This window comes from Aegilops tauschii, chromosome 7, assembly GCF_002575655.3.
Source record: "Aegilops tauschii subsp. strangulata cultivar AL8/78 chromosome 7, Aet v6.0, whole genome shotgun sequence".
Classification (NCBI taxonomy): domain Eukaryota; kingdom Viridiplantae; phylum Streptophyta; class Magnoliopsida; order Poales; family Poaceae; genus Aegilops; species Aegilops tauschii.
The window spans coordinates 469032700-469176878 of NC_053041.3; the positions used below are offsets into that span (position 1 = coordinate 469032700).

At 46.1% G+C, this 144179-nt stretch overlaps 1 protein-coding gene across 1 annotated transcript; it reads left to right on the forward strand.

Moving 5' to 3' along the window:
- Positions 1-6671: 6671 nt before the first annotated feature.
- Positions 6672-9912, forward strand: LOC109784599 (cytokinin dehydrogenase 10-like). The gene is made up of 2 exons (XM_020343198.4): positions 6672-8507; positions 8649-9912. The coding sequence occupies exons 1-2, from the start codon at positions 7850-7852 to the stop codon at positions 9644-9646; spliced, it is 1656 nt and encodes a 551-aa protein (XP_020198787.2). The 5' UTR covers positions 6672-7849; the 3' UTR covers positions 9647-9912.
- The last annotated feature ends 134267 nt before the right edge of the window (positions 9913-144179 follow it).

Genomic DNA, 144179 nt, shown 5'->3' on the forward strand with positions numbered 1-144179 from the left:
AAAAGAAAATTATGGTCACCAACATGGCCTATTTTCTCACATGTGAAGTTTCACGAAGAAATGACAACCTTGATATTTCTGACCAAAAAAGCAAAATAAAACCTCCAAATTGCTTCAAACATGTTTTTTCATATCATCAATTTCTTTTTTTGCCAAAATACCAAAGATGCAATTTTCCCACCAACTTTACACGTGAATAGAACACTCGACCATGTTTGGTATTTTTTTACTGACAATAGTTTGATGTTTTTTTTCACTATTTCCTTATTTAAGAATTTATCTGGAGCATATACGTGTCCCACTGTCTAGAGCATATACAACGCAAATGCCAAATAAAGCAAACATAGTCAATGAAGAGAGAATATTCAATGCCAATAAAAGTAAGAGAGAGAATGCAGTAACATTATTGAGCACCCGAGAACAAAACCTAAATCTACTAGGGACGCCCCATATGTTTTATTTAAGTGGAATATTCTTCTAGTGGTGAGACATATGTGAATATGTGATGACTTCATCAATCCATGTGTGCATATGTGGTCTCTGTGTGGTGATAGTTTCTCATTGATTCGCCCTCTTCCCTTTGCTGACAAGTGGAGACTTGTCACAAAAGATGCACGACTACTGATTTGATCCAATCGACCATGATCTTGGCTGAGTTGATGCACGGCCAAGAGGAGCTCCGATGGTGGTCATCGTGGATAAAGCAGGGGTGGGCGAGCTAGTGCCAGGGTTCCTTTCATGCAGATTTTTTTTCTTAAAGCACTCCAACATTGTTAGCTTAAATGCCCTAAATTTAAATGTTTGCCCCTCTTCAATGTTTTATTTCTTCCATTGCCCCCTTATATAAGTTTGTTAACTCCGTCCTGGTAGTTTGAGCAGCTAACTCCGGAGAACAACATCATGGACTCGCTTAGAGTAATGGGTGTAGCAATTGTTGCGACATCTACCATTAAGAAGGTGACTGAAACACCACAACATATGCAAGGAGAAAACTTGGGATATGTCCTTCGATTGTGGGACCTAGAAATGGCAAACTTGTGTCATTTCTTTGTTGAAGGCGTTGCCTTCATGCTAATGCTCTAGCATTGATTAGTTGGAGCTGACACCCAGGATGAAAATTCTTGTCCAGGACTATTAAGTTGGAATCGACAATATATAGGTGCAAGTGTGTATTCTCTTTTTGAAGGCATTTGCTGAAAAACATGGCCACTTAGTTGTAGGCGTCTTTCTTATCACATCTTGTAATAACATGTCGATATGTACTATAGCCATTTCAACTTTTCAAGTACTCTATTTATAAGTTGTTTCAGACACATTGTGTTTCCCTTATTTAAGAATATAGTAGTTGTGTACACCCTACGATGCACACGCCGAGGGCTCCTTTGATATAAAGGAATTTCATAGGTTGATCCTTAGGAATTTTTCCTATGATGGCCATTTGATTCGTAGGATTGGAATCCTCAGAATTTTTTCCGCAGGATTCATTTGTACTACATTTTGAAGGAAATTTCCATCCACTTAAAAATCTTTGTAGGATTCCTTTGTTTTTCTTGTGCTATAAACTCTTCCAAGCCCATAGGATACAAGAGGACATAGCACTCTATTCCTATGTTTTTCTATTCCTATGTTTTGAGAATTGTACGAATTAAAGAGGCCCCAAGAGTTATGACATCCCTTAAAAAATACATTTGTCAACACAGTTAATTAACATACACCAGTTGTAAAGTATCACCATTATAATTTGACATGCTACACCAATTGTGTCACGACAACATGCCACTAGAAAGAGACCTAGAAACTAAAAAAATAATCAAATTTGCTATTCCTCATTATTTTTTTCTCGTGTATGTCCATGTCACGGGGAGGAGATCAACGCAAACCCGACCCCGAGACAGAGAGGCCACGTCCTCCCCGGCGAGCCAGGATTTAGCTAGCCAATGGTGGGGACTACATGGCCCGCCGCATTGTCCCCAGTGAAGGAGAAACAAAAGTTGACGGGTCTGAGTGCACGATGCGGGGGCCACCAGCGTAGGAAATGGTGGTGGTTTTAGAGGGATAGTCAAGGATGGTGGCGGTACGGCGGAGGTAGCGACTTGAGTAGGGCGGGACGGTGAGATGCTGACCTAGGTGACGACAAATGGTGGTTTTGAAGGAAATATGCCCTAGAGGCAATAATAAAGTTATTATTTATATTTCCTTATATCATGATAAATGTTTATTATTCATGCTAGAATTGTATTAACCGGAAACTTGATAGATGTGTGAATACATAGACAAAACAGAGTGTCCCTAGTATGCCTCTACTTGACTAGCTCGTTAATCAAAGATGGTTAAGTTCCTAGCCATAGACATGTGTTGTCATTTGATGAACGGGATCACATCATTAGAGAATGATGTGATGGACAAGACCCATCCGTTAGCTTAGCATAATGATTGTTTAGTTTATTGCTATTGCTTTCTTCAGGACTTATACATGTTCATCTGACTATGAGATTATGCAACTCCCAAATACCGGAGGAACACCTTGTGTGCTATCAAACATCACAACGTAACTGGGTGATTATAAAGATGCTCTACAGGTGTCTTCGAAGGTGTTTGTTGAGTTGGCATAGATCGAGATTAGGATTTGTCACTCCGTGTATCGGAGAGGTATCTCTGGGCCCTCTCGGTAATGCACATCACTATAAGCCTTGCAAGCAATGTGACTAATGAGTTAGTTGCGGGATGATGCATTACGGAACGAGTAAAGAGACTTGCCGGTAACGAGATTGAACTAGGTATGGTGATACCGACGATCGAATTTTGGGCAAGTAACATACCAATGACAAAGGGAACAACATATGTTGTTATGCGGTTTGACCGATACAGATCTTCGTAGAATATGTAGGAGCCAATATGAGCGTCCAGGTTCCGCTATTGGTTATTGACCGGAGATGTGTCTCGGTCATGTCTACATAGTTCTCGAACCAGTAGGGTCCGCACGTTTAACGTTCGATGACGATTTGTATTATGAGTTATGTGATTTGATGTACCGAAGTTTGTTCAGAGTCCCGGATGAGATCACAGACATGACGAGGAGTCTCGAAATGGTCGAGAGGTAAAAATCGATATATTAGAAGGCTATATTCGGACATCAGAAAGGTTCCGAGTGATTCGGGTATTTTTTGGAGTACCGGAGAGTTACGGGAATTCGCCAGGGGAAGTAGTGGGCCTTAATGGGCCATACGGGAAAGAAGAGAAGGGCCTCAACGGGTGGCTGCGCGCCCCCCATGGGCTGGTCCGAATTGGACTAGGAGGGGGCGGCGCCCCCCTCCTTCCTTCTCCCCTCTTCCTCCATCCCTTCCTTCTCCTAGTTGGAATAGGAGGGGGGGGGGGGGGCGAATCCTACTTGGACCGGGAGTCCAAGTAGGACTCCCCCCTTGGCGCGCCCCCTCAAGGGCCGGCCTCCTCTTCCTCCCTCCTTTATATACGTGGGCAGGGGGCACCCCAAAGGCACTCCAAAATTTGTCTTAGCCGTGTGCGGTGCCCCCTCCACAGTTACACACCTCGGTCATATCATCGTAGTGCTTAGGCGAAGCCCTGCGCCGGTAATTTCGTCATCACCGTCGCCATGTCGTCGTGCTGACGAAACTCTCCCTCGGCCTCAACTGGATTAAGAGTACGAGGGACGTCATCGAGGTGAACGTGTGCTGAACACGGAGGTGCCGTACGTTCGGTGCTAGGATCGGTCGGATCGTGAAGACGTACGACTACATCAACCGCGTTGATAAAACGCTTCCGCTTTCGGTATACGAGGGTACGTGGACACACTCTCCCCGCTCGTTGCTATGCATCACCTAGATAGATCTTGCGTGATTGTAGGCAATTTTTTTGAAATTACTGCGTTCCCCAACAGGTTTGGCCGGTGGGAGCAGTAGTTGTACGTCACAAGGAGGTGGACAAGGAAGAACACGTGGTGAATTGACTAGTGTGAGATTTATTTTCAGGCTACTGACCTTTAGCCGGTCCAAAAATAATCTACTTTGACGGGTTGTACATTGAGAGTTCTTAGGGTTAGTTAAACTTTTTTTGGCAATAAACAACTAAAAGACAAATGTACACATTGACATGATTGCATGGCACAATTTGATTTAAGTTAATTTAACAACTACCTATTCACAAGCGCGAGTCATCTCGTCCGGATTCAGGGCAGCCTTTTAACCAGTGCGACATCAGTGCGTTTACCATGTACTACGTCCGTCCCAAAATAGGAAATGTTTTGATAGGCCGTTTTAGCCTGCCAAAACGTCTTATATTTTAGAACAGAGGTAATACTCCCTCCGTCCGAAAATACTTGTCGGAGAAATGCATAAAAATGGATGTATCTAGAACTAAAATACGTCTAGATACATCCATTCCTCCGATAAGTATTTCCGGACGGAGGGAATAGTTCTTTGAAATCGTCATTTCTCATGCCTTTCGATAATAATAATGCCATACTATGCACTTGACTTGGACAAATTTCGATAGATTAATTTTCGTTTGTGCATGAATGGGAAGCATTTACGTGTTGAATTTGGTATTTTACGGTTGCAGAAACTGTTGAATTGCCCCCCTTTGCAAAAATAAAATGTTGAATTGTTTTATATGACCACCACTAATCCGTGGAGGTTATTCAAGCGGTTGACATATCTCTAGCCCTGATTTTCTCAAGTACAGGTACGCCTTAACATCTATGCTCAAAGCCTCATAATCTGAAAGTCGCCCCCTTACTTTTTTTTCTAAGTTGTGCTCCCTCACTGTAGGAAAGAAAATGAATCCACTCTCAAACATCGAACAAACAGAAAAATATAATAAGGTCAACTTTGTTGGGTACTAGCAGGCTGCTAGGGGCCAAATACTTGCGAGCTACACTCTGTTCTTTTTTCAATCAGATCCATATTACTATTTGCGGATCTAATTATCGGGATTTTATCGAGTTAACAATTGTAACATGAAGTTAGCACTACTTTCTAGATCATATACAACACAGGATGCAAAAGAAAGAGAACATAGGAGAGAGAGAGAGAGAGAGAGAGAGAGAGAGAGAGAGAGAGAGAGTATTCATTGCCAAAAAATTAAGAAAATGTAGTCAAATTAGTAAAACACTCGAGAACCAAACCCTTAGTTGGGTGACTAGTATGGTGGTTACCTCCAGTCTACCAGGCTACCAGGAGTATTAAAGAGGGACCTTCTTCTAAGGCTAGTTATAGTGGGGAGTAACTTAGACTAGTGTCATGCATATGACACTAGTAAGTTATTATCTTCATAATGCAAAGTAACGTAATAGTAGTATCATAGATAGCTTCATTTATTAGCTCGTAGACTCATCTTGTCTTGGAAAGCGTTATGTTATAGTAACATATTATGTTGCCGCATCTCATTAATTACTTGTCACATAAGCAGAATTTTCTTGAAATGCACTATATTACTAGCTAAGTTACTCCCACTATGACTAGCCTAAAGGGGCAAGAAGTTTACGCCAATAGCGTGACATTTGTGATGACTGCGTCGATGAACGTGTGTGTCTATGGTGCACGCGTGTGTCTACGTTCTCAAAAGAAATTGACTGTTGGATTAGAGATAATTATATGTATTGAAAAAACCTGCTGGTCACTATTACACTTATTCAATCATAAGAGCGACTCCAACGCGGCGACCTAAACGGATGCATGCTTTATCCGTTTTCGTTCTTTTTTTTCGTTTGGTTCACACGTTCGCTTTTTTATTTGGGTCGGCTGATGCGCCAAAGGAGGCATACCTTTTTTGCCGACGCGACCGAAGCTGACTTAATTAAGCATAATTATACATAAATGGCCGGTCAAACGCCGACCAAAGTCCACTTAAACATAACCAAACATTAAAAAAACTCTAATAAACGCCCGCACGTTGCCCTAGTAGATCGCCTTGCCCTTGCCCTTGTCGTCGTCACCACCGGTGAGATCGATGAAGACGGGAGGCGGCCCAGCCCAACCGAACACAGCTAGATAGGCTACCAAGACAGCCTCCTCCGACGTTTACTGCGGAGGCGGCATTGCGGCGAGGCGGGCGCGCTCCTCCTCCTCCTCGCGGCGTAGCTGCTGCTCCCGTCGCATCTGGTGCTCAGCGTCGACGCCCTCCTCCACGATCCAATGCGCCTTCCAACGCTCAAGGTGGACCGTCTCCTCTTCCAGTGTGAAGGTAAAGTAGCAGGGAGGCGCACTCACCCATTCGCCGAGCTGGTCGGTCCACGAATAGAACTCCTCGGGCCAAGTGGGGGCGGTGGTGACCGCTTCCGCATGGGCGTTGGCTCGCACTCCTTCTCCAGCTCCGGCTCCGGCTAGGCCTTGCGCTCGACGAGGGGCGGCGCCGACGGCGGTGGTGGCCCTTCCACACACTGCCGGGCAGGCCCTCGGTAGGTGGCCGCATTAATTATGGCCGCTCAAGGTTGTTGGCCGGTTGACATGTGGGGCCGCGACGGACACCGAGGGGACGCGCGGCGCGTCTGCTTAGCATCCGCGCCGACGCATTTCAGGCTCAAATTTGGAGTGGAAATGGGTCCGCGCGAACGCGTAGCGGACAGGTTTTATGAATGGGTCGACGCGTTGGGCCATCGTTTTTGTCCGCGGCGACCCAAACGGACGTGGGCGGATGAAATGGGTCGCCCGGTTAGATTTGCTCTAAATGCAACAATATATTACCTTACCGATGTGTGGTGTACATAGCACAGAGGACAGATCTTTCGCTAACCAAACCCGTTATATACATGCTCTTCACTAATGGACACGAGAAAGGACAAATAATATATTTTTATCATGTGAAAAACAATTTGTGCATGCTAAAAAAAGATATAACTATGTTATGTGTAGTAACAAGAATTTGGTATCGCCAATGTCATCTGCACCCAGCAGCTAGCCTGCATTAATTAGGAGTGGACATGAAAAGCGTGAAGTAAAATTTGAATTACTGATAGTTCCCTAATTACCTAACAAATCTGTTGTACTCACTGACGCAGCTTTAGTTGCATCAATTAATTCGAATAGGAGTGAGTATAGCATTTCTCATTAAGATATTTAATGCTTAATTACTGGCAGTTCTCTAATTACCTAAAAATTATGTAGTAACATGCATGTTTGATACTAATTATGTAGTACTTTTCCTATCAATTAAAACCATGACAATAATTATGGAACGGAGGTTTTTTTTTATTTTCAATATACACAAATAAATAAAATTATATGATCAGAATCCATCAAATGGTGTCTCGGACAAAGTAAAAAAAACACATCAAATGATAGACTAATTGGATCTCGTGAACCTTATACTTCATACCCGTCAAAGTTAATCTGCTTAGTTTTGTGCATCATTTTGATGTGTATCGAGTGTTTTGGGGAATGTTGAACAATTTTCATCCTTTCCCCTCAAAAAGAAAAAAAAACAATTTTCATCCTATTTTCTACTAATTAATCTAATTACGTAGTAAAAGAAAATGGACCTGTTTTCCACTATGATCTATTTGTGCCTCATCATATACAAATTTACCAACCACTTCTATTTAAATCTCGTCGGTTGGGCTTTGCCAAATCTGAATTATCATGATTCTATGATTCTGTATAGACCAATAACCATTGAGGTCTTCTGTAGAGTCAAACTAGGGGCCTATGACCATGCTTTATTTTTAGGACCATATGTTTGTCTTTGGCAGAAGTCAATTAGGAATATTCAAAACCTAAACAATTAGCAACACCCGGCTCCTGCCGGCATTTGTCAGCTCTTGGTGCATCGCCGGGTGCAACTATAAATATGTAGGAGTTCTTGACATGAGAGCACACACCAACATCTCCTTCAGCTCATGCAAGTAGCAAACTCAAGCTACACGACTCACATCCCGAACATCTATTGCAGCAACATGCCGATAGCTCGTTTTGCTACATTGCTCGTAGTCACCGGCTTCCTCTCCACAGTCGGACATCTCGGAGCGTCGGCATTTGGCGCTCTCGATGATGATCTCGTAGCTCTTGACATTGTGTCGAAAATCCATACCGACAGGAGTTTGACGGCCAGAGCCTCCTCGGACTTTGGCCACATTGTGGAGGCCGCCCCAAATGGTGTTTTTCACCCGGTCTCCCCCGCCGACATAGCTGCTCTAATCCGCTTTTCACTCTACCAGCAGACACCGTTCACGGTGGCGCCGCGTGGAAAAGGGCACTCCTCTAGGGGACAAGCCCTCGCCCCGGGCGGCATTGTCGTCGACATGCCCTCGCTGGGGCGTGGTGACCATGGTCACCGTGTAAATGTGTCCATCGATGGGATGTACGTGGACGTCGGCGGCGAGCAGCTGTGGTTCGACGTCCTCCATGCCACGCTCAAGCACGGGCTCACGCCACGGGTGTGGACCGACTACCTCCGCATCACCGTCGGCGGCACGCTCTCCAACGCCGGCATAGGCGGGCAGGTGTTCCGGCACGGCCCCCAGATCTCCAACGTGCGCGAGCTTGACGTCGTCACAGGTACCGGTTTTTTGCCTGGTGGCACGCATTCTGTGTACCGGTCGATGCGACTAGTGTCCACGTCGTTTGTCCTTCATTAACTAGTGCACGCGAGTGCAGCGACATTTTGTTTTTAAATAACTAAATCTGTGTTCGCTGCAGGCACGGGAGACATGATCACCTGCTCCCCGGGCAACAACTCGGACCTGTTCTACGGGGCGTTGGGCGGGCTGGGCCAGTTCGGGGTGATAACCCGGGCCCGGGTCGGGCTCGAGCGGGCCCCGAAACGGGTCAAGTGGGTCCGGCTCGCCTACACGGACGTGCACCAGTTTACCGCTGACCAGGAGCTGCTCATATCAAACGGAGCCGGGTTCGACTACGTCGAGGGGCAGGTCCAGCTGAACCGGACGCTGACGGAGGGCCGGAGGTCGTCGTCCTTCTTCTCGGCGGCAGAGCTCGCTCGTCTGACGGAGCTCGCACTGGGCACCGGATCATCCGCGGTGTACTACATCGAGGGCGCGATGTACTACGACGACGGCTCTGCTTCCACGGTGGATCGGAAGCTCGAGGCGCTGCTGGAGGAGCTGAGCTTCGTCCCGGGGTTCGCGTTCGTCAGGGACGCGTCGTACGTGCAGTTCCTGGACCGCGTCGGGCAGGAGGAGCAGAAGCTCCGGTCGGCCGGCGCGTGGGACGTGCCGCACCCGTGGCTCAACCTCTTCGTCCCGAGGTCGCGCATCCACGACTTCGCCGCCGGCGTGTTCGACGGCGTCCTCAGGGGCACCAGGCCCGTGGGGCTCATCCTCATGTACCCCATGAACAGGGACAGGTGGGACGACCGGATGACGACGGTGACGCCCGATGAGGACGTGTTCTACGCCGTCGGGCTGCTCCGGTCGGCGGTGGCCGCCGGCGACCTGGAACGGCTGGAGAGGGAGAACGAGGCGGTGCTGGGGCTCTGCGACCGGGCGGGCATCGGGTGCAAGCAGTACCTGCCGCACCACGCGTCGCAGGACGGCTGGAGGCGGCACTTCGGGGCGAAATGGGACAGGGTCGCCGCGCTCAAGGCCACGTACGACCCGCGAGCGATTCTGTCGCCGGGGCAGGGCATCTTCCCGGCCGCGGTGGCCAGCACGACGCCCGCTACAATCACGGCGTCCTGAGATTTATTTAATCTGTTCAAGTTGAAGGTTCGTCTGTTGGAATCTGTACCCGTACCTCGTGCACGTAGAACCAGCGACCACTGGGTGGTCAGTATTCAGTAGGTGTTCAGACTTCAGAGCAGAGCGTAGGATTGCCACGAGGGGGTCCAAATGGACCTGCTTTTAGTACCTCGAGTATACGAAGTCGGTTTGCGGGCAAGGAAGCGGGCACTGGGGATACAGTAGTTTGATGTGTCCATTCTTTTTCAGTGTACTTTGATGTGTACTCTCCCTGTCTCTAAATATCAGTGTTTTTAGACATTTCAATATGAACTATATACGAAGCAAAATGAATGAATCTACACTGTTGAGGATATAACCATTAGAGTCACCCGCCCAGGAGGGGCCGGGTTACGTCGTAATGGTCATCACGCGAAGCCCAGTACCAAGCTTGAAGACGGCGGGTTAGATAATGGGCTTAAGACCCGGAGGAGGCTTAAGGCCCGTAGTGATAAACCGCCATATGGCAAGACTTGTAGTATAAGACAAGAATAGTTGAGAGTCCGAGCCGGACACTCTTATGAGCCGGCCGGGACTCTGAGAGCCGCTGGGCGTCAACCTCTCTATATAAAGGGACGACCCGGCGGCGGTTTAGGGACGGTAAGATCTCGTCGAGAGCCAGGCATAGCAATTAAGCTCCCTGGCCATCGAAACCATAAGCAATATCACCTTAACTGGACGTAGGCTTTTACCTTCACCGTAAGGGGCCGAACCAGTATAACCCCCGTGTTCCTTGTCCCGTTTAACCCCTTTAAGCTTCCTAGCTGCGATGGCTCCACGACTAAGTCCTAGCTCGAGGACATCTGCCGTGTCAATTCCACGACATACACTCTAAAATACGTCTATATACATCCGCATGTAGCCTATATTGAAATCTCTGAAAAGACTTGTATTTAAGAACAAAGGAAGTAATAGTTTATAAAGAGGAGTCAATTATGCTGGGAGTACATGAACTTACGCTCCATGATGTTTAGAAATTTTGGAAAGAAAGGACCATCAAGGGATTCAGAGAAGCTTTTACATCGAAAAATTGAAAAAAAGAATATCAATGTCAGCAATTGTGGAATTTAACTCGGCTACATATGGTTTAGCATCAAGAGGAAAGTTTGTAGAGGCAATATGTATAGAAACACTCCTTATCATACGTCTGATAGGAAACAATCGTCAGACGGCTTATGCACTGTTGATACATGTTCCTCGTCCTCCTCCACGGCCCGAGGCGCTGGTGGTGGTGGTGCCTCCTGGTCTACCTACCTTGCTGCCAATGCCTAGTCTGCGGCGGCTGTGGCGAGATCCTTCTTCAAGACGAAGGTCATGGTGGAGGACTGTCGGAGTAAACGACCACGGGTAGCCTCATCTGCTCCCCATGGCGATTCAAGTCATCGGGGCCAGCTGCGCCCCTCAAGCTTCAAGGATGAAGAGCCGCCTTCTCGGGGCCGGCTGCCAGAAGGCGGCGGTCCTCAGAAGGAAGCCATGAGATGGGCTGACTCCTAGCAGGCGGCCCCTCACGCTCGCAAAGTTAGCACCCACATAATTACGACGAGACGGGGCGTGGCTAGAGTTGTCGAAAGCTTGATCCTCGTAAGCGTACTCAACAGGTTCCTCGTTCACGAACTCGTCTCCCGGATCTACCCACAGCAAGAACACAAGCAATGGAACCACAATCAATCACGGGAAATGCACAAGCAACATGATGCGATACATGCATGATATGCGATGCGTATGCGTGCTCCGGAAGAAAAAGGATGAACAAGGCAGTAACTTGGCAAACCAAGTATGCCACTGGAAAGATGAGATGATTTCGGACGAAATCGATATAAAGATCATCGAAAACGGATGCACGGTTTGCAAATGGCAAGCAAAACAAGAATGACACGATTCTGCGATTAACAGCATGATAGCACTTAGAATGCATCAAGAAACTATGTTACAGCACTCCAACATAGCAACAAAGCATATGTCAGTAATCTACAGGAGATGCTTGACAAAAAATGAACAATGAGCTGCGGCTAGATCACACCATAACAGGTTCAAACAAGCATGGCAAAAGTGCAAAAGATATCAGGTTCACAGACTTGGTGAAATTACTGGACATGGCATAAACAGCATCAGATAGCAATGTTCAGAGCAAGCAATCAACATGCTACAGGAACTTAACATAGAAAAACAAGGCATGGAATGAATCTACTAAATGCATAGAACAAAAGTCCCTTACTGACCATGAGCCAAAAAGGATCAGAAGATATGATGGCACCCATGTAAACATAGCAAGTTTCGTTAACAGGTTTCAGACTTAGCAGAAAACAGAGCATGGCATTAACAGAAATTATGAGGGCATCTTGGTGAGCTTGATTCACTCAACACAAGGCAATGCATGACAAAAAAAGCATACCTACAGCAAGATGGCATGTTTATGAAGCTATCCATGGCAAGAGCAAATACATAGCATGAATGGATCAACTACAACAACCTTGGAAAAATTGAATATCATGTTAACAATCTTCCAGGAACATTTTATAGCAAAAGTAGAGCAAGATTAAGACATGCTATGGCACTCCATAATTGCACACAGGGGCATGAATGGATAGAACACAACTATATCTACAAAAAATCCTTACTGAACATGCCCAAAAGAAGCATGAATCTCTCTGTAGCCACATGGATACATGGCAACAAAATAACAGCAGTCACAGACTTGGCAAAATTCCAAGTCCCTGAAAACAGAAACATCACGAAGCCTAGTTTGCATGCTTGTGCTAGTCACCACATAGATAAAAAAAATACATGTCATACACCTCTGTAAAGATGGCATGGCATAGATCAAAACCCATGTAGAGCTCATGCCCATAAGATGCACACATCAATTGCAACAAAAATAACAAATCACCAAGTTCTGATAAGTAACAGCAGTAAACAACATATAGCACTCTTGCACCAGAGATTTGGGCATCAAGATGGACTCAAATGAACATGGCACAATGCAACAAAATGAAGAGCATCTCGAGACGAACATTTGGATAAATTACACGCATGAAACGGAGCAGTATGCACGGAGTTATGATGCGATGAATTGAGCAACATATTGCAATTATCTCGGGACTTGGAGAAAAACGAGGGGGGAGAAGAAATCAACCGCGTTTCAGATCTGGATCGGGCGCGACTCGGTCGAGCTGGCCGGAGCTCGTTCGCCGGAGACGAAGACGGTGGTGGCCGGAGGGAGCTCGGGGAAGGGAGGTCGGGGCCGGACCGACCGGATCCGGCGCGGGGGAGCACGGGCGCGGGCACGGGCGCCCGCGGCGACGGGCGGCGGCGAGGCGAGCGGGCGAGGCGGCGGCGTCCGGCGACGAGGCGCGCGGCGGCGGCTCGCCGGCTCACGCGGGAGGGCGGCAGAGTCGGGCGGCGGCGCGATGGGTCGGCGGGCCCGACGCGGGCTCGCGGGCCGGTGGCGGAGGGAGGCGGCGGCGCGCCACCTGGCGGCCTCCGGTTGGATGGGCGCGGCAGCAGGTTTCGTCCGGCGCGCGGAGGGAGCGGGGCTAGGGTTTTTACCCCGATTTTGGACGGGGAGGACATATTTATAGGTAGAGGGAGCTAGGAGACTCCAAATGGAGTGCGGTTTTCGGTCACACGATCGTGATCGAACGACCGAGAGCATGGAGGGGACTTAGATGGGTTATTGGGCTGTTTTGGAGGGGTGTTGGGCTGCAACACACCAGAGGCCTTTGTGGTTACTCGGTTAACCGTTGGAGCATCAAACGACCTCCAAATGGAACGAAACTTGACAGGTGGTCTACCGGTGGTATACCAAGGCCACTTGGCAAGAGTCGGTCCATTCCGAGAACGTTTAACGCCCGCTCACGAAAAGAGACAAGAGGGGAGTGCCGGTGCACGTAGGAGTGTCGGATTGCAAAACGGACAACGGGGAAAATGCTCGGATGCATGAGACGAACACGTATGCAAATGAGATGCGCATGATGACATGATATGAGATGCATGACATGAACAAAATGCAAAACGAAAGACAAAACTCGACCACGAAGGGAATATCATAACACATAGCCGAAAATGGCAAGAGTTGGAGTTACAAATATGGAAAGTTACATCCAGGGTGTTACAGTATGTATTTTCCAAATTTCTATGTCAACAATGCTCTGCACAGAGCTACTCTAGCTAATCGCTCCCACTTTCAATATGTATCCAGATTGAGACTTAGAGTCATCTAGATCAGTGTCAAAACTTGCATCGACATAACCCTTTACGACGAACCTTTTGTCACCTCCATAATCGAGAAACATATCCTTATTCCACTAAGGATAATTTTGACCGCTGTCCAGTGATCTACTCTTAGATCAGTATTGTACTCCCTTGCCAAATTCAGTGTAGGGTATACAATAGATCTGGTACACAGTATGGCATACTTTATAGAACCTATGGCTGAGGCATAGGGAATGACTTTCATTCTCTTTCTATCTTCTGCCATGGTCGGGTTTTGTGTCTTACTCAATTTCACACCTTGTAACACAGGCAACAACTCTTTCTTTGACTGTTCCATTTTGAACTACTTCAAAATCTTGTCAAGGTATGTACTCATTGAAAAAACTTATCAAGCGTCTTGATCTATCTCTATACATCTTGATGCTCAATATGTAAGCAGCTTCACCGAGGTCTTTCTTTGAAAAACTCCTTTCAAATACTCCTTTATGCTTTCCAGAAAATTCTACATTATTTCTGATCAACAATATGTCATTCACATATACTTATCAAAAATGTTGTAGTGCTCCCACTCACTTTCTTCTAAATACAGGCTTCACCGCAAGTCTGTATAAAACTATATACTTTGATCAACTCATCAAAGCGTATATTCCAACTTCGAGATGCTTGCACCAGTCCATAGATGGATCGCTGGAGCTTGCACATTTTGTTAGCACCTTTTGGATCGACAAAAACCTTCTGGTTGCATCATATACAACTCTTCTTTAAGAACTCCATTAAGGAATGTAGTTTTGACATCCATTTGCCAGATTTCATAAAATGTGGCAATTTGCTAACATGATTCGGACAAACTTAAGCATCGCTACGAGTGAGAAAATCTCATCGTAGTCAACACCTTGAACTTTGTCAAAAAAAACCTTTTTCGACAAGTCTAGCTTTTTAGATAGTAACACTACTATCAGCGTCTGTCTTCCTCTTGAAGATCCATTTATTTTCTATGGCTTGCCGATCATCGGGCAAGTCAACCAAAGTCCACACTTTGTTCTCATACATGGATCCCATCTCAGATTTCATGGCCTCAAGCCATTTTGCAGAATCTGGGCTCATCATCGCTTCCTCATAGTTTGTAGGTTCGTCATGGTCAAGTAACATGACCTCCAGAACAAGATTACCGTACCACTCTGGTGCGGATCTTACTCTGGTTCACCTACGAGGTTCGGTAGTAACTTGATCTGAAGTTACATGATCATCATCATTAGCTTCCTCACTAATTAGTGTAGGAGTCACAAGAACAGATTTCTGTGATGAACTACTTTTCAATAAGGGAGCAGGTACAGTTACCTCATCAAGTTATACTTTCCTCCCACTCACTTCTTTCGAGAGAAACTCCTTCTCTAGAAAGGACCCATTCTTAGCAACGAATGTCTTGCCTTCGGATCTGTGATAGAAGGTGTAACCAACTGTCTCCTTTGGGTATCCTATGAAGACACATTTCTCCGATTTGGGTTTGAGCTTATCAGGATGAAACCTTTTCTCATACGCATCGCAACCCCAAACTTTAAGAAACGATAACTTTGGTTTCTTGCCAAACCATAGTTCATATGGTGTCGTCTCAATGGATTTAGATGGTGCCCTATTTAACGTGAATGCAGCTGTCTCTAATGCATAACCCCAAAACGATAGTGGTAAATCGGTAAGTGACCTCATAGATTGCACCATATCTAATAAAGTATGGTTACGATGTTCGAACACACCATTACGCTGTGGTGTTCCAGGTGGCGTGAGTTGCGAAACTATTCCGCATTGTTTCAAATGAAGACCAAACTCGTAACTCAAATATTTTCCTCCACGATCAGATCATAGAAATTTTATTTTCTTGTTACGATGATTTTCCACTTCACTCTGAAATTATTTAAACTTTTCAAATGTTTCAGATTTATGTTTCATCAAGTAGATATACCCGTATCTGCTCAAATCATTTGTGAAGGTCAGAAAATAACGATACCTGCCGCGAGCCTCAACACTCATCGGACTGCATACATCAGTATGTATTATTTACAACAAGTCTGTTGCTCACTCCATTGTTCCGGAGAACGAAGTCTTAGTCATCTTGCCCATGAGGCATGGTTCGCAAGCATCAACTGATTCATAATCAAGTGATTCCAAAAGTCCATCAGAATGGAGTTTCTTCATGCGCTTTACACCAATATGACCCATACGGCACTGCCATAAATAAGTTGCACTATCATTATTAACTTTGCATCTTTTGGCTTCAATATTATGAATATGTGTATCACTACGATCGAGATTCAATAAACCATTCACCTTGGGTGTATGACCATTGAAGGTTTTATTCATGTAAACAGAACAACAATTATTCACTGACTTTAAATGAATAACCATATTGCAATAAACATGATCAAATCATATTCATGCTTAACGCAAACACCGAATAACATTTATTTAGGTTCAATACTAATCTCGAAAGTATAGGGAGTGTGTGATGATGATCATATCAATCTTGGAACCACTTCCAACACACATCGTCACTTCACCCTTAACTAGTCTCTATTCGTTCTGCAACTCCCGTTTCGAGTTACTAATCTTAGCAACTGAACTAGTATCAAATACTGAGGGGTTGCTATAAACACTAGTAAAGTACACATCAATAAGAAGTATATAAAATATACCTTTGTTCACTTTGCCATCCTTCTTATCCGCCAAATACTTGGGGCAGTTCCGCTTCCAATGACCAGTCCCTGTGCAGTAGAAGCACTTAGTCTCAGGCTTAGGTCCAAACTTGGGCTTCTTCACTTGAGCAGCAATTTGCTTGCCGTTGTTTTTGAAGTTCCCCTTCTTCCCTTTGCCCTTTTCTTGAAACTAGTGGTCTTGTCAACCATCAACACTTGATGCTTTTCTTGATTTCTACCTTCGTCGATTTCATCATCACGAAGAGCTTGGGAATCGTTTCCGTTATGCCTTGCATATTATAGTTCATCACGAAGTTCTAGTAACTTGGTGATAGTGACTAGAGAACTCTGTCAATCACTATCTTATCTGGAAGATTAACTCCCACTTGATTCAAGTGATTGTAGTACTCAGACATTCTGAGCACATGCTCACTAGCTGAGAAATTCTCCTCCATCTTGTAGGCAAAGTACTTGCCAAAGGTCTCATACCTTTCGACATGGGCATGAGTCTGAAATACTAATTTCAACTCTTGGAACATCTCATATGCTCTGTGGCGTTCAAAACGTCTTTGAAGCCCCGATTCTAAGCCGTAAAGCATGGTGCACTAAACTATCAAGTAGTCATCATATCGAGCTTGCCATACGTTCATAACGTCTGCATTTGCTCCTGCAATCGGTCTGTCACCTAGTGGTGCATCAAGGACATAATTCTTCTGTGCAGCAATGAGGATAATCCTCAGATCACGGATCCAATCCGCATCATTGCTACTAACATCTTTCAACTTAGTTTTCTCTAGGAACATATCAAAAAATAAAAGAGGGGAGCTAAACGTGAGCTATTGATCTACAACATAGATATGCTAATACTACCAGGACTAAGTTCATGATAAATTAAAGTTCAATTAATCATATTACTTAGAACTCCCACTTAGATAGACATCCCTCTAATCATCTAAGTGATCACGTGATCCATATCAACTAAACCATGTCCGATCATCACGTGAGATGGAGTAGTTTTCAATGGTGAACATCACTATGTTGATCATATCTACTATATGATTCACGCTCGACCTTACGGTCTCAGTGTTCCGAGGCCATATCTGCATATGCTAGGCTCGTCAAGTTTAACCCGACTGGCTTGCACCCGTTGTATGTGAACGTAGAGCTTATCACACCCGATCATCACGTGGTGTCTCGGCACGACGAACTTTCGCAATGGTGCATACTCAGGGAGAACACTTATACCTTGAAATTTATGAGAGATCATCTTATAATGCTACCGCCGTACTAAGCAAAATAAGATGCATAAAAGATAAACATCACATGTAATCAATATAAGTGATATGATATGGCCATCATCATCTTGTGCCTTTGATCTCCATATCCAAAGCACCGTCATGATCACCATCGTCACCGGCGCGACACCTTGATCTCCATCGTAGCATCGTTGTCGTCTCGCCAACTATTGCTTCTACGACTATCGCTACCGCTTAGTGATAAAGTAAAGCAATTACATGGCAATTGCATTTCATACAATAAAGCGACAACCATATGGCTCCTGCCAGTTGCCGATAACTTCGTTACAAAACATGATCATCTCATACAATAAAATTTAGCATCATGTCTTGACCATATCACATCACAGCCCTGCAAAACCAAGTTAGACGTCCTCTACTTTGTTGTTGCAAGTTTTACGTGGCTGCTACGGGCTGAGCAAGAACCGTTCTTACCTACGCATCAAAACCACAATGATATTTCGTCAAGTATGTGCTGTTTTAACCTTCACAAGGACCGGGCGTAGCCACACTCGATTCAACTAAAGTTGGAGAAACTGACACCCGCCAGCCAACTGTGTGCGAAGCACGTCGGTAGAACCAGTCTCGCGTAATGTCGGTCTGGGCCGCTTCATCCAACAATACCGCCGAATCAAAGTATGACATGCTGGTAAGCAGTATGACTAGTATCGCCCACAACTCACTTGTGTTCTACTCGTGCATATAACTGATACGTCTCCAACGTATCTATAATTTATGAAGTATTCATGCTATTATATTATCTATTTTGGATGTTTATGGGCTTTACTAAACACTTTTATATTATTTTTGGGACTAACCTATTAATAGGAGGCCCAACCCAAATTGTTGTTTTCTTGCCTATTTCAGTGTTTCGAAGAAAAGGAATATCAAACGGAGTCCAAACGGAATGAAACCTTTGGGAGAGTTATTTTTGGGACGGAAGCAATCCAGGAGACTTGGAGTAGACGTCAGGGAAGCTTCGAGGAAGCCACAAGGCAGGGAGGCGCGCCCTACCCCCTGGGCGCGCCCCCACCCTCGTGGGCCCCTCGTTGCTCCCCTGACCGACTTCTTTCGCCTATATATGTCCATATACCCTAAAACATCGGGGAACAAAATAGATCGGGAGTTTCGTCGCTGCAAGCCTCTGTAGCCACCAAAAACCAATCGGGACCCTGTTCTGTCACCCTGCCGAAGGGGGGGAACCCTCACCGGTGGCCATCTTCATGATCCTGGTGCTCTCCATGACGAGGAGGGAGTAGTTCACCCTCGGGGCTGAGGGTATGTACCAGTAGCTATGTGTTTGATCTCTCTCTCTCTCTCTCTCGTGTTCTTGAGATGGTACGATCTTGTTGTACCGTGAGCTTTGCTATTATAGTTGGATCTTATGATGTTTCTCCCCCTCTACTCTCTTGTAATGGATTGAGTTATCCCTTTGAAGTTGTCTTATCGGATCGAGTCTTTAAAGATTTGAGAACACTTGATGTATGTCTTGCATGTGCTTATCTATGGTGACAACGGGATATCACGTGATCTACTTGATGTATGTTTTGGTGATCAACTTGCGGGTTCCGTATCTCGTGAACTTATGCATAGGGGTTGGCACACGTTTTCGTCTTGACTCTCTGGTAGAAACTTTGGGGCACTCTTTGAGGTTCTTTGTGTTGGTTTGAATAGATGAATCTGAGATTGTGTGATGCATATCGTATAATCATACCCACAGATACTTGAGGTGACATTAGGGTTTTGGTTGATTTGTGTCTTAAGGTGTTATTCTAGTACGAACTCTATGATTGATTGAACGGAAAGAATAACTTCGTGTTATTTTACTACGAACTCTTGAATAGATCTATCAAAAAGGATAACTTTGAGGTGGTTTCGTACCCTACCATAATCTCTTCGTTTGTTCTCCGCTATTAGTGACTTTGGAGTGACTCTTTGTTGCATGTTGAGGGATAGTTATATGATCCAATTATGTTATTATTGTTGAGAGAACTTGCACCAGTGAAAGTATGAACCCTAGGCCTTGTTTCCTAGCATTGCAATACCGTTTACGCTCACTTTTATCATTAGTTACCTTGCTGTTTTTATAATTTCAGATCACAAAAACCTATATCTACCATCCATATTGCACTTGTATCATGGTACGTCTCCAACGTATCTATAATTTTTGATTGTTCCATGCTATATTATATTCTGTTTTGGACATTAATGGGCTTTATTATACACTTTTATATTATTTTTGGGACTAACCTATTAACCGGAGGCCCAGCCCAGAATTGCTGTTTTTGCCTATTTCAGAGTTTCGCAGAAAAAGAATATCAAACGGAATGAAACCTTTGGGAACGTGATTTTCGGAACGAACGTGATCCAGAGGACTTGGACCCTATGTCAAGACATCAACCAGGAGGGCACGAGGTAGGGGGGCGCGCCTACCCCCTGGGCGCGCCCTCCACCCTCGTGGGCCCCACGTTGCTCCACCGACGTACTTCTTCCTCCTATATATACCTACGTACCCCCAAACTACCAGATACGGAGCCAAAAACCTAATTCCACCGCCGCAACCTTCTGTACCCATGAGATCCCATCTTGGGGCCTTTTCCGGAGCTCCGCCGGAGGGGGCATCGATCACGGAGGGCTTCTACATCAACACCATAGCCTCTCCGATGATGTGTGAGTAGTTTACCTCAGACCTTCGGGTCCATAGTTATTAGCTAGATGGCTTCTTCTCTCTTTTTGGATCTCAATACAATGTTCTCCCCCTCTCTTGTGGAGATCTATTCGATGTAATCTTCTTTTGCGGTGTGTTTGTTGAGACCGATGAATTGTGGGTTTATGATCAAGTTTATCTATGAACAATATTTGAATCTTTTCTGAATTCTTTTATGTATGATTGGTTATCTTTGCAAGTCTCTTCGAATTATCAGTTTGGTTTGGCCTACTAGATTGATCTTTCTTGCAATGGGAGAAGTGCTTAGCTTTGGGTTCAATCTTGTGGTGTCCTTTCCCAGTGACAGTAGGGCAGCAAGGCACGTATTGTATTGTTGCCATCGAGGATAACAAGATGGGGTTTATATCATATTGCATGAGTTTACCCCTCTACATCATGTCATCTTACTTAAAGCGTTACTCTGTTCTTATGAACTTAATACTCTAGATGCATGCTGGATAGCGGTCGATGTGTGGAGTAATAGTAGTAGATGCAGGCAGGAGTCGGTCTACTTGACTCGGATGTGATGCCTATATACATGATCATACCTAGATATTCTCATAACTATGCTCAATTCTGTCAATTGCTCAACAGTAATTTGTTCACCCACCGTAATACTTATGCTCTTGAGAGAAGCCACTAGTGAAACCTATGGCCCCCGAGTCTATCTTCCATCATATTAATCTTGCAACACTTAGCTATTTTTATTGCCTTTTATTTTACTTTGCATCTTTATCATAAAAATACCAAAAATATTATCTTATCGTATCTATCAGATCTCACTCTCGTAAGTGACCGTGAAGGGATTGACAACCCCTTTATTGCGTTGGTTGCGAGGATTAATTTGTTTGTGTAGGTGCGAGGGACTTGTGCGTGGCCTCCTACTGGATTGATACCTTGGTTCTAAAAAACAGAGGGAAATACTTACGCTACTTTGTTGCATCCCCTTTCCTCTTCCAGGGAAAACCAACGCAGTGCTCAAGAGGTAGCAAGAAGAATTTCTGGCGCCGTTGCCGGGGAGTCTACGCAAAAGTCAACATACCAAGTACCCATCACAAACCCTTATCTCCCGCATTACATTATTTGCCATTTGTCTCTCGTTTTCCTCTCCCCCACTTCACCCTTGCCGTTTTATTCGCCCTATCTTTTCTGTCCACCTTCCTCCCTCTTTTTGCCCCTTGCACTTTCTGCCATTATGTCTGAAATTGGGGAAATTGTTGTCGATATGGACAATAATAATATCATGGAAAATTCTGATGCTCCTGCTAAGGAACCCCCTATCTTACATACAAAAAAAATTCCGAATTGGTAGTTGTAATATTATTGGAAAAGGAGTTATCCAAGATTTCTTTACTTGTGCAGGTGCTTTGCCTTCTATGGGTAGTTCTATTCTTCATAGAACTAGTAGTCTTGCGGACGCTATCGCCATGCTTGTAGTTGAACTTGAAAGACAATTTATGCACATGCATCCTTGCATACAAAGGATTTTCCTAGAATTTTCTAATATTGAGCATTCTTCTGTTAAGCGTCCACTACTATCTTTTTGGCTCATGAGTTCAGATTTATAATAAAAGAGGCCAAAGAAATCTTTGCGCATTATAGGGTGGATGCAGGCCGCCCTCCCATAGAAACTATTTTATTTGATCAAGAGGAAATAATGCGTTTCCAATCTCTAGACTATGTTGCTTTTAATGAAAACCTTAGAAAAAAGGTTCCTACCAATATTCTAGTTGATAGAATTTCTGAACTTAATAATGATTTTGCTATTCGAAATAATGAGCTAGGATATTCTCTCGAATATAGGCTCACAAAGTTCTGTCAAAAGAATGCTTATAATGATGAATTGGTTGTGCAATACGAAGGGCCAAAGGAGGAACCTATACCTCCTAAAGTTGATCTTGGAGATTTTTGTCCCATTAAATTTAGCCCTTTTGATTACTTTTGCTTGCCTAAAAAAAAACTTGCTGCTGAACGTAGAGAATATGAAATGAGTTTTAATGATCTATCTTATTATTATGGCAATACCTAGATCTATCCTTGCTATTATGCCTAGCTAGGGGCGTTAAACGATATCGCTTGTTGGGAGGCAACCCAATTTTATTTTTAGTTTTTTGCTTTTTGCTTCTGTTTAGGAATAAATATTTGATCTAGCCTCTGGTTAGATTTGTTTTTATGTTTTAATTAGTGTTTGTGCCAAGTTTAACCTATAGGATCTTCTTGGATGATAGTTATTTGATCTTGCTGAAAATTCCAGAAACTTTCTGTTCACGAAAATAATTGTTAAAAATCACCAGAACGTGATAAAATATTGATTCCAATTGCTGCTGATCAATAAACCAATTTTCTAGGCCGTCCTATCTTGGCTGGATTTTTGGAGTTTCAGAAGTTTGCGTTAGTTACAGATTACTACAGACTGTTCTGTTTTTGACAGATTCTGTTTTTCGTGTGTTGTTTGCTTATTTTGATGAATCTATGGATATTAAAATAGTTTATAAACCATAGAGAAGTTGGAATACAGTAGGTTTAACACCAATATAAATAAATAATGAGTTCATTACAGTACCTTGAAGTGGTGTTTTGTTTTCTTTCGCTAACGGAGCTCACGAGATTTTCTGTTAAGTTTTGTGTTGTGAAGTTTTCAAGTTTTGGGTAAAAGATTTGATGGATTATGGAACAAGGAGGGGCAAGAGCCTAAGCTTGGGGATGCCCATGGAACCCCAAGATAATCTAAGGACACCAAAAAGCCAAAGCTTGGGGATGCCCCGGAAGGCATCCCCTCTTTCGTCTACTTCCATCGGTAACTTTACTTGGAGCTATATTTTTATTCACCACATGATAAGTGTTTTGCTTGGAGCGTCTTGTATAATTTGATTCTTTGCTTTTTAGTTTACCACAATCATCTTTGCTGTACACACCTTTTGAGAGAGACACACATGACTTGGAATTTATTAGAATACTCTATGTGCTTCACTTATATCTTAGCTATATAGTTTTTGCTCTAGTGCTTCACTTATATCTTTTAGAGCACGGCGGTGGTTTTGTTTTATCGAAACTGTTATTCTCTCATGCTTCACTTATATTATTTTGAGAGTCTTAAACACCATGGTAATTTGCTTAAATTGGGAAATTAATCCTAATATGTTAGGTATTCAAGACTAGTAAAAAACTTTCTTATGAGTGTGCTGAATGCTAAGAGAAGTTTGATGCTTGATGATTGTTTTGAGATATGGAGGTAGTGATATTAAAGTTGTGCTAGTTGAGTAGCTGTGAATTTGAGAAATACTTGTGTTGAAGTTTGCAAGTCCCGTAGCATGCACGTATGGTAAACGCTATGTAACAAATTTGAAACATGAGGTGTTCTTTGATTGTCCTCCTTATGAGTGGCGGTCGGGGACGAGCGATGGTCTTTTCCTACCAATCTATCCCCCTAGGAGCATGCACGTAGTGCTTGATTTTTGATGACTTGTAGATTTTTGCAATAAGTATGTGAGTTCTTTATGACTAATGTTGAGTCCATGGATTATACGCACTCTTACCCTTCCATCATTTCTAGCCTCTTCGGTACCGTGCATTGCCCTTTCTCACATTGAGAGTTGGTGCAAACTTCGCCGGTGCATCCAAACCCCGTGATATGATACGCTCTTTCACACATAAACCTCCTTATATCTTCCTAAAAACAGCCACCATACCTACCTATTATGGCATTTCCATAGCCATTCCGAGATATATTGCCATGCAACTTTCCACCGTTCCGTTTATTCTGACACGCTCATCATTGTCATATTGCTTTGCATGATCATGTAGTTGACATCGTATTTGTGGCAAAGCCACCATTCATAATTTTTCATACATGTCATTCTTGATTCATTGCTATCCCGGTATACCGCCGGAGGCATTCATATAGAGTCATACTTTGTTCTAGTATCGAGTTGTAATCATTGAGTTGTAAATAAATAGAAGTGTGACGATCATCATTCATAGAGCATTGTCCCCCCCCCCCCCCCCCCCAAAAAAAAGAGAAAGGCCAAAAAAAGAAGGCCCAAAAAAAGAGAATAAAAAGGGACAATGCTACTATCCTTTTTTCCACACTTGTGCTTCAAAGTAGCACCATGATCTTCATGATAGAGAGTCTCTTGTTTTGTCACTTTCATATACTAGTGGGAATTTTTCATTATAGAACTTGGCTGGTATATTCCAACAATGGGCTTCCTCAAATGCCCTAGGTCTTCGTGAGCAAGCAAGTTGGATGCACACCCACTTAGTTTCTTTTGTTGAGCTTTCATGCATTTATAGCTCTAGTGCATCCGTTGCATGGCAATCCCTACTCCTTGCATTAACATCAATCGATGGGCATCTCCATAGCTCATTGATTAGCCGCGTTGATGTGAGACTTTCTCTTTTTTTGTCTTCTCCACATAACCCCCATCATTATATTCTATTCCACCCATAGTGCTATATCCATGGCTCACACTCATGTATTGCGTGAAGGTTGAAAAAGTTTGAGATTACTAAAGTATGAAACAATTGCTTGGCTTGTCATCGGGGTTGTGCATGATGAGAGCATTCTTGTGTGACGAAAATGGAGCATGACTAAACTATATGATTTTGTAGGGATGAACTTTCTTTGGCCATGTTATTTTGAGAGGACATAATTGCTTAGTTAGTATGCTTGAAGTAATATTACTTTTATGTCAATATTAAACCTTTATCTTGAATCTTTCGGATCTGAATATTCATACCACAATTAGGAGAATTACATTGAAATTATGCCAAGTAGCATTCCACATCAAAAATTCTGTTTTTATCATTTACCTACTCGAGGACGAGCAGGAATTAAGCTTGGGGATGCTTGATACGTCTCCAACGTATCTATAATTTTTTATTGTTCCATGCTATATTATATTCTGTTTTGGACATTAATGGGCTTTATTATACACTTTTATATTATTTTTGGGACTAACCTATTAACCGAAGGCCCAGCCCAGAATTGCTGTTTTTTTTGCCTATTTCAGAGTTTCGCAGAAAAAGAATATCAAACGGAGTCCAAACGGAATGAAACCTTCGGGAACGTGATTTTTGGAACGAACGTGATCCAGAGGACTTGGACCCTACGTCAAGACATCAACCAGGAGGGCACGAGGTAGGGGGCGCGCCCAGCTCCACCCTCGTGGGCCCCACGTTGCTCCACCGATGTACTTCTTCCTCCTATATATACCTACGTACCCCCAAACTACCAGATACAGAGCCAAAAACCTAATTCCACCGCCGCAACCTTCTGTACCCATGAGATCCCATCTTGGGGCCTTTTCCGGAGCTCCGCCCGAGGGGGCATCGATCACGGAGGGCTTCTACATCAACACCATAGCCTCTCCGATGATGTGTGAGTAGTTTACCTCAGACCTTCGGGTCCATAGTTATTAGCTAGATGGCTTCCACTCTCTTTTTGGATCTCAATACAATGTTCTCCCCCTCTCTTGTGGAGATCTATTAGATGTAATCTTCTTTTTGTTGGGGATCGTAGCAGAAATTAAAATTTTTCTACGCATCACCAAGATCAATCTATGGAGTCATCTAGCAACGAGAGAGAGGAGTGCATCTACATACCCTTGTAGATCGCGAGCGGAAGCGTTCAAGTGAACAAGGTTGATGGAGTCGTACTCGTCGTGATCCAAATCACCGATGACCGAGCGCCGAACGGACGACACCTCCGCGTTCAACACACGTACGGTTGGGGAAGACGTCTCCTCCTTCTTGATCCAGCAAGGGGGAAGGAGAGGTTGATGGAGATCCAGCAGCACGACGGCGTGGTGGTGGAAGTAGCGGGGATCTCGGCAGGGCTTCGCCAAGCTCAGCGAGAGGGAGAGGGAGGCGCCAGGGGCTTGGGTGCGGCTGCCCTCCCTCCCCCCTCTTTATATAGGGGTCCAGGGGGCGCCGGCCCCCAGAGATCCCATGTCAAGGGGGGGGGGGGCGGCCAAGGGGGGGACTTGCCCCCCAAGTCAAGTGGGGCGCCCCCCCATCCCTAGGGTTTCCAACCCTAGGCGCAGGGGAGGCCCAAGGGGGGCGCACCAGCCCACCAGGGGCTGGTTCCCTTCCCCACTTCAGCCCATGGGGCCCTCCGGGATAATTGGCCCCACCCGGTGGACCCCCGGGACCCTTCCGGTGGTCCCGGTACAATACCGGTGACCCCCGAAACTTTCCCGGTGGCCGAAACTAGAGTTCCTATATATAATTCTTCACCTTCGGACCATTCCGGAACTCCTCGTGACGTCCGGGATCTCATCCAGGACTCCGAACAACTTTCGGATTTCCGCATACTAATATCTCTACAACCCTAGCGTCACCGAACCTTAAGTGTGTAGACCCTACGGGTTCGGGAGACATGCAGACATGACCGAGACGACTCTCCGGTCAATAACCAACAGCAGGATCTGGATACCCATGTTGGCTCCCACATGTTCCACGATGATCTCATCGGATGAACCACGATGTCGAGGATTCAATCAATCCCATATACAATTCCCTTTCTCAATCGGTACGTTACTTGCCCGAGATTCGATCGTCGGTATCCCAATACCTCGTTCAATCTCGTTACCGGCAAGTCACTTTACTCGTACCGTAATGCATGATCCCGTGACCAAACACTTGGTCACATTGAGCTCATTATGATGATGCATTACCGAGTGGGCCCAGAGATACCTCTCCGTCATACGGAGTGACAAATCCCAGTCTCGATTCGTGCCAACCCAACAGACACTTTCGGAGATACCCGTAGTGCACCTTTATAGCCACCCAGTTACGTTGTGAAGTTTGGCACACCCAAAGCACTCCTATGGTATCCGGGAGTTGCACAATCTCATGGTCCAAGGAAATGATACTTGACATTTGGTAAAGCTCTAGCAAACGAACTACACGATCTTGTGCTATGCTTAGGATTGGGTCTTGTCCATCACATCATTCTCCTAATGATGTGATCCCGTTATCAATGACATCCAATGTCCATAGTCAGGAAACCATGACTATTTGTTGATCAACGAGCTAGTCAACTAGAGGCTCACTAGGGACATGTTGTGGTCTATGTATTCACACATGTATTATGACTTCCGGATAACACAATTATAGCATGAACAATAGACAATTATCATGAACAAGGAAATATAATAATAACCATTTTATTATTGCCTCTAGGGCATATTTCCAACAGTCTCCCACTTGCACTAGAGTCAATAATCTAGTTACATTGTGATGAATCGAACACCCATAGAGTTCTGGTGTTGATCATGTTTTGCTCTAGGGAGAGGTTTAGTCAACGGATGTGCTACATTCAGGTCCGTATGTACTTTACAAATATCTATGTCTCCATTTTGAACACTTTCACGAATGGAGTTGAAGCGACGCTTGATATGCCTGGTCTTCCTGTGAAACCTGGGCTCCTTGGCAAGGGCAATAGCTCCAGTGTTGTCACAGAAGAGAGTCATCGGGCCCGATGCATTGGGAATAACTCCTAGGTCGGTAATGAACTCCTTCACCCAGATTACTTCTTGTGCTGCCTCTGAGGCCGCCATGTATTCCACTTCACATGTAGATCCCGCCACAACTCTTTGCCTGCAACTGCACCAGCTTACTGCCCCACCATTCAAAATATACACGTATCCGGTTTGTGACTTAGAGTCATCCAGATCTGTGTCGAAGCTAGCATCGACGTAACCCTTTACGACGAGCTCTTCGTCACCTCCATAAACGAGAAACATATCCTTAGTCCTCTTCAGGTACTTCAGGATATTCTTGACCGTTGTCCAATGTTCCATGCCGGGATTACTTTGGTACCTTCCTACCAAACTTACGGCAATGTTTACATCAGGTCGGGTACACAACATGGCATACATAATGACCCAATGGCCGAGGCATAGGGGACGACACTCATCTTTTCTCTATCTTCTGCCGTGGTCGGGCATTGAGCCGTGCTAAATTGCACACCTTGCAATACAGGGAAGAACCCCTTCTTGGACTGATCCATATTGAACTTCTTCAATATCTTGTCAAGGTACGTACTTTGTGAAAGACCAATGAGGCGTCTTGATCTATCTCTATAGATCTTGATGCCTAATATATAAGCAGCTTCTCCAAGGTCCTTCATTGAAAAACACTTGTTCAAGTAGGCCTTTATGCTTCCCAAGAATTCTATATCATTTCCCATCAACAGTATGTCATCCACATATAATATGAGAAATGCTACAGAGCTCCCACTCACTTTCTTGTAAACACAGGCTTCTCCATAAGTCTGTGTAAACCCAAATGCTTTGATCATCTCATCAAATCGAATGTTCCAACTCCGAGATGCTTGCACCAGCCCATAGATGGAGCGCTGGAGCTTGCATACCTTGTTAGCATTCTTAGGATCGACAAAACCTTCCGGCTGCATCATAGACAATTCTTCCTTAAGAAAGCCGTTAAGAATGCCGTTTTGACGTCCATTTGCCATATCTCATAATCATAGAATGCGGCAATTGCTAACATGATTCGGACGGACTTCAGCTTCGCTACGGGTGAGAAAGTCTCATCGTAGTCAACCCCTTGAACTTGTCGATAACCCTTAGCGAGAAGTCGAGCCTTATAGATGGTCACATTACCATCCGCGTCTGTCTTCTTCTTAAAGATCCATTTATTTTCTATGGCTCGCCGATCATCGGGCAAGTCAGTCAAAGTCCATACTTCGTTTTCATACATGGATCCTATCTCGGATTTCATGGCTTCTAGCCATTTGTCGGAATCTGGGCCCGCCATTGCTTCTTCATAGTTCGAAGGTTCACCGTTGTCCAACAACATGATTTCCAGGACAGGGTTGCCATACCACTCTGGTGTGGAACGTGTCCTCGTGGACCTACGAAGTTCAGTAGTAACTTGATCCGAAGTACCTTGATCATCATCATTAGCTTCCTCTCTAGTCAGTGCAGGCACCACAGGAACATCTTCCTGAGCTGCGCTACTTTCCGGTTCAAGAGGTAGTACTTCATCAAGTTCCACTTTCCTCCCACTTACTTCTTTCGAGAGAAACTCTTTCTCCGGAAAGGACCCGTTCTTGGCAACAAAGATCTTGCCTTCGGATCTGAGGTAGAAGGTATACCCAATGGTTTCCTTAAGGTATCCTATGAAGACGCATTTTTCCGAATTGGGTTTGAGCTTTTCAGGTTGAAGTTTCTTGACATAAGCATCGCATCCCCAAACTTTTAGAAACGACATCTTAGGTTTCTTCCCAAACCATAATTCATACGGTGTCGTCTCAACGGATTTCGACGAAGCCCTATTTAAAGTGAATGCGGCAGTCTCTAAAGCATAGCCCCAAAATGAGAGCGGTAGATCGGTAAGAGACATCATAGATCGCACCATATCCAATAGAGTGCGATTACGATGTTCGGACACACCATTTCGCTGAGGTGTTCCAGGCGGCATGAGTTGTGAAACTATTCCACATTTCCTTAAGTGTGTGCCAAATTCGTGACTCAAATATTCCCCTCCACGATCTGATCGTAAGAACTTTATTTTCCTGTCACGTTGATTCTCAACCTCACTCTGAAATTCCTTGAACTTTTCAAAGGTCTCAGACTTGTGTTTCATTAGGTAGACATACCCATATCTACTCAAGTCATCAGTGAGAGTGAGAACATAACGATAGCCACCGCGAGCCTCAACACTCATTGGACCGCACACATCAGTATGTATGATTTCCAATAAGTTGGTTGCTCGCTCCATTGTTCCGGAGAACGGAGTCTTGGTCATCTTACCCATGAGGCATGGTTCGCACGTGTCAAATGATTCGTAATCAAGAGACTCCAAAAGTCCATCTGCATGGAGCTTCTTCATGCGTTTGACACCAATGTGACCAAGGCGGCAGTGCCACAGGTATGTGGGACTATCGTTAGCAACTTTACATCTTTTGGTATTCACACTATGAATATGTGTAACATCACGTTCGAGATTCATTAAGAATAAACCATTAACCAGCGGAGCATGACCATAAAACATATCTCTCATATAAATAGAACAACCATTATTCTCGGATTTAAATGAGTAGCCATCTCGCATTAAACGAGATCCAGATACAATGTTCATGCTCAAAGCTGGCACTAAATAACAATTATTGAGGTTTAAAACTAATCCCGTAGGTAAATGTAGAGGTAGCGTGCCGACGGCGATCACATCGACCTTGGAACCATTCCTGACGCGCATCGTCACCTCGTCCTTTGCCAGTCTCCGTTTATTCCGCAGCTCCTGCTTTGAGTTACAAATATGAGCAACCGCACCGGTATCAAATACCCAGGAGCTACTACGAGTGCTGGTAAGGTACACATCAATAACATGTATATCACATATACCTTTGGTGTTGCCGGCCTTCTTGTCCGCTAAGTACTTGGGGCAGTTCCGCTTCCAGTGACCACTTCCCTTGCAATAAAAGCACTCTGTCTCAGGCTTGGGTCCATTCTTTGGCTTCTTCCCGACAACTGGCTTACCAGGCGCGGCAACTCCCTTGCCGTCCTTCTTGAAGTTTTTCTTACCCTTGCCTTTCTTGAACTTAGTGGTTTTATTCACCATCAACACTTGATGTTCCTTTTTGATCTCCACCTCCGCTGATTTCAGCATTGAATATACCTCAGGAATGGTCTTTTCCATCCCCTGCATATTGAAGTTCATCACAAAGCTCTTGTAGCTCGGTGGAAGCGACTGAAGGATTCTGTCAAAGACCGCGTCATCCGGGAGATTAACTCCCAGTTGAGTCAAGCGGTTGTGTAACCCAGACATTTTGAGTATGTGCTCACTGACAGAACTATTTTCCTCCATCTTACAACTGAAGAACTTGTCGGAGACTTCATATCTCTTGACCCGGGCATGAGCTTGGAAAACCATTTTCAGCTCTTCAAACATCTCATATGCTCCGTGTTGCTCAAAACGCTTTTGGAGCCCCGGTTCTAAGTTGTAAAGCATGCCGCACTGAACGAGGGAGTAATCATCAGCACGCTGCTGCCAAGCGTTCATAACGTCTTGGTTCTCTGGGATGGATGCGTCACCTAGCGGTGCTTCTAGGACATAATCTTTCTTGGCAGCCATGAGGATGATCCTCAGGTTCCGGACCCAGTCCGTATAGTTGCTGCCATCATCTTTCAGCTTGGTTTTCTCTAGGAATGCGTTGAAGTTGAGGGCAACATTAGCGTGGGCCATTTGATCTACAAGACATATTGTAAAGATTTTAGACTAAGTTCATGATAATTAAGTTCATCTAATCAAATTATTCAATGAAGTCCCACTCAGATAGACATCCCTCTAGTCATCTAAGTGAAACATGATCCGAGTCAACTAGGCCGTGTCCGATCATCACGTGAGACGGACTAGTCAACATCGGTGAACATCTTCATGTTGATCGTATCTTCTATACGACTCATGCTTGACCATTTGGTCTTCCGTGTTCCGAGGCCATGTCTGTACATGCTAGGCTCGTCAAGTCAACCTAAGTGTATTGCGTGTGTAAATCTGGCTTACACCCGTTGTATTCGAATGTTAGAATCTATCACACCCGATCATCACGTGGTGCTTCGAAACAACGAACCTTCGCAACGGTGCACAGTTAGGGGGAACACTTTCTTGAAATTATTGCGAGGGATCATCTTATTTAAGCTACCGTCGTTCTAAGCAAATAAGATGTAAAACATGATAAACATCACATGCAATCAAATAGTGACATGATATGGCCAGTATCATATTGCTCCTTTGATCTCCATCTTCGGGGCGCCATGATCATCTTCGTCACCGGCATGACACCATGATCTCCATCATCATGATCTCCATCATCGTGTCTTCATGAAGTTGTCACGCCAACGATTACATCTACTTCTATGGCTAACGTGTTTAGCAATAAAGTAAAGTAATTTACATGGCGTTATTCAATGACACGCAGGTCATACAAAAAATAAAGACAACTCCTATGGCTCCTGCCGGTTGTCATACTCATCGACACGCAAGTCGTGATTCCTATTACAAGAACATGATCAATCTCATACATCACATATATTTCATTCATCACATCCTTTTGGCCATATCACATCACAAGGCATATGCTGCAAAAACAAGTTAGACGTCATCTAATTGTTGTTGCATGTTTTTACGTGGCTTCTATAGGTTTCTAGCAAGAACGTTTCTTACCTACGTAAAACCACAATGTGATATGCCAACTTATATTTACCCTTCATAAGGACCCTTTTCATCGAATCCGATTCGACTAAAGTGGGAGAGACAGACACCCGCTAGCCACCTTATGCAACTAGTGCATGTCAGTCGGTGGAACCTGTCTCACGTAAGCGTACGTGTAAGGTCGGTCCGGGCCGCTTCATCCCACGATGCCGCCGAAACAAGATAAGACTAGTAGTGGCAAGAAAGTTGACAACATCTACGCCCACAACAAGTTTGTGTTCTACTCGTGCATAGAAACTACGCATAGACCTAGCTCATGATGCCACTGTTGGGGATCGTAGCAGAAATTAAAAAATTTCTACGCATCACCAAGATCAATCTATGGAGTCATCTAGCAACGAGAGAGAGGAGTGCATCTACATACCTTGTAGATCGCGAGCGGAAGCGTTCAAGTGAACGGGGTTGATGGAGTCGTACTCATCGTGATCCAAATCACCGATGACCTAGCGCCGAACGGTCGGCACCTCCGCGTTCAACACACGTACGGTTGGGGAAGACGTCTCCTCCTTCTTGATCCAGCAAGGGGGAAGGAGAGGTTGATGGAGATGCAGCAGCACGACGGCGTGGTGGTGGAAGTAGCAGGGATCTCGGCAGGGCTTCGCCAAGCTCAGCGAGAGGGAGAGGTGTCACGGGAGGGAGAGGGAGGCGCCAGGGGCTTGGGTGCTGCTGCCCTCCCTCCCCCATCTTTATATAGGGGTCCAGGGGGGCGCCGGCCCCCAGAGATCCCATCTCAAGGGGGGCGGCGGCCAAGGGGGGGACTTGCCCCCCAAGTCAAGTGGGGCGCCCCCCACCCCTAGGGTTTCCAACCCTAGGCGCAGGGGAGGCCCAAGGGGGGCGCACCAGCCCACCAGGGGCTGGTTCCCTTCCCCACTTCAGCCCATGGGGCCCTCCGGGATAGGTGGCCCCACCCGGTGGACCCCCGGGACCCTTCCGGTGGTCCCGGTATAATACCGGTGACCCCCGAAACTTTCCCGATGGCCGAAACTGGACTTCCTATATATAATTCTTCACCTCCGGACCATTCTGGAACTCCTCGTGACGTCCGGGATCTCATCCGGGACTCCGAACAACTTTTGGATTTCCGCATACTAATATCTCTACAACCCTAGCGTCACCGAACCTTAAGTGTGTAGACCCTACGGGTTCGGGAGACATGCAGACATGACCGAGACGACTCTCCGGTCAATAACCAACAACGGGATCTGGATACCCATGTTGGCTCCCACATGTTCCACGACGATCTCATCGGATGAACCACGATGTCGAGGATTCAATCAATCCCGTATACAATTCCCTTTGTCAATCGGTACGTTACTTGCCCGAGATTCGATCGTCGGTATCCCAATACCTTGTTCAATCTCGTTACCGGCAAGTCACTTTACTCGTACCGTAATGGATGATCCCGTGACCAAACACTTGGTCACATTGAGCTCATTATGATGATGCATTACCGAGTGGGCCCAGAGATACCTCTCCGTCATACGGAGTGACAAATCCCAGTCTCGATTCGTGCCAACCCAACAGACACTTTCGGAGATACCCGTAGTGCACCTTTATAGCCACCCAGTTACGTTGTGACGTTTGGCACACCCAAAGCACTCCTATGATATCCGGGAGTTGCACAATCTCATGGTCCAAGGAAATGATACTTGACATTTGGAAAAGCTCTAGCAAACGAACTACACGATCTTGTGCTATGCTTAGGATTGGGTCTTGTCCATCACATCATTCTCCTAATGATGTGATCCCATTATCAATGACATCCAATGTCCATAGTCAGGAAACCATGACTATCTGTTGATCAACGAGCTAGTCAACTAGAGGCTCACTAAGGACATGTTGTGGTCTATGTATTCACACATGTATTACGATTTCCGGATAACACAATTATAGCATGAACAATAGACAATTATCATGAACAAGGAAATATAATAATAACCATTTAATTATTGCCTCTAGGGCATATTTCCAACACTTTTGCGGTGTGTTTGTTGAGACCGATGAATCGTGGGTTTATGATCAAGTTTATCTATGAACAATATTTGAATCTTTTCTGAATTCTTTTATGTATGATTGGTTATCTTTGCAAGTCTCTTCGAATTATCAGTTTGGTTTGGCCTACTAGATTGATCTTTCTTGCAATGGGAGAAGTGCTTAGCTTTGGGTTCAATCTTGCGGTGTCCTTTCCCAGTGACAGTAGGGGCAGCAAGGCACGTATTGTATTGTTGCCATCGAGGATAACAAGATGGGGTTTATATCATATTGCATGAGTTTATCCATGTACATCATGTCATCTTACTTAAAGCGTTACTCTGTTCTTATGAACTTAATAATCTAGATGCATGCTGGATAGCGGTCGATGTGTGGAGTAATAGTAGTAGATGCAGGCAGGAGTCGGTCAACTTGTCTCGGACGTGATGCCTATATACATGATCATACCTAGATATTCTCATAACTATGCTCAATTCTGTCAATTGCTCAACAGTAATTTGTTCACCCACCGTAATACTTATGCTCTTGAGAGAAGCCACTAGTGAAACCTGTGGCCCCCGGGTCTATCTTCCATCATATTAATCTTCCAACACTTAGCTATTTTTATTGCCTTTTATTTTACTTTGCATCTTTATCATAAAAATACCAAAAATATTATCTTATCATATCTATCAGATCTCACTCTCGTAAGTGACCGTGAAGGGATTGACAACCCCTTTATTGCGTTGGTTGCGAGGATTTATTTGTTTGTGTAGGTGCGAGGGACTCGTGCGTGGCCTCCTACTGGATTGATACCTTGGTTCTAAAAAACCGAGGGAAATACTTACGCTACTTTGCTGCATCACCCTGTCCTCTTCAAGGGAAAACCAACGCAGTGCTCAAGAGGTAGCATATCACCATCTCTTCGCCGAACTAGTGCACCTATACAATTTACCATTGTATTGGGTGTGTTGGGGACACAAGAGACTCTTTGCTATTTGGTTGCAGGGTTGCTTGAGAGATACCATCTTCATCCTACGCCTCCCACGGATTGATAAACCTTAGGTCATCCACTTGAGGGAAATTTGCTACTGTCCTACAAACCTCTGCACTTGGAGGCCCAACAACATCTACAAGAAGAAGGTTGCGTAGTAGACATCAAGCAGTTTCTAGCGCCGTTGCTGGGGAGGTGAGTGCTTGAAGGTATACCTTTAGATCTTGCAATCGAATCTTTTAGTTTCTTGTTTTATCACTAGTTCAGTTTATAAAAGAAAAACTACAAAAAAATGGAATTGAGGGTACCTCATATGCTTCATCTTTTTAATATCTTTCATGAAAATAAGGATTCTGATAATTGTGCTCAGTTGCTAGAAGAAGAATGCATTAGAATGTTTGGCACTAAATCTCTGAATGATGAGCATGATTGCAATGCTGTTAGTATGAACTCTTTGAATATACATAGTACTAATGATGATTGCACTAGTCATGATGAAAATATCTCTTATAAGCATGTCAATTTTTGTGGAGTGCATAGAGTTTGCAAGTACACACCAAATAGGGAAGATAGATTTTGCAAGAGGCATAAGTATTTGGAAACTAAATGGTTGCAAGAAAGGCTAGATGTTTGTGCTGAAAATTTAAAATTTCTTCACCATACTTGTGAACTTTGCGATGAACGTGGTCATTTAAATCTCCAATGCAAATTGTTTCATGATCGAATCGTGTCCAAAAATTGTGATGACTTGATTTCCCTTGCACATCATAATGAACTTAGTTTGCTTTTGGACACGATTTTCCAACACTTTGCTTCCATCATATTAATCCTCCAACACTTAGCTATTTTTATTGCCTTTAATTTTACTTTGCATCTTTATCATAAAAATACCAAACATATTATCTTATCATATCTATCAGATCTCACTCTCGTAAGTGACCGTGAAGGGATTGACAACCCCTTTATTGCGTTGGTTGCGAGGATTTATTTGTTTGTGTAGGTGCGAGGGACTCGTGCGTGGCCTCCTACTGGATTGCTACCTTGGTTCTCAAAAACTGAGGGAAATACTTACGCTACTTTGCTGCATCACCCTTTCCTCTTCAAGGGAAAACCAACGCAGTGCTCAAGAGGTAGCATATCACCATCTCTTCGCCGAACTAGTGCACCTATACAATTTACCATTGTATTGGGTGTGTTGGGGACACAAGAGACTCTTTGCTATTTGGTTGCAGGGTTGCTTGAGAGAGACCATCTTCATCATACGCCTCCCACGGATTGATAAACCTTAGGTCATCCACTTGAGGGAAATTTGCTACTGTCCTACAAACCTCTGCACTTGGAGGCCCAACAACGTCTACAAGAAGAAGGTTGCGTAGTAGACATCAAGCAGTTTCTGGCGCCGTTGCTGGGGAGGTGAGTGCTTGAAGGTATATCTTTAGATCTTGCAATCGAATATTTTAGTTTCCTGTTTTATCACCAGTTTAGTTTATAAAAGAAAACTACAAAAAAATGGAATTGAGGGACCTCATATGCTTCATCTTTTTAATATCTTTCATGAAAATAAGGATTCCGATAATTGTGCTCAATTGCTAGAAGAAGAATGCATTAAAATGTTTGGCACTAAATCTCTGAATGATGAGCATGATTGCAATGTTGTTAGTATGAACTCTTTGAATATCCATAGTACTAATGACGATTGCACTAGTCATGATGAAAATATCTCTTATAAGCATGTCAATTTCTGTGGAGTGCATAGAGTTTGCAAGTACACACCAAATAGGGAAGATAGATTTTGCAAGAGGCATAAGTATTTGGAAACTAAATGGTTGCAAGAAAGGCTAGATGTTTGTGCTGAAAATTTAAAATTTCTTTGCCATACTTGTGAACTTTGCGATGAACGTGGGCATTTAAATCTCCAATGCAAATTGTTTCATGATCGAATCGTGTCCAAAAATTGTGATGACTTGATTTCCCTTGCACATCATAATGAACTTAGTTTGCTTTTGGGTTATGAAGAAATGAAACGTATAACTAAGCATATTCCAGAATATAACCTTGAGAAATTCCTCGATATTGATCTAGAAGAAATTTTTATGTATTGTGCGGTGAATTGCATTGAAAATCCTTATATTGCCAATTACATAAAGACAAGAAAACAAATAGAAGAGGAAGAGAATACTAACGAAAGGGAAGAGGCTTCCCAATATCCTCCTATTATTTCTTATGATGAATCAGGTAACGAGGAGGAGCCTTCTATTCAACCAATCTCATTGATAAGGAGCTCAAAAAAGAGGGTTAAACCCACACATGATGTGAAGAAGAAAAAGAAAAGATGGAGAAGCAAAGGTAGAAAGGTATCCCTCCCAAATGATGTTGCTCCTATTACTCATTGTGATGATGATAATTGCTATACTATTGGTGCTATCCATACTATTAATGATGAGAGTGATTATGCTTATGATATGAAAAGGCCCAAGCTTGGGGATGTTATGTTTAATGAGAATGACAAGTTTGAGAATATATTTGCTGAAATTAATGTCTGTCCCAAGCTTGGGGATGCTATGTTTTATGAAGATGATATGTTTAGCCTCCCAAGTTTTGATGAGCAAATTTATTATGATGATAGCATGCCTCCTACTTATGATGATTATATTGATGAAAGTGGGTTTGGAAGAGTGTCAACTTTAGGAAGTAATGATCCCACTATTTTGGAGGATGTTGAATCTTATTGTGATAAATATGAAAGTGGATTTGGAGAGGTCATGACTTTATTTAGTGATAATTCCACTATCTTGGAAGAGGTTTCAATCGATTATGATGAGAACAAAGTTGCTACCTATGATGATTATTGTGATGACACTTATGCTATAAAAAGTAGTGATGATTATATTTATAAAACTTGTCATGATTATGATTACCCTTTTTCTGAACATTATTCTTTCAATGTGGAAACAATTTATAGTATTCGAGTTTCTTATGATACTCCCACTATTCTGAATGAGAAGAATTTTGCTTATGTGAAGAGTAATAAAATTTCTATGCTTGTAGATCATGAAAAGAATGCTTTATGTCATGTTTATATTGTTGAATTCATTCATGATGCTACTGAAAATTATTATGAGGGAGGAATATATGCTTGTAGGAATTGCAATAATATCAAGTTTCCTCTCTATGTGCTTAAAGTTTTGAAGTTATGCTTGTTTTGCCTTCCTATGCTAGTTGATTATTGTTCCCATAAGTTATTTGCTCACAAAATCCCTATGCATAGGAAGTGGGTTAGACTTAAATGTGCTAGTCATATCCTTCATGATGCTCTCTTTATGTTTCAATTCTTATCTTTTATGTGAGCATCATTGAAATCATCATGCCTAGCTAGGGGCGTTAAACGTTAGCGCTTGTTGGGAGGCAACCCAATTTTATTTTTGTTCCTTACTTTTTGCTCCTGTTTAGTAATAAATAATCCATACAGAATCTGGTTAGATGTGGTTTTATGTTTTAATTAGTGTTTGTGCCAAGTAGAACCTTTGAGAAGACTTGGGTGAAGTCTTTATGATCATGCTGTAAAAAACAGAAACTTTAGCGCTCACGAGATTAGCTGCCATTTTTTACTGGAGAGCGCTTTTAGGTTGATTATTTTTTTCAAATGATTAATAGACAAATTCCTCAGGTCCACCAATTTATTTCAGAATTTTTGGAGTTCCATAAGTATGCGTTTGATACAGATTACTACAGACTGTTCTGTTTTTGACAGATTCTGTTTTCTATGTGTTGTTTGCTTATTTTGATGAATCTATGAGTAGTACCGGAGGGTATGAACCATAGAGAAGTTGGAATACAGTAGATATTACACCAATATGAATTCATAATGAGTTCACAACAGTACCTAAGTGGTGGTTTTATTTTCTTATACTAACGGAGCTTACGAGTTTTCTGTTGAGTTTTGTGTTGTGAAGTTTTCAAGTTTTGGGTAAAGATTCGATGGAATATGGAATAAGAAGTGGCAAGAGCCTAAGCTTGGGGATGATCAAGGCACCCTAAGTTAATATTCAAGGATAACCAAGAACCTAAGCTTGGGTATGCCCCGGAAGGCATCCCCTCTTTCGTCTTCGTTCATCGGTAACTTTACTTGGAGCTATATTTTTATTCACCACATGATATGTGTTTTGCTTGGAGCGTCAATTTATTTTGTTAGGATTTGCTTGATGTTATTTAGAACAATGTTTTGCATCTTTTATTTCAATAAAAGTGGCATTGATAGCCTTTACTATGCCTATTTTACAAATCTTCATGTTGCTGTTTGAAAACAGAAAGTTTACCGCTGTTGCAAAAATTCCCTAGAAAAGTCAGAATGTGATAAAATGTTGAAACCTTTTGCATAATAAGATATGATAAATTTACTACAGTGGTAATTTTCTTTCATAATTTTTGGAGCTAGGGAAGTATGGATCTTGCTGTCCTGTTTAGGTAGATTGCTGTTATGTTTGCATTGTTTGCATATGTTTGCTTCTTTAATGTTTCTATTTGAGGATAGGACTATTAAATATGCAGAGGCATTTAGTATGCAATGTTGAATAATAATTTTAGTGATTTTCTACAGTAGAGTATGATAAGGTTTTTTTTGCATTGGTTTACCTTGGTTCTCAAAAACTGAGGGAAATACTTACGCTACTTTGCTGCATCACCCTTTCCTCTTCAAGGGAAAACCAACGCAGTGCTCAAGAGGTAGCATATCACCATCTCTTCACCGAACTAGTGCACCTATATAATTTACCATTGTATTGGGTGTGTTGGGGACACAAGAGACTCTTTGCTATTTGGTTGCAGGGTTGTTTGAGAGAGACCATCTTCATCCTACGCCTCCCACGGATTGATAAACCTTAGGTCATCCACTTGAGGGAAATTTGCTACTGTCCTACAAACCTCTGCACTTGGAGGCCCAACAACGTCTACAAGAAGAAGGTTGTGTAGTAGACATCAGAGGCTGGAGGAGGTCAACGGTGGATGAACAGTAGCCCGTGGAGGCAGTCGACGGTGCATGAACAATAGCCTGTGGAGGCAGTCGACGGTGGAGATGAACAGTATCCCGTGGAGTCCCGTTTTGCGGTACGCCACACCCCTCCCGATGAACAGGACCCCTGTTTCGACCGTAGCACTCCAACACAAGTCCGTTTCCTCCGTTTTGCGGTACGCCACACCCCTCCCGATCAATAGGACCCCGTTTCGACGGTAGGAGGTCCGTTTCCTCCGTTTTGCAGTACGCCAGACCCCTCCCGATGAACAGGATCCCGTTTCGACCGTGGCCGGTCGAACACAAGGCCGTTTCCTCCGTTCTATGTTACGCCAGGCCTCGTTTCCATCGGCTGTTCCGTCCAAGCGGGTTGGCTCCCGATGAACAGCACGCGTTCCGTTGCCTCGCGATGAACACGACGCATTCCGTTGCCTCCCAATGAACACGACGCCGACGCTATTTCTCCGTTCCGACCCAGCCATGTACACGAGCCCTGGCCGTACGTATGCGCTAGTAGGCTTCGAGACCCCGCCCGTATGTACGTACGTGGCCGTATTTTCTTTCTTGCACCCTGGCCGCTGTACGTACGTGTACATGCTACGTGCGCGCATCTACTATGAAACGTGCGCGCCTCTACATCGACCAGTATTTACGTACACGTTCGCGACCAGAATGACAACGCTACGTATGCTTTGACCAGGTGGGTCCCGACTGTCAGGCACTTCCTTGCGTGTGAAGATGTAGCTGGTGGGTCCCAGCAGTCAGGAGGCGAATCATTTTTTTTGCCCGTAATATGGACGCATTTCCTTGTGTGCGAAGATGTAGCTGGTGGGTCCCATCAGTCAGGGGAGGAAAGTTTTTTTTCATGAAATACGGTGGCCCGTCCAGTGGGTCCCTGCTGTCAGGTGGAGGAATAATTATTTTCCGCGTAATAAGGAGGCACTTCCTTGCTGCGGCCGTGGACCCAGCCGTCAGCCTCTCCACGTACAGTACTCTTTCGATGGAAGTCGGTCATTGACCACATTGACCACGCCGCGCCGAGAGCACTAAGGCGGTGGACGACGGCGAGGCCTAGGAAGGGGACGACCCGGAGCCGGGGAAGACGCGGCAGTTGTTTCCCACGCGGAGAGGAGTATGAGGGTTCACTGGTTCGGCTTTGGTGTGAGGCTGCCGTCGCCGCAGGGCCTGGCCAGCGGTGGGAGTAGTAGGGGGCGGTGAGGCCTCCGCGGCAGCACAACCGGCCACGGGAGGCAGGAGCAGGCGGCATGACCGGCGCTGCTTTGGGCGGCCGGAGCAAGAAGACCAGAGGTTGAAGAAGCACTACAGCCGTTGGATGGACATCGTATGGTCACTGGAGCTAGAATCATTCATATTGACTAAGTTAACAAAGCCCTCCATGCCCGTCAACTTAGTAGGCCCACAAGTCAGCCTCCCATTATACTGGGTCGCAGCTAGCAGGGGGAGTATTCATTTTTTTGTGTAATAAGGAGGCACTTCCTTGCGTGCGAAGATATAGCTGGTGGGTCCGAACTGTCAGCGGCGGGAACATTTTTTTTGCGAAACACAGAGGTCCTTTCGGTGGATCCCAGATGTCAGGTGGAGGAATCATTATTTTGCGCGTAATAAGCAGACATTTCCTTGCGTGCGGCCGTGGACCCAGTTGTCAACCTCTCCACGTACAGTCCACTTCAGATGCATGTCGGTCATTGACCACGCTGCGCCAAGAGCACCAGGGCGGTGGACGACGACGAGGCGAAGGGAACGACACGGAGCCAGGGAAGACTCGGCAGTTGTTTCCCACATGGAGGGGAGTACGAGGGTTTACTGGTTCGTCTGCCGTCGCCGGAGAATAACAACAGGTGTGGGTGAGTAGAGGGATGGCTAGGCCAGCGATGGGAGTACGGTGGGGTGGTGAGGCCTACGCGGCAACACAGCCGGCCGCGGGAGGAGGGAGCAGGCAGTCCCGCCGGCGCTTGTTTGAGCGGTTGGAGCAGGAAGAGCAGAGATTGAAGAAGCACGACGGCCGTTGGATGAACATCCAACAGTCACTGCTTGTGCGTCAACCTTTTTTTTAGGAAAGCCTCAAATCTGTGGAAAATAGCATACAACCCATCTGCCATTATTTCTAATAATTTACAGCCTATTTGCTAATTTTTAAGGTTTTTTGGAGCCCATATTCTTTTTGTTAGCATTACAACCCATATTGTCGCCACGGTTAAAAAATTATACGAAATTTTGCATATTTCGGTGCGGTCCGAACTGTTTTTAATCCCGAAATTTCGAGTCACATTCAAACTGATTTTAAAAATAAATGTATATCAATGTAAAATCCAACAAATTGTCCACGCATAAAAATCAATGCAATTTAAAATCTCAAAATGAAAAAAATTGAAACTAATTGCTGGTTTGATGTGTTTTAAAAATGTGCAACCCATTTCTCATTGCTGATAGCCATTTTCTCGGCCAGCCAAATGAAGCTTTCCTCGTCTTGAAAGATTTGCAGCCCAACAGGCCTGACAAAGCGACTTACTTGACAAATCACAAAAAAACTGGGCTAGCCATTTTCAGTAAGAAAGAAAAAAACAGCTGGGCTGGTCTGTGGTAAACATAAAAGAAAAGGCTGTCTAGACAGGCCAGAGTGCCCCGCACAGCCCAGTTGACACCCTGCTTCCGTCTCAAAAACAAATTAGATAAATGCCACTCCAATTATGGCGATTCATAAAAATGCCACTGCAATTTCCAAACTTTGAAAAATGCCACTGCAATTTTTGCAAACTTTGAAAAACACCACTGCAATTTTTGCAAACTTTGAAAAACGCCACTCCAGACTTCGAAAAATGCCACTGGAAATGGCATTTTTGAAAGTTTGGAAATTGCAGTGGCATTTCTCGGAATCACCAGATTTGGAGTGGCATTTATCAAATTGACCCAAAACAAAAATAACTGCGCGAGCTGCTGGGTCCCTGGTGTCAGCTGCTCGTTGTGCAATTCTCTCGTTTATTGACTACGTTGACAATGGCATGGGACCCAGATGTCAGAAATCCATTAGGAGGAGCCATTTTTTATTGGCTTGAAATAAGGAAGCACTTACTTGCATACTGCCATGACCTTGGTGGGTCCCTCTGAGGGAGTCCTAGACTAAGGGGTCCTGGGGCGTCCGGCCTGTCATCTACTGGGCCGGACTGATGGGCTATGAAGACATGAAGACCGAAGGCTGCACCCGTGTCCGGATTGGACTCTACTTGGCGTGGAAGGCAAGCTAGGTGACCTATTATGAAGATTTCCTCCTATGTAACCGACCTCATGTAACCCTAGATCTCTCCGGTGTCTATATAAACCGGAGAACATAGTCCGGATAGGACAGATTCATGACCATATACTCATAGGCTAGACTTCTAGGGTTTAGCCATTACGATCTCGTGGTAGATCAACTCTTGTAACACTCTATTCATCAAGATCAATCAAGCAGGAGTAGTAGGGTATTACCTCCATAGAGAGGACCCAAACCTGGGTAAACATTGTGTCCCCCGTCTCCTGTTACCATCGACCCTAGACGCACAGTTCGGGACCCCCTACCCGAGATCCGCCGGTTTTGACACCGGCATTTGTGCTTTCATTGAGAGTTCCACTGTGCCGTCGCCAAGAGGGTTGATGGCTCGCCTTGTTGTCAAGGATAATATCATCTCCGGAGGAGCCCTGGCCCCAGGCCAGACCCTCCGACTCGGTGGCTTCATCATGACCGCCGGCTCGGCCCTTAAGCCGACGATGACCTCTCAAGTCATCGAAAATCGCCTCCGCGTTGATCCCGAATACTCCGCCCGCATGGATCCAGTGGAGTTATCGTCGTTGAACGAACTCCTGGATCGCATGGCCGCCTTGGGGGTCGCTACAGACTATGATCGGGTAGGGCTTAAACCCGACCAGAGAGAAATTAAAACTCCACCGATCACCCATCAGATAGCGGTAGTCGAGGAGCGGAGCAACTCTTCCACTATATTGAAGACGAACTATGTTCGGATCGCCAATCTTGAAGAGCCGAATATTTTCCGGCAGAAAAGCATGTCTCTTCCTCCAAACATAGAGTCGCATGACGAGCCTAAAAAATCAGTCGATATCCCGGAGCCCGAACTGTCCGGCCCAGTATACCTCCAAACTCCGGATCCAAAATTGGGTCAGGGTTCGGATTCAATTCCACCCACCCACCCGGACATAGATGCTCTCAGGAGCATCGAACAATAGTCTCAGGAAACGGTCCACCACTTCTGGGCCAGATTCCTCCTTGTTAAAAACAAGGTAAAAGACTGCCGCGACAAAGACGCGATAGCAGCGTTCTGCAACAACTGCGCGGACGAAGATATCCTTAATACCATCAATCGCCGCCGCATACCAAAGTTCGCTGACCTAGCAACCATCGTACAAAAGTACATCGCGATGGAAAGCGCCTGGAAAACTCAGGCAGCTTGCTGGGAACCATCCCGGCTCCCCTTACAGGCGAAAAGTACGCGCCCCCGTGGCACGCCCAGCCGAACAGTCAAAAAACATAAACCCATTACATTGCACGGCACCGTTCTGGAGGGATGGCTCAATGGCCCATGCAAAATACACACGACGTCAGATACCGTGGCAACCCACAGCCTTAGAGCATGTTGGATATTTCGGCAGGTAGCCAAGAGCGGCGCGGACACCCTTATCAAGGACACCCCAGAACAACACCCTCCAGCAAACGACGACAATAGAGTATTGGCAGTCTTCAAGACATTCGCTTCAAACAACAAGCGTAAAAGGGCCCTGCGCGATCTCGCCGAAGTTTGCCAGGTCGCTGCAATTGACCCCTGGAGCGACACGACTATAACCTTCAACGCCAGTGACGAACCTAAATACAGAACAGTCCGAGCGCCAGCTGCCCTAGTCCTCAGTCCCATCGTGGATGGCTTTCGACTCACAAAAGTCCTCACGGACGGCGGCAGCAGACTAAACCTCATTTCTGAGGACACGCTCCACAAGATGGAAATAGACAGGAGCCGCATCGAGAAAAGCAGCACAACCTTTCGAGGTATCATTCCCAGCCGGGAAGCTCGCTGTGCAGGAAAAATTACACTTGATGTGGTGTTCGGCACGCCGGAGAATTATCGGTCCGAAGAAATAACTTTCCTGGTGGCCCCTTTCAACAGTGGGTACCACGCCCTGTTAGGGCGAGAGGCCTTCATGCGCTTTCAAGCCATACCTCATTATGGGTATATGAAGCTAAAAATGCCCGGGCCTAATGGAATAATCACCCTCGTCAGCGATCCGGACATAGCACTCCGCGCCGAGAATAAAACCGCATCCTTGGCCCTCGAGGCATTGTCCGAGGACCTTGCGGCCGAAGAACTAACCGCACTACGCTCCACCGTGGATAAGGACGATGTGATCCTGAACAAACGATCCAAATCCACTTCCTTCAAGCCAGCAGAATAAATAGTCAAATTTCAGGTCCATCCAATAGACCCGAAGAAGACAACGTCTATCGGAGCGCAACTCAGCCCTGCAGTCGACGCCGCACTACGAGACTTCCTGCGCGAAAACTGGGATATATTCGCCTGGCATCCTTCTGATATTCCAAGAATCCCGCGCGAGTTGGCCGAACATAGCCTCAACATACTAAAGGGATATAAGCCGGTCAAGCAAATCTGCGGCGCTTTTCCGAACCCAAACGACAAGCTATGGGGGAGGAGCTAGCCAAACTCATCGAGGCCGGATTCATCAAAGACATTAAACATCCGGACTAGCTGGAAAACTTGGTAATGGTACCAAAGAAGGATAAATCCTGGCGCCTATGCGTCGATTTCAAAGACCTTAACAAGGCTTGCCCTAAGGTTTCCCTTCCCTCTTCCCCGCATTGATCAAATCATTGACGCTACCGCAGGTCACAACTCGCTGTGCTTCCTTGATGCATATTCCGGATACCGTCAAATCAAAATGAAGGAGTCCGATCAAGCCGCAACAACATTCATTACACCATACGGGCCGTTTTGCTTTAACACCATGCCTTCCGGGCTCAAGAACGTCGGCGCCACCTAGCAGCGCATGATCCAAACATGCCTCGAGAAACAGATCGGCAAAACAGTGGAGGCCTACGTGGACGACGTCGTCATCAAAACTAGACATGTCGAAACACTAATAGACGACTTGCGTCTCACATTCGACAACCTCCGCACATACGACATCAAGCTTAACCCGAAAAAGTGCGTCTTCGGCGTCCCCGCCGGTAAACTATTGGGCTTCATCGTTTCCAATAGAGGAATTGAAGCAAATCCAGCCAAAATCCGATCTTTGTCACAACTAGCTACGCCAATCGAACTCAAGCAGGTCCAAAAACTTGCTGGGTGCGTGGCAGCTTTAAGCCGCATTATCTCCAGGTTGGGAGAAAAGGCGCTGCCGCTCTATCGCCTTCTACGGCGCACCGATAACTTCGAGTGGACAGATGCGGCGACGGCCGGACTAGAGGAAATAAAAGCCCTTTTGGCAAGCAACCCAATCCTGGCCGCGCCAAACGCCGGCGAACCAATGCTCTTATACATATCGGCAACACACCAGGTGGTGAGCGCCGTACTCGTCATCGAACGAGAATAGGACGGACACAAATTTCCGCTCCAGAAGCCGGTATACTACGTATCCACCGTCCTCACACCATGCAAATCCCGGTACCCCCATTATCAAAAAATAGCATATGCAGTCTTCATGGCATCTCGAAAATTGCGACACTACTTTCTGGAGTGCTCTATCACGGTGGCCTCCGAAGTGCCCCTCAATGATATAATTAACAACTGGGATGCAACGGGCCGGATTGCCAAATGGGCAATTGAGCTCCTGCCATTCGACATCATGTACAAACCACGTCGAGCCATCAAATCCCAGGTACTGGCTGACTTCGTCGCCGAATGGACAGAAGCCGAACTCCCTAAAGAGTACGACGCGTATTCCAACTGGGTGATGCATTTTGACGAATCCAAGATGTTGGCAGGGCTAGGGGTGGGCGTCGTATTAACGTCCCCCACAGGAGATATCGTCTAGTACGTACTCCAAATATTATACTCAGACTCCAACAATGCAGCCGAATACGAGGCCTTGCTACATGGCCTCCGGATGGCCGTATCAATGGGCATACAACGCTTGGAGGTGCGCGGGGACTCAAACCTCGCAATATCCCAAATTAATGGAGACTTTGATGCCAAAGATCCAAAGATGGTAGCTTATCGCAATGCCGTGTTGAAGATGTCGGCTCGGTTCGAGGGACTCGAATTTCATCACATCGCCCGCGAAAGTAACCAGGCGGCAGACGTCCTTGCTTGCATCGGCGCTAAGCGCGACCCCGTCCACCTAACATCTTCCTCGAAAGGCTATTTAAGCCATCCGTGGTATGGCAAGGGGGAGATAGCAACGACAGTCCCGTTCCGAACACAAACACATATAACGAACACGCCGATATCATCAGAGGTTCAACCACCGAAGTAACACCATCGGCCCACCTCATCATGGCAGTAATTTCCCCGTGGACCGAACCATTCTTGGCCTACTTTAATGGGAAGGAGCTCCTAGAAGATCAGAACGAGGCTCGCCGCATAGTCCGGCGTTCGAAGGCCTATAAAGTTCACGAAGGAGAGCTCTACAAGAAAAGCACTACCGGAGTCCTTCAAAGGTGTATCTCCGAGGAGGAGGGGCGACAACTCTTGGCAGAAATTCACGCCGGTCTCGGTGGGCACCATGCCGCAGCCCGGGCACTTGTCAGCAAGGCCTTCCGTACAGGATTTTACTGGCCTACGGCCCGGGCAGACGCACAGGACCTCGTCCAGCATTGTGTCGGATGCCAACTCTTCACCAACCAAAGCCATATGCTCCCAACCGCTCTACAAACAATCCCCATTACATGGCCCTTTGCTGTCTGGGGCTTGGACATGGTCGGACCCCTTAAAGGGGGAAGCCATAAGAAAAAATATCTGTTGGTCATGGTGGACAAATTCACCAAGTGGATAGAGGATAGACCAGTTAAAACGGCCGAGTCTGGACCGGTGATTGCATTTATGTCCGATGTGGTACACCGTTACGGTGTACCGCACAGCATCATCACCGATAATGGTTCGAATTTCACAGCTGATGAGGTGAAAACCTGGTGTGCTAATCTGGGCATTAAGCTCGATTACGCCTGTGTCTACCACCCGCAAACAAACGGTCAAGTCGAGCGAGCTAATGGTCTTATTATGAGCGGCATCAAACCTAGACTAGTGCGGTCTTTGAAAGAATCAGACAAGCACTGGGTCGAGGAGCTCGACTCCGTACTCTGGGGGCTGCGGACCACGCCCAACCATACTACCGGATACACACATTTCTTCATGGTGTACGGTGCAGAGGCTGTATTGCCCTGTGATATTATACACGACTCACCTCGAGTGCGTATGTATGAAGAGAAAGAGGCCGAGTTGGATCGGTAGGACAGCCTAGATGCCCTGGAGGAGGAGCGCGACATCGCCAAAGCCCGTTCAGCATTTTATCAACAGCAGGCTCGAAGATATCAAAGCAGAGAAGTACGGGCCAAGATTTACAACGTTGGTGAACTCGTTCTACGCTTGCCGGAGAAGAAAAAGGACAAACTCAAGCCCAAATGGGAGGGTCCCTTCATAATTGACGAAGTTCTTACCAGAGGAGCATACCGTCTTCGTGACGCATCAGAAAATCGCCTAGAGCCGAACCCATGGAATGCGGCCAGACTCCGAGGGTTCTATGCCTAGCGCCGAACCCTTTCTTAGTCTCCTTCTCCCCTACAATTTCCATAACTCTTTCCCCTTTTTACACAATTTTTTCGCTTTAAAAAGCTCTCATTCGGCTTGACCGAATACTGCTGGCGTACACATTTTTACAAACGTACGCCCATTATACCTGGGGGCTTCTTTTAACAGAAGCTTGTTAATATTACTTGCCGAGCATTAAGCTCATCACACATACGCGTCTTTCCCGTATGTCTTTTCTTCACCATTATATGCATCGATATGACTTAAGTTTTGGCCAAGCTGGGTTGCCTGGCTCCTGTGCTTACCCATACGTTCCCGATTGTTCGGCTAGGTGGTAAAGGGAGCACCTCTGCGATTGTTACTGCCGGGTCATCCGGATGTGTACCTCAGACTGGGTGAAGCCGAAAGCTAGCGTTCTTAAGGGAATATTCGGTCGATGGATGAAAAATATTTTTGCACTCACTCTATTGTGAACCCCTAGAAGTTATACACACTGTGATTTTCACATCACAATTCGGACATGTCTACTAATGCATTCACACCCAGGGAAAGGAACCCTTAACGGAACTATTCTCCCTGGAAGATGTTTCTTACAATCTCAATGTAATATAACATAACTAGCCGGATACAACTTGTCTGTTCAAGCAACTATGACCCCTACGCTTAGTTTTCCACGCATACCCCGGCCTATTCAGCCGTGACGGTATTCGGAAACACTCCGCACCTTCGGGTCCGGAGGTCAAAGCGAAAAGGTCTACCATGACAAATGATATACAATTCGGCTAGAAATTCCACATGGTGAGGAAAGTACATAGTCACTTGGACTCAAACACTTCTGCCTCTATACCATCTAACAGGCAGTCTAATTTACAATCCTGTTGGGAATATTTGGCGGCCACCTCTACTTGGTCATATACGAAACTAACGGGAATTTCTTCCCCATTCGACCCTACCAGCCCGACCCGCGCCATGTGATTAGGATCATGCTTGGTGTACCGAGTTTTCACCATGGCCCAAGCCTCTCGCGCACCCTCTCGGCAGGCCGATATCTTCCATAGCCGGATACGTCGCCGCGCTCCTTTAAACAGCTCTACAAGCTCCTCCATACTTCCTGGAGGGGAGGCGGATGGCCATAGAGCCTTGGCAACACTCCGCATCGCCAGCCGAGGCTGTTCGTGCACTCGTGATAGCCCTTGCAGTAGATCACTCGATGATCCGGACACCTCCTCTTCAGGACGGCCCATCAATATACCTGCGATCACAACTATATCAGTTTCATCCACTTCCGAACTACTTTCAAAATAGTTCAGATACGTACTTAATATGCCGCCCCGCAGCTTCTTGTTCTCCTTCACGGAATCGGCTTGCTGGGCGCGCACATCTTTCAGCTCTTCGCCTAGCTGGGTCTTGCAATCCTGGAGCTGGTTTTTCTCAATAATGGCCTGCTTCAGCACACGATCGCCTATAGCTTGTAGCCTTTTGGCTTCTTGCTCATTCGCTTGCGCGACTTCCAACGCCTCTTTGAGTCCCCCTGACCATCACGTCATGGTATAAGCAAGACTGTTAGTATTCTGGGCATATACGTATATTTTCTCGTTGGAGGGGAATATTACCAGGTGACGCCTTCTTGAACTCTTTTAGTTCGGCGGTAGTAGCATTTAGCTGCGTCCGACATTGTTCCAGCTCTTGGGATAGCAGGTTGTTCTTCTCTATAAGAACCTGGTCATACAACAGTCCTTAAATCAGTTGTACCAACTGCTTTCAGTCCCGGGGGCTACTGGCATAGGCTATCCTTTTTTGACAAAGTAACCTTACCTGCACATCTGTTAGATATTGCCTCGTGGCTTTCTAAGCCCATCTCGAGCAGCTCGGATGTATGCGTCGCTCGAGCTAAAGGCATTAAATGCCTCGTCCAAGAACTTCGGGTCTCGTAAAACATCCCTGCAGCGCCGATGATTCATGGCGCTCTCTACTTCTGAGTTGGTAACGGACATATTGTACGAACCCTCGGCCGAAGGGCAGTCCGGCTTTGTTCCTACATCGGCCCCCGTCTCCCCGACTGGATCTAAATATTGGTTGTTGGGAACGCGGTCGACCGGACCCCCGGACGCAGTTCGGCGAACCTTTTTCCTGTAATCAAACAGGCGCATAGGTCACAGTTGGATACGGCCACTGAAAAATATATTCATCCGTACCTCCTCGAGGAAGGCCTGGCGGTGCCTTCAACGAGCCTCCTCTTCGAAGATCTGTCCGGCGCAGGAACCGATTTCCTCAGTATCACCGAACGCCTCCCCTGTAGAACGCGCGACAATGCGGTGGGTGAGGCAGAGTAAGAGCACCCTTTCAGAGAAGGTGTTGCTTGATTACTTACCTGTGAAGCAGGAAGAAGACCAGGGTAGCCGGCGATGATGGCCACTTCTGTGCCATCATAGCTCGTCTAGTAAAACACCCCCTCCGCGAGCACCACAAATATATCCGGATCCTCTTCAAACCCGGGATCAAGCTCCCGGTTGTGATCCTCCGGCTGCGGGGCGGGACTATGAAATCCCTCGTTGACCTTTCGCCAGTGCTGTCATAAGCAAACAAGCTAGAAATTTATCAAAGGCAATTCGGAGATGGAAGGAGCAAAAACAGAGGGGTTGGGCCTTACCCAACTGGGAGGATTATACATAGAGTACCCGTCTCTGAGTTTGATGCAAAGAAATTCCTTTTCCTCCCCTTTGAACAGTTCGGCTAATATCTTAGCCAAAGCGACAGGGGTGTCCGGACCTTTCCGGCCGCAGCGAGAGGCGTCGTCCTCCCCATTGTAGTGCCACATTGGAAGCCCTCTGTATTGGAGCGGCTGGACCCCTCGCGCTATGGAGATCGCCATAATCTCAATAACTGTGAGCCCGGACTGAGCGAGCTCTTTTATCTTGCTCATCAGCTAACGAACCTCCGCGCCGTCCTCCTCTTCAAGGCTCCGGGGACGCCAACTGTGGCGTTTCTTCAGCAGGATGCACGCAAATTCAGGAAGACCCTTTCGAACCGGGTCGGGAAGCGCGACGTCCTCAATATAGAACCATTCGGAGGGCCATTCATCAGGCGCCTTCCTTGGAGTGCCGGATAGATATCCGGTATTGGCGACGCGCCATACTTCGGCTCCGCCCACGTCAAATATCGAGCCTTTGTGATTGCGCGGGACGAGACAGAACAGCTTCCTCCACAACTCGAAATGAGCCTCGACGCCCAAAAATAATTCGCATAAAGCGACGTAACCCGCAATGTGCAGAATAGAGGCCGGAGTGAAGTTGTGCATCTGGAGGCCGTAATACTCCAGAAGCCCTCGGAGGAACGGATGGATTGGAAATCCAACGCCTCTTAGCAGGAAGGGGACAAAACACACCCACTCTCCCCAAACGGATTGGGGAAGTCCTCTGCCTGAGTCCCCTCATTGAAGGAAGCTAGCCCCGTTCGAACAGGGACTAGATCCGCAGGGGGAAGGAATCCCTGCGTTTGCAACTTTATCAATTGGCTATGAGACACAGAACACCTCCCCCACTCGCCTTTCTCTGGGCCGGGATGAGCGGAGGAGCTGAGAACACTAGCCATGCTGGAATGGTTTCTCCTAAGCAGTCTCTGGGGATCTCTTCTACGCGGCGCTGAATGGATCTAGGATCCAATCTCTTTAAATAGGCGCTCTTCCCCGCATGGACGAGGTGTTATTCGCAAAATACCCTGACTTTGCACATTCGCTCGACACATGGAGGGTGGAGATTATTTAACGTACAGAAGCCAAGGAGGCGACATTGGCTCAATGGCCGAATATATTACTTGGAGAGGGAACCCGCCTTGCAACGCCGAAGACTATCTACACGCCGAACACCTCGTCATTGAAGCCTGGTTCGGGGGCTACTGAGGGAGTCCTGGACTAAGAGGTCCTCGGGCGTCCGGCCTGTTATCTACTGGGCCGGACTGATGGGCCGTGAAGACATGAAGACCGAAGGCTGCACCCGTGTCCGGATTGGACTCTACTTGGCGTGGAAGGCAAGCTAGGCGACCTATTATGAAGATTTCCTCCTATGTAACCGACCTCATGTAATCCTAGATCTCTCCGGTGTCTATATAAACTGGAGAACATAGTCTGGATAGGACAGATTCATGACCATATACTCATAGGCTAGACTTCTACGGTTTAGCCATTACGATCTCGTGGTAGATCAACTCTTGTAACACTCATATTCATCAAGATCAATCAAGCAGGAAGTATGGTATTACCTCCATAGAGAGGGCCCGAACCTGGGTAAACATTGTGTCCCCCCATCTCCTGTTACCATCGATCCTAGACGCACAGTTCGGGACCCCCTACCCGAGATCCGCCGGTTTTGACACTGACACCCTCCTGTCATCCTCTCCACATACAATCATCTCCTGATTGTGTACGCGTCAATCTGGTAGGCCCATAAGTCGGCCTCTAAACCCGTGGCGGACAAATACAACCCATTTCAAAAAAATAACAGCCCATTCCATACGTTCAAACGGAAAGTTCAACATTCAGAGCAAAGTAACAAGTCTGATCCACATATAGAGTACTGAACTTCCACGTTGACAACCATCATTGCCAAGTTAACTATCTACTCACACTAATACTCTAGTAGTGTACAAGTACTAACTTACTCTTAGCTAACTGAGTTAATTGCATGGAAGTACTACACTTAGGCACGTCGTAAGGAATGAGTACCAATAGTCGTTTTTTTGCACATCAGTATCATCTCTGGGGCTAATTGTTGCAAAACGGTCTAAACCGTGTATAATAGTGTATTGACGATGCATCTGACCGTTGGAGCCCGCCTGTCAGGATATGACATGGCATTTTTTTGCAAAAACCCCCTTACTTTTTATTTAATTACGCATATATCCCTTGCTTGTAAAAACAAGGACCCGCCAATTAAAAGATTTCTCACGCGGGTGCGCCTGCCGGGATTCGAACCCGAGCAGAGGCGTACGCTACGCGCGCGTGACTACCACTGCGCCACTGCGCTTTTCGCGTTGACTTTACGGCAATCATTTCTGTTATATGATAACTTTAGACCTTCCGTTTTATTAGGTGCTATTCTTTCATTATTTTTTATTATCCATAGCAAAACGCATTGTGCGGTGCGCATGGTCCACAGCATTGTCCTGCTGTTTTTTTATTATCCATAATATTCTTTCATTATTTTCTAGTTGCTATTCTTTCATTATTTACTCTAAACATTGATGGCGAAACATAGATAGTTTATTCCTTTTTTTACCATCATTAATACAAGATATGAAGTACAGTTTATTAAAAACTATAATTTTACTTCTCCATTTGCTTTGGATTTTTCATTGTAAACGTCAGTAGAAAATTTAGAGAAACTCACAGCAAGCTATATTTTCTAAGTGCAAGAGGTATTATTTCTATGTTGACTAAGTACTTGTTATAAATGAATTTGCATAAAAAATGTTACATACTCAATCAATCCACAGCAGGTGGATGCACTATATGCAAAGCTGGGTCCATGTATACGTTTTTGTAGAGCCTCGCGATGTGCAAGTCGCCTCATTAAGAAATTACGATTTCTGAAGTGGCACAGAACAAAAATTGGTTTGACATATAATTTCTTATTTTATTTCTACATCCACAATATTAATTATCTAGTATTTGAAAAGAAAATTGTCGCATTTCCTCCTTTCTTTATTCTTTATAGATAAAACATTTTGCCCATCTCAGGTCCTAATTTTATAGAATGAACTTTTTAGTATGCGACATTTTAATATTATATATATATTAAAAATATATACAATGGTCTTATTTAAATATACGATGAACATTTTTTATGGATACGATACGATGAACTTTTTTCGCAATATAAAAACATTCATCGTATAACTAAAAAATAGATACACCCGAAGAAATATTCAGTTTGTATACGATGTTCAGCGCAAAGATCTTATTATCACAACATACGATACGCACATTGCGTACAAGCGAAGAATACCCATGATATGAGAAAACATAAAAGAAATCGAAAAAAATATACAACAAAACGGAACGTGCAAGGTAATAATATAAGACGACTGCCTCTACCTTTCGAGCAATAGTGCAGTGGCGCAGCGGTCGTCGCGCTCGCACTGTTTACGCCCTCGTTCGGGTTTGATTCACGGCTGGCGTGCCCGTGCGAGAATTTTTTTCTGGAAGGTCCCTTTTTTCGCAAGCAAGGGATATATACGTGATTAAATAAAAAGTGTGGGTGTTTTTCACAAAAAACATGCCATGTCATCCCCTGACAGGCGGGCCCCAGCGGTCAGATATGCCGTCAATACACTATTATACGCGGTTTAGACCGTTTTGCAACAATTAGCTCCAAAGATGGTATTGATGTGCAAAAAAAATGACTAGTGGTACTTATTCGTCATGACGTGCCCAAGTGTGGTACTTCCATGCAATTAACTCTAGCTAACTAGACGATGCCGACCGCCATCTGCGGTACACGCTAAACGCTGGCACCGACGTCCTCCGCCTCGCCTCAGACTTGCCAGAGGTGCGATAGGGCGAGTTGCTCGCGCGCGTTGGCCCTTTCCATGCCGACGTGGTCCACCGAAGCTTCGGCTTCTAAGCAGGAAACCCACTTGACGAGCTGGTAGTAAAATTCGGCGTCGCGAACGCGTGCGTGCCGGACAGCCTCCAGGGCTATTTGCTGGGCGCTGGCCTCCACGTAGTCGGCCCAGTTGCGGGCGCTCTGCTCGCGACTCAGAGCGTCGGTGCGTTGCTGCTCCTTGTCCCGCTGGCGGCGCAAATTGGCGATACGCTGCTCCTCCGCCAGGCGGTCGTGCTCCAACAACTCCTCATACTCCGCATTGCCATCTAAAGACTGATAGAATGCCTCCTCCCTCCTTCTGCCTTTCGGTGAAAAACCGAACACTAGTTCCGGCGGTGACCGCCTCCGGCATCGCCTATCGCGGACGGGCGGGGGCATGGCGGACGTGGCGAGAGCGAGGATAAGTGGCGAGCGACGTCGGGCCGGTGGGGGCTTATGAGGATATGGCGAGTTGGATGATGGTGCCACCGGAGAAGCCCGGGAAACAGTAATTATAGGCGCAAGGTAGGCGAACCAGCGTGTCGCGGGAAACGCGACGGTCATCACAATCATCGAAATTCAATGCATAAGCAGGCATGGTTTAGCGCACCAGCTTGCCGTGGAAAACTAGAAAAACTGAAATTATGACTGTGCCGTCTCGTCCCGTCAGTGGTGCGTCCCGTCCGTGCTGGGTCGCACGCCGGCATGACGGTCAAACGAGTGCACTCGAATCATCCTGATGAGGTACTCCCTCCTTGTCAAAAATGATTCCACCACTCATCATCTACCTTGGTTGGTGAGATTTTTGAATTAAGCCCTGCAAACCGGAAAGGAGGTAGTACGTGCGTGATCCGCTATTTATTCGTGTAGGATCAAGTAGGTCGTTATTTGAATTGAGCCCTGCAAACCGGAAAGGAGGTAGTACGTGCGTGATCCTCTATTTATCCATGTAGGATCGAGTAGGTCGGATAGTGTACGTGTAGGATCGAGTAGGTCGGATGGTGTACGTGTACGATCGCATTAGCTGATGAACGTTCGCTGGGAGATTCTTCAGATTCGCATGTCATTTTCTTCAGAGCAGTTTGTCAGTTTCTTCAGAGGTAGGCATTTTTATTCAAAAAACTGCCACTTTGGATCTTGCGTCGCAACTAAAACTGCCAGGAGCGCATTAGTAGGCTAGCTAGTGAACGATCAGTAACTTGTAAACACTGAGCGAAGAGAAATAAGGAACTGTTAGTAACTTGTAAACACTGAGAACACACAAATAAGGATCATGCTATGCACAACAGTAAGAGCCGATCCGTTCAAAATGTTCACACAAGACTCACATGCCTGGCATTGTAATATGTTCATATTAGTAGCCCAAATTCAAAACCAACTAGTACGATTCCCATACATAAGATCAACATGTTAATGCATCTCAATGATTCACAGATCATATACAAATATGTAGCTCCAAAAGCAAAGATCTAGAAAAAACATCTATTCTTCCTACTAACATGGATGCTTCTCTTGGCCAACATTCAGTACAGAGTGAAAGACAAATTTGTTTGTGAAGTCTACAATTCCTTTTGCAAACGTAACTAGTTTCACCAACAGCTGGAACCATGAGAATGAACCACACATGATGGAGGAACATCCGCTGCAATATGATTTGGTCTTCTCTCGATCACACGGCGAGACTATTTACGGAATACAAACTTTAACTTAGGCAAAATGATGCCCATTGTATAATCAGACCAAAGCAATGAAGCAGCTAGTGTTGGCCAATAAATAGTACAATACTACTTTTCTGCAGTCCATGAAGTGACTATCCAATCTTTCTGTGTCTATTTTCAAATGGCACTGCATGCAGTGACTATACTATTCTCTTGTGCAGTTCAACCAAAATTGCGGTCACTTTGTTTGTTTGCCAAATATCAATGGGCAGACATCTCTATCTGCACAAATATCAAGCAACTAGTAAACATATACCCCACCTTGTATTTTCGGTTTAAACACGTCTCTTCCGCTTAGCATCTGTCATGTTTTGCACTGGACAATTAGTCATGTTTTGCCCTGGACAATTTCAAACTGAATTGATTTGCTGGTTCAGAGCAGAAATATAGCGCCTATTCTTCATCAGACCAAGGATATCCATGTTCGCAGTGATGGAAGAGGTGAAATCGATAGAACCGAAATTGAGCATCCAATCATTGAATCATGTCCTGCACCTCCAATGTAGGTCCACCCTGCCAATAAATTCACATGCAAACCACTTGTATTACTATCTAATGATAGTAAAAAAAGAGTAGCAAGATAGTAGCAAACCATGTACCTTCGTAATGAACAGCTCATAGTGCCACCAATTGGATATAAAGGTTTGGAAGAAAACATGCTCCTAATGTTGAACCATTTGGACTTTTTGTGCAGTTCCACTAAAATCGAGCATCCCTGTTTGCATAGATATTGAAAGTGTGATTACTATAACAGTGGCACTAGTTGAAGCGTAGACTCACAAATATAAGCATTCCAATTTCTTAATGGGAAAAGGTAGCAAGACTGTTTCTAACCACCTATTTGAAGGAATAAATAAGGCAACAACGGCTGATGTCAGGAAGGCATACATAGCTTTTTCTGAAAAATTGAGCCATTCCTGACCTTTCCTCTTCTTTTAAGGATATTTTGTGCAGTTCAACTAAAATAAAATGCCATCACCGCCTTGAATTCAGTGACATTGTACAAAAGGAAATGACTTAACATTACATCATGATGTCGGGTATGTAGTCGACAGGCATTAGAGACAAACATACAGACCTCCTCCGGTAACATAATGAACATTAATTTTAACAAAGGTGTGACTAGCTTTACCGGGATAATTTGAGTGAACTCTACACCCTCTGTTCCTTAATATAAGACGTTTTCGCAGTTCAATTTAAAGTACCCAAACGCCTAGTATTCAGAAAAACAGGTAGTAGTTTTTTTGAGCACATATCTGGGAAAGCTTGCCACACTTTATATATGTCCATACGCTAATGCAACACCATTCGAATAGTACAAATATACACTAATCCAGTGGCTAGTGCAACAGTAGAGAAGTTATTTTATTACAGGGTACATTACAATGGTTTTACTGAACAGATTTCCATAAGCTCTAGCATTGGAAGATTTCCATAAGAATTAACAATACAAAATGTAAAGGTAACAAGTTTTAGCATTGGTATACTAGCTGTGCAAGAGCATTAAACCAAATAAAAAAGTCTGAAGGTAACTAGCATTATTAACTAATGACAGCATAAAAAAATTGCAAACCATGTACCTTCAAGGTAAATATCATTTTGAACTTGAGGGGACCTAAAAATTGCTATCCCAATTTTGATAATCGATCAAAAATAAAAACTTGATCGAACGAATCAAGAGAACAGCCGGAGGAGGAGGTGCCCACTCTTGACCTTTCCTCTTGACACTATACAAAAAATGAGTTGTCTCATGAAAGTGAGGTATGTAGTCTATAAGCATTAACAGTGCAAAAATCTGAAGGTAGTAACAAGATTCATCGTTGGTACACTGGCTGTGCAACAGCATTAGAATGCCTTAGCTGAAAATTCTTTAATACATCCACAATCAACAGTTAACCCTGAAATAATCCAGTGACATTAAATGGCATTGCTTAAATTTATCGATGGCATTAGACTGAGTGCGGCATTAGTTAAATGTGGCATCACTTTAGTAGTAGCATTGCTTGACTTGACCGCTGGCGTTATACTAACAGCAACAAACGTGGAAATAAGAGCATGGGAGGCCCATTCGGACAGTGGGCGCACCACTATGATGTACCTCCACAGACGCATAGAGTGGTGAGGGAGGTATGGTTGCCCAGAGCAACAAATATCCAGGCAGCATATGTGGATTACGTCCCATTTTTGTTCTCTTTAGCTACTGATTTTCCCCTTTTCAACCTAGATGCGGGTTCGATGCCTAGTCTCTTGGACAGTACAGTCTCCCTTCCTTTCCTTATTCAACCCAGACATGGATTAGTATGCATGAAGTAGGGTTTCCTTTAATAGTGCAAGTTAAGGTTTTCGTCTGCGTGACCAGCAGAGCAGAGGATAGCAAACTGGGAAGATGGTGGAGTGGAAAAAGATCCACATTCAGCGATGTGGCAGATGGGGCAATAGAACAAGGGTATGGTTCGAAAACAGATAGCTGATACGTCTCCAACGTATTTATAATTTTTGATTGTTCCATGCTAATATATTATCCATCTAGGATGTTTTATATGCATTTATATGCTATTTTATATGATTTTTGGGACTAACTTATTAACCTAGAGCCCAGTGCCAGTTTCTGTTTTTTCCTTGTTTTTGAGTTTTACAGAAAAGGAATACCAAACAGAGTCCAATTGACCTGCCAATTTTTGTGGATTTTTTATGGACCAAAGGAAGCCCCCGGAGTAAAAGAGTTGGGCCAGAAGAGTCCCGAGCCGTCCACGAGGGTGGAGGGAGCGCCCTACCCCCCTGGGCGCGTCCCCCTATCTCGTGGACGACTCGGAGACCCCCCTGACGTGAGACCAACGCCAAAAATCCTATAAATACAGAAACCTCCAGAACATAACCTAGATCGGGAGTTCCGCCGCCGCAAGCCTCTATAGCCACCAAAAACCAATCGGGACCCTGTTCCGGCACCCTGCCGGAGGGGGGATCCCTCACCGGTGGCCATCTTCATCATTCCGGCGCTCTCCATGATGAGGAGGGAGTAGTTCACCCTCGGAGCTGAGGGTATGTACCAGTAGCTATGTGTTTGATCTCTCTCTCTCTCTCTCTCTCTCTCTCTCTCTCTCTCTTTCGTGTTCTTGATTTGGCACGACCTTGATGTATCGTGAGCTTTGCTATTATAGTTGGATCTTATGATGTTTCTCCCCCTCTACCTTCTTGTAATGTATTGAGTTTTCCCTTTGAAGTTATTATCGGATTGAGTCTTTAAGGATTTGAGAACACTTGATGTATGTCTTGCATGTGCTTATCTGTGGTGACAATGGGATATTCAGGTGATCTACTTGATGTATGTTTTGGTGATCAACTTGCGGGTTCAGTGACCTTGTGAACTTATGCATAGGGGTTGGCACACGTTTTCGTCTTGACTCTCCGGTAGAAACTTTGGGGCACTCTTTGAAGTACTTTGTGTTGGTTTAAATAGATGAATCTGAGATTGTGTGATGCATATCGTATAATCATACCCACGGATACTTGAGGTGACATTGGAGTATCTAGGTGACATTAGGGTTTTGGTTGATTTGTGTCTTAAGGTGTTATTCTAGTACGAACTCTAGGATAGATCGAACGGAAAGAATAGCTTCATGTCATTTTACTACGGACTCTTGAATAGATCGACCGGAAATAATAACTTTGAGGTGGTTTCGTACCCTACAATAATCTCTTCGTTTGTTCTCCACTATGAGTGACTTTGGAGTGACACTTTGTTGCATGTTGAGGGATAGTTATATGATCCAATTATGTTATTATTGTTGAGAGAACTTGCACTAGTGAAAGTACGAACCCTAGGCCTTGTTTCGAAGCATTGCCATACCATTTACGCTCACTTTTATCACTAGTTACCTTGACGTTTTTATATTTTCAGATTACAAAAACCTATATCTACCATCCATATTCCACTTGTATCACCATCTCTTCGCCGAACTAGTGCACCTATAAAACTTACCATTGTATTGGGTGTGTTGGGGACACAAGAGACTCTTTGCTATTTGGTTGCAGGGTTGTTTGAGAGATACCATCTTCATCCTACGCCTCCCACGGATTGATAAACCTTAGGTCATCCACTTGAGGGAAATTTGCTATTGTCCTACAAACCTCTGCACTTGGAGGCCCAACAACGTCTACAAGAAGAAGGTTGTGTAGTAGACATCAAGCAATTTCTGACGCCGTTGCCGGGGAGGTGAGTGCTTGAAGGTATATCTTTAGATCTTGCAATCGAATCTTTTTGTTTCTTGCTTTATCACTAGTTTAGTCTATAAAAGAAAACTACAAAAAATTGGAATTGAGGGTGCCTCATATGCTTCATGGTTTTAATATCTTTCGTGAAAATGATGGAAAGGAAAATTGTGCTCAAGTGTTAGAAGAAGAATGCATTAAAATGTTTGGCACTAAATATTTGAATGATGATCATGATTGCAATGTTGTCAGTATGAATTCCTTGAATATCCATGATGCTAATGATATGCAAAGCCGCAAGCTTGGGGATGCTATGTTTGACGAAAGATGATGTTTTTTGTCCCCCAAGTTTTGATGAGAAAATTTATTATGATGATAGTATGCCTCCTATTTATGATGATTATATTGATGAAAGTGGATTTCGAGAGGTCATGACTTTATTTAGTGATGAATCCACTATTTTGGAAGAGGTTCGAATTGATTATGAGAACAAAGTTGCTATCTATGATGATTATTGTGATGACATGTATGCTATAAAGAATAATGATAACCATGAAACTTGTCAGCATGAATTTAATTTGCAATGCCTCACATGCTATAAAGAATAATGATAACCATGAAACTATTCACGAGAAGAAATTCGCTTATGTGGAGAGTAATAAAAATTCTATGCTTATGCATCATGAAAATAATGGTTTATGTGATGGTTATATTGTTGAATTCATTCATGATGCTACTGAAAATTATTATGAGGGAGGAATATATGCTTTTAGGAATTGCAATAATATCAAGTTTCCTCTCTATGTGCTTAAAATCTTGAAGTTATGCTTGTTTTGCTTTCCTATGCTAGTTGATTCTTGTTCCCATAAATTGTTTGCTCACAAAATCCCTATGCATAGGAAGTGGGTTAGACTTAAATTTGATAGTCATATTCTTCATGATGCTCTCTTTATGTTTCAATTCTTATCTTTTATGTGAGCATCATTGAAATCATCATGCCTAGCTAGGGACCTTAAACGTTAGCGCTTGTTGGGAGGCAACCCAATTTTATTTTTGTTCTTTGCTTTTTGCTACTGTTTAGTAATAAATAATTCATATAGCTTCTGTTTAGATGTGGTTTTATGTTTTAATTAGTGTTTGTGCCAAGTAGAACCTTTGGGAAGACTTGGGTGAAGTCTTTGCAATCTTGCTGTAAAAAACAGAAACTTTTGCGCTCACGAGATTAGCTGAAAATATTTACTGGAGAGTGCTTTTAGGTTGATTCTTTTTTCATAAGATTAATAGACAAATTACTCACGTCCACCAATTTATTTAAGAATTTTTGGAGTTCCAGAAGTATTCGAACAAATCAGATTGCTACATACTGTTCTGTTTGTGACAGATTCTGTTTTCTTTGTGTTGTTTGCTTATTTTGATGAGTCTATGAGTAGTATCGGAGGGTATGAACCATAGAGAAGTTGGAATACAGTATATATTACACCAATATGAATTTAGAATGAGTTCAAAACAGTACCAAAAGTGGTGATTTATTTTCTTATACTAACGGAGCTTACGAGTTTTCTGTTGAGTTTTGTGTTGTGAAGTTTTCAAGTTTTGGGTAAAGATTCGATGGACTATGGAATAAGGAGTGGCAAGAGCCTAAGCTTGGGGATGCACAAGGAACCCCAAGGTAATATTCAAGGACAACCAAGAGCCTAAGCTTGGGGATGCCCCGGATGGCATCCCCTCTTTCATCTTCGTTCATCGGTAACTTTACTTGGAGCTATATTTTTATTCACCACATGATATGTGTTTTGCTTGGAGCGTCATTTTGTTTTATTTTGTTTTGATTTCTGTTTGAATAATATCCCAAGATATGAAATTCTTAAGTGTTAGATAGTCTTCACATAGTTACATAATTATTCGACTACTCAGTGATCTTCACTTATATCTTTCGGAGTAGTTTGTCGTTTGCTCTAGTGCTTCACTTTTATCTTTTTAGAGCACAGCGGTGGTTTTATTTTGAAGAAATAGATGAACTCTCGTGCTTCACTTATATTATTTTGAGAGTCTTTTGAACATCATTGTAATTTGCTTTGGTTATGAATTTAGTCCTAATATGATAGGCATCCAAGAGGGATATAATAAAAACTTTCATATAAAGTGCATTGAATACTATGATAAGTTTGATACTTTATGATTGTTTTCAGATATGAAGATGGTGATATTAGAGTCATGCTAGTGGAGTAATTGTGAATTTGAGAAATACTTATGTTGAGGTTTGCAAGTCCCGTAGCATGCACGTATGGTAACAGTTGTGTAACAAATTTGAAGCATGAGGTGTTTCTTTGATTGTCTTCCTTATGAGTGGCGGTCGGGGACGAGCGATGGTCTTTTCCTACCAATCTATCCCCCTAGGAGCATGCGCGTAGTGCTTGGTTTTGATGACTTGTAGATTTTTGCAATAAGTATGTGAGTTCTTTATGACTAATGTTGAGTCCATGGATTATACGCACTCTCACTCTTCCACCGTTGCTAGCCTCTCTAGTACCGCGCAACTTTCGCCGGTACCATAAACCCACCATTTACCTTCCTAGAAACAGCCACCATACCTACCTATTATGGCATTTCCATAGCCATTCCGAGATATATTGCCATGCAACTTTCCACCGTTCCGTTTATTATGACACGTTCCATCATTGTCATATTTCTTTGCATGATCTTGCAGTTGACATTGTATTTGTGGCAAAGCCACCTTCATAATTCTTTCATACATGTCACTCTTGATTCATTGCACATCCCGGTACACCGCCGGAGGCACGCATATAGAGTCATATTTTGTTCTAGTATCGAGTTGTAATTTTTGAGTTGTAAGTAAATAGAAGTGTGATGATCTTCATTATTAGAGCATTGTCCCATGTGAGGAAATAAATAAAAAAAGGGGATAAAGTCCAAATGAAAAAAAGGAGAAGGCCCATAAAAATGAGAGAAAAAAGAGAGAAGGGGCAATGCTGCTATCCTTTTACCACACTTGTGCTTCAAAGTAGCACCATGATCTTCATGATAGAGAGTCTCTTATTTTGTCACTTTCATATACTAGTGGGAATTTTTCATTATAGAACTTGGCTTGTATATTCCAATCATGGGCTTCCTCAAATGCCCTAGGTCTTCGTGAGCAAGCAAGTTGGATGCACACCCACTTAGTTTCTTTTGTTGATCTTTCATACATTTATAGCTCTAGTGCATCTGTTGCATGGCAATCCCTACTCACTCACGTTGATATCTATTGATGGGCATCTCCATAGCCCATTGATATGCCTAGTTGATGTGAGACCATATTCCTTCTTTTTGTCTTGTCCACAACCACCATTCTATTCCACCTATAGTGCTATGTCCATGGCTCGCGCTCATGTATTGCGTGAAAGTTGAAAAAGTTTGAGAATACTAAAGTATGAAACAATTTCTTGGCTTGTCATTGGGGTTGTGCATGATTTGAGCATTTTGTCTGACGAAGATGGAGCATAGCGAAACTATATGATTTTGTAGGGATGAACTTTCTTTGGCCATGTTATTTTGAGAAGACATAATTACTTTGTTAGTATGCTTGAAGTATTATTATTTTTATGTCAATATTAAACTTTTGTCTTGAATCTTTCGGATCTAAACATTCATGCCAGAATAAAGAAAATTACATTGATAATTATGTTAGGCTTTATCATTTACCTACTCGAGGACGAGCAAGAATTAAGCTTGGGGATGCTTGATACGTCTCCAACGTATCTATAATTTTTTATTGTTCCATGCTAATATATTATCCATCTAGGATGTTTTATATGCATTTATATTCTATTTTATATGATTTTGGGACTAACTTATTAACCTAGAGCCCAGTGCCAGTTTCTGTTTTTTTCCTTGTTTTTGAGTTTTACAGAAAAGGAATACCAAACGGAGTCCAATTGACCTGCCACTTTTTGTGGATTTTTATGGACCAAAAGAAGCCCCCGGAGTAAAAGAGTTGGGCCAGAAGAGTCTCGAGCCGTCCACGAGGGTGGAGGGCGCGCCCTGCCCCCTGGGCGCGCCCTGCCCCCTGGGCGCGTCCCCCTATCTCGTGGACGACTCGGAGACCCCCCTGACGTGAGACCGACGCCAAAAATTCCTATAAATACAGAAACCTCCAGTACATAACCTAGATCGGGAGTTCCGTCACCGCAAGCCTCTGTAGCCACCAAAAACCAATTGGGACCCTGTTTCGGCACCCTGCCGGAGGGGGGATCCCTCACCGGTGGCCATGTTCATCATCCCGTCGCTCTCCATGACGAGGAGGGAGTAGTTCACCCTCGGGGCTGAGGGTATGTACCAGTAGCTATGTGTTTGATCTCTCTCTCTCTCTCTCTCTCTCGTGTTCTTGATTTGGCACGATCTTGATGTATCGCGAGCTTTGCTATTATAGTTGGATCTTATGATGTTTCTCCCCCTCTACCTTCTTGTAATGGATTGAGTTTTCACTTTGAAGTCATCTTATTGGATTGAGTCTTTAAGGATTTGAGAACACTTGATGTATGTCTTGCATGTGCTTATTTGTGGTGACAATGGGATATTCACGTGATCTACTTGATGTATGTTTTGGTGATCAACTTGCGGGTTCAGTGACCTTGTGAACTTATGCATAGGGGTTGGCACACGTTTTCGTCTTGACTCTCCGGTAGAAACTTTGGGGCACTCTTTGAAGTACTTTGTGATGGTTTGAATAGATGAATATGAGATTGTGTGATGCATATCGTATAATCATACCCACGAATACTTGAGGTGACATTGGAGTTTCTAGGTGACATTAGGGTTTTGGTTGATTTGTGTCTCAAGGTGTTATTCTAGTACGAACTCTAGGATAGATCGAACGGAAAGAATAGCTTCGTGTTATTTTAGTACGGACTCTTGAATAGATCGATCGGAAAGAATAACTTTGAGGTGGTTTCATACCCTACAATAATCTCTTCGTTTGTTCTCCGCTATTAGTGACTTTGGAGTGACTCTTTGTTGCATGTTGAGGGATAGTTATATGATCCAATTATGTTATTATTGTTGGGAGAACTTGCACTAGTGAAAGTATGAACCCTAGGCCTTGTTTGAAGCATTGCAATACCGTTTACGCTCACTTTTATCACTAGTTACCTTGCTGTTTTTATATTTTCATATTACAAAAACCTATATCTACCATCCATATTGCACTTGTATCACCATCTCTTCGCCAAACTAGTGCACCTATACAATTTACCCTTGTATTAGGTGTGTTGGGGACACAAGAGACTCTTTGCTATTTGGTTGCAGGGTTGTTTGAGAGAGACCATCTTCATCCTACACCTCCCACGGATTGATAAACCTTAGGTCATCCACTTGAGGGAAATTTGCTACTGTCCTACAAACCTCTGCACTTGGAGACCCAACAACGTCTACAAGAAGAAGGTTGTGTAGTAGACATCAGTAGCATACCTGAGGGTCGGCGGGAAGTGGCTTCGCTCGTGGTCGTCGTCCTCCGCACACACTACGACATCGAGCTTGGGGACTGAGGCCATCCCGCGCAGGCGCTAGGTCTGAGAGGACGGCCTTGTCGTTAGTGGGTGACCTCGCTCGCCGATGACGAGTGCGTCAACGCTGCACGTCCTTTTCTTCCCCGACGGATCTGTGACCACCGATGAGGAGGGAGAGAGAGGCCGTCTTTTTTAGATCTGGAGAGAGGGTGATTGTGTGAGAAGCAAGTGGGCGGCCCTTAGCAAGAAAGCGCTGAAGCTCCAGCCTATATATCTTTTTTATACTAGTAGTACTAGAGGTGGAGTAGTGGTAGCGTAGTTTATATTTTCTCTGCATATAGTACCAGTTAGTCGTGCTTCAAAACTGAACGACACGCCATTAAAAAAATAAAGGTCGATAACCAATGCGGCACCTTGGTTAAACTAAACGACACGCCTTTAAAAAAATAAAGGTCGATAACCAATGCGGCACCTTGGTTCAACGCGGCCAGATCGCATTTTGCATGAGAAATTACACACCATGTTTCATTGACATGTGGCCCCGTTCCCACATGTCAGTGAGACGACGGCGAGTCCTTTTGTACAATTTCCGAACGGACGTCTATGTAGGCTGGGGCGCCCCTTCGTGTATCGTGGCAACCGTCCACCGACTCTTCGCCTCTCCCTCTCGATTTGGGACTGCTGTCGCACGCTCTTCCTCCCTCCTCCCTTTGCCTTCACCCTTCCTTCTGCCATTGTTCGATCATCTTCTCCATGGAGGGAACAGGCCGGAAACAACCCCATTATTCTTGCCCCGATCTGGATGATGACGCGGTGGAGGAACTCATTGATCGGTGTGACGTCATCACCTCGGCTAGCATGGAAGGTTCGTTCAAGACCATTCTCGACTCAACTAATGACATCATTACAAGGAACCCAAGGGTCCAGGAGCGGTTTGATCTCCCCTATCTTCTTCGCCGTGACCCTGCTGACTGGCGCACGGACGGCGGAGGCCTCACCTTGTGCAAGTTGATGCCGCTTGATAGTGATATGTGTGATGTTAAGATGCCATCGCTTGAGGGTAAGGCTTGGGCAGGCGCAAATGGAGATTGGGTTGTTTATATTGGGTACAACTGCGAGTGGGAACTTGTGAATGTGTACACTCATCACCGAGTTCCACTTCCAAAAATCTCAGACTGCCCAGAGGTTGAGCACACCGGTATTCTACGTACGTTCAACTACGATCATGGTGACTATCATCTACAGAAGATAGCTATTTCTGAGTTCCCGAACGCTCTTGGGGTTATAGGAATGCTTGTGTTGTCTCTATCTTCGACAAGCTTGTTGCCTGATACGTCTCCGTCGTATCTACTTTTCCAAACACTTTTGCCCTTGTTTTGGACTCTAACTTGCATGATTTGAATGGAACTAACCCGGACTGACGCTGTTTTCAGCAGACTTTCCATGGTGTTATTTATGTGCAGAACAAAAGTTCTCAGAATGACCTGAAACTCCATGGAACATCATTTTGGAAAATATTAAAAATACTGGAAGAAAATTCCACGTCAGGCGGCCCACACCCTGTCCACGAGGGTGGGGGGCACGCCCCTGCCTCGTGGGCCCCCTGATGCTCCACCGACCTCAACTCCAACTCCATATATTCACTTTCGGGGAGAAAAAAATCAGAGAGAAGGATTCATCGCGTTTTACGATACGGAGCCGCCAGCAAGCCCTAAAACCTCTCGGGAGGGCTGATCTGGAGTCCGTTCGGGGCTCCGGAGAGGGGAATCCGTCGCCGTCGTCATCATCAACCATCCTCCATCACCAATTTCATGATGCTCACCGCCGTGCGTGAGTAATTCCATCGTAGGCTTGCTGGACGGTGATGGGTTGGATGAGATCTATCATGTAATCGAGTTAGTTTTGTTAGGGTTTAATATAGATCCCTAGTATCCAGTATGTTCTGAGATTGATGTTGCTATGACTTTGCTATGCTTAATGCTTGTCACTAGGGCCCGAGTGCCATGATTTCAGATCTGAACCTGTTTTGTTTTCATGAATATATGTGAGTTCTTGATCCTATCTTGCAAGTCTATAGTCACCTACTATATGTTATGATCCGGCAACCCCGAAGTGACAATAATCGGGACCACTCCCGGTGATGACCATAGTTTGAGGAGTTCATGTATTCACTATGTGTTAATGCTTTGGTCTGGTACTCTATTAAAAGGAGGCCTTAATATCCCTTAGTTTCCGTTAGGACCCCGCTGCCACGGGAGGGTAGGACAAAAGATGTCATGCAAGTTCTTTTCCATAAGCACGTATGACTATATTCGAAATACATGCCTACATTACATTGATGAATTGGAGCTAGTTCTGTGTCACCCTATGTTATGATTGTTACATGATGAACCGCATCCGGCATAATTCTCCATCACCGATCCAATGCCTACGAGCTTTTCACATGTTGTTCTTCGCTTATTTACTTTTCCGTTGCTACTGTTACAATCACTACAAAACCCAAAAATATTACGTTTGTTACCGTTACCGTTACTTCTATATTACTTTTCTACTAAATACTTTGCTGCAGATACTAAGTTATCCAGGTGTGGTTGAATTGAAAACTCAACTGCTAATACTTGAGAATATTCTTTGGCTCCCCTTGTGTCGAATCAATAAATTTGGGTTGAATACTCTACGCTCGAAAACTGTTGCGATCTCTTATACTTGTGGGTTATCAAGACTATTTTCTGGCACCGTTGTCGGGGAGCATAGCTCTATTCTTTGAGTCACTTGGGATTTATATCTGCTGGTCACTATGAAGAACTTGAAAGACGCAAAAACAAAATTTATCCCTCAACTACGAGGGGAGGTAAGGAACTACAATCTAGCTCTGCACTTGATTCACCTTCTGTTTTGAGTAAGCTTGCGACACCTAAACCTGCTTCTGCTATTAATTCTGATATGTCGCATGTTATTGATGATGCCACTTCTGCTATGCATGATACTCATGATGAAACTACTTCTATGCTTGATACTACTGTGCCACTTGGTGAATTTCTTGATGAACAACTTGCTAGGGCTAGAGAGAATGAAATTATTGAAACTGATAATATTGAAGATAGTGATGATGAAGACTCTCCCCCTAATAAATATGAATTGCCTGTTGTGCCTGAGGGCTATGTTATGGATGAAGAAATCTCTAAAGCTATTTTTTCTTGCAAAGATAGATATGATCTTAAGAAATTATTAGCTAAATGGAAGCAGCAACCTCTTAATGCTAGAATGAAACCTGACCCTACTTTTGCTACTTCACCTATCTGTGTTACTGATAAGGATTATGAATTTTCTGTTGATCCTGATATAATTTACTTTGGTTGAATCTGATCCTTTTCATGGCTATGAATCTGAAACTGTTGTGGCACATCTTACTAAATTAAATGATATAGCCACCCTATTCACTAATGATGAGAAATCTCGCTACCTTTATATCCTTAAAATATTTCTGTTCTCCTTAAAGGGTTATGCTAAGATATGGTTTAATTCTCTTGATCCTGGTTGTGTGCGTAGTCCCCAGGATATGATTTATTACTTCTCTGCTAAATATTTCCCTGCTCATAAGAAACAAGCTGCTTTAAGGGAAATATATAATTTCGTGCAGATTGAAGAAGAGAGTCTCCCACAAGCTTGGGGGAGGCTTCTCCAATTACTTAATGCTTTGCCTGATCATCCTCTTAAGAAAAATGAAATACTTGATACCTTTTATAATGGACTAACAGATGCTTCCAGAGATTACCTGGATAGTTGTGCTGGTTCTGTTTTTAGGGAAAGAACACCGGATGAAGCTGAAATTCTATTGAATAATATGTTGACAAATGAAAATAATTGGACACTTCCTGAGCCAGTTCCTGAGCCAATTCCTGAGCCTATTCCTAAACCAACTCCGAAGAAGAGAGGTGTTCTATTTCTCAGTCCTGAAGATATGCAAGAGGCAAAGAAATCTATGAAAGAAAAAGGTATTAAAGCTGAAGATGTTAAGAATTTACCTCCTATTGAAGAAATACATGGTCTTAATTTACCGCCTGTTGAAGAAACATATGATGTTAATCCATTACCTATTGAAGAAACTCATTGTCTTGATAACCCGACACAGGTAGTAAAGGTAAATTCTCTCTATAGATTTGATGAAGGTGATATTCCTCACTATAAGTCTTCTAGACAATGCTTAGAAGAGTTTGATAATTTTATTGTCGAACAAGAAAACTTCAATGCTTATTTTGGTAGGCAATTGAAATACAATTCCGATACGCTTGAACACTTGGGTGATTATATGTCTAGAGTTAAAGGTGAACTTAAACTCATTACTAAACATGCTTCTATGGTTACCACTCAAGTAGAACAAGTACTTAAAGCTCAAAATGATTTGCTCAATGAATTAAATAGTAAGAATAATGATTATGCTGTTAGAGTGGCTACTAGAACTGGTAAAATGACTCAGGAACCTTTGTATCCTGAAGGCCACCCTAAGAGAATTGAGCAAGATTCTCAGAGAAATAATATTGATGCACCTAGTCCTTCTAAAAGGAAGAAAAAGAAAAATGATAGGACTTTGCATACTTCTAGTGAATCTATTACTGAACAACGTGAGAATCCAAATGATATTTCTATCTCTGATGCTGAAACACAATCTGGTAATGAACATGAACCTAATGATAATATTAATGATGATGTTCATGATGATGCTCAACCTAGCAATGGTAATGAAGTAGAAATTGAACCTGCTGTTGATCTTGATAAGAGAGACTTTGTTGCTAGGAAACATGGTAAAGAAAGAGAACCTTGGGTTCAGAAACCCATGCCTTTTCCTCCCAAACCATCCAAGAAAAAGGATGATGAGGATTTTGAGCGCTTTGCTGAAATGATTAGACCTATCTTCTTGCGTATGCGATTAACTGATATGCTCAAAATGAATCCTTATGCTAAGTATATGAAGGATATTATCACTAATAAAAGAAAGATACCGGAAGCTGAGATTTCCACCATGCTTGCTAATTATACTTTTAAGGGTGGAATACCAAAGAAACTAGGAGATCCAGGGGTACCAACTATACCATGCTCCATTAAAAGAAACTATGTTAAAACTACTTTATGTGATCTTGGAGTCGGTGCTAGTGTTATGCCTCTCTCTTTATATCGTAGACTTGACTTGAATAAGTTGACACCTACTGAAATATCTTTGCAAATGGCTGATAAATCAACTGCTATACCTGTCGGTATTTGTGAGGATGTGCCTGTTGTGATTGCAAACGTTACTATTTTAACGGACTTTGTTATTCTTGATATTCCCGAGGACGATAGTATGTCTATTATTCTTGGAAGATATTTTTTGAATATTGCAGGGGCTGTTATTGATTGCAACAAAGGCAATGTCACTTTTCATGTTAATGGTAATGAGCATACGGTACACTTTCCGAGGAAACAACCTCAAGTTCATAGTATAAATTCTATTGGAAAAACTCCATCAATTATTTTTGGAGGTTTTGAATTTCCTCTTCCTACTGTCAAGAAGAAATATAATATTCTTATTATTGGGGATGTGCATATCCCCGTTGAGGTAACATAGTGTTATTCGAAATTTCTCCGGTTCCATTTTATTCAGAATGAGTTTGTTAACAAGACTTGATCAACCTTGTTAGTGTATTCCTTTTGATGAGCATGAGATGGATGAAACTAAAAGGCACAACCTTCTGTACCCTCCTTTTACTTTTTGTTATTTAGTTGAATTAAAGCAAAAATAGTATGTTCCTGTCTGTTTTCTGAATTATCCGTGCAATATAAAAATACCCCGAAAATAAAAGTTCTCCAAATGCCCTGAAAATGGAATATGATTTTTCTGGAATATTTGAGAATATCTGGCACTGAGAACACAACAGGGGGAGCAAGCACCTGGCCATGAGGGTCCAGGGCACGCCCACCCCTACAGGGCGCGCCCCCTGCCTCGTGGGCCCATGGTGGCTCCCCTCCACTTATTCCTGCACCCACACACTTCTTCTTCCTCCCAAAAAAATCACCATCCAGCTCATTTTGCTGCGATTTTCGATCTCCTTGCTCAAAGCACCTCTCACAAAACTGCTTGGGGAGATTGTTCCTTGGTATGTGACTCCTCCATTGGTCCAATTAGTTTTTGTTCTAGTGCTTTATTCATTGCAAATTTGTGCTGCCTAGGTGACCATGTTCTTGAGCTTGCATGTCAAATTTATATGGTTCCAAGTAGTTCTAATGCATGATATAGTCTCTAGGCACTTGTAGGAGTAGTTGCTATCAATTTTATTGAGCTTGGTTCACTTTTGTATGAAGTTACTAAAAATTTCAGAAATTTTTCAGAGGAAGAAATATGCTTAGGAAAATGTACCAAGGTGGTTCTTCAAGGAAGCAAGGACCCAGGCTTGCAATGCGTGATGCTGACGATGAGCTACCAAGGGACGCTCCAGTGCGGCCTTGTGAATGGCCTTCAGAAAACTTTATGGATCGAGCGGGAATCAAGGAAGAATTTAACGCATATTTGCGTAACGCTGATCTTGTGAGCTTCGAGGAAGAAAAGTGCCGCCAGTACCACTATCTCACTAGTTCATTTGTGAGAAGGCAAAAGGAAGATATGTTATTACCAGAGAGGAGGCAGATGAGTACGAGAGGAGGGCGGAGGAGCTCGCCGCCATACTACAGCTCAGGAGGCGATAACCGCTGCATCTCAGTATGACCCCAGCTACAACTATGGATATCCGCCAGGCCACCCGTGGCAATAAACCAACTTAGGCCAAAAGCCTAAGCTTGGGGGAGTACGTATTTCCCACCGACATTACATTCATGTTCACACACACTCATTGCTAGATGTCGGTGCTCATACTTTTTCACTGTAATATCCATGCTAGTTTATTTTCTTTTTCTTGCTTTCTTCTTGTGTGTTTGTTAAACCTTAAGAAAAACCAAAAAAAATAGTGTAGCTTTTAGTTAGTTTACTTTTCTTGCTGTAGTAGTAATAACTAAAAAGAAAACCCAAAAATATTTCCCGTTCTTCTTTTGCTTGTTGGGAGCTTTCCCGTGTAAATAGTTTTATTTCTTTTCTTTTCTTTGGGGGTCAATAGGAGAAGACCATGATTAAATGGTTGAAGTGGCTGTTATATGCATTATTGTTGATTTAACCAAGAGCCCATATTGCCTTGTCTTCTCCTGTTTATTGAATGCTCGCAGATTCCAGCTTAGTCCAATGCACGTGCACTCTTATTATTTTCACATCATTCGGTCGTGCAAGTGAAAGGCAATTATGATGATATATGATGGACTGACTGAGATGAGAGAAGCTGGTATGAACTCGACCCCTTTTGTTTTTGTAAATATGATCAGTTCATCGTTCCTGATTCAGCCTATTATGAATAAACATGTTTGCAATGACAATTAGAGATCATAGTTGCTTATGCCATGCTTGATTAGCTATGAGTTATAATGGTTTACCTTGCGTGCCAACATGCTATTAAAATGATTGTGATGTGGTATAGTGGGGTGGTATACTCCTTTGAATGATTTAAGTGACTCGACTTGGCACATGTTCACACATGTAGTTGAAACAAATTAACATAGCCTTCACGATATTTATGTTCATGGTGGATTATATCCTACTCGTGCTTGTACTCAATGTCTATTAATTTTAATGCATTGTAACATCCCAAAATTCTAAATTTTGGAATGTTATAATAAATAGATAGATTTGATTGTTTGTTTGATTGTGGTGTGATTGATTGTGTGAAATTCGAAACTTTTTGAAAGTTAAATGAGAGGGAATAAAAGGACTTTCCCAAACTTTCACTTTGCTTTTATGATCTCCGTGAATTCAAATTGTTTTCAAATACAAAACCCTAGAGAGAAGATGACATGACTTCTTCCATTTTAAATAAATGAAAAGGGTTTTTGAAAATATTTGAATTTCACTTGGAAATATTTAAAATTCAGAAACTTTAAGCAACTCAATGATTTTCATGAGAGAAGATCAAATGACTTCTTCAAAACATATGAAATATGAGTTGGAAGTTTAAAAGGATCTAATTTGAAGTCCTTTTGGAAATTATTTTCAATTTGGAGTATTTGGGTTTTATTCAAATTATTTTTCTCCAAAATAAAAATATATGGAAAGTAGCGTAACATGATTCCCTACAATAGCAAATTGGATAAAAATTAATTTGAAATCATTTTGGTATTTTTAAAATGATTTTTATGAGGTTTTATTGCAGCAATAGCACTCTTTGCTTTATCTAAATTTTTATATATTTTATTTGAAGCTAGAAAAATGTTCATGTTGTAGAAATTCTTTTTCTAAATTTTTTGATATATTATATGCCTATATAAAATTTATTTTATTTTTATTTATTCAATTTTCCTTTCTGTTTCTATTTAAAATAAAACTATACGTGCGGCCCGTAATTATTTGTGGCTCACGTGCGCTGCATAGTGGCATCGGGCGCCCCATCATTTTATTTTTTCTTCTCTCCTACATGGGCCAGGCCCAGCCGGCCCTATTCCTCCCCATATTTTTTCCATAGTTTTCTTTTCTTTTCTTTCTTTTCAATTGCTCAAACAAAAACAGCATTGCGGGTGGCCGGCCGAACCGCCTAAGGCCTTTAGGCCCATGCGAGGCGCCTCCCCGTTTCTTTTCTTTTCGTCTACGTTTAGTCCCACATTGCCTAGCCTTTGACATCTAAACCTCTTTTCCACCTATAAATATAGACCCATAGAGCCTCCAAAAAATCATCTGACTCGGGTTAAATCAATATTTTGGTTTGACTAGATTCCTTAAAGAAAAATATTTTTCTCCTCTCCAGCGCGACTTTTGAGAATTGTCTCATCTCTTCGAAGTCATCTTTTCTATGCCTTACAAAGGTAACTTTTTTTCTTCTCTTTTTATACTTCCGTAGTTTATTATTTCTAGACTAATATGATAGAATAATTATATTATCAATTAGTCTACGTATTTATACATAGACCTTAGCCGTAACTATTTTTCTTCCGTAAAACAGCTTGGCCCTGATTTTTCAAATAACCATAACTTTTCACTCGTTTATCCAAATTAGATGAAACCAGCGCCTATAGTTTCGTCTTGTTTTCACCTATCTAGTTAACCTGTCACGTCAACTTTTTGAAATTTTGAAATTTCGAATTTTGTTCAGATTCATATTCAAACTTCTTTTGAACATAACTTGAGTTCCGTAACTCCGATTTAGTTGATTCTTTTTGCAAATCGAAGCTCTTGACCTAAACTTTCTGATAAGGCCAAATTCATATAATTTTGGTACTGTTAGAAATTTTTTTATGTTGCAAGAGTTATTTGCTTGGTTTTGATATTTTCCGAACTGTCTTCTTCGTTCTTCCCGATCTTTTGAGTGATTTCTTATGTGTGGTTACTATTGCTTGCTCACGATAGATTGAAAGGAGTGTGACGAGTAGAACTATCAAGAGTTATGAGTGCGAATCATCTTCATCAACATTGCAGGCAAGTTCACACTTTGATCATATCCCTTCCATACCCAGTTTTTATGCATTAGTTTCACCCTCAAACATTGCATGAGTAGGATTGATAACATGTGGGTATTGGGAAGTAGTTGATGAGGTAGGAACCTATTGCCCTGCATTCAAACCTTGGGAGTTACTATTACGTTATGCTTATACTGCTATGCTATGCTCGTAGACGTGGATTGGGTTTGAGAGTATTCATGACAGATGTGAGATTGTTAATTAATGGTTCAACTTAAGGTGGCAACTAAAATACACATCTGGGTGGATTGAGGTACCTGGGTATTCCAGGATTGCCTGTTTTTCTTTGGACCGCCACCCAGGCTCAAAGGGATCATGAGATTATTCATGCTAGAAACTTCCGTGTGCAGCCACAAGCTATTATGGGCTCTAGCATAGTTGAGTAGGTCGTGTGAACTCTTACAATGGTAGACTAGCAGATGTAGGGGATGTAGGTGGTACTGTCTACCCATCGTAAGGTGCTAACGCTTCTGAAAGACTGTGTCTCGGTCATCCGTTTCTCAAACACCATGTAGTGCAAGAAATCTAACGAAGGAGATCGAGTCTTGTGGGGAAAAGTGCACAAACCTCTGTAGAGTGTACAAACTAATCATGATTAGCCGTGTCCCCGGTTATGGACAACTTGAGTATCTAGTATCTGGATTTTCATGTGAATCTCATCATGTTACTTTAATTAATTTTGTTGGGTTTTGATGATGATACTTAATTGGGATTGAGAATGCTGTCAACCATTCTCAATGTTTAACAACCACCATGATAGTTAAATAAAATTTATCCCTTTGCAGTAGGGAAAAATTGGCTTTTCGCAAAACTGTAACTATAGAGCTTTTCCACCAGCCATATATGCATGTAGTGATAGCCTTTGTTCATCATTTTTCTATGGTGTGAATTTGCCAGTACATTCAATGTACTGACCCTTTGTGGCTGCAGCGTCTCATGTTGCAGGATCTTACGACGAGTAAGTGATACGTTAGGGTTACGATTTCTACACTCAACTTTGCCGTTGGTGTTGATGGGACCCCACAACCTTGTTACTTCCGCTATTTGGATTGAGGTAATAGTATTTACGTTACTTTATACATGTGATTTACCTCTGTTATAAATCCTCGAGTACAGTGTGTGTCAGCATACCGATCCAGGGATGACACTTAAGCATAGAGACTTGACCGTCTGAGGTCGGGTCGCTACAAGATGGTATCAGAGCACATGTTGACTGTAGGACGTGACCCTAGAAACTGGCAAGCCCATAGGAAGGATTTTCCCTAAAACTTTCTTTTTCAAAAGGATCTTTTACCTCTCTTCTCTTCTGAGCTTATTCAAACATTCCCTTTAAGTGAGACCATACCCCTTTTCCCTTTGGACCACTCGAAAATTCGACGGACGAGACCACTCCAAGAAGTACAAGATATCGGACAACTAAGACCATTCAGAATGAAGAGGATTTTACCATACATTATGATAATGGAAACTACAACTGTTGAAGACTCTGAATACTAGGAGAATTGGAGACTCTAAAGAATTCCCAGATTTTTATGACCTAGGAAGGCTACCCTTATGGAACTTGGCAGACTATGGAAGATGTCAATACCCGAGATCAAGTTGTATCGGAGAAAGACCGGAGCATGGAGAGTTAAAAACTCAAAGTTCTGTCAAGGAAAACCCTAAGGCAGGAGATATCAACTATGAAGAGATAGCTCACGGAAATGACAAGAGCAGAAACACGGCTATCCATGATGTTATCGCCCGCTTATGCTATTGTCACCGTGCCGAGTTAAGCATGCATATGCATGGAAGGATTGGATGGTAGAAGGCTGATGGAGCACCTATCAGCAAGACGAAGTTTTAACCTTAGCTGGTGTATCACCAGGATCTGGAGCATTACATCAGGAAGTTTAAAGATGAACATTCAGGAAGCAGTATTCGACAAGTAAGCATTTCGTGAAGGACTCATGACCCAGAAGCTGAAAGTAGCCATGATGGAGGAACAAAACCTCGAGACATCAAAGATTCGTCATGAACTGAAGGACAGTAGGATCATGGTCCATGTCGAGGTTGATGAAACCCAGAAGTTTGGAATGCAACTCCAGAATATTCAAGGATGTCCCGAGAGACTTTGAGTCAACAGAGATGATCTAGCAAAAGAACTTAAGAAGGACAAGCATGATTGGAAGAAGCCATTGGAGGCATGAACAAGACTTGAAGAGTTTGATGACGTTGAAGATTTATTGACCTTTAGAAGACCAAACCCCTGTTATACCTACATTAGATGCGACGATTGTGAGCTGTCATTTGTTTGATGTTTTTCCGACAGCCACAAATAAAATCTGTCTTTTCAAAACTTTTGTTTGTATTGTGTGCATCCCTCTCTATCTCTCTTATCCCACCCCAAACCCATGGACCCAATAGAGGACACATGGAGATGAGCTTATATTTTTCGGGGCCGCTAAGTCAATTGGAGATGGATCGATGGATTCTGAACACGGAGGATCACATGAAGAATAACCCTGTAGTCGGAAAGGAGATGACCCAGCATGCTCTTCAGTGCTTTGTAAGAGTTGCTGCTACTTGGTGGAGGATGTACCAAACCATCAATGGATGTCAAAGAGTAACCACTTGGGAATAATTTAAGCTGACTCTGCAAAGATCTCGTCTTGTGTCCTAGAAGTTGGGGCCTTATGGAAAGGATATGAAGAAACCTTGTGCATACAAGCTTTGTGGAGAAATAGGACACAACCATAAAGAAAACAAGGACGAATACCCTCATAAGCGGAGGATTACCAAAGGAGTTGGCCGAGGATCTCAGGGAACTTCGGTTGGAGATTTTTCCCAAAGGTTTTGTTGCAGCAATGGAAGTTCAGTATACATTGTTGGGAAAGATCAGTGAAGCTCAGAAGGATGACAAATAGGTTGCTAATGTAAAAGAGAGGATGAGCAAAGGAAAGGCCAAAGGTTTTCGTAAGGATGAGCACGACACCTTATGGTTCGAGGACCGTGTATATGTTCCCAATAATGCAAAGATCAGGAAGTAAATACTTCAGGAGGCTCATGACTCACCATACTCGATTCGCCCTGGAAACACCAGGATGTATTTGGATTTGAAGGAGCGTTTCTGGTGGACTGGTATGAAGAAGGATATTGCGGAGTATGTAGTCATAGGTGATGTATGCCAGAGAGAGTAAAAGTAGAGCATCAGAAGCCAGCAGGGTTACTACAGCCTATGCCGATACCCGAATGGAAGTAGGACAAGCTTGGCATGGATTTCATTATCGGATTTCCTAGAACCCAAATGGGATATGATTCTATCTGGATAGTAATTGATTCGCTTGACCAAAGTGGCTCACTTTATCCCAGTAAAAACCACCTATACAAGTGCGAAGTTGGCCAAGATATATTTGACCAGGATCGTATGTCTGCATGGAGTTCCGAGGACCATCGTATCAGATAGAGGAACATAGGTTACCTCAAAGTTTTGGAATCAGCTGCACCACACTTTGGGTATTAGGCTAGAGTTCAGTACAGCCTTTTATCCGCAGACAGATGGATAGACAGAGAGAGTCAATCAGATTCTGGAGGACATATTGAGAGCGTGTGCGCTAGTTTATGGATCTAGTAGGGATGATAATCTACCTTACGCAGAGTTCTCATACAACAACAGTTACCTAGCCAGTTTGAAGATGACCCCTTTTGAAGCTTTGTATGGGAGAAGGAGCCAGACACCGTTGATGTGGGATGAAGTTGGAGTCCATCAGTTGTTTGGACCAAATGTGATCAAGGAGTCAGAAGAGAATGTTAAGTTGATTCGAGATAGACTGAAGGTAGCTCAGTCCTGGCAGAAGAGTTATGCTGACTTAAAAACACAAGGAGGTAGTCTATGAAATTGGAGACAGAGCATGTCTTCGTGTGTCCCCTCTGCGAGGAGTTAAACTATTTGGAGTTAAGGGAAAGTTAGCCCCGAGATTTTTTGGACCATATCGAGTTTTGGAGCGTATGGGAGAAGTGGCCAACAAGTTGGAGTCACCCGAAGGACTGTCAGGAGTTCATGATGTGTTTCACCTTTCCCAGTTGAAGAAGTGCCATGCAGAGATGGCCAATATTTCCCTGTAAGGATGCTTGACCCGGGAAAGGATAATGATGTTCCACGAAGTGGAGTATGGACTTCATAAATATAAGTTTTTATCTCGGTATGAGGGGTATCCCAAGAGTATGAAGGGATGAATTACTATTGGATATAAAGGAGGTATGATGTTGGAAATATGGATCAATGGAAATTCCATAATGAGTCTGAGTAATCATGTCCTAGTTTGGTGCCAATAGAAGGAAGGAAGACAGTACAATTGGATGGATTTAAGAATACTAGGAAGTTGGATGTTGGATTAAGGATCAGTTTCCCCGATGATGAGTTCAAGGTTTACCAGTGATGAGATGGGCCATAACCCACAGGCCCCAGGACCTGCCAAGAAGCAAGCACATTCTTGCTGAAGGAAAAACCCTAGAAGAAGTTACGATTTTATCGACAAACAATCTTATAGGAGTTACGCAAAACCTGAGGGTTGGGAAGGAACGATAGATGTTTGTTTGGCTTGCAGAATCCATGGATTTATCCGAACTTGGTTCATCGACAAGAGAAATTCTGCAATGCTTGTGAGGATGACCGAGTGTTAGAATGCGAGATTCGCTAAACCATATACAAGGTAATGATTTGGGTGCGGGATGGATTGATAACCATACCGACTTAGTCTTATTATTCGCCTTGCTATACGGGATGGTAAATCTGAGTGACTTACCCATAGTAGAGAGACGACGATCAAAACCTTGTTTGAACCTTAGAATGGTATAGCAATTTTTCCCCTGTACAAGGCAGGTGCTGCCAATCATAGGATATACGGTGAGGTTCAACCCAGACCCATTTCCTGCAGGAGAAACCATAAATTGTTAACCACCATGAGATATCGAAAGTTGTTTAGCATTGGCGCCAGACCCGTCAGCTAAGAAGACCCAGTCTCGGAATAACCATACCAAGATGAAAGGATACAGAAGAATTGAGGAAAAAGGTTATGCCACTTCCGGAAGAGCCCATTATCCTTACGATCTGAGAAGATCGACACTGCCAACAAATAAGGATGGATTATAAGAGTTTTGATGGAACCGTAACCATGCTTCTAAGGGTGGTAGCACCCGAGACCCTGTGATGGTCGATGGATTTTGAGAAGACCCCGACCCTAACCTATTTCTTGCTAGCCTCTCCGAATCTCGAGGACGAGATTCATTTTAAGGGTGGTTGGTTTGTAACATCCCAAAATTCTAAATTTTGGAATGTTATAATAAATAGATAGATTTGATTGTTTGTTTGATTGTGGTGTGATTGATTGAGTGAAATTCGAAACTTTTTGAAAGTTAAATGAGAGGGAATAAAAGGACTTTCCCAAACTTTCACTTTGCTTTTATGATCTCCGTGAATTCAAATTGTTTTCAAATACAAAACCCTAGAGAGAAGATGACATAACTTCTTCCATTTTAAATAAATGAAAAGGGTTTTTGAAAATATTTGAATTTCACTTGGAAATATTTCAAATTCAGAAACTTTAAGCAACTCAATGATTTTCATGAGAGAAGATAAAATGACTTCTTCAAAACATATGAAATATGAGTTGGAAGTTTAAAAGGATCTAATTGAAAGTCCTTTTGGAAATTATTTTCAATTTGGAGTATTTGGGTTTTATTCAAATTAGTTTTCTCCAAAATAAAAATATATGGAAAGTAGGGTAACATGATTCCCTACAATAGAAAATTGGAGAAAAATTAATTTGAATTCATTTTGGTATTTTTAAAATGATTTTTATGAGGTTTTATTGCAGCAGTAGCACTCTTTGCTTTATCTAAATTTTTGTATATTTTATTTGAAGCTAGAAAAATGTTCATGTTGTAGAAAATCGTTTTCTGAAAATTTTGATATATTATATGCCTATATACAAATTTATTTTATTTTTATTTATTCAGTTTTCCTTTCTGTTTCTATTTAAAATAAAACTATACGTGCGGCCCGTAATTATTTGTCGCTCACGTGCGCTGCATAGTGGCATCGGGCGCCCCATCATTTTATTTTTTCTTCTCTCCTACATGGGCCAGGCCCAGCCGGCCCTATTCCTCCCCATATTTTATTTCCATAGTTTTCTTTTCTTTTCTTTCTTTTCAATTGCTCAAAAAAAACAACTGCATTGCGGGTGGCCGGCCGAACCCACTAAGGCCTTTAGGCCCATGCGAGGCGCCTCCCCGTTTCTTTTCTTTTCGTCTACGTTTAGTCCCATATTGCCTAGCCTTTGACCCCTAAACCTCTTTTTCACCTATAAATATAGACCCACAGAGCCTCCAAAAAATCATCCAACTTAGGTTAAATCAATATTTTGGTTTGACTAGATTCCTTAAAGAAAAATATTTTTCTCCTCTCCGGCGCGACTTTTGAGAATTGTCTCCTCCCTTCGAAGTCATCTTTTCTATGCCTTACAAAGTAACTTTTTTTCTTCTCTTTTTATACTTCCGTAGTTTATTATTTCTAGACTAATATGATAGAATAATTATATTATCAATTAGTCTACGTATTTATACATAGACCTTAGCCGTAACTATTTTTCTTCCGTAAAACAGCTTGGCCCTGATTTTTCAAATAACCATAACTTTTCACTCGTTTATCCAAATTAGATGAAACCAGCGCCTATAGTTTCGTCTTGTTTTCACCTATCTAGTTAACCTGTCACGTCAACTTTTTGAAATTTTGAAATTTCGAATTTTGTTCAGATTCATATTCAAACTTCTTTTGAACATAACTTGAGGTCCGTAACTCCGATTTAGTTTATTCTTTTTGCAAATCGAAACTCTTGACCTAAACTTTCTGATAAGGCCAAATTCATATAATTTTGGTACTGTTAGAAATTGTTTTATGTTGCAAGAGTTATTTGCTTGTTTTTGATATTTTCCGAACTGTCTTCTTCGTTCTTCCCGATCTTTTGAGTGATTGCTTATGTGTGGTTACTATTGCTTGCTCACGATAGATTGAACGGAGTGTGACGAGTGGAACTATCAAGAGTTATGAGTGCGAATCATCTTCATCAACATTGCAGGCAAGTTCACACATTGATCATATCCCTTCCATACCCAGTTTTTATGCATTAGTTTCACCCTCAAACATTGCATGAGTAGGATTGATAACATGTGGGTATTGGGAAGTAGTTGATGAGGTAGGAACCTATTGCCCTGCATTCAAACCTTGGGAGTTACTATTACGTTATGCTTATACTGCTATGCTATGCTCGTAGACGTGGATTGAGTTTGAGAGTATTCATGACAGATGTGAGATTGTTAATTAATGGTTCAACTTAAGGTGGCAACTAAAATACACATCTGGGTGGATTGAGATACCTGGGTATTCCAGGATTGCCTGTTTTTCTTTGGACCGCCACCCAGGCTCAAAGGGATCATGAGATTATTCATGCTAGAAACTTCCGTGTGCAGCCACAAGCTATTATGGGCTCTAGCATAGTTGAGTAGGTCGTGTGAACTCTTACAGTGGTAGACTAGCGGATGTAGGGGATGTAGGCGGTACTGTCTACCCATCGTAAGGTGCTAATGCTTCTGAAAGACTGTGTCTCGGTCATCCGTTTCTCAAACACCATGTAGTGCGAGAAATCTAACGGAGGAGATTGAGTCTTGTGGGGAAAAGTGCACAAACCTCTGCAGAGTTTACAAACTAATCATGATTAGCCGTGTCCCCGGTTATGGACAACTTGAGTATCTAGTATCTGGATTTTCATGTGAATCTCATCATGTTACTTTAATTAATTTTGTTGGGTTTTGATGATGATACTTAATTGGGATTGAGAATGCTGTCAACCATTCTCAATGTTTAACAACCACCATGATAGTTAAATAAAATTTATCCCTTTGCAGTAGGGAAAAATTGGCTTTTCGCAAAACTGTAACCATAGAGCTTTTCCACCAGCCATATATGCATGTAGTGATAGCCTTTGTTCATCATTTTTCTATGGTGTGAATTTGCCAGTACATTCAATGTACTGACCATTTGTGGCTGCAGCGTCTCATGTTGCAGGATCTTACGACGAGTAAGTGATACGTTAGGGTTACGATTTCTACACTCAACTTTGCCGTTGGTGTTGATGGGACCCCACAACCTTGTTACTTCCGCTATTTGGATTGAGGTAATAGTATTTACGTTACTTTATACATGTGATTTACCTCTGTTATAAATCCTCGAGTACAGTGTGTGTCAGCATACCGATCCAGGGATGACACTTAAGCATAGAGACTTGACCGTCTGAGGTCGGGTCGCTACAAGATGGTATCAGAGCACATGTTGACTGTAGGACATGACCCTAGAAACTGGCAAGCCCATAGGAAGGATTTTCCCTAAAACTTTCTTTTTCAAAAGGATCTTTTACCTCTCTTCTCTTCTGAGCTTATTCAAACATTCCCTTTAAGTGAGACCATACCCCTTTTCCCTTTGGACCACTCGAAAATTCGACGGACGAGACCACTCCAAGAAGTACAAGATATCGGACAACTAAGACCATTCAGAATGAAGAGGATTTTACCATACATTATGATAATGGAAACTACAACTGTTGAAGACTCTGAATACTAGGAGAATTGGAGACTCTAAAGAATTCCCAGATTTTTATGACCTAGGAAGGCTACCCTTATGGAAACTACCACTTTAAACATTGAACTGTAAACTTCCTCCGGCTTATAATTAAACCGGACATTTCCTTTTATCATAGGCTTCCGACTTTCACCATGCCTCCCAAAGCTCCCAAGGCACCCATCACGTGCAACTGGATGAGATCCACTGTTACTGATGAAACCTTAGCGGACTTCGTGAAGACGGGTTACCTGCCCAAGAAGGATGTCATGTCTTACTGTGCCCCTGACCCGTCGGAGGAGAGACTGCAACCAAAGGATGGGGAGGTGGTGATATTTGCGGATCACATGAGCCGGGGCTTCGCACCGCCCGGCTCAAAATTCTTTAGAGATGTGCTGAATTTCTTTGATCTGCGGCCACAAGACATAGGACCCAATTCCGTGTCAAACATATGCAACTTCCAAGTATTCTGCGAAGTCTACCTTGGAGAAGAGCCCAGCCTGTTGCTCTTTAGAGAGCTCTTTTATCTGAACTGCCAGAACGAGTGCGCCAACGGGCCGAGCCTGGAACTTGGTGGAATCTCCATTCAGCGCCGTAGAGACTGCCTCTTTCCCTACGCTGAGCCGCCTAGCCATCCAAAGGACTGGAACCAGACATGGTTCTACTGCCAGGATACTTCGCCGGCTGACGAGAGCCCTCTGCCCGGCTTTCGTGCCGCGCGTCTGGAGCCAAGTCACCCCCTGCCGGATAAGCTAACTCAAGCCGAGCGTCAACCTCTGATCCCCACCATCAACAAAATTAAGGCTCTCCTGGGAAATGGCCTCAACGGCATTGATCTGGTCCGGGTCTGGATCTCCTGGCGGGTGATCCCGTTAAGCCGCCGCCCCGGCTTAATGTGTGATTACACGGGCCAGAAAGATGACCCTCTGTGACACAGCCGCAACGATCTACCTGAAGACGTTGTCGACGACATGACCAAGTCCCTCTTGAATGAGAGCTTGGCAGACCGCAGGAGGACCGGCTTAAGCCCCTTCTGCAAGACTAACCCAGCCCCAGCGGTAATCCACTGATCTGAACACCTTATTTTCTCCTTAGATAGTTTTCATCTGAACCTTAAGAAGTCTTCATTGTATTTTTTAGGCTGATGTTAAATTCTGGAAGGTCAAATATGACCATGAGGCGGCCAAAAAGGCCAGGAAGGCTAAGAAAGCCTCCAGGAGAGCCGCCCCTCGCAAGAAGGGAAGCAGGCCTACTGCCTCAGAGCTGCTTCAGCTAAGCGATAGCTCCGAGTCAGAGGTAACCCCTGAATCTGTAGACTCTTGTTTTTTTTTTCCGCTTTTCTGCTTTTTTTAACCACTTTATTAACTTGATTATCCACAGGATGACACCGGAGCAAGTAACCCGGTAACCGAAGAGGTAACTATACTTTCCTCCGACTCGGACCCCTTGCCAAGGCTGAAAGTCCAAAGAGTAACCCGGAAAGTAAGCTTTTCGCATCCTTTAGGTTATCAAGATCCTCAATTTCTTTTGAAGCAACAGATTCATGAGAGCCGGAGGCAAACCCGGGCCAGCAAGGATGCAGACCTCTCCTCCGGCTTACCCGAAGCATCAAGAAAGCGCCGGACTGAGGTTATCTCCAACTTATACCCTTGTCATCCTTTAGTGGGTGTCACTCGTCAACCGCTCAATTCGTCTGATTCCAATTATCAGGAAACTTCACCTTCCTCTGGTGATTCTATGCAATCGAACCTGCCGGCTTTTAAGACCGCGCCCGGGTAATAATGATCATCTTATGTTGTACTTATCTTACCCATGCCTTTGTACTAACCTTTTGTCCTTTCAGTGCTAAAGCAAAGCTCAGTAAAAGAGCGAAGAAGAATAAACCGGTCGAAGAGCCGGTCTTGCCTGAGCCGGAGGTTTCAGCTCAAGAGCCGCCAGCTGCCTCTGCTCCTGAAGCCACCACTCCAACTGACGAGCCAATCACGGAGACTGCTGCTAACCCGGAGACCTCCAGCCCAGCTCAGCCGGCCGATGAGCCGGACGTGGTAATCACCCGGACGGAGTTTGTCGAGCCGGGGAGACCCACTGCGCTGGCTAAGTGCTCTGCCAAAGAAGAGTTGCTAGAGCGCCGCAGGGCCAAGCTGGACATCACCAACTACGCCAACCTGAGCATTGGAGATATCATCTCCGGCTATGTCAATCAGGTGCACAGCAGCCGGGACCTGGAGATTGACATGGTGAAGCAGATACAGCAGAAGTCTGAGGTACCACTCTACTTCTTACCGCATAGTCATCTTTACCATACTCTAGCCCCCAAGTCTACTACTTATGATAGAGTATGTTGTAGACTTAACTTCCGGCTTACTTCCATGAACGGGTAATCTGTAGATAGAAACTTCCGACATGCATTAGCCCCCAAGTGCCAAGTATCTTTGATTGGAAAGTGCTTGGGACTTTAAAGTTGCATAATAATTGTTCATACTTTAACCCGGAAATTGTGCAGGCTGCTTGCAAGAAATTTGAGGCTGATATCTCGGAGCTGAAGAACCGCCTGAAGACTCAGGAAACTGAGACCCGGAAGGCCAACGCCAAATTCGAATCCAGCATTGCTGCTCAAGAGAAGCTGAAGAAGAAGTTTGAAGCTAAAAAGAGGACTTGGGCCGAAGAAAAGGATGCTCTTGTAAGCCGGGCCGAACAGGCGGAGAAGGCTCTGACGGAGAGAACCGCCGAACTCTCCGGCTTAAAGCGCCACGTGTCATAGATGGTCGCTGCAATCTTCGGTAAGTTATTCTGCAGGCTTTGAACAAGTTTACAGTCTTTATGTCTTATAACTCCCATCATTGATAACGGCTTATCTTACTTTGTTAAACAGGTCCCAGAAGCGCCAACCTCAATCAGAACGTGCTGACCAAGCTGAAGGCCGTGTACACCCTGGTGGAGCAACTCTACACCGGGTCAGAGCGCGCTTTGGCCGTGGTGGCCCTATCCAATGAGGTTCCGACTCACCTGGCGGACGTACTTCGCCGGCTTGCCGTTCTTCCTCAGCGTTTCCAAGAGCTGCGACGGGCCTCTGCAAGAGCCGGAGCCATAGCTGCTCTGAGCCGGGCCAAGGCTTTCCTTCCAGAGCTAGACCCGGCTGACATTGCACTTGGTTACCCCAGCCTGAAGGAAGACGACACCCCCTTCGACCAAAAAGACTTTGCTGCCTGTGTGAAGATCGTACGCCCGGTGGCCACCCTGATTGGGAATGACACCGATCTAACCAAGTACCAGCCGGGCTACGACGCAGAGAATCAGAGGATCCCCACTCCGCGTTATGAAGCCATCTGCTTAGTCCCGCCGACTCGTAAGCACACCTTTGCCCCGGAAATTGACCCGGCCGGGTTAATTGACGAGGAAGCCCAATTTGAAGCTTTGAGCGGCATTGACTGGAAATCGTCAACCTTCCAGGTCTTAGGAACAGCCGGAGGAGCGGAGAGGGATGAGCCGGAAGCTTCGACCCGGCAAGCATCTTGACTCTTTAGGCGGCTTGTTAAACAATGCTTCACCCTTTTGGACTCGGGGAGTCTTGTAATAGAGTAGGACCAACATTTTAACTTTGTCATGCCATCGTGCACGTGTTGAATGCTTAATTCCATTGAAGTTGCTTTCGTAAAATCTTCCAGGTCATTTATTTTCCTTAAGCTCAAATAGCTGTCTTCAACTATCCTGCATAGAAAAATAAGTCACAAGTCTCTAGGCGGCTTACCGCACTGAGAGTCATAGTCTCATACATATAACCCGGAATATAAATCTAAGTCACCAGAGACTGGTCCTCAATTATGTCCTTGATATAACCGTAATAACATACTTACAGGCCTTCAAGCATGCTTCCGGTTTATATAACCCGGATAATGAGGTTGGTACCTCAACTCCGGTTTACCAGTCTTGATAATGCTGATTGTGTGTGACCAACACTGTGAATCAAAGTTAAGTCGGCGGAATAAGAACTGCCGTGTACACTGTTGATACAACCAGAAGAACTTGCTGTAAATTAGAAAATCAAAACTTAGGGGCTTCCGGTTCGAATACGACCAGAGACCCGGCCCAAAGGGGTTAAGCTAAGATTCGAATGCGACCTTATAGCCCCCAGTGGGTTTGGCGATGCCGATCAAGAGGGTACCGACAGCTATGTTCTCTTTGGTTCGAATACGACCCATGTTTGAACAGGAAGCCCCCAAATGACCTTAAGAGTTGTTTAACGACGCTGATTCGAATACGATCCACGTCGTGTCCCAAAAGGGGGTTGAGCTATGATTCAAATATGATCAAAGAAAACTCCCCAATGAGCTCGGCACTTTGCCAATCAAATGGGTATCGACAGCTATGTTCTCTTTGGTTCGAATACGACCTATGTTTGAACAGGAAGCCCCCAAGTGATTATATTGCGTACGGCTAGATTCGAATACGATCATAAGCCGGATCCACCTCCAAGTTACCATGTGATCTTGTAATGGAAACAACACATTTACCTTTGGAGGAGAAAAAAGGACAGAGGTCCTGCTTTATTGCTTATCATAATATATACATGGCTATAGAAATATGTACATTATGAGAGCCGGTGGCTCAAGTGTAATAAGGCCGAAGCTGAGCTATGTTCCACGGCCAACGGGTCTCCTCCTCCGACTTGCGTGAATCTTTGTGCTCCCGAATGTCAATGAGGTAGTATGACCCGTTGTGCAAATTCTTGCTGACACAAAGGGCCCTTCCCACGGCGGGGATAACTTGTGCGCATCTGCTTGATCTTGGATGAGCCGGAGCACCAGATCACCTTCCTGGAAGACCCGGGACTTAACCCGGCGGCTGTGATAATGGCGCAGGTCTTGTTGATAAATCACCGACCGAGCTGCTGCCACATCACGCTGCTCGTCCAACAAGTCAAGAGCATCTTGGCGCGCCTGCTCATTATCTGCCTCAACATAAGCTGCCACTCGAGGCGAGTCATGACGGATGTCACTGGGGAGGACTGCTTCCGCTCCATAAACCATGAAGAAAGGCGGGTAACCCGTAGACCTGTTAGGAGTAGTATTGATGCTCCATAACACGGAGGGTAGCTCCTGCACCCAACAACCCGGCGTCCGTTGCAAAGGGACCAAAAGTCGGGGCTTAATGCCCTTCAAGATCTCCTGATTAGCTCTCTCAGCTTGACCATTGGATTGAGGATGAGCCACTGATGAAACATCAAGTCGAATATGCTCTCGTTGACAAAACTCCTCCATAGCGCCCTTAGATAGATTGGTGCCATTGTCAGTTATAATGCTGTGTGGAAAGCCAAAGCAAAATATCACCCTTTTCATGAATTGAACCGCCGTGGCTGCGTCACACTTGCTAACTGGCTCTGCTTCAACCCACTTTGTGAACTTGTCAACTGCCACCAAGAGGTGGGTCTTTTTATCCTTGGACCTTTTAAAAGGCCCAACCATGTCAAGCCCCCAGACCGCAAATGGCCACGTAATTGGAATCATCCTCAGCTCCTGAGCCGGCACATGAGCCCGTCGCAAGAACCTCTGGCAAACATCACATTTACTGACCAAGTCCTCCGCATCAGCATGAGCCGTCAGCCAATAAAAACCATGACGAAAAGCCTTGGCCACAAGAGATTTTGAGCCGGCATGATGGCCACAATCCCCTTCGTGAATCTCACGTAAGATTTCTTGACCCTCCTCAGGAGAAACATAACGCTGGAACGTTCCAGTAACACTGCGGCGATGCAGTTCACCATTGATGACTACCATTGACTTAGACCGCCGGGTTATTTGCCTGGCCAAAGTTTCGTCCTCAGGCAAATCTCCCCGGGTCATGTAAGCCAAGTAGGGCACTGTCCAGTCCGGGGTGATGTGAAGAGCCGCCACCAACTGTGCCTCCGGGTCAGGGACAGCCAGATCTTCCTCTGTAGGTACCTTAACAGAAGGGTTATGCAAGACGTCCAGGAAAGTATTAGGCGGCACCGGTTTTCGCTGAGAGCCCAGTCGGCTTAATGCATCAGCCGCCTCGTTCTTCCTGCGATCAATGTGCTCTACTTGGTAACCCTGAAAGTGTCCAGCAATGGCATCAACTTCACGGCGATAAGCCGCCATGAGAGGGTCCTTGGAATCCCACTTGCCTGATACTTGTTGAGCCACCAAGTCTGAGTCGCCGAAGCACCTTACCCGGCTCAAGCTCATCTCCTTAGCCATCCGAAGACCATGGAGCAAGGCCTCGTACTCAGCCGCATTGTTAGTGCAAGGAAACATCAACCGTAGCACATAATGAAACTTGTCACCTTTAGGGGAAGCCAATACAACTCCAGCCCCCGAGCCCTCCAATTGCCTGGACCCATCGAAGTGAATAGTCCAATACGTGTTATCCGGCCTTTCTTCGGGCACTTGTAGCTCTGTCCAATCGTTGATGAAATCCACCAAAGCTTGAGATTTAACAGCAGTACGTGGCACATATTTCAGACCATGAGGCCCAAGCTCTATAGCCCACTTAGCCACTCTCCCTATGGCTTCTCTGTTTTGGATGATATCTCCAAGGGGAGCAGAACTAACCACCGTAATAGGGTGACCCTGAAAATAGTGCTTAAGCTTTCGGCTTGCCATGAATACACCATAAACAAGCTTCTGCCAATGCGGATACCGCTGTTTGGACTCGATGAGCACCTCACTGACGTAATAAACCGGCCGCTGAACCGGATATTCCTTACCCTCTTCCTTGCGCTCCACCACCACAGCCACACTGACGGCTCGTGTGTTAGCAGCTACATACAGTAATAAGGGCTCCTTGTCAACCGGAGCAGCAAGGACTGGGGGCTAAGCCAGCTGTCTCTTCAAATCCTCAAAAGCAGTATTAGCAGCATCATTCCAGACAAAGTCATCAGTTTTCTTCATCAACTGGTACAGTGGCATGGCCTTCTCACCCAAACGGCTTATAAACCGGCTTAAAGCAGCGATACGACCCGCCAGGCGCTGGACGTCGTTTATACACGCCGGCTTAGCTAGAGAGGTGATTGCCTTAATCTTCTCCGGGTTAGCTTCAATGCCTCTATTGGAAACCAGAAAACCCAAGAGCTTGCCTGCAGGAACACCAAAAACACACTTAGCTGGGTTAAGCATCATCTTGTAGACCCGGAGATTATCAAAGGTTTCTCTCAGATCATCTATCAAGGTTTCCTTCTCTCTGGACTTAACCACAATATCATCCACATAGGCATGAACATTGCGCCCAATCTGGTTATGAAGACAGTTCTGCACGCAACGCTGATAAGTCGCCTGCGCACTCTTGAGTCCAAAAGGCATAGACACATAACAGAAGGCTCCAAAGGGAGTGATGAACGCCGTCTTCTCCTGGTCCTTAACTGCCATTTTAATCTGATGGTATCCAGAATAAGCATCCAAGAAACTTAAGCGCTCGCAACCTGCCGTAGCATCAATGATTTGATCAATACGGGGAAGTGTTGGAAATATGCCCTAGAGGCAATAATAAATGGTTATTATTATATTTCTTTGTTCATGGTAATTGTCTATTATTCATGCTATAATTGTATTGTCCGGAAATCGTAATACATGTGTGAATACATAGACCACAAAGTGTCCCTAGTAAGCCTCTAGTTGACTAGCTCATTGATCAACAGATAGTCATGGTTTCCTGACTATGGACATTGGATGTCATTGATAACGGGATCACATCATTAGGAGAATGATGTGATGGACAAGACCCAATCCTAAGCATAGCATAAAAGATCGTGTAGTTTCGTTTGCTAGAGCTTTTCCAATGTCAAGTATCTTTTCCTTAGACCATGAGATCGTGCAACTCCCGGATACCGTAGGAGTGCTTTGGGTGTGCCAAACGTCACAACGTAACTGGGTGACTATAAAGGTGCACTACGGGTATCTCCGAAAGTGTCTGTTGGGTTGGCACGGATCGAGACTGGGATTTGTCACTCCGTGTGACGGAGAGGTATCTCTGGGCCCACTCGGTAATGCATCATCATAATGAGCTCTATGTGACTAAGGCGTTAGTCACGGGATCATGCATTGCGGTACGAGTAAAGAGACTTGCCGGTAACGAGATTGAACAAGGGATTGGGATACCGACGATCGAATCTCGGGCAAGTAACATACCGATTGACAAAGGGAATTGCATACGGGATTGATTGAATCCTCGACACCGTGGTTCATCCGATGAGATCATCGTGGAACATGTGGGAGCCAACATGGGTATCCAGATCCCGCTGTTGGTTATTGACCGGAGAGGCATCTCGGTCATGCCTGCATGTCTCCCGAACCCGTAGGGTCTACACACTTAAGGTTCGGTGACGCTAGGGTTGTAGAGATATGTGTATGCGGAAACCCAAAAGTTGTTCGGAGTCCCGGATGAGATCCCGGACGTCACGAGAGGTTCCGGAATGGTCCGGAGGTGAAGAATTATATATAGGAAGTCAAGTTTCGGTCACCGGGAAAGTTTCGGGGGTTACCGGTATTGTACCAGGACCACCGGAAGGGTCCCGGGGGTCCACCGGGTGGGGCCACCTATCCCGAAGGGCCCCGTGGGCTGAAGTGGGAAGGGAACCAGCCCCTAATGGGCTGGGCACCCCCCCATGGGCCTCCCCCCATGCGCCTCCCCCCATGCGCCTAGGGTTGGGAACCCTAGGGTGGGGAGGCTTCCCACTTGCCTTGGGGGGCAAGGCACCCCCTTTCCCCCTTTGGCCGCCGCCCCCCTTGAGATCCCATCTCCAGGGCCGGCGCCCCCCCAGGGGGCCTATATAAAGGGGGGGAGGGAGGGCAGCAACCAGACAGCCTTGGGCGCCTCCCTCCTCCCCTGCAACACCTCTCCGTCTCGCAGAAGCTCGGCGAAGCCCTGCCGAGACCCGCTACATCCACCACCATGCCGTCGTGCTGCCGGATCTCCATCAACCTCTCCTTCCCCCTTGCTGGATCAAGAAGGAGGAGACGTCGCTGCACCGTACGTGTGTTGAACGCGGAGGTGCCGTCCGTTCGGCACTCGGTCATCGGTGATTTGGATCACGGCGAGTACGACTCCGTCATCCACGTTCATTGGAACGCTTCCGCTCGCGATCTACAAGGGTATGTAGATGCACTCCTTTCCCCTCGTTGCTAGTATACTCCATAGATGCATCTTGGTGAGCGTAGGAAAATTTTAAAATTATGCTACGATTCCCAACAGTGGCATCATGAGCCAGGCCTATGCGTAGTTACTATGCACGAGTAGAACACAAAGCAGTTGTGGGCGTTGATGTTGCCAATTCTTCTTGCCGCTACTAGTCGTTTCTTGTTTCGGCGGCATTGTAGGATGAAGCGGCCCGGACCGACCTTACACGTACGCTTACGTGAGATAGGTTCCATCGACTGACATGCACTAGATGCATAAGGTGGCTAGCGGGTGTCTGTCTCTCCTACTTTAGTCGGAACGGATTCGATGAAAGGGTTCCTTATGAAGGGTAAATAGAAATTGGCAAATCGCGTTGTGGTCATACGTAGGTAAGAAAATGTTTTTGCTAGAAACCTACAAACCACGTAAAAACTTGCAACAACAATTAGAGGACGTCTAACTTGTTTTTGCAGCAAGTGCTATGTGATGTGATATGGCCAGAAGATGTGATGAATGATATATGTGATGTATGAGATTGATCATATTCTTGTAATAGGAATCACGACTTGCATGTCGATGAGTATGACAACCGGCAGGAGCCATAGGAGTTGTCTTTATTATTTTGTATGACCTGCGTGTCATTGAATAACGCCATGTAATTTACTTTACTTTGTTGCTAAACGCGTTAGCTATAGAAGTAGAAGTAATCGTTGGCGTGACGACTTCATGAAGACACAATGATGGAGATCATGATGATGGAGATCATGGTGTCATGCCGGTGACGAAGATGATCATGGTGCCCCGAAGATGGAGATCAAAGGAGCATAATGATATTGGCCATATCATGTCACTATTTGATTGCATGTGATGTTTATCATGTTTTTGCATCTTATTTGCTTAGAACGACGGTAGTAAGTAAGATGATCCCTTATAATAATTTCAAGAAAGTGTTCACCCTAACTGTGCACCGTTGCGAAGGTTCGTTGTTTCGAAGCACCACGTGATGATCGGGTGTGATAGATTCTAACGTTCGAATACAACGGGTGCTGACGAGCCTAGCATGTACAGACATGGCCTCGGAACACACGCAATACACTTAGGTTGACTTGACGAGCCTAGCATGTACAAACATGGCCTCGGAACATGGAGGGCCGAAAGGTCGAGCATGAGTCGTATAGAAGATACGATCAACATGGAGATGTTCACCGATCTTGACTAGTCCGTCTCACGTGATGATCGGACACGGCCTAGTTAAACTCGGATCATGTTTCACTTAGATGACTAGAGGGATGTCTATCTGAGTGGGAGTTCATTAAATAATTTGATTAGATGAACTTAATTATCATGAACTCAGTCTAAAATCTTTACACTATGTCTTGTAGATCAAATGGCCAACGTTGTCCTCAATTTCAACGCATTCCTAGAGAAATCCAAGCTGAAAGATGATGGCAGGAACTATACGGACTGGGTCTGGAACCTGAGGATCATCCTCATAGTAGCCAAGAAAGATTATGTCTTAGAAGCACCACTAGGTGATGCACCAATCCCTGAAAACCAAGACGTTATGAACGCTTGGCAATCACGTGCTGATGATTACTCCCTCGTTCAGTGCGGCATGCTTTACAGCTTAGAACCGGGTCTCCAAAAGCGTTTTGAGAAACATGGAGCATATGAGATGTTCGAGGAGCTGAAACTGGTTTTTCAAGCTCATGCCCGGGTTGAGAGATATGAAGTCTCCGACAAGTTCTTCAGCTGTAAAATGGAGGAGAATAGTTCTGTTAGTGAGCACATACTCAGAATGTCTGGGTTGCACAACCGCTTGACTCAGCTGGGAGTTAATCTTCTGGATGACGCGGTCATTGACAGAATCCTTCAGTCGCTTCCACCAAGCTTCAAGAGCTTTGTGATGAACTACAATATGCAGGGGATGGAAAATACCATTCCTGAGGTATATTCGATGCTGAAATCAGCGGAGGTGGAAATCAGAAAAGAACATCAAGTGTTGATGGTGAATAAAACCACTAAGTTCAAGAAGGGCAAGGGTAAGAAGAACTTCAAGAAGGACGGCAAGGGAGTTGCCGCGCCCGGTAAACCAGTTACTGGGAAGAAGTCAAAGAATGGACCCAAGCCCGAGACTGAGTGCTTTTATTGCAAGGGAAGTGGTCACTGGAAGCGGAACTGCCCCAAATACTTAGCGGACAAGAAGAAGCCCGGCAACACCAAAGGTATATGTGATATACATGTAATTGATGTGTACCTTACCAGTACTCGTAGTAGCTCCTGGGTATTTGATACCGGTGCGGTTGCTCATATTTTTAACTCAAAACAGGAACTACGGAATAAACGGAGACTGGCGAAGGACGAGGTGACGATGCGCGTCGGGAATGGTTCCAAGGTCGATGTGATCGCCGTCGGCACGCTACCTCTGCATCTCCCTACGGGATTAGTTTTAAACCTTAATAATTGTTATTTAGTGCCAGCTTTGAGCATGAACATTGTATCTGGATCTTGTTTAATTCGAGATGGCTACTCATTTAAATCCGAGAATAATGGTTGTTCTATTTATTTGAGAGATATGTTTTATGGTCATGCCCCGCTGGTCAATGGTTTATTCTTGATGAATCTCGAACGTGATGTTACACATGTTCATAGTGTGAATACCAAAAGATGTAAAGTTGATAACGATAGTCCCACATACTTGTGACACTGCCGCCTTGGTCACATTGGTGTCAAGCGCATGAAGAAGCACCTTAGTGAACTTATATCCTCCCACCTGAGGAGCCACCACCAGGGCCAAGTGACCCGGATTATCAACCCGGGGAGGGTGATCCTCCCTACTCCACACAATAGGCTGCTCAGACCATCTTAAATAGCGTGGAACCGCCGGCTCAACAGCATTCACAGCCCTCTTATAGAGCTTCTGATCTCGCTTACACAGACTGGTGGTAAATACGTGATACTGTCCACCGTTAAGCTGCTTTGGATTGGTCTGATAACCTCCCTGCTGCTGCTGATGACCCTGGCCAGACTGCTGATGAAAGCCCCCTTGACCGTTCTGAGGGTTAGGATTTGAGCCGTCGCCCGGGCCATGAAAACCGCCAGCGCCCGAGCCGCCGCCCGGGCCATGGTTACCATTAAAGGCATTGGAATTCTTAAAGGCCTTCATGATTGCGCAATCCTTCCATAGATGAGTAGCTGGCTTCTCCCTAGAGCCATGTCTTGGACAAGGCTCATTCAATAGCTGCTCCAGCGTCGGGCCTGGCCCGCAGGCCCGGGGAGGTGGCCTCCCCTTGCGTCGCTGGTTATTACCCTGTGAGCTGGCGTTGGCCACGAACTCTAGGCTGCCGTCGGCCTTACGCTTGCCTCCTCCTTGGTTCACCGGGTTATGCTGAGGACCCTTGCCATTGCCGTTCTTCTTTCCCTTCCCTGTCCTTTCATCATCTGAAGCGGGGTCCTTGGTACTATCAGAGTCGGCATACTTGACGAGAGCCGCCATCAGCGTACCCATATCATTACAATCACGCTTGAGCCGCCCGAGTTTCATCTTCAGGGGCAAGAAACGACAATTCTGCTCCAACATTAAGACTACAGAGCCGGCATCCATCTTATCAGATGAATGTATTATCTCTTTGACCCGGCGGACCCAATGTGTCGTAGACTCACCCTCCTGCTGTTTACAGTTAGTCAAATCCACAATTGACATCGACTGCCTATAGGTATCTTTGAAGTTTTGGATGAACCGGGCTTTTAGCTCAGCCCAAGACCCGATGGAATTCGGTGGTAACCCTTTCAACCAAGTGCGGGCAGTCCCATCTAACATCATGATGAAGTACTTGGCCATCGCCGCTTCACTGACCTCCAGCAATTCCATGGCCATCTCATAGCTCTCGATCCAAGCTCCGGGTTGTAAATCAGCCGTGTAATTAGGCACCTTCCTAGGCCCTTTGAAGTCCTTGGGTAGACGTTCGTTACGGAGAGCCGGCACTAAACAAGGGACACCTCCAGTCCTCGTAGGGATAACCACGTCAACAGAAGCCGTCGGATAAGTCGGGGGTGCCTGATAAGCCGTCACCTGAGGCACCTGCTCCGCCTCTTGCCGTGCTCTGTCTTGGTCTGCTGCGTGGAAGGCTCTGTTATGAGCCGGGCCATGGCCAGGTGGCAAGTCATGGCGTCGGACATTACTTGAGCCGGTCGCGGAAACCATGTGTCTGCTATAACTCGGGCTCCGGCCCGGTCGAGGGGTTGAATGGATCCTGTCCCGGCTGTAAGAGTATGCCTCTTGCTGCGCCAGAGCTGTCTGAAGGAGTTCTCTGACCCGGCGGGTTTCAACGGCCGTTGGAGAGTCGTCGTCAATGGGGAGATCCGCCAGCCGTGCCGCCGCGGCGACCATGTTCTCCAGCGGGTTAACATAATGACCCGGTGGTATTGGCACATACTGAGGCGGGGCAGGGTTCACCGGGGGAGGCCCCATCACTTGGGGCTGAATAGGTGTCCCAGCCCCGGGCACTATGATCTCTGGCGGGTTACTAGACCCTGCACCCGGCGTGTTGAAAAGATTTCGAGGATCGTAAACCGGAGGGAGTCGAGATTGGGCCTTTTGATGCCTCCTTCTCATGACCTCATTGGACGCGTTCTGATCCATCGTGAGCCGGAAGGACTGCGCCTGAATCAACTGAGTCTGGGCGTCGAGAGCCGCCCTCTCCGCAGCCATCCTGATCCCTTCCGCCGCCAGATCCTCCTTGGCTTTCACTAGATCTAACTTTAACTGCGCCACCTCCGCGTCGTGCTGAGCTTGATCCGCCGGGTCAACCGTGGCGGTCAACAGGGCCGTCATCTTGTCCGTGAGATCCATCAGCACCTGAGCCGGCGAGGGTACCGGGTTTCCTGACCCAGCGGCAGGGTTTTGAACAGGCTGTGCACCGGCCATGAAGATTCCAACCCGGCTCGGCGGCTCAAAAGGGTCCGGAATACTATCACCATCGGAACAACCCCTGAGCCTGCCATCTTGAAGTTGATACAACGAGTTTGACTCGTCTGTGGACGATTCGCCGTCAGAGCCGGCGGCCGTCTCATCACCAGATCCAGATCCATCAGAGAGTCCTCCATGAATGCTTCCCACAAAAGCATGCTTCAAAGCAGGCCGGGCCCTGGCGGGTCGTGTGCGCTGAGCCGTCTCGATGAGATCGGTGCAGAGACCCAGCTCAGGACCCGACTCACCAATCCTGCCAATGAAGACATGAATTCCGCCGAAGGGGACCTGGTACCCGTACTCAATTGAGCCGGCGTCGGGGCCCCAGTTTGCATCATCAATGTAGAGCTTGCCGCGACGACTCTTGGTCATCCAGCCCACAGCGTATCCCTTGAGCCCTTCGAAGCTTCCCTTCAAGAACTCAAATCCACCGTGCGCCGGCCCCACGGTGGGCGCCAACTGTCGTGGAATTGTCACGGCAGATGTCCTCGTGCTAGGACTTAGTCGTGGAGCCATCGCAGCTAGGAAGCTTGAAGGGGTTAAACGGGACAAGGAACACGGGGGTTATACTGGTTCGGCCCCTTACGGTGAAGGTAAAAGCCTACGTCCAGTTGAGGTGGTATTGCTTATGGTTTCGATGACCAGGGAACTTAATTGCTATGCCTGGCTCTCGACGAAATCTTACTTGTCCCTAAACCGCCGCCGGTTCATCCCTTTATATAGAGAGGTTGACGCCCAGCGGCCCTCAGAGTTCCGGCCGGCTCATAAGAGTGTCCGGCTCGGACTCTCAACTATTCTTGCCTTACACTACAAGTTTTACCCTAACAGCGGCTAATTCTACGGGCCTTAAGCAATCTCCGGGTCTTGGGCCCGTTATTGACCCGCCGTCTTCATCTTTGGTACTGGGCTTCGCATAGTAACCATCAGGAGTAACCCGACCCCTCCTGGGCGGGTGACTCCAACGGTTATATCCTCAACAGATATGTTTCTCGATTATGGAGGTGACAAAAGGTTCGTTGTAAAGGGTTACATCGATGCAAGTTTTGACACTGTTCCAGATGACTCCGTCCAGATCATTGTAGACATAGAAATTTGCAAAATACATACGGATCTGAATTTGGCAGACCCGTTGACTAAACTTCTCTCACAAGCAAAACATGATCACACCTTAGTACTCTTTGGGTGTTCATCACATGGCGTTGTGAACTAGATTACTGACTCTAGTAAACCCTTTGAGTGTTGGCCACCTGGCGATGTGAACTATGGATATTAATCACATGGTGATGTGAACTATTGGTGTTAAATCACATGGCGATGTGAGCTAGATTATTGACTCTAGTGCAAGTGGGAGACTGAAGGAAATATGCCCTAGAGGCAATAATAAAGTTGTTATATATATTTCCTTATATCATGATAAATGTTTATTACTCATGCTAGAATTGTATTAACCAGAAACTTAGTACATGTGTGAATACATAGACAAACAGAGTGTCACTAGTATTCCTCTACTTGACTAGCTCGTTGAATCAAAGATGGTTGTGTTTCCTAACCATAGACATGAGTTGTCATTTGATTAACGGGATCACATCATTAGAGAATGATGTGATTGACTTGACCCATTCCGTTAGCTTAGCACTTGATCGTTTAGTATATTGCTATTGCTTTCTTCATGACTTATACATGTTCCTATGACTATGAGATTATGCAACTCCCGAATACCGGAGGAACACTTTGTGTGCTACCAAACGTCACAACGTAACTGGGTGATAATAAAGGTGCTCTACAGGTGTCTCCGATGGTACTTGTTGAGTTGGCGTAGATCAAGATTAGGATTTGTCATTCCGATTGTCGGAGAGGTATCTCTGGGCCCTCTCGGTAATGCACATTACTATAAGCCTGGCAAGCAATGCAACTAATGAGTTACTTGCAGGATGATGCATTACGGAACGAGTAAAGAGACTTGCCAGTAACGAGATTGAACTAGGTATTGAGATACCGACGATCGAATCTCGGGCAAGTAACATACCAATGAGAAAGGGAACAACGTATGTTGTTATGCGGTTTGACCGATAACGATCTTCGTAGAATATGTAGGAACCAATATGAGCATCCAGGTTCCGCTATTGGTTATTGACCGGAGATGAGTCTCGGTCATGTCTACATAGTTCTCGAACCCGTAGGGTCCGCACGCTTAACGTTCGGTGACGATCGGTATTATGAGTTTACGTGTTTTGATGTACCGAAGGTAGTTCGGAGTCCCGGATGTGATCACGGACATAACGAGGAGTCTCGAAATGGTCGAGACATAAAGATTGATATATTGGACGACTATATTCAGACACCGGATGAGTTCCGGGGGTCACGGGATATTTATCGGAGTGCGGGGGGGGGGGGGGGGGGGGGGTTATCGGAACCCCCGGGGGATATAATGGGCCAACATGGGCCTTGTGGGAGAGGGAGGAGAGGGCCTAGGGTTGGCCGCGCACCTCCCCCCTTGGGAGTCGGAATTGGACAAGGAGGGGGGTGGCGCCCCCTCTTTCCTCCCTCTCTCCCTCTCCTTCCTTCCCCTTTTCCCCTTCCTAGTAGGACTAGGAAAGGATGAATCCTACTCCTACTAGGAGGAGGATTCCTCCTCTCCTTGGGCGCCCCAAGGGCCGGCCGGCCTTCCCCCTTGCTCCTTTATATACGGGGGCGGGGGGGGCACCCTAGGACACACAGAGGTTTCGATCGGATCTGGGGAGAGCTCGAGCTCGGGCTCGGGCTGCTCGCCGGCGGGAGGAAGGAGGCCGGCGCGAGGGAGAGGAGGCCGGCGCCGGCGGAGGAGAGGGAGGCCGGAGGGGCGGCACCGGCGGCGGCGGGGCGGCGCCTCGGGCGGCGGCGAGGCCCACGGTGGCGGGGCGGCGCCTCGGGCGGCGGCGGCGGTGGGGCGGCGGGGCCGGCCGGCGCGGCGGCGGCGGGGAGGCCGCGCACGGGAGGCGAGGCGGCGGCGCGCTGGGCGCGGAGGGGCGCGCTGGCCCGTGGGCCGGCGGTGGGCCTGGCGGGCCGCGGCGGCGGCGGGGCTGATGATGCTGACGTGGCGCGCTCCGGTTGGCCGGGTGGCGCGGCGGACGTTGTCCGGCCGGGGCGGACGCGTCCGGCGCGGCGCGGAGGGAGAGGGTTAGGGTTCGTCTGTGATTCCGTTTTTCGGGGGAGATGGAGTTTTATAGGTAGAGGGAGCTAGGAGACTCCAAATGAGGTGCGGTTTTTGCCCACACGATCGTGATCGAACGACCTAGAGCATGGAAGAGAGTTTGGTGGGTTTTGGGCTGGTTTTGGTGGGGGTTTTTGTTGGATACTCAAATGGACTTTGCGGATGCCCGGTTAACCGTTGGAGTACCAAACGACCTCCGAATGGAACGAAACTTGACCGGTAGTCTCCGGGTGGTATATTAAGGCCACTTGACAAGCCTCGGTCCATTCCGAGAAAGTTTGACACCCGCACACGAAAGAAAACAAGAGGGGTGCACCGGAGGAGATAGAAGCGCCGGATTGCAAAACGGACAACGTGGAAAATGCTCGGATGCATGAGACGAACACGTATGCAAATGCAATGCACATGATGACATGATATGAAAATGCATGACATGACAAAATACAAAACGAAAGACAAAACCCGACAATGGAGGGAATAACATAACACATAGCTGGAATGGCAAGAGTCGGAGTTACAAATATGGCAAGTTACATGCGGGGTGTTACAACACTCCACCACTACGAGAGGATCTCGTCCCGAGATCTAGGACTGAAAGAACTCCGGATATTCGGAACGGAGATGGTCCTCGTGTTCCCAGGTGGCTTCCCGGTCGGAATGGTGCGACCACTTCACTTTCAGGAATTTGATAGACTTGTTGCGAGTCTTGCGCTCAGTTTCTTCAAGAATAGCAACGGGGTGCTCATGATAAGACAAATCTTCTTGGAGGTCAATCTCTTCGAAGTTGATAGTGCGCTCAGGCGTCTTGAAGCACTTGCGGAGCTGTGACACGTGGAACACATCGTGCACGTTCGTGAATTTGGAAGGAAGCTGAAGTTGATAGGCGAGGTCGCCTCTTTTGCCAATGATCTTGAAAGGACCCACGTATCTAGGGGCAAGCTTCCCTTTGATACCGAAGCGACGAGTGCCTTTCATTGGAGAGACGCGGAGGTAGACATGGACTCCGATCTCGAAAGCCAAATCACGATGCTTACTATCATAGTAGCTCTTCTGGCGCGATTGCGTGGCTTTGAGATTATCACGGATGACTTTACACATTTCTTCAGCTTCAGTGATTAAGTCATTGCCAAGAAGTTGACGTTCACCAGTCTCTGACCAATTGAGAGGGGTACGGCACTTTCTGCCATAGAGAATCTCGAATGGGGCCTTGCCCGAACTCGCTTGGAAGCTGTTGTTGTAGGAGAATTCAGCATATGGAAGACAATCTTCCCATTTCATGCCAAAGGAAATGACAGAAGCCCTGAGCATATCTTCAAGAATTTGATTGACTTGCTCAACTTGGCCACTAGTTTGAGGATGGAAAGCTATGCTGAAGCGAATGTTTGTGCCCATGGCCTTCTGGAAGGAGTCCCAGAACTTAGAGGTGAAGATGCTTCCACGATCTGAAGAAATCAATTGTGGAATGCCGTGTAAGGAGACAATTCTGGAGGTGTAGAGCTCTGCCAGCTGAGCTGCTGTGATGGATTCTTTGATTGGAAGGAAATGAGCCACTTTAGAGAGCTTGTCGATGACAACAAAGATAGCATCATTTCCGCGCTTGGACTTTGGAAAACCAGTCACGAAGTCCATTTCGATATGATCAAACTTCCATTCTGGGATAGCAAGAGGTTTGAGGAGACCAGTTGGTCGTTGGTGTTCTGCTTTCACTCTTCGACAGACATCACATTCATTCACGAATTGAGCAATTTCTCGCTTCATTCGAGTCCACCAATACGACTGCTTGAGGTCATGATACATCTTTGTACTTCCAGGATGAATGGACAGAAGAGAATTGTGCGCCTCGTTCATAATGACTTTCCTTAGATCACCTTTAGGAACCACAATCCGGTCCTCGAAGAATAAGGTGTCTCTGTCATCAATGCGATAGCACTTGTATTTGGAAAGACCCTTGTCGATACCACGTTTCACCTTCTTCACCATGGCATCAAGGAGTTGTGCCTCACGAATTTGATCTTCCAAAGTAGGAGATACCATGAGGTTGGCAAGAAAGCCTTGAGGAACAACTTGGAGATTCAGCTTGCGGAAAGCTTCACAAAGATCCGGTTGGAATGGCTTGAGGATTAAGCTGTTGCAATAAGCCTTCCTGCTTGATGGTAACATTCGGAACCATGGAACTTGCATTCATGCATTTGCCCGGAGAGACAACTGCTAACGGCCTAGGCAATCCTTGGAAATGCAATTCATGCTTGGATGCAAAAGGTCTTGATATGAAAGAAAGTGATGCACCAGTATCAAAAAGAACTTTTGCAGGAAAATCATTAACAGGAAGATTACCCATTATCACATCAGTAGATTCCTCCGCTTGAGCTGCATTCATCATGTTCACCTTTGCAAACTTTGTATTATGCTTGACCACTGCATTGCTGGAAGATCTGACAGGAGGAGGAGGAGGAAGACGCCTTTGGTTGAAGCACTTGTTAGCATAGTGACCTTTCTGCTGACATTTGTTGCAAGTCACCTCTGAGAGTGGACGGTGATAAGGAGCATTGGACTTGGGAGCTTGATTCTGAGACTTGTTCTGATAGCCAGAGTTGGAAGAGTTGGAAGAACCATGGCCACCTTTGTTCTTCTGCTGATAAGGCTGACGAAACGGAGGAGGAGGCAACCAGAATTTCTGTTGCTTAGCTGTCACAAGTGAGGAAGAGGAAGACTGAACTGCGTCTCTGACTCTCTTCTTAGAAGCCTCACACTTGAGCTGAGCAGCCTCTTGCTTCAGTGCCATATTGTAGAATTGATCAAACTGAGTAGGCTCAACAAGAACGAGAGCTAACTGCAGATCCTCTTTAAGGCCACCTCTGAAGTGATAGATCATGCTCTTCTCATCAGGAACGTCTTGTTTAGCGAAGCGAGCAAGTTTCTGAAACTGAATGTTGTATTGATACACAGACATGTTGCCTTGCTTGAGATTGCGGAACTCCTCACGCTTGCTCTCAACAACACTTTGTGGAACGTGGTGCGCTTTGAAGTCCCGACAGAAGTCAGTCCAAGTGATCACACGACCTCCTCTGGAATCTTTGTATTGTTGAAACCAATCAGCAGCTTGGTCCTTGAGCTGGAAAGAAGCGAACTTGACATGGTCCTCAGGCCTGACATTGCTACATTCAAAATGCTTGTTGATGTCCACGAGCCAATCATCGGCATCCGTGGCCTCGGCACAGTAGCTGAAAGACTTGGGCTGATTTGCGAGAAACTGGTTGAGAGTGGCAAAGTGAAACTGATTGTTGCCTTGACCTTGATTGCCTTGATTGCCTTGCCCTTGAGTACGTTCTTGCAAGAGTTGCAGAATCATCTGAGCATTGGCGTTGGTGGCTGCCATGATAGCTTGCCATGCCTCCGGAGGTGGAGGTGGTGGCGGAGGGTTCGCTTGACTCCCTTCATTGCGATCCGGATTCTGACGCGTTGGCGGAGCCATCCTGAAGAGGGTGACATCCGTTAGCATCTTGATAGACAAATAGATAAGTAGAATCAACGGATAGAAATTGCAACATATAGTCTTCACAATAAACATTCGAACGAAGATGAACGAATGAATTCCGTAGTAAATCATCACACTTCCATAAGTTGAGAAGCCACTTGAAAAGATATGGAATCAACATATGAATTCGAAGCAACTCGAATACCACAATACAAGATAAAACAAAGTATTGGCTTGCAGAATAAGCCGGAACAAACATATGATAGATATTTCGTCCGAAGTTTTCGTGGTGGGGCCCACACGGGCTCAATCGTACAGCACCATCATGTACAAGGCTGTGCACATGACATACGAAGCGTCCCCGAGTCGGCAAAGCCATGGACTCTTTAAGACACAACGAGACCACTGTAAAATCAACCGTGGAAAGGCGGACCACTAGACGTCGAACCCCAATCTCATATCATGCGTCTGTCGAAAAGATATCCTAAGGCTACTAGAATTCCCACTTATAAACTCCCGAAACTTTCTGGTTATGCAATCTGGTGTAAGGGATACAGGGGACACAAATATATATCACCCAAACTAGCAATCCCTAGATCCAGCTGTATCCATCCGTCAACACATAACCAAGAAACCTTCGGAAATCGTTTACCTCAACCTTCGAAAAACATCCGTTATACAAGTTATGGCAATACTCCCGAACTCCCGCCCCAGTACTGGGTGGCGTCGAGGTGATCTCACCAACAACTGCATAAAAGAGATTTCGATGTCGGCGAAACTCAGGTATTCCAGAACTGCAACGATAAAATTGTGACGACAACACCTCGGAGCTCAACTCCCCGGGACACTGCCACAACCCCTAAATGTCAGGAGGCACCAAGAACAATGTTCTCGTCACAAATCCATCAGAACAATTCCAAGATACCCGCGTGATCCTAAAAAAAATTTAGTGAAATTTGAGGAGAGAATAGTCAAAACTTCTACGTCAGGAGACCTCACCAGAGCAACGAAGGGACTGAGGAGTAAAAAGAATCCTACTCTCCGATATATATAATCCTAAGACTCAAAACATTTTTGTTCTAGACTCAACAACGCCAGTGATTCGATCAAGCAGGGGGCTCCTAAGTCGGGGATGGCTCTGATTACCAACTTGTAACGCCCACGATGCGGCTATATCTCCCACGTGTCGAGGCACGACTTAGAGGCGTAACCGCATAGTGGTTTTGTCGCAAGAAGGGTCATCTTCACACAATCCCATGTAATGAACAAGAATGGGATAAAGAGTTGGCTTACAATCGCCACTTCACACAATACATAAATATCATCATACATCATCCAAAATACAATCATATAGACCGACTACGGTCAAAATCCAGATGAAAATAAGATAACCCCAAATGCTAGATCCCCGATCGTCCCAACTGGGCTCCACTACTGATCATCAGGAAAAGACACATAGTAACGACCTCGTTCCTCGTCGAACTCCCACTTGAGATCGACGCCATCATCTGCACTGGCATCGTCGGCACCTGCAACTGTTTTGGTAGAATCTGTGAGTCACGGGGACTCAGCAATCTCACACCCGCGAGATCAAGACTATTTAAGCTTGTAGGAAAAGATGGTGCAAAGAGGTGGAGCTGCAGAGGCAAAAGCATATATGGTGGCTAACTTGCGCAAATGAGAGCGAGAAGAGAAGCAACGGAACGGACGTCATCTAACAATGACGAAGAAGTGATCCTGAACACCTACTTACGTCATTCATAACACAGACCGTGTTCACTTCCCGGACTCCGCCAAGAAGAGACCATCACGGCTACACACGCAGTTGATGTATTTTAATTGGGTCAAGTGACAAGTTATCTACAACCGGACATTAACAAATTCCCATCTGCCTCATAACCGCGGGCACGGCTTTCGAAAGATAATACCCTGCAGGGGTGTCCCAACTTAGCCCATCATAAGCTCTCACGGTCAACGAAGGATAAACCTTCTCCCGGAAAGACCCGGTCAGTCTCGGAATCCCGGTTTACAAGACATCTCGACAATGGTAAAACAAGACCAGCAAAGCCGCCCGAATGTGCCGACAAATCCCGATATGAGCTGCACATATCTCGTTCTCAGGGCACACCGGATTGTCCAAGCTTCCGATAGGCCAGCCCAGAGTTGCCCCTGGTGGCCACCGGCGACTGACAGTTTGGACCAATACTCAGAGGAGCACTGGCCCGGGGGTTTAAAATAAAGATGACCCTCGGGCTCTAGAAAACCCGGGGGAAAAAGGTATAGGTCGCAAATGGTAAAACCAAGGTTGGGCCTTGCTGGAGGAGTTTTATTCAAGGCGAACTGTTAAGGGGGTCCCATAAATCACCCGACCGCGTAAGGAACGCAAACTCAAGGAACATAATCCCGGTATAACAGTAACTAGGGCAGCAAGAGTGGAACAAAACACCAGGCATAAGGCTGAGCCTTCCACCCTTTACCAAATATATATAGATGCATTAATTAAATAAGAGATATTGTGATATCCCAACATATCCATGTTCCGACATGGAACAAACTTCAACTTCACCTGCAACTATCAACGCTATAAGAGGGGCTGAGCAAAAGCGGTAACATAGCCAAACAACGGTTTGCTAGGAAAGGATGGTTAGGGCTGACATGGCTAAAATGGGAGACATGATATAGCAAGTGATAGGTAGCGAGCATGGCAATAGAGCGAACAACTAGCATAGCAAAGATAGAAGTGATTTCGAGGGGTGGTCATCTTGCCTGCAAGGTTCTCAGAGTTGTCGAAAGCTTGATCCTCGTAAGCGTACTCGATAGGTTCCTCGTTCACGAAATCGTCTCCCGGATCTACCCAAGACAAGAACACAAACAAACGGAACCACAATCAACAACGAGAAATGCGCAAGCAACATGATGCAAAACATGTATGATATGCGAGATATGATATGCGATGCATATGCGTGCTCCGGAAGGGAAATGATGAACAAGGCAGTAACTTGGCAAACCAAGCATACCATTGGAAAGATGAGATGATTTCGGTCGAAATCGATATAAAGATCACCGGAATCGGATGCACGGTTTGCAAATGGCAAGCAAAACAAGAATGACACTAATCTGCGATAAACAGCAAGATAGCACTTAAAATGCAAAAAGCAACAATGCTACAGCACCCCAACATAGCAACAAAGCACATGGCAGTAATCTACAGGAGACGCTTAACAAAAGATGAACACTGAGCTACGGCTAGTTCAAAACATATCAAGCTCAAACAAGCATGGCAAAAGTGCAAAAGATTACAGGTTCACAGACTTGGTGAAAAACCGGACATGGCAGAAATCAGCATCAGGTAGCTATGTTCGGAACACGAAATCAACATGCTACAGGAACTTAACATAGCAAAACAAGGCATGGTAGTATTCTACTAAATGCACATGACAAAAGTCCCTTACTGACCATAAGCCAAAAAGGACCAGAAGATATGATGGCAAGTTTCGTTATCAGGTTTTAGACTGCAGAAAACAGAGCATGGCAGAAATATTAATATGTAGTCCTCTTTGTGAGCTTGATGCACTCACTACAGAGCAATGCATGACAAACCAAGCATACCTACAGCAAGATGGCATGTTTATGAAGCTATCCATGGTAATAACAATTGCATAGCATGTATGGATCAACTACAATAAGCTTGGCAAAATAGCATATCATGTTAAGAATCTGCCAGAAATATTTTATACCAAAAGTAGAGCAAGATTGAGTCATGCTATGGCACTCCATAATTGCAAAACATTGCAGGAATTGAACAATTACAACTATATCTACAAAACATCCTTACTGAACATCTACAAAATATGCATGAATCTCTCTGTAGCATCAAGTTTACATGCCAACAAAATTACAGCAGACAAGGACAGAAATCACTAAGTCCCTGAAATCAGAAATATTACGGGGCCTACTTTGCATGCTTGTGCTAGTCACCACAGAGATCACAAAAATACATGGAATACACCACTGGAAAGATGGCATGGCATGCTTCAAAACACATGTAGAGCTCATGCTCAAAAGATGCACAGAATAAATGATACAAAAATGACAAATCTCCAAGTTCTGTTAAGAACCAGAGAATAACAGCAACTAGCCCTCTTCCAACAGAGATTTGGGCATCAAGATGACCTCTAATGAACATGATGCAATTGAACACAATGAAGAGCATCACGAGACGAACAATTTGACATATTACACGCGTGAATTGGAGCTACATGCACGGAGTTATCGCATCTCGAACAAGAGCACATACTGAGAAATCTTAGTGACTTGGAGAAAAAACGGGTCGCGAGAAAGTCAACGTACAGAGGTTTCGATCGGATCTGGGGAGAGCTCGAGCTCGGGCTGCTCGCCGGCGGGAGGAAGGAGGGCGGCGCGAGGGAGAGGAGGCCGGCGCCGGCGGAGGAGAGGGAGGCCGGAGGGGCGGCGGCGATGGGGTGGCGGGGCCGGCCGGCGCGGCGGCGGCGGGGAGGCCGCGCACGGGAGGCGAGGCAGCGGCGCGCTGGGCGCGGAGGGGCGCGCGGGCCCGTGGGCCGGCGACGGGCCTGGCGGGCCCCGGCGGCGGCGGGGCTGATGATGCTGACGTGGCGCGCTCCGGTTGGCCGGGCGGCGCGGCGGACGTTGTCCGGCCGGAGCGGACGCGTCCGGCGTGGCGCGGAGGGAGAGGGTTAGGGTTCGTCTGTGATTCCGTTTTTCGGGGGAGATGGAGTTTTATAGGTAGAGGGAGTTAGGAGACTCCAAATGAGGTGCGGTTTTCGCCCACACGATCGTGATCGAACGACCTAGAGCATGGAAGAGAGTTTGGTGGGTTTTGGGCTGGTTTTGGAGGGGGTTTTTGTTGGATACTCAAATGGACTTTGCGGATGCCCAGTTAACCGTTGGAGTACCAAACGACCTCCGAATGGAACGAAACTTGACCGGTAGTCTCCGGGTGGTATATTAAGGCCACTTGACAAGCCTCGGTCCATTCCGAGAAAGTTTGACACACGCACACGAAAGAAAACAAGAGGGGTGCACCGGAGGAGATAGAAGCGCCGGATTGCAAAACGGACAACGGGGAAAATGCTCGGATGCATGAGACGAACACGTATGCAAATGAATGCACATGATGACATGATATGAAAATGCATGACATGACAAAATACAAAACGGAAGACAAAACCCGACAACGGAGGGAATAACATAACACATAGCTGGAATGGCAAGAGTCGGAGTTACAAATATGGCAAGTTACATGCGGGGTGTTACACCCTAGGACACACAAGTTGATTGTTCCAAGCCGTGTGCGGTGCCCCCCTCCACCATCATATTCCAGCTCGGTCATAGCGTAGCGGTGCTTAGGCGAAGCCCTGCGTCGGCAACTTCATCATCACCATCATCACGCCGTCGTGCTGACAGAACGCTCCCTCGAAGCTCTACTAGATCGTGAGTTCGTGGGACGTCACCGAGCTGGATGTGTGCATATCACGGAGGTGCCGTACGTTCGGTACTAGGATCGGTCGATCGTGAAGATGTACGACTACATCAACCGTGTTGTCATACCGCTTCCACTTTCTGTCTACGAGGGTACGTGGAAAACACTCTCCCCTCTCGTTTCTATGCATCACCATGATCTTGCGTGTGCGTAGGAATTTTTTGAAATTACTACGTTCCCCAACACATAGTTCGACTCGATGGATATTGCTCAAAAATCAGTTTCTATACACGGATGAGTACTGTGATGCAATTCAATACGAGGGTCTTGTGTTTGCTGCCACCACTCGTGGCACTGTTTTTGCATGGAATCCTTATGCTTTCGGTACGTTTGTCTTCCACCGTAATTATAATTGTTTCATCCACATGCATGCGGGCGAGCTAGTTTCCCTTTATTAATTAACCTTCTTGTCTTTGCAAAGTCCTTCGAACATTCCACAACCTATATTTGAAAAAAATTATAACCAAGGGGGAGATGACAATGAGGATGATCAAGAGCATGGGGACTCATATACTCAGTGACACATGGCAACTTATTCCCATGGATCACCTCTTCTTGTCTGTATACAGGGCACTTCTGATGTTACTAAGGAAGCAGGTGTTGTCTCCCATGGTCGCACCCTCCGGACCTATTCCAACATCCGTTGCAGGGTATTCGGGATGGATACTACTGTGCTAGAGCCAACACCTTCTCCCTGGTTTAGTATTGATACTCTTGGAGGAAATCGCTCTTCCTTGGACAAAACTATCCAATCATGGTGAAAGGCAATCCAACTGCTGTTGACACAACATTACTACCATTTATGAGAAGCATCTGTATCTATACCTCGGACATTGCTATGGTTCCCTACCGTGGCTATCACAATATGTGTCCTGACATAGGCCGCTTCAGCCTGGATGATCTGTCCTCCGTTGGTCTCTATATTGACAGTAGCTGCCCCTTCCCAGAGAATCACTTCTGGTTCAAAGCAAGCGTTTCCAATGCCGAGGATTGGTTGAGCTGAAGTTCATTTCATTGCTTGTTATTTGTTGTGTGATGAAAACTTTAGTATTTACTAGAATGTATCGTCGTTGTCGTTGTGGGTTCATGACCTGTTGTATGTAATAAAATGATATGCCTGTGATAAACTTACTAAATTTATGAATGGCTTTCGAGTCGCTTCTCTGAGTGGGTGTTGCGACGAGGCAATTTTTTCCCGAATACATAATTGTGCATGCATTGCAACAGGTTATCGGATGAGTCCAACCAACAATAGTACTACTACTATTCGTACTAGCTTCACATGCTTCGCGCGTCGGGCGGGTGTTTTTACTGTAGATGTGAATCCCATCATCCTAGGTCCTCGGATGAGTCCAGTAGAAATTGCATTCTGATGTTTGGGTTCAAACTTTCAAAACTGCTGCACTATCTCTACGTCTACGTATACGTAATACAACAAGTTTTAAACTTGAGACCAGCCACCCACCCTCACAAAGAACACTTTTTAACCTAGCACAGACTCCAGAAAATTTGGCCACAGTGTGAGGTGGGCCATATGTTAATGTGTTCGTTGTACGTAACCAACACCTCGAATCCTCGATATATAGTAGGGTGGCATGGGCCAGAACAAGCATTCACGTCCAGGAGTACAGCACACGCCACCAGCATGACTTCCATCTGACACCATATTTCTTGGAGTCCGTGCTACAGCTATCTCTTCAACCTCGTCGTTTCTCTAACTCAGCCATCGCTCGGCGGGCGAGGTGGGGGTTTGCCGATAGTCGGTTTCCTCAACTGCGGTCCCGCTTGTAAGGACAACTCCAACGCACGACCCCAAACGGACCTCCATTTTTTCCGGATTTTGTCCGTTTGGGTAGGGCAATGGGGTCGTGTCCGGGCCATTTCTTGGATGCAGTGGCCGTGCGCCCAACGCGCGGATGCATCCCGGCCGCGCACATTTTTCTTTGCAAACACATATCCTTTTTTTCATCATTGGCCCTGTTTGGATCCATGGGTTAGAGTTAGTTTGGGTTAGTTTGGACTTAACTAACCCAAAAATATCCAAACAGGAGGGTTAGTTTGGGTTAGATGCATCTAACCCACCCCAAAAAACTAACCCACCCAAGATGTGCTTATTTGGGTAAGTTCTTCTCGGGACCACTAAAAAACATCTTTTTCTCTCGCTCTTCCCACAGCAGATCCCTCCCCACTTCCTCGAAGCTTCTCGTCCTCTCGGCCTCGTTATCCACACATCTGGTCGGAGGACCGACCTGGGTTTTCACGAGCAAAACTATGCCAGAAAGGATATAAAGATTGACCGGTACAAAAGCCATCTCCATTACAGATGGACAAATCTGTTTGGAAACAGAGCTCTTTTATCGCGGAGACGGATCCTGTTAAGTCAGTACGAATGTGATACGAAAAATCCCCTTCCATTCTTTCCGGCCCTCCCCATCGCACCGCCCGTGAAGGCCCTGTCGTGGCAACGATTCCGACAATAATAAGGGATAGGGTAAAGGAGAATGATCTATCGAGATGCAAATGGGTGACACGATGGTTTTAGCGAGTTCGGGCCTCTCACGGTGGAGATAAAAACCCTACGTCTCGTGCTCCGGAGAGGCTTTGTTTTATCTGGGTATGTATCCGGAGATTACAATGTATGCGAGAGAGGGGGCGGATTCCCATGCCTGAGCTAAGTCCTGAGACTAGAGAGAGAGGTCGAAGAAAAAGCCCCCAAGTCTAGTGGTGGGGGTGGCTTATATAGAGTGCGCCACCCCCTCACCTCCTATGTTACAAAGTGGGGCATGAATGCCATAATGCCAGCTAACCACCAAGCCTTCACTATGAGAATGATGCTTTGACTGCTTTGCTGCCTGCTGGTCTTCGTATATCCGAGTGAGTCGTACGGTCGAGTGGTGAACTGTCATCCAAGTGGATGGTATGCTGCTTGGTCGAGTGGATAGTATGCTGCTTGTCCGAGTGGTTGTGTGGACCCCATGCTTTATGATATTTCGACCCTTCGTGGGCCTACCAGTTATGTGTATCCCCAACATTAGCCCCTGAATCGATTGCGATTTTGCAGAACGAGTTTGTGAAAGACACAATTTGGTCCGAGTGATTACGGAAATACTCGGTACTTGTCATCGTGCTTTCAGACAACCAAGGTTTGAACAAAATCTCAATGGATTCCGGCACTGCGCTTCCCGACTGATCTGGGGTAAATGCCCGCGAGGAGCAACTTGGTGACATTTGTTCATCTCTCGGAAGAGGTTAACTCGTGATCAAAGTATGGGTGTGTCATTAAATTTGGGCAACAGGATTGACGCATGGACTGTTCTCTCGGAGAGATGCCATTCCTTATCCCGGGGGAACGTCAATACGAGTCGGTTCTGGATCCAAATGTGTGAGTTTCACGCTTTGAGTCCTAGAAGAAGGCTCAAAACAGGTCCACGGAGGAGCGTTAAACTCACCTTATAGGATTATTTTGGGTAGTTTGACGGGAGTCTTAGAACTTGTTTGTTTGTTGTTCTGCACTCGGACCGGTTAGGCCGTATCGATTGGAGATTACTCCAGTGGGGGCACGCTTAGTGCACCCACTGGGTGTAGTCCCCGAGACTGCCGTCGACTGCGGGCAGTCGGCGGGGGTCTGAGAGAACTAAAAATCTTCTTAGCTGGTACTAATAGAACTTGTTCCTCTCCGACTCGAAGGTCGAGTAGCACTTGAGTGATCTGGAGATGGTCTTGCATCAAGCAAAATATTTCTTTCTGAGTTCTCTTCAAGTCGGGGCACGCCGAGTGCACCCACTGGGTGTAGTCCCCGAGCCTTTGTCAGACAAGATGAGTCGGGCAGAGGGTTTAAGTCTCCTGGTAAACCTCCACGCAGTCGACACGGTAAATATCTTTTAGTATGAAATTGAGTCAATAGGATGCATCTTCAGATGCTTGACATGGTAAATAAGCTCAGCCTGGAGCTGAGTCAGTCGGACTGATCTTCGTGCACTCGGCACGGAATAAATTCAGCCTGGAACTCGGTCAAGCAGGTGAATCTTTGTGCTCCCGGCACGGTGAATGAATTCGGTCTTGAAACTGCCGACTGTAGAAAAAAGCTGGCCACTCCAGGGAGTAATCGTTCCAGTAGTACTTCTTTTATTGACCATTAGATTTTGCGTGAAAGGGGTATTTGTAAGAGTACACTGTATCCGTAGAGGAGCTTCATTTTCACCCTTTTGCATGAAAGGGGTATTTGTCCGAGTGGACGTGCTTCCCGACTGATCGGGGTATGTTAACTGCAAGGAAAAACTTGGTGGCACTTGTATGTCTCCCGGAGGAGATAGACTAGTGGTCTGACATGGACGTGCCATGAAACCCGACTGACGAGGCTAGTGTGTGGGCTGGCTCTCCAGAGAGAGGCCACTCATTATCCCGGGGGAACACCAGCACATGCCATCTCTGAGTCCAAGTTTGTGAAACTGACGCCTTGGAGCCTAGGATAGGGCCAAGTGTATCCGTAGAGGAGAGTTGATTTCACCCTTTTGCAGTCCTGAAGATGACTTTAGGTAATGATTTGGGCGGTCGTCCGAGTGGACAGTACTACCCTTACGGATTTTTGACAGACCGAGCATGTATGGTCAGAAAGATATTCCTGATGTGATCAATGGGTTGATTGAATGGGCGTAACCCCTGAGGGCGGCATGGCCAACAGCTGTGCGTAGCCCCCGAGTGATGCTCGAAAGAGGTAAGCTTGCTACAGAGTGTGATATGAGGTTTGATCATATGAGTAACTTAGTCGTTCCCGTGTTGGGGGTGTAGAGGTAAAGACATGTCCAACTGATGGTGACACACGAGGCGACCGAGGGGCGATGATGTGTACAACCGAGTGACGACGCGCGGGGCGGCTGAATGGTGAAGACGTGCACAACCGAGTGGCGACGCGCGGCGCGGCCGAGTGGTGAAGACGTGCCCAACCGAGTGGCGATGCGCGAGGTGACCGAGTCATGATGTGCGAGGTGGCCGAATGTTGAAGACGTGCACAACTGAGTGGCAATGCGCAGAGCGGTCGAGTGGTGAAGACGTGCACAACCGAGAGGCGACACACGGAGCGGCCGAGTGGTGAAGATGGGCACAACCGAGTGGCATGGTGCGGGACACCGAGTGAGGATGCGCGAGGTGGCCGAATGATGAAGACGTGCACAACTGAGTGGCAATGCGCGCGGCGGCCGAGTCGTGAAGATGTGCACAATCGAGAGGCGACGCACGGAGCGGCCGAGTGGGGAAGACGTGCACAACCGAGTGGTGCGGTGCGGGACGGCCGAGTGAGGATGCGCGAGGTGGCCGAGTGAGGATGCGCGAGGTGGCGAGTGAAGGACTACGTGTCCAGCCAAGTGGTGATGCGCGGGGTGGTCGAGTGATGAAGACGTGCACAACTGAGTGGCAACGCGCGGGGCGGCCGAGTGGTGAAGATGTGCACAACGGAGTGGTGATGCGCGGGGCGGCCGAGTGAGGATGCGCGAGGTGGCCGAGTGAAGGACTATGTGTCCAGCCAAGTGGTGACGCGCGGGGCGGCCGTGTGGTGAAGGCATGCACAACCGAGAGGCGACGCGGGGAGCGGCCAAGTGGTGAAGACGTGCACAACCGAGTGGCGACGTGCGGGACGGCCGAGTGAGGATGCGCGAGGTGGCCGAGTGAAGGACTACGTGTCCAGCCAAGTGGTGATGCGCGGGGGTGGCCGAGTGACGACGCGCGGCGTGGCCAAGTGACGACGCGCGGGGCAGCCGAGTGAAAGATTGCGTGTCTAGCCAAGTGGCTGAAATTGTCTTCAAAGGAGTTAGCCAGATGCTTTCAAAGCTAATGTAGTGACGAGGTTGATGTAGTGTGGTTGTGACGCAACAAGACCGGTGTGACAACCGAGTCTGAGTAGGAATGAAGATGGCGCGCAGAGCGTCTGGGTGATTATAAAACTTGTCAAAGTGGAGGATCGAATGCACTTGTTGAAGTGAAGGATCTAACTGGTGATGAAGCACTCGACCACTCAGGAGAGTGTCATTCCAAATGAGTTGCAGCCCCCGAGTGTGGCGTAGCTCCCGAGCATACTACAAGCTTCGTCAACGGACATGTCGGAATACGGGAAATATAGTTTTGAATGGATAATTTGCAATTCATCGAGTCGGACTCGGGTATAGATAAGGAGAAGCTTCCGAGTGATGCTCGAAAGAGGCCAACTCGCAAAAAGAGTGACGTGTGAAGTTTAATTATAAAAGGGACTTATCTGTCTCATGCCTGACGAGGTCTATATCATTGATACGATGAAGAGGGTTCCACAGAGGGGTTGGCCGGATGTGAGCGACAAGGTCAGTGTTGTGGTGCGCTAGGACCGGTACGGTGACCGAGTCCGAGCAGCGATGAAGTTGGCGCATAGGGCCGTCGAGTGATCGCGTAACTTGTGTAAAAAATGGCACAAGCCAATGAAATAATTTCTCAAGGAAATTTGATGTGTGCTGAAATTATTTGTGTGAATAACACCCATAGACACCCGCTGGGAGTTCAAGGGGCTTGCTGGTTAACCAGCAAGAGTCTGAAAGAGTGAAGGATCCGTTCGAACTTGTCGAAGTGAAGGATCCGACTGAACTCACTGGAATACTGGCTCAAATAAAACGGAAGTGTAGTGTTTCGACTGAGTTGCAGCCCCGGAGGACCGATGCAAACTCGAAATGAAGAACAACACATGGTGTTCGTGAATGATGTATGCGAAAAAATGGAAGTTGGACAGTACTAAGCAAGTATGTGAAAATAAGCAGCCGAGCGTAGAGGTACACTCGGTGGCGTGGCCTCCGAGTGAACGTGATGTGTGAATTACGGGATACTCGGGAAGACGGAAATAACAGACTGTAAAATGACTTAGCTGTCTGAAGGCGCGCGAGTGGCCGAGTGGTGACGAGGCGACCAACCGAGTGGCGACGCGCGGGGCGGCCGAGTGGTGATGAGGTGGCCAACCGATGGCGACGCACGGGGCGGACGAGTGGTGATGAGGTGACTGTCGGTGTCAAAACCGGTGGATCTCGGGTAGGGGGTCCCGAACTATGCATCTAGGATCGATGGTAGCAGGAGACGGGGGACACAATGTTTACCCAGGTTCGGGCCCTCTCTATGGAGGTAATACCCTACTTCCTGCTTGATTGATCTTGATGAATATGAGTGTTACAAGAGTTGATCTACCACGAGATCGTAATGGCTAAACCCTAGAAGTCTAGCCTATGAGTATATGGTAATGAATCTGTCCTATCCGGACTATGCTCTCCGGTTTATATAGACACCGGAGAGATCTAGGGTTACATGAGGTCAGTTACATAGGAGGGAATCTTCATAATAGGTCGCCTAGCTTGCCTTCCACGCCAAGTAGAGTCCAGTCCGGACACGGGTATTGTCTTCGGCCTTCGTATCTTCACAGCCCATCAGTCCGGCCCATGGATAACAGGCCGGACGCCTGAGGACCCCTTAGTCCAGGACTCCCTCAGTAGCCCCCGAACGAGTCTTCAATAGAGAGGTGCTCGGCACGCTCATGGCCTTCGGCATTGCAAGGCGGGTTCCTCCTTCGATGATTTCCAAGCGATTTATTCGGCCATTGATCCAATGTCGCCTCCTCGGCTTCCGCGCATTTTAAATAATCTTCCTCCTCCATGTGTCAAGCGAATGTGGAAAGTCAGGGCATTTTTGCGAATAACACTCCCTCTATGTAAGGAAGGGCGCCTATTTAAAGGGATTAGATTAGATCCATCCAGCGCCACGCAGAAGAAATCGCCAGAGACTGCTTAGGAGAGACCATTCCAGCATGGCCAGCGTTCCTAGCTCCTCCGCTCATCCCGGCCCAGAGAAAGGCGAGTGGGAAAGGTGTTCTGTGCCTCATAGCCAGTTGACGAAGTTGCCAACGCAGGGATTCCTTCCCCCTGCAGAGCTAGTCCCCGTTCGGACGGGGCTAGCTTCCTTCAATGAGGGGCTCAGGCAGAGGACTTCCCCAATCCGTCCGGGGGAGAGCAAGTGTGTTTCATCCCCTACCTGCCAAGAGGCGTTGGATTTCCAATCCATCCGTTCCTCCAAGGGCTTCTAGAGTACTACGGCCTTCAACTGCACAATTTCACTCCGGCCTCCATTCTGCACATTGCGGGTTACGTCGCTTTGTGTGAATTATTCCTGGGCGTCGAGGCTCATTTCGAGTTGTGGAGGAAGTTGTTCTGCCTCGTCCCGCGTAATCACGAAGGGTCTATTTTTCAAGTGGGCGGAGCCGAAGTATGGCGCGTCGCCGATATCGGATATCCATCTGGCACGCCAAGAAAGGCACCTGATGGCTGGCCCTCCGAATGGTTCTATATCGAGGGCGTTCCGCTTCCCGATCTGGTTCGAAAGGGCCTTCCCGAATTTGCGGTCGCCCCGCTGAAGAAATGCCACAGTTGGCATCCCCGGAGTCGTGAAGAAGGAGACGGCGCGGAGGTCCGTCAGCTAATGAGCAAGATAAAAGAGCTCGCTCGGTCCGGGCTCACAGTAATCAAGGTGATGGCGATCTCCATATCGCGAGGGGTTCAGTCGCTCCAATACATAGGGCTTCCCATGTGGGACTATAATGGGGAGGATGACGCGTCTCGTTCTGGCCGGAAAGGTCCGGATACCCCTGCCGCTTTGGCTAAGATATTAGCCGAACTGTTCAAAGGGGAGGAAAAGGAATTTCTTCGCATCAAGCTCAGAGATGGGTACTCCATGTATAACCCTCCCAGTTGGGTAAGGTCCGACCCCTCTGTTTTTACTCCCTCCATCTCCGAATTGCCTTTGATAAATTTCTGGTTTGTTTGCTTACGACAGCACTGGCGAAAGGTCACCGAGGGATTCCATAGTCCCGCTCCACAGCCAGAGGACCACAACCGGGAGCTTGATCCCGGTTTCGAAGAGGATCCGTATATATTTGTGGTGCTCGCGGAGGGGGTGTTTTACCAGACGAGCTATGATGGCACGGAAGTGGCCATCATTGCCGATTATCCTGGTCTTCTTCCTGCTTCACAGGTAAGTAATCAAGAAACACCTTTTCTGAAAGGGCGTTCTTACTCTGCTTCACCCACCGCATTGCCGCGCGTTTTACAGGGGAGGCGTTTGACGATACCGAGAAAATCGGTTCCTGCGCCGAGCAGGCCTTCGAAGAGGAGGGCCGGTGAAGGCACCGCCGGGACCTCGTCGAGGAGGTACGGATAAATATATTTTTTCGGCGGCCGTATCCTGCTGTAACTTATGCGCTTGTTTGATTACAGGAGAAAGGTCCGCCGAACTGTGTCCGGGGGTCCGGTCGGCCGCGTTCCCAACCACCAAGATTTAGATCTGGTCGGGGAGACGGTGGCCGATGTAGGAACAAAGCCGAACTGCCCTTCGGCCGAGGGTTTGGACAATATGTCCGTTACAAACTCGGAAGTAGAGAGCGCCATGAATCATCGGCGCTGCAGGGCTGTTTTACGAGACCCGACGTTCTCGGACGAGGCATTTAATGCCTTTAACTCGGGCGACACATACATCCGAGCTGCTCGAGACGGGCTTAGAAAAGCCACGAGGCAATATCTAACAGATGTGCAGGTAAGGTTACTTTGTCAAAAAGGATAGCCTATGCCAGTAGCCCCCGGGACCAGAAGCAGTTGGTACAACTCATTTAAGGACCGTTGTATGACCAGGTTCTTACAGAGAAGAACAACCTGCTATCCCAAGAACTGGAACAATGTAGGACGCAGCTAAATGCTGCTACCGCCGAACTAAACGAGTTCAAGAAGGCGTCACCTGGTAACATTCCCCTCCAACGAGAAAATACACTTATATGCCAAAAATATTGACAGTCTTGCTTATACCATGACATAATGGTCAGGGGGATTCAAAGAGGCTTTGGAGATCACTCAAGCGAATGAGCAAGAAACCAAGAGGCTACAAGCTACAAGCGATCGTGTGCTGAAGCAGGCCATTATTGAGAAAACCCAGCTCCAGGATTGCAAGACCCAGCTAGGCGAAAAGCTGAAAGATGTGCGGGCCCAGCTAGCCGATTCCGTGAAGGAAAACAGGAAGCTGCGAGGCGGTATATTCAGTATGTATCAGAGCTATTTTGAAAGTAGTTCGGAGATCGGAGAAACTGATGTAGCTATGATTGCAGGTATATTAACGGGCCGTCCTGAAGAGGAGGTGTCCGGATCATCGAGTGATCTTCTGCAGAAGCTGTCGCAGGTGCACGAACAGGCGCGGCTGGCGATGCGGAGTGTTGCCAAGGCTCTATGGCCATCCGCCTCCCCTCCAGGAAGTATGGAGGAGCTTGTAGAGCTGTTTAAAGGAGCGCGGCGACGTATCCGGCTATGGAAGATATCGGCCTGCCGAGAGGGTGCGCGAGAGGCATGGGCCATGGTGAAAACTCGGCATACCAAGCTTGATCCTAATCACATGGCGCGGGTCGGACCGGTAGGGTCGAATGGGGAAGAAATTCCCGTTAGTTTAGTATATGACCAGGTAGAGGTGGCCGCCAGATATTCCCAGCAGGATTGTAAATTAGATTACCTGTTAGATGGTATAGAGGCAGAAGTGTGTGAGTCCAAGTGACTATGTACTTTCCTTGCTATGTGGAATTTCTAGCCGAATTGTATATCATTTGTCATGGCAGGCCTTTTCGCTTCAACCACCGGACCCGAAGGTGCGGAGTGTTTCCGAATACCGTCACGGTCGAATAGGCCGGGGTATGCGTGGAAAACTAAGCGTAGGGGTCATAGTTGCTTGAACAGACAAGTTGTATCCGGCTAGTTATGTTATATTATATTGAGATTGTAACAAACATCTTCCAGGGAGAATAGTTTCCTTAAGGGTTCCTTTCACTGGGTGTGCATGCATTAGTAGACATGTCTGGATTGTGATGTGAAAATCACAGTGTGTATAGCTTCTGGGGGTTCACAATGGATTGATTTGAAAAAAATATTTTTCATCCATCGACCGAATATTCCCTTAAGAACGCTAGCTTTCGGCTTCACCCAGTCTGAGGTACACATCCGGATGACCCGGCAGTAACAATCGCAGAGGTGCTCCCTTTACCACCTAGCCGAACAATCGGGAACGTAGGGGTAAGCACAGGAGCCAGGTAACCCAGCTTGGCCAAAACTTAAGTCATATCGATGCATATAATGGTGAAGAAAAAGACATACGGGAAAAACGCGTATGTATGATAAGCTTGATGCTTCAGAAAGTAATATTAACAAACTTCTATGAAAGAAGCCCCCAGGTATAATGGGCGTACGTATGTAAAAAAGTCTTCGTCAGCACTGTTCGGTCGAGCCGAATGAGAGCTTTAAAGCGAAAAAATTGTGTAAAATGGGGAAAGAGTTATGGGTACTACGAGGGAGAAGGAGACTAACAAAGGGTTCGGCGCTAGGCATAGAACCTTCGGAGTCTGGCCGCGTTCCAGGGGTTCGGCTCTAGGCGATTGTCTGATGCGTCGCGAAGACGGTACGCTCCTTCGGTAAGAACTTCGTCAATTATGAAGGGACCCTCCCATTTTGGCTTGAGTTTGTCCTTTTTCTTCTCCGGCAAGCGTAGAACGAGTTCGCCGACGTTGTAAGTCTTGGCCCGTACTTCTCTGCTTTGATATCTTCGAGCCTGCTATTGATAAAATGCTGAACGAGCTTTGGCGATGTCGCGCTCCTCCTCCAGGGCGTCTAGGCTGTCCTGCCGATCCAACTCAGCCTCTTTCTCTTCGTACATGCGCACCAAGGTGAGTCATGTATAATATCGCAGGGCAATACAGCCTCTACGCCGTACACCATGAAGAAAGGTGTGTATCCGGTAGTGCGGTTGGGCGTGGTCCGCAGCCCCCAGAGTACAGAGTCGAGCTCCTCGACCCAGTGTTTGTCTGATTCTTTCAAAGACCGCACTAGTCTGGGTTTGATGCCGCTCATAATAAGACCATTAGCTCGCTCGACTTGACCGTTTGTTTGCGGGTGACCAACAGAGGCGTAATCGAGCTTAATGCCCATATTAGCACACCAGTTTTTCACCTCATCAGCTATGAAATTCGAACCGTTATCGGTGATGATGCTGTGCGGTACACCATAACAGTGTACTACGTCGGATATAAATGCGATCACCGGTCCGGACTCGGCCGTTTTAACTGGTCTAGCCTCTATCCACTTGGTGAATTTGTCCACCATGACCAGCAGATATTTTTTCTTATGGCTTCCCCCTTTAAGGGGTCCGACCATGTCCAAGCCCCAGACCGCAAAGGGCCATGTAATGGGGATTGTTTGTAGAGCGGTTGGGGGCATATGGCTTTGGTTGGCGAAGAGTTGGCATCCGACACAGCGCTGGATGAGGTGCTGTGCGTCTGCTCGGGCCGTAGGCCAGTAAAATCCTGTACGGAAGGCCTTGCTGACAAGTGCCTAGGCTGCGGCGTGGTGCCCACTGAGACCGGCGCGAATTTCTGCCAAGAGTTGCCACCCCTCCTCCTCGGAGATACACCTTCGAAGGACTCCGGTGGTGCTTTGTAGAGCTCTCCTTCGTGAACTTTATAAGCCTTCGAACGCCGGACTATGCGGTGAGCCTCGTTTTGATCTCCTGGGAGCTCCTTCCTATGAAACTAGGCCAAGAATGGTTCGGTCCATGGGGCAATTACTGCCATAATGAGGTGGGCCAATGGTGTTACTTCGGTGGTTGAGCCTCCGATGATGTCGGTGTGTTCGTTATCTGTGTTTGTGTTCGGAGCGGGACTGTCGTTGCTATCTCCCCCTTGCCATACCACGGATGGCTTAAAGAGTCTTTCGAGGAAGATGTTAGGTGGGACGGGGTCGCGCTTAGTGCCGATGCAAGCAAGGACGTCTGCCGCCTGGTTACTTTCGCGGGCAATGTGATGAAATTCGAGTCCCTCGAACCGAGCCGACATCTTCAAAACAGCATTGCAATAAGCTGCCATCTTTGGATCTTTGGCATCAAAGTCTCCATTAATTTGGGATATTGCGAGGTTTGAGTCCCCGCGCACCTCCAGGCGTTGTATGCCCATTGATACGGCCATCCGGAGGCCATGTAGCAAGGCCTCGTATTCGGCTGCATTGTTGGAGTCTGTGTATAGTATTTGGAGTACGTACTAGACGATATCTCCTGTGGGGAACGTTAATACGACGCCCACCCCTAGCCCTGCCAACATCTTGGAGCCGTCAAAATGCATCACCCAGTTGGAATACGCGCCGTACTCTTTAGGGAGTTCGGCTTCTGTCCATTCGGCGACGAAGTCGGCCAGTACCTGAGATTTGATGGCTCTATGTGGTTTGTACGTGATGTCGAATGGCAGGAGCTCAATGGCCCATTTGGCAATCCGGCCCGTTGCGTCCCTGTTGTTAATTATATCATTGAGGGGCACTTCGGAGGCCACCGTGATAGAGCACTCCTGAAAGTAGTGTCGCAATTTTTGGGATGCCATGAAGACTGCATATGCTATTTTTTGATAGTGAGGGTACCGGGATTTGCATGGTGTGAGGACGGTGGATACGTAGTATACCGGCTTCTGGAGCGGGAATTTGTGTCCGCCCTATTCTCGTTCGACGACGAGTACGGCGCTCACCACCTGGTGTGTTGCTGATATGTATAAGAGCATTGGTTCGCCGGCGTTTGGTGCGGCCAGGATTGGGTTGCTTGCCAGAAGGGCTTTTATTCCTTCCAATTCGGCCGTCGCCGCGTCTGCCCACTCGAAGTTATCGGTGCGCCGTAGATGGCGATAGAGCGGCAGCGCCTTTTCTCCCAACCTAGAGATAAAGCGGCTTAAATCTGCCACGCACCCAGCGAGTTTTTGGACCTGCTTGAGTTCAGTTGGCGTAGCCAGCTGTGACAGAGCTCGGATTTTGGCTGGATTTGCTTCAATTCCTCTATTGGACACGATGAAGCCCAATAGCTTACCGGTGGGGACGCCGAAGACGCACTTTTCCGGGTTAAGCTTGATGTCGTATGTGCGGAGGTTGTTGAATGTAAGACGCAAGTCGTCTATTAGTGTTTCGACGTGTCTAGTTTTGATGACGACGTCGTCCACATAGGCCTCCACTGTTTTGCCGATCTGTTTCTCGAGGCATGTTTGGATCATGCGTTGGTAGGTAGCGCCGGCGTTCTTGAGCCCGAAAGGCATGGTGTTGAAGCAGAACGGCCCGTATGGCATGATGAATGCTATTGTGGCTTGATCGGACTCCTTCATTTTGATTTGATGGTATCTGGAATATGCATCAAGGAAGCACAGCGAGTCGTGACCTGCGGTAGCGTCAATGATCTGATCGATGCAGGGAAGAGGGAAGGGATCCTTAGGGCAAGCCTTGTTAAGGTCCTTGAAATCGACGCATAGGCGCCAGGATTTATCCTTCTTTGGTACCATTACCAAGTTTGCCAGCCAGTCCGGATGTTTGATGTCTTTGATGAATCCGGCCTCGATGAGTTTGGCTAGCTCCTCCCCCATAGCTTGTCGTTTGGGTTCGGAAAAGCGCCGCAGAGTTTGCTTGACCGACTTATATCCCTTTAGTATGTTGAGGCTGTGTTCGGCCAACTTGCGCGGGATTCCTGGCATATCGGAAGGATGCCAGGCAAATATATCCCAGTTTTCGAGCAGGAAGTCTCGTAGTGCGGCGTCGACTGCGGGGCTGAGTTGCGCTCCGATGGACGCTGTCTTCTTCGGGTCTGTTGGATGGACCTGAAATTTGACTATTCTCTTCTGCTGGTTTGAAGGAAGTGGATTTGGGTCGTTTGTCCAGGATCACATCGTCCTTATCCACGGTGGAGCGTAGTGCGGTTAGTTCTTCGGCTGCAAGGGCCTCAGACAATGCCTCGAGGGCCAAGGATGCGGTTTTATTCTCGGCGCGGAGGGCTATGTCCGGATCGCTAACGAGGGTGATTATTCCATTGGGCCCGGGCATTTTTAGGTTCATATACCCGTAATGAGGTATGGCTTGAAAGCGCATGAAGGCCTCTCGCCCTAACAGGGCGTGGTACCCATTGTTGAAAGAGGCCACCTGGAAAGTTATTTCTTTGGATCGATAATTCTCCGGCGTGCCGAATACCACATCAAGTGTAATTTTTCTTGCACACCGAGCTTTCCGACTAGGAATGATACCTCGAAAGGTTGTGCTGCTTTTCTCGATGCGGCTCCTGTCTATTCCCATCTTGTGGAGCGTGTCCTCGTACATGAGGTTTAATCCGCTGCCGCCGTCCATGAGGACTTTTGTAAGTTGAAAGCCGTCCACAATGGGACTGAGGAGTAGGGCAGCTGGCGCTCTGACTGTTCTGTATTTAGGTTCGTCATTGGTGTTGAAGGTTATGGCCGTGTCGTTCCAGGGGTCAATTGCAGCGACCTGGCAAACTTCGGTGAGATCGCGCAGGGCCCTTTTACGCTTGTTGTTTGAAGCGAATGTCTCAAAGATTGCTAATACTCTATTGTCGTCAGTTGCTGGAGGGTGTTGTTCTGGGGTGTCCTTGATAAGGATATCCTCGCCGCTCTTGGCTACCTGCCGGAGTATCCAACATGCTCTAAGGCTGTGGGTTGCCACGGTATCCAGCGTCGTGTGTATTTTGCATGGGCCACTGAGCCATCCCTCCATGACGGTGTCGTGCAACGTAACAGGTTTATGTTTTTTGACCGTTCGGCTGGGCGTGCCATGAGGGCGCCTCCTTTTTGCCTGTAGGGGGAGCCGGGATGGTTCCTAGCAAGCCGCCCAAGCTTTCCAGGCACTTTCCATCGCGCTGTACTTTTGTACGATAGTCGCTAGGTCAGCGAACTTTGGTATGTGGCGGCGATTAATGGCGTTTAGGATACCTTCGTCCGCGCAGTTGTTGGAGAATGCTGCTATCGCGTCTTCGTCGCGGCAGTCTTTTACCTTATTTTTAACAAGGGGGAATCTGGCCCAGAAGTGGTGGACCGTTTCCTGAGGCCATTGTTTGATGCTCCTGAGAGTATCTATGTCCGGGTGGGTGGGTGGAATTGAATCCGAGCCCTGACCCAATTTTGGATCCGGAGTTTGGATGTCTACAGGGCCGGACGGTTCGGGCCCCGGAATACCGACTGATTTTTTAGGCTCGTCATCCGACTCTATGTTCGGAAGAAGAGACATACTTTCCTACCGGACATTATCCGGCTCTTCGAGACCGGTGATTCGAACATAGTTTGTCTTCAATATAGTGGAAAAGTTGCTCCGCTCCTCGACTACCGCTATCTGATGGGTGATCGGGGGAGTTTTAATTTCTCTCTGGTCGGGTTTAAGCCCGACCCGATCGTAGTCCGTAGCATCCCCCAAGGCGGCCATGCGATCAAGGAGTATGTTCAACGACGATAACTCCATTGGATCCATGCGGGCGGAGTATTCGGGATCAACGCGGAGGCGATTTTCGATGACTTGAGAGGTCATCATCGGCTTAAGAGCCAAGCCGGCGGTCATAACGAAGCCGCCGAGCCGGAGGGTCTGGCCTGGGGTCAGGGCTCCTCCGGAGATGATATTATCCTTGACAACTAGGTGAGCCATCAACCCTCTTGGCGATGGCACAACGGAACTCTCAATGAAAGCAGCAATGTCGGTGTCAAAACTGGGAGATCTCGGGTAGGGGGTCCCGAACTGTGCGTCTAGGATCGATGGTAACAGGAGACGGGGGACACAATGTTTACCCAGGTTCGGGCCCTCTCTACGGAGGTAATACCCTACTTCTTTCTTGATTGATCTTAATAAATATGAGTGTTACAAGAGTTGATCTACCACGAGATCGTAATGGCTAAACCCTAGAAGTCTAGCCTATGAGCATATGGTAATGAATCTGTCCTATTCAGACTATGCTCTCCGGTTTATATAGACACCGGAGAGATCTAGGTTTACATGAGGTCGGTTACATAAGAGGGAATCTTCATAATAGGTCGCCTAGCTTGCCTTCCACGCCAAGTAGAGTCCAGTCCGGACACGGGTATTGTCTTCGGCCTTCGTATCTTCACAGCCCATCAGTCCGGCCCATGGATAACAGGTCGGACGCCCGGGGACCCCTTAGTCCAGGACTCCCTCAGTGACCAACCGATGGCGACACGCGGGGCGGCCGAGTGGTGATGAGGTGACCAACCAATGGCAACGCGCGGGGCGGCCAAGTGGTGATGAGGTGACCAACTGATGGCAACGCGTGGGGCGGCCGAGTGGTGATGAGGTGACCAACCGATGGCGACGCGCGGGGCGGCCGAGTGGTGATGAGGTGACCAACCGAGTGGCGACGCACGGAGTGGCTGAATGGTGATGAGGTGACCAACTGAGTGGCGACGCGCGGGGCGGCCGAATGGTGATGAGGTGACCAAGCGAGTGGCGACGCGCGGGGCGGCCGAATGGTGATGAGGTGACCAACCGAGTGGCGACGCACGGAGCGGCCGAATGGTTATGAGGTGACCAACCGAGTGGCGACGCACGGAGCGGTCGAATGGTTATGAGGTGACCAACCGATTGGCGACGCACGGAGCGCCCGAGTGGTGATGAGGTGACCAACCGATGGCGACGCGCGGGGCGGCCGAGTGGTGATGAGGTGACCAACCGATGGCGATGCGCGGGCGGCCGAGTGGTGAGGAGGTGATCAACCGAGTGGCGACGCACGGAGCGGCCGAATGGTTATGAGGTGACCAACCGAGTGGCGACACACGTAGCGGCCAAATGGTTATGAGGTGACCAACCGATTGGCGACGCACGGAGCGGCCGAGTGGTTATGAGGTGACCAACCGATGGCGACGCGCGGGGCGGCCGAGTGGTGATGAGGTGACCAACCGATGGCGATGCGTGGGGCGGCCGAGTGGTGAAGAGGTGACCAACCGAGTGGCGACGCACGGAGCGGCCGAATGGTTATGAGGTGACCAACCGAGTGGCGACGCGTGGAACGGCCGAATGGTTATGAGGTGACCAACCGAGTGGTGACGCGCAGGGCGGCCGAGTGAAGTCGACGCGTCCCGCGGACTGACGATGCGAGACGTCCGAGTGAAGTAGACGCGTCCCGCGGAGTGGCGATGCGCGGGGCGTTCGAGTGATGAAGAAGCATCCAGCGGAGTGACGATGCGCGGGGCGTCCGCGTGAAGTAGAGGCGCTTGTCGTGGAGTGATGACGCGCGGGGCGTCCGAGTGATGTAGACGCGTCTCGCGGAGTGGCGACGAGCGGGGCGTCCGAGTGACGTAGACGCGTCCTGCAGAGTGGCGACGCGCGAAGCGTCCGGGTGATGTAGATGCGTGCCGCGGAGTGATGATGCGTGGGGCGTCCGGGTGAAGTAGAGGCATGTGCCGTGGAGTGACGACGCGCGGGGCGCCCAAGTGAAGTAGACGACTCCCGCGGAGTGACTATGCCCGGGCTTACGAAGTGAAATAGACGCGTCGCGTTCGGATGAAGTAGACGCGTCCCACGGAGTGACGAGGCGCAGTGCGTCCGAGTGTCGAGGACGTGTCCAACCGAGTGGCACCGCATGGGGCGGTCGAGTTGAGCATGTCGTCGAGGAGGCGTCCGACCGAGTGGGAACACACAAATGATCAAGTGTCTGCACGTTAGTCGCCTGAACATGTCCAAGAAAACGATGCGTGCCCGAGTGTTGGGTTGACCAGTCGGGCTGGTTGTGTGTTGCCTATGTCGAGTGTAGACTTGTACTTGTCCGAGCATACCAGAGTATCGACTCGGAGTAGCGGAGCGGCTGGGCCGGCTTGAAGTCAATGCAAGCTGCGTTTGCGCTAGAGGCTGCGGAAAATATGGATCAACGCACCTTGTTTGAATGGCTAATTAATGAGGCAGCCAATTAATCCGGCGTTGAAGATTCCTTCACTGCGTCCTTCCATTTCCATTTTTCCTGCATGCAGTTAATTAAGAGAGGAAATGGCCCAGGTTATGCATGCACTTACCAGGCATTGATTCCTTCAATCCTGAACGACCATGGGTTGCGGGACGAAGTTGTTTCGTAGGTTGCTATTGCAGCGCACCCCGCCACCGAGACTGTCGCCGGAGGAAGGAGTGCTGCGCGCCTACGCCTGGCCTGCGCCTCCACTACGGAGGTCAGCGCCGAGCAGCCGAGAAGACAAGGCCGAAGTCGACGACGAGGCGAACGGCGACGGTGGCCGTGCATGATGATGATGATGCGGACGTCGCTGGTGGTCGTGCGTGACGACGATGAAGCGGACGACGCTGGTGGTCCTGCGCGGAGGCACAGTTTACTTCCTGCTTTCACGTCGGCAGTTGGTGATGAAGAAGATAGGCGATAGCGGACTGGCCATGTCGGGAGCTCGGCCTCCATGGCGTTTGTCTGAACGGTGCCGCTGTTGCTCGCGCTCTCTGGTTGATGTCAGAAAGAGAAGCGGCCATCCTCCACGTGAGTACATGTACATACAGAAGAAAAACAACCATTGTTAGATTAAAGATCGATTGTAAAGAATAAGATAGTATGGAATGGGACTTCCTGATCCCAATATACAAAGAGTATCATGACTCCCCTGTGAATGGAATGATGTCCGAAACACCCCTGATCAGATCCTCCATTGATGACTATTGATCGGCGGACGAACATTGAAGAAAACCATTTGCATCATGGCTCGAAAGACGCCAACCCCCAAGGTGGGCGCCAACTGCCGTGGGAACGATTCCGACAATAATAAGGGATAGGGTAAAGGAGCATGATCTATCGAGATGCAAATGGGTGACACGGTGGTTTTAGCGAGTTCAGGCCTCTCACGGTGGAGATAACAACCCTACGTCTCGTGCTCCAGAGAGGCTTTGTTTTATCTGGGTATGTATCCAGAGATTACAATGTATGCGAGAGAGGGGGACGGATCCCCATGCCTGAGCTAAGTCCTGAGACTAGAGAGAGAGGTCGAAGAAAAAGCCCCCAAGTCTAGTGGTGGGGGGTGGCTTATATAGAGTGCGCCACCCCCTCACCTCCTATGTTACAAAGTGGGGCATGAATGCCATAATGCCAGCTAACTACCAAGCCTTCACTATGAGAATGATGCTTTGACTGCTTTGCTGCCTGCTGGTCTTCGTATACCCGAGAGAGTCGTACGGTCGAGTGGTGAACTGTCATCCGAGTGGATGGTATGCTGCTTGGTCGAGTGGATAGTATGCTACTTGTCTGAGTGGATAGTATGTCTGTATGAACTTTATCTGGACCCACATGTTGTGTCGACCCCATGCTTTATGATATTTCAACACTTCGTGGGCCTACCTGTTATGTGTATCCCCAACAGGCCCCTCACCGTATCCGCGCTCCATCTAACCCTGCCATCCAAACACCTCTTTGGTTAGAGTTAGTTCAGGGTTAGAATCTAACTCTAACCTCTAACTGAGTTAGAGTATCCAAACAGGGCCATTGATTTTTGTTACATGGAAATACATAACCAAAATTTGACTAGAAAAGCAAGACCAAAGAAAACAAGAACCACAAGAATATATTTTAGAAGATATCCAACTTCCATAACTGCTCCTGTAAGTTGGATTAGTGCCTTCTCGATGCATTCATTGTTGCTCTCCGGAGGCTCAATCATGCGTGCTTCTTTCTTCTTCGAGTGTAAAGAAGTAGATGTTGCTTCCTCGCATCTAGTCTCATGTCTAGCCTCTATTCTATCAACAAGTGCACTAGTCTCATCTCTAGCCTCTATGCTAGCTAAAACTGCTAGAACATCTACTAAATTGCGCTCTATCAATATATCAATGTACTCTTCTTCCCAATACCAAAACTTGCATCCATTCTACACAATAAAATTTTAAGTTAGCACAACTAGTCTAATCCGAGAGCACAACCGAAGCTAGAGTAGCACATAGCACTTGATGAACACCCATCCGGGATGTTCCGGCATTGTAGACACGCGGTGCAAGACCTTCTTTGGGCAGTCGTCGCACGTAATGAGTGGCAATGGTGCACCGACGAGCTTTTAGCCAGCATCAAGCCCGGCCGACCGCCATTCATGTATCTGTCGGCGGACTGCCAACGGTGTAGATCCGAGCGGCTAGAGGAGGAGTCAGTACCTGCATGCGGCCTTGCGGCCTTGCCGGCGCCTTCCGGTCCGGTGCCCGGCCAGTACATGGCGCGGCGCGGCCTCCCACAGCCGGGCGAGCTCAAGCCCTACCGGATCCGCTCCAAATCCGGCCACCGGGTGCGCAAAACACGTAGCTGTTGCTGGGTAGCTCCGGGGCGTCGAGGGAAAGGGGGCTGAGCGAGCGCGCGTCCGAGCTGCACGCGCTGGAGTTGGCCTAGCGGCGTGGCGGACCAACCGTGTGGGGGTGCGAAGTGGCTTCGCTCGTGTGGGGGATGGAAGTCATCCCGCGCGGGCGCTAGGTCTGACAGGACATCCTTGTCGTTAGTGTGTGACCTCTGTGGCAACCGTCCACTCCCCACTAGCCTCTTTGTTGACATGTGGTCCCGTTCCAACATGTCAGTGAGACGACGGCGAGTCCTTTTGTACAATTTCCAAACGGACGTCTATGTAGGCCGAGGCGCCTCTTCGTGTACCATGGCAACCGTCCACCGACTCTTCGCCTTTCCCTCTCGATTTGGAACTGTCGTCGCACGCTCTTCCTCCCTCCTCCATTTGCCTTCACCCTTCCTTCTGCCATTGTTTGATCGTCTTCCCCATGGAGGGAACAGGCCGGAAACGACCCCGTTATTCCTGCCCCGATCTAAATGATGACGTGGTGGAGCAACTCATTGATCAGTGCGATGTCATCACCTCGGCTAGCATGGCAGGTTCGTTCAAGACCATTCTTGACTCAACTAATAGCATGATTACAACGAACCCAAGGGTTCAGGAGCGGTTTGATCTCCCCTATCTTCTTCACCGTGACCCTGCTCACTGGCGCGCGGACGACGGAGGCCTCGCCTTGTGCAAGTTGGTGCCACTTGATATGCCTCGCTTGAGGGTAAGGCTTGGGCAGGTGCAAATGGAGATTGGGTTGTTTATATTCGGTCCAACTGCGAGTGGGAACTTGTGAATGTGTACACTCGTCACCGGATTCCACTTCCAAAAATCTCAGACTGCCCAGAGGTTGAGCACACCGGTTATGACCGTACTTTCAACTACGGTCATGGTGAGTGTCGTCTAGAGAAGATAGCAATTTGTCAAGTTCCCGACCGCTCTTGGGATTTAATGGAATATGTAGTTGTTGCTATCTTCGACAAGCTTGTTGCCTTCCTTCATAGTTCGACTGGATGGATATTGCTCAAAAATCAGTTTCTATACAAGGATGAGTACTGTGATGCAATTCAATACGAGGGTCTTGTGTTTGCTGCCACCACTCATGGCACTGTTTTGCATGGAATCCTTATGCTTTTGGTACGTTTGTCTTCCACCGTAATTATAATTGTTTCATCCACATGCATGCGGGTTAGCTAGTTTCCCTTCACTAATTAACCTTCTTGTGTTTCCAAGGTCCTGTGAACATTCCACCACCTATACTTGAAAACTTTTATAACCAAGGGGGAGATGACGATGATGATGATCACGAGCATGAGGACCCATATACTCAGTGGCGCCTGGCAACTTATTCCGATGGATCACCTCTTGTCTGTATACAGGGCACCGCTGATGTGACTAAGGAAGCAGGTGTTGTCTCCCATGGTCGCTCTCTCCGGACCTATTCCAACATCCGTTGCAGGGTATTCGGGATGGATACTACTGTGCTAGCGCCAACACCTTCTCCCTGGTTAAGTATTGATACCCTTGGAGGAAACTCGCTCTTCCTTGGACAAAACTATCCAATCACGGTGAAAGGCGATCCAGCTGCTGTTGACACAACATTACTACCATTTATGAGAAGCAACTGTATCTATACCTCGGACATTGCTATGCTTCCCTACCGTGGCTATCACAATATGTGTCATGAAATAGGCCGCTTCAGCCTGGATGATTAGTCCTGCGTTGGTCTCAAGATTGACAAGCTGGCCCTTCCGAGACAAACTCTTCTGGTTCAAAGCAAGCGTTTCCAATGCCGAGGAGTGGTTGAGCTGAAGTTCATTTCATTGATTGTTATTTGTTGTGTGATTAAAGCTTTAGTATTTACTAGAATGTTTTGTTGGAACTAATCTATAATCCAACATGTATCCTCGTTGTCGTTGTTTGTTGATGACTTGTTGTATGTAATGAATGGTACATTTGCATATGCATGTCATAAACTCAATTTATAAATGGTTTTCGACTCACTTCTTGGAGTGTTAGTGCCATAGTAGTATAGCCAGCATCCATAGTAGTACGAAGTTGCCACATCACATAGATCCAACCAATAGTTAGTTCTAGTTAGATCAACTAGAGCTAGGTGTCGCATGGAGGCCGAGAAATATGGTGATAGCGTGACTGCGTGAGGTGGGCTTGTACGTAGTATGATGTAGGCACAAGGCATGCTGTGTTTCCTACTCCTCCAGTCTAAATGTGGAGAAGATTTGGTTGAGTTCTTCCTCCTTTTGCCGACACGTGGGACATCCAGCATCCAGGTCGTGTCATGCAAGAAAATGGAGTGGTAGTTGAAGCCAAGTGATGTGCATCTTGGGTTAAACTATAAATAGAATCTTACTACTCTTGAGTAACTCCAAAAGCGGCCACTGAAGATCTTTATTGGATTTTCTGTTCATCACCAGCACGTCGAGGTGAAAGATGTGCAGGTTCAGTGGGTCCTCTTGCGTTTTCACTGACATGTGGGACCGCATGTGAGCAAACAGACGATGGGCTCCGCACGTCTGCTGGCTGGCTGAGAAGAGAGATACAGGAGGGCTGAGCACGGACTCCAGGAAATTTGTTCTACATAACCAGCACCTCGATATAGGCTCGATATAGTGGGGTGGCATGGGCCATAACTAGCATTCACGTCTAGCAGTACCGCACACGCCACCCACACGAATCCCATGCGACACCAATTTTCTTGGAGTTCGTGCTACAGCCATCATGCGGTGGGCGGGGTGGGGGTTTTCCGATCGTCGGTTTGCTCAACTGCGGTCACACTTGTACGTGAAAATGAAGCACAGCACGCATTCTCCCTTGAGCGGCGTGCCGGGCCAATCGTGTGGGGGTGCGACGCGAACACGACAGGCTTTTCCTTTTGAACTTGTAACTTGTAAATTTTGGTTCTGCTCCATGGCGCGACCGATAGATAGAAATAACGATTTTCCCTAGAGTACTGAGAAGTTTGGTTCTGGCGCGGTTCATGCATGGAGTACGTACGAAAATTATGAAGTTGATGTGAAAGGTAAGATAACGAGAGAATTCCTTATTTAACACTGTCTTAAAACTTTTTGCCCTATTTAACACTGCAAAAAAATGTCTTCCCTATCTAACAATGCATCTAAATTTTATGCCCTTTATGACATTTTTGTCCATTTTGAGCCTTAAATGTGTTAAATGACACCTGAAAAGATGTTTTTGCCCCTCATGTGATATGTGATCAAAATTTTGATAAATGTTAATATTGTATGTATGTATGTATCCAACCAGCTCGGTTTGGTAGCTGTGTCAGCCGACTTTCAAGAAAAATCAATCAACGGCTTATGCTAGCTCTGTGTACGTGCATCTACATGTGCTCTGAGTTGCATGGTGTAACTTTGCTTGTATTAATCACATCTGTGAAGTGACATATACATACCGGTACAACGAGTGGGGCAGCTCGCTACCGAATCTAAATAGAAAGGCTGTCGAGTAGGCGGAGGCATGTGGAGCGCGGCGCCATTGCACTTGCACCTTGCATGCGCGCGTGTTGACCGAGTCCATGAGCTGGTCCTTGTGTATGGAGTGGAGTCCGGTTGAGTACATTTTGGTCAGCCGTGTCTTGCTGTCTGGCAAAGACGTGTGCAACGCCTTGCCCAGGTTGCCTCTTGCCAGGACGTGCGGCCAAGGAGCTCGACCATAGGGACGGGGCGTGTACTGTAGTCGACAGCTCATCCACGTATTCCAGATGACCGGTTCATATTATACAACGGGAAAAAGTGTATTTTTACATGCAATTTAACAATGTTAGATGAAAAAAATAGACAAGAGTGTCATGAAAGGCATAACATTTAGACCCCGTGTTAAATAGGGAAGAAAAAGTTTTCTAGTGTCAAATAGGGAAACACATTTTAAAGTAGTTTCAAATAAGGAATTTTCTCTAAGATAATTACTAGTAGTACCATATACTACTACATGGATTTGATGGAAAGATAAAGATACATATGAATCCATCAACAACATCCTCACGCCCTAGTGCGCCGGGTCACCAACCGACGTGTGAGGAGCAGCGGCGTTGGCGACGAGCTCAACGTGCTTCTGAACAATGCCGTCCAAGGTTACCCTGCGGGTCAAGAAGGCCAGCGACCTATCATCCTCCTCTGGCACGTAGTAGTCCTTGTGGACGATTTGCGTGTAGACGTGGGTGATTATGTCGACGGTGTCTTGCTGCGCCAGGAGCTGCGCGGCGAGCGCGACCTCGAGGTGGATATTCTCCGGCGTGACAGCGGGCAGTCGCAGGGCCACCAGTGCGTCGAAGAGGTTGTCACCATAGAGGCCGTTGAGGGTGGCGGGCATCACAGAGCCTGGGCGCGTGGGCTGGAGGCGTACGTCAAGGTCGTCCGCGATCTTCTTGACGACGGTGAACTTGTCCAGGAAGCCGACGAGGACCTTGTCGAACAAGGAGACAAAGCTGTCGTCCAAGCGGCCTCTCGCCCTGGCGGCCTCAAGCACGACCTGGAGACGTTCCTCGGTGCCGAGCCGTAGGCCGGCGTCGTGGACCATCTGGCACAGCCGGCTGATGCTCGCGCTCATCGCCTATGGGTCTAGCTTCTAGTCAACTGATCTTGCGAATGGAGTGATCACTCTTGCCCTTGGTTAAGGTGCGTAGGTGCGTATGATTTCGTAGATTAGACTGGCGGGGAGCCTTTATATGAGAAGTGCAGACTGCGTTGCATTCACGTGTGTGTTGGCCATCTACTCCTCGGCCCTCTACTGCACGTGCCTTTGGTTGTATGACAGGTGGGCCACCCACCTGTTGGGCCCACGTGTCATTCACCCAAACGCAGGTGCAGTAAGTCAATGAAGTTGCGTCCCCCTCCGTCCCAAAACACTTAGGCACGGTACATTAACTCCCTCCTCGTTTCCTATTTCATGACATATCAACTAATAAGAGATGTGGGTCGTGCATGCTTTCAATGACTTGAGACTACCAAACATGACATGCAGTGGTTAGTTCATTGCATGTAATCCTATTAATTAGCAAAAAGACATTAAGTTCTCTCACTTTCCCCTTCATCTTGGTCACGGTGCACAACCTAAGAGCATGGTTAATAGTATAGCCAGCTGCTGGCTATATGATGTTGCCATGTCATATAGAGCCATCACTTGTAGCCACTCATACTATAAGGTTAGCTATAAGGCTGGCTATAAGAGTACTACTTTTCTCATCTTCTCTCTCTCTTTCTTCATATTTATTGTATATCGGCCTAGGAATCCGCATATAGCTAGGCTCTTGCATGAGAGCCCACTCCTCTTTTTCACTTGCTCTAAGATGACTTAGACTAGCCACAGTGGGAGTAACTTCAGTAGTAACATCGAGTCCAAGTCAACAAATTTGCTTATGTGGCAATGAGTTAATGAGGAGAGAGGTAGTTTGAGTAACTTAGCTAGTTACTATAACATCACATGTCCCAATGCAATATGAGTATATAACCTAATAAATGAGGCTTTGCATGTTACCATACTTATATTACTATCCACTATGAAAGGTAGTAACATAGTTTAGGGATTACTAGTGTATGTTACTCTTCATTGTGGCTAGTCATACACCTAGACGGAGGGAGTAGTCTCAAGTCATTGGATGCATACGCACCCCATGCCTCGTATTGGGTGATTTCTTTTTTCATGGCAAAAAACAGGGAACGAGGTGGGTAGTTAATGCACCGCGCCTAAAAGTTTTGGGATTACTATTTGGTTTTCATAACATGACTAATGCACCAGTACGGAGGGAGTACAATAGTAGTCTTTGATTGCAATTTTTTGTTGGTAGCTTGCAAAGCTGAGCGCTCGGTGAGTACAATAGAAGTCTGATTGATGAGACTTCAGATTTGAGCCATCTACTGGAAGGAATAAAACAATACACCATGTATTTATTTACAGAGGGAGTAGTACATTTTTTGTGACATGCATTACTAGATATTGCTAGTCAAATACTAAATCCAGATGGACGTGGTAGTACTACTAAATCTAGACGGTGGTGTTAGTACTAGTAGTATTAGTACCAATGTAGTAGCACTGTACTACCCGTTGGTCAAATTATTACGTGCTGCTCCTCGCAGTGAAGTGACAAGACCCTGCGCCGGAGATGACACCTGAGTATAGGTGTCGTGTTCGGCATAACATAAGTCAGCCTCACTGTCTGCAGTCACTATCATCATGGCTGTAGAGCTAGCCTGCTTACAACTAGCCATGTTCGACATAATTTCCCATCCGTAGATGCCCGTGCATTGCACGGAACACCAAGATTGGGGGTGGACGGCACCGGCAGCGGCCATCACGCCAGATTTTTCCATGGCCTTGTAGATGTGGCGGGGAGGAGATAAGGCTGATTGTGAGAGACAAGGAGTTATTTGTAAATAGGGAACAAGTGCGGGCATCTTTTTGCAAAACTAGAGAAGTTTGATTTGTATGCGTCAGATCTAGATCCGGCGGCTATTGGTGAAAGATGGCAGGCACAACATCATCACCAACTCAGGACCTCTTTGATTCGCAGGATTTTGAAAATGCAGGAATAGGACACGGCAATATTACAAGTTTCAAACTGGTATTACAAATGTTAGGAGTAATGCTGCACCTACGAAGAGGGAATCTAGGAAGTTTACGTAAGAACTTTCGTTACTTTAGGTGGATGCAGCATTATCGTACGAACTAAAATCCACCACCCTGACAAGTCACTAATGGGAAAATAAATTTTGGAGTCTCTGGCCACTTGATGTTTCAAAAATAAATTCAGCTTCTGCGGAGACTTTGTCATTTAGGCTTAAACGCTTGTGGTGATCAGCATGCCATTCATTGTTGTGCCAGAGAACGCCAAACCTCATTACCTTGAGCACACTTGCCTCCAGAACAAAGAACCTGGCCAATTTAATCTCAGATGTGCTGCCTCGGTAGTCGATCAAATCAATTTCTGTAAGATGGAGATCAAGGCATTCGATGAGATTGTTATAGTGCAGCACATTTTTCACTTTCTGGTCTTTTTTTATCTGCAAAAGAAGAGAACATATTAGAGCAGCTGGCTGTATAAGATTGCCGTGTCATCAAGAGGTACCAATATCATTCGCTCATACGATAGGGTTGGCTGGCTAGTGATATTTTTGCACTCTCTCTCTCTCTCTCTCTCTCTCTCTCTCTCTCTCTCTCTCTTTCTCTTTCCACTCGTTTACCTAGGAGCACGTGAAGAGCTTGGGCATTTGTTGCCTTCCACTATGTGGCCGATGCCATATTTCTCAAAAGTACGCCACATAATACGCATCAATGTCAAATCAAAAGATTTTGGCACCGCTCTCGCAATGTGAGAGAGTTGGCACCGCTGTGCACACAGACCCACATGTATAAACAAATCAATCAAACCAACTACACCAGCCTCTCACTCTCCCAAACAAGTGTTTTTTTATTGCCTCAGACCTCTCTCTCTCCCACGCAAGTGTTTTTCATTGCGTGAGTTAATTTGGCACCGGAGCAAAGTAGGTGATCCAGATTGGGGCACCAGGTGAGCAATGGAGGGGCATCGATGCCAAATGCATCACAAGTGAATTTGGCACGTGTTTTGGCCTACATAGTGGAGGGCGTTAATGCCCACTTTTGTACTACCTCGTATTTAGTGTAAAATTTTGACCATAGATTTACCTAAGAAAATGCCAATGCATGTCACAAAAAATTATACCATTTGAAATAATGTTCAAATACGAATCCAACGATATAATTTTTAGTGACATGCATTAACATTTTGTCAGTTAAATCTATGGTCAAATTTTGATACTACAAAATAGGAAGAGTAAACCAGGACGGAGGTAGTACTTGCTCTTAGGGTAACCATAGAGTTACTAGTCTAAGTTACTTTCCACTATGACTATCATAGGCTACTATAGTAGTACAACAAAAAAATGATGCATGTGATCACGTGAGAAAAAAAATACTGAAAACATTTCTTTCGGTGCAGTGCGTAGATGCAGTTTTGAACACTACACTTGTCATCGTAATTTGGGAAAATTACGAAAAAATTGAGCTATGTTGTGATTACCGTTTACTAATAGGAAAGAAGTTTCACCTCGATGAGTAGCTTCTCCATGCACAGAAAGCATGTAAGGAATCCAACAACTTGATCCAGATTGGGGCCAATAGATTTTATTGCCAAGATCTTCACTGTACGCATAGACTGGGTCAAGCTTGTGGGAATCATTTTCTGGAAGACGGTCGTAAATACATCAAGAAGAAATTTAAAAATGTGAATTTCAAGAAGACGGAGAAGAAGATGAGTGTTGTACCTGAACGATTATGGATCCAATAAAGAGTCCGGAGAATTTGGCAGACGAGTACACCAACGCTGTCAATTTCGGTGCGTCAATGACCCTGATTTTTGTTGGACCTTCTAGATCAGATACAAGCAATCTCTCAAGGAAAGGCGCATTCTCAATGACCATAACGTGGAACAGCTAGAGTGATCTCTTCCCAATTGATGTCTTGTTGCGGGGCCAGCAAGACACATAAATCCATCGAAGATTCGTCAAGGCGATGTGGAGGCTAATGAACCCGTGGATCTGCTCAAGACGAAGGTACTCGAGCACAGTACAGTTGCGGAGCAGGTGCTTCATAGCCTGCTTCGAGATGCCAACATCGAAGAGGTTGACCTGCTTGAGTTGAGGGAGAAGAAGGGCGGGCGCGGCATTAATCTGGGGAAAATAGCAGGAGCTGAAGCTGGCGCGGCACAACGTTGGCGTGAGGTGGACCACGGACGGCGGCAGAGAGCGACATCGTCCAGCTTCAAAGCGGAGCTCCTCAAGCTGATCTAGGGCGGGGGATAAGAACCACTCGTCGAACTTGGCTTGGACCTTGCAGTTGGTACTGAACATGCGGATGTCAAGGCGTCTGGCTAGCCCAGGGTGTGATGAAAGGATATTGGAGACTGCGGCCATGCATTTGCAATCCCCGTCGCAGAGGCAGCTGTCGACGGTGAGGTTGAGGGGGACGCGGCACCAGAGGGGGCGCCACCATTGGGAGAGCAGGGCGGTCCGCATGGCAGATTTGGTGGGGAGGAGGCCGATGATGACGAGCAACATGTCGTCGGGGAGGCTGCTGATGAAGTCTAGGCTCGCCGGATGCGGTTTTGGCTCGAGCCGCCTCCGCTTGTTGGCTGCCTCGCCGTCACCGGCGGCGACGCCGGTGTACACGTGTGCTGGTGTGTGTTGTGTGCTGTCCTACTGGGTGTGCGTGAGTGCGTCCTTCTGTGCATGTCGTCGCGCAGTGGCGAATTGTGCGCGAGTGCATCCTTCACGCGGAAGAAGTGTGTCCTCAATGCGCCCTCAACATACTAGCGTGCGGGGTGCTACCCCGAGTGGTTTCAACTTTGTTTACTTCACCGCATGTCAGATGGGCCTCTAGTTTACTTATTTTCACCCACTGCCACATGGGCCAGCACACGAAGATAGAGGACACGAGCTGACAAGGCAGCATGTGGACTGGTTGACCGGTCAACTAAACAATATACAGAGCTATACGCTGACACAGTGAGCGTATAATCCGTCAGTATAGAGAGTTCGAGTGAGAGGGAGGCCTGTGAGAGATAGCACAGAGAGAGAAAGAGCTACTCCCTCCGTTTGATAATGTAGTGCCAACATTATTTTTAAAGTCAAACTTTTGAAACTTTGACCAAGTTTATAAAGAAATTACTTATATCTACAATACCAAAGATAAATGATAGTATGAAGTAAGTACATGTTGTGATGAATCTAATTATCGCTCCAGATGTAAATGTTTTTCTCCACATATACCTGGTCAAACTTTTCTAAGGTTTGACTTTTCAAAACATCCATATGCTTATGGACGTGAGAGAATCCCTAACTAGAGAGAGAGAGATAGAGAGAGTGTGTGCGTGAAATAGAAAGAGTGAGTGAAAAAAGTGTGTGTGCGTGTGTGAAAGAGACATGGACAACACACGATAAAAGTAGAGAAAAGGCGTGTGTGTCTTATGCAAACATATCACACATGCATCTTCGACAACGGAAGCAAGGTGAGGAGATAGTGTGTGGATGTTTGCAACCGAGAGAGAAAGACCCCTAGCACGTGGCCAAGAGGGGTCTGACAAACAAGGGAGAGAGGTCGAGAGAGACGTACTGAGAAAATGCAGACATGGGGAGGAGAGAGTGTATGTTTGTCATAGAGAGATCCCCTGGAGATCGTGATGGGACTACATGGGTGGGAGATCGAGTGACAAGGTGTGTGCGCGATAGAAGATACCCCGAGAGATATCGAGATAGACGTATGGATGGAAGGAGACAATATGTGGGTTCCTGATGGCTAGTGAGAGATAATCATACTTAGGAGGGAGTGCGTGCGCCTATGATGGAGTGAGGGATTATGGTACTTAGGGGGTGCGTGTCACATAGAGAGAGAACAAGGGCGGAGAGTGTTGGATGGGTCTATATGTAGCACGAGCGAGATATGTGTATGTGTGAACCAGGGAGATATAAAGTTTGAGAGAGATAGAGGAGCCCCGATAAGGCTGAGTGGTGCGTCATATAGCTGAGAGGGGGAAAGAGATATTCCATCCGCTCGATAATGCAGTGCATGTAAATTTTTTAGAAGTCGAACTTTGGAAACTTTGATCAGGTTTACGCAAATGTTATTTATATCTACAATACCAAAGATACATCATACGAAACTACATCTCATGATGAATCTAATGGTATATGTTTGCCATTCTAGATGTAAATGTTTTTCTCCACGTACATGGTCAAACTTTGTGATGTTTGACTTTTCAATAAATCTATGAAAACTCTAAAGAAAGAAAAAGGAGACCCATGCCATGATTTTCAAATCTTTTCTATTTAGTAGTCTAAGTTTCTCGAGCAAGAAAACGTATCCGCTTTAGCAACAAAGCGCTTTTGCTTGCATTGTATTATTTGGT

What these genes read in the sequence shown, in the direction of transcription:
- LOC109784599 (XM_020343198.4), top strand. Translation starts at nt 7,850, where the DNA reads ATGCAAGTAGCAAACTCAAGCTACACGACTCACATCCCGAACATCTAT. An exon ending in CGAGCTTGACGTCGTCACAG is followed by an intron (nt 8,508 to 8,648) that starts GTACCGGTTTTT and finishes TGTTCGCTGCAG; the next exon opens with GCACGGGAGACATGATCACC.